General features: G+C 41.1%; 6 protein-coding genes across 18 annotated transcripts; 3 read left to right on the plus strand and 3 right to left on the minus strand.

The window, feature by feature from the left end:
* Positions 1-658: 658 nt before the first annotated feature.
* Positions 659-7,728, minus strand: galnt3 (UDP-N-acetyl-alpha-D-galactosamine:polypeptide N-acetylgalactosaminyltransferase 3 (GalNAc-T3)). Its single transcript, XM_061088904.1, has 10 exons — positions 7,232-7,728; positions 6,271-6,443; positions 4,924-5,073; positions 4,499-4,733; positions 4,298-4,415; positions 3,498-3,698; positions 1,529-1,660; positions 1,115-1,216; positions 873-1,025; positions 659-772 (listed from the first exon to the last, which is right to left on the minus strand). Exons 1-10 carry the CDS (start codon positions 7,726-7,728, stop codon positions 659-661), a joined length of 1,875 nt encoding a protein of 624 aa, XP_060944887.1.
* A 2,405-nt stretch (positions 7,729-10,133) lies between these two features.
* On the minus strand, positions 10,134-20,849 carry ttc21b (tetratricopeptide repeat domain 21B). The gene is made up of 29 exons (XM_061088208.1): positions 20,708-20,849; positions 20,253-20,382; positions 19,667-19,777; positions 19,389-19,555; positions 19,151-19,273; positions 18,038-18,195; positions 17,418-17,502; positions 17,190-17,288; positions 16,885-17,077; positions 16,686-16,783; positions 16,233-16,433; positions 15,950-16,079; positions 15,702-15,859; positions 15,020-15,244; positions 14,689-14,927; positions 14,311-14,383; positions 13,724-13,834; positions 13,499-13,637; positions 13,050-13,156; positions 12,655-12,843; positions 12,335-12,445; positions 12,161-12,242; positions 11,897-12,047; positions 11,651-11,812; positions 11,355-11,550; positions 10,844-11,068; positions 10,571-10,691; positions 10,402-10,469; positions 10,134-10,319 (listed from the first exon to the last, which is right to left on the minus strand). Exons 1-29 carry the CDS (start codon positions 20,729-20,731, stop codon positions 10,242-10,244), a joined length of 3,954 nt encoding a protein of 1,317 aa, XP_060944191.1. The 5' UTR covers positions 20,732-20,849; the 3' UTR covers positions 10,134-10,241.
* Positions 20,850-27,186: 6,337 nt separating this feature from the next.
* Positions 27,187-45,363, minus strand: scn1laa (sodium channel, voltage-gated, type I-like, alpha). 8 transcript variants are annotated; one of them, XM_061088206.1, is made up of 27 exons: positions 45,100-45,363; positions 44,196-44,314; positions 43,928-44,017; positions 43,702-43,830; positions 42,598-42,689; positions 41,642-41,854; positions 41,480-41,543; positions 41,187-41,328; positions 38,989-39,192; positions 38,449-38,668; positions 37,535-37,968; positions 36,897-36,926; positions 36,639-36,690; positions 36,307-36,545; positions 36,028-36,201; positions 35,587-35,943; positions 34,256-34,732; positions 32,242-32,362; positions 31,982-32,136; positions 31,489-31,662; positions 31,272-31,394; positions 30,064-30,336; positions 29,858-29,914; positions 29,091-29,228; positions 28,845-28,949; positions 28,487-28,757; positions 27,187-28,376 (listed from the first exon to the last, which is right to left on the minus strand). In XM_061088206.1, exons 1-27 carry the CDS (start codon positions 45,361-45,363, stop codon positions 27,187-27,189), a joined length of 5,907 nt encoding a protein of 1,968 aa, XP_060944189.1. The 8 variants fall into 8 exon arrangements, with proteins under 8 accessions (XP_060944189.1, XP_060944188.1, XP_060944186.1 ...); XM_061088205.1 differs by having other exon boundaries at positions 37,535-37,953; positions 38,428-38,668; XM_061088203.1 differs by lacking the exon at positions 36,897-36,926 and adding an exon at positions 32,759-32,767 and having other exon boundaries at positions 32,242-32,350; positions 36,639-36,771; positions 37,562-37,930; positions 38,399-38,668.
* A 7,615-nt stretch (positions 45,364-52,978) lies between these two features.
* Positions 52,979-56,941, plus strand: slc38a11 (solute carrier family 38 member 11). The gene is made up of 12 exons (XM_061089210.1): positions 52,979-52,990; positions 53,085-53,205; positions 54,104-54,178; positions 54,276-54,410; positions 54,584-54,649; positions 54,808-54,914; positions 54,998-55,077; positions 55,232-55,302; positions 55,821-55,982; positions 56,072-56,184; positions 56,483-56,614; positions 56,702-56,941. The coding sequence occupies exons 1-12, from the start codon at positions 52,979-52,981 to the stop codon at positions 56,939-56,941; spliced, it is 1,314 nt and encodes a 437-aa protein (XP_060945193.1).
* A 1,323-nt stretch (positions 56,942-58,264) lies between these two features.
* On the plus strand, positions 58,265-83,956 carry cobll1b (cordon-bleu WH2 repeat protein-like 1b). 3 transcript variants are annotated; one of them, XM_061087963.1, is made up of 14 exons: positions 58,265-58,542; positions 58,776-58,856; positions 74,771-74,959; positions 76,249-76,453; positions 76,537-76,762; positions 77,210-77,254; positions 77,344-77,438; positions 77,594-77,830; positions 77,933-78,098; positions 80,108-80,330; positions 80,426-80,514; positions 80,845-82,250; positions 83,178-83,321; positions 83,411-83,956. In XM_061087963.1, exons 1-13 carry the CDS (start codon positions 58,502-58,504, stop codon positions 83,283-83,285), a joined length of 3,111 nt encoding a protein of 1,036 aa, XP_060943946.1. In that variant the 5' UTR covers positions 58,265-58,501; the 3' UTR covers positions 83,286-83,321; positions 83,411-83,956. The 3 variants fall into 3 exon arrangements, with proteins under 3 accessions (XP_060943946.1, XP_060943947.1, XP_060943948.1); XM_061087964.1 differs by having other exon boundaries at positions 77,969-78,098; XM_061087965.1 differs by lacking the exons at positions 58,265-58,542; positions 58,776-58,856 and adding an exon at positions 65,813-65,945.
* Positions 83,957-84,530: 574 nt separating this feature from the next.
* Positions 84,531-109,404, plus strand: grb14 (growth factor receptor-bound protein 14). 4 transcript variants are annotated; one of them, XM_061088859.1, is made up of 15 exons: positions 84,531-84,600; positions 88,163-88,378; positions 89,725-89,854; positions 100,265-100,421; positions 102,071-102,192; positions 102,328-102,402; positions 102,577-102,714; positions 103,945-104,055; positions 104,167-104,262; positions 104,594-104,656; positions 106,209-106,325; positions 106,612-106,681; positions 106,779-106,866; positions 107,919-108,012; positions 108,125-109,404. In XM_061088859.1, the coding sequence occupies exons 2-15, from the start codon at positions 88,191-88,193 to the stop codon at positions 108,269-108,271; spliced, it is 1,596 nt and encodes a 531-aa protein (XP_060944842.1). In that variant the 5' UTR covers positions 84,531-84,600; positions 88,163-88,190; the 3' UTR covers positions 108,272-109,404. The 4 variants fall into 4 exon arrangements, with proteins under 4 accessions (XP_060944842.1, XP_060944841.1, XP_060944844.1 ...); XM_061088858.1 differs by lacking the exon at positions 84,531-84,600 and having other exon boundaries at positions 88,095-88,378; XM_061088860.1 differs by lacking the exons at positions 84,531-84,600; positions 88,163-88,378; positions 89,725-89,854 and adding an exon at positions 99,795-99,944.
* Positions 109,405-144,179: the final 34,775 nt, after the last annotated feature.

The following is a 144,179-nucleotide window of genomic DNA, read 5'->3' on the forward strand; positions in this document are numbered from 1 at the left end:
GAATAATTTGTTCCCCTACTTTCTTTAGTGCGATAGGATGTTTTAAAACATTTTTGTCAAACATCTGTCAGAGAATTAAAAAAAAAAATCTTGAAATCTTCAAGGGACTGATATTTATGAGTGTGTGCAATCTGGTACAGATCCAAATTTTAAAAAAGCCAATTCTAGTGGAATTTAATATTGGAGGCCTTGGTGGAGGTATGTGTTCTACCGAGCGCCATTCCATTTTACAATGTTCACGACCTGCTGTGCGTTTTGTGTCAGTTTCATGTTCATGTAGAAAATATGAACATGGAGAAAATATTCAGTGTTGTCTTACCTACCTAATACTGCACGGCTGAGAAGACTCGGAGTAGTGAAGCATCAATCTTACAATCTTCATTGCTCTATGAATCTCAGTTCACAGTCTGTCTGGGGCTCATATTGTTTCAATGCTTTTCCTTCCAGCAGAGAAACACTGGATTTCTCCCAAAGTCCAAACTCTCCAGCAGCAGCAGTTCAGTTCTTCTATGTATAAAAATAAATTAAAAACTCAATGTCATTGATCTAAAAAAAAAAAAAAAAAACTTGCATTATAACTGCATAGTTTAGTATTCGTATGGACTCAGTATGCCTTATGCATATGGAGTGGCTACTTGTAAAGTGGTGGTTGGCACACTTAGACAAAGGACCAGAGCTGGTATCTGTCTGAGGGGTTGCACGTGGTGAGAGAAGGATGCTCATGACGGGCGCTCAGACACATGTTCAGTCCCGGGATGAAGAATAACTGGTTCTACGTGAAGAGAGGAGAAAGCGCTGTTACTTTCTGAAATAATAAATCACAATCTCGGCTTCTGAAATAGTGCAGATGCAAAAAGGAAAGCTCAACTCACATCCTTCAGGACCCATTTTTGCTCCACTCCTACAAGTGTGTTCCTGCCTTTTAACTGGCAGTCCTCCAGCTTCAGTGCCCCGCTGGCCCCGTGCAAACACAGCTCCTTCTGAATGTTGTGTCTAATCTCCTGATGTGTGGAGTACTCAAAATACTACGGCACAGGGGGAAAAAAAAGTAATAAATCACTGTACTGGGATTAAAACCATTTATACGTTTTGCCAAACACGTTTTCTAACTGACCTGGTTCCCTCCTTGTCCATGACATGGGTACATGATCAGCTCTTTCCCACCCTCATTGTTCTCCCCAGCATCCAGACATGAGTCCTTGCCCACACTTTTCACCTACAGAGAAAGAGAAGGGGAAGGGGGGAAAGCAGTGAGAGGAAACAAAATGAAAAACCAACATCCAGTACAAGCTGTTCAAACAACTTTGGTCTCTGGAGTGCTTTTCGGTGGTGTCAAATTGGAACTGCTCAGTAAACCCTCTGGAGATCCTATGTGGAAACCCACAGTGGCTAGACAGAGCTCTGAGGTTTGGAAAGAGAGAGAGAGAGAGAGAGAGAGAGCTGGTGGGGTTTGGGGTTTGGTGTGTGTGTGTGTGTGTGTGTGTGTGTGTGTGTGTGTGTCTGTGTGTGTGTGTGTGGGTGTTCTTACAGAGCCAAAGCGAATTGGGTTGAGATCAGGCAAGAAGACCTCCGGATAAACGTTCTTCAAATACCAGGAGAAGCTGTTGCACTGCAGCCGCGCCCGGAGGTCCACGCGTTTGGAGGTGTCTCCAAATGTCTTCTGTTAAACCAATCACAGCCAGGATATTGTTCGTCAACTCACACTGCAGACACACTGGACACTTACATTTTTTGTTTTCACTATTCTGATATATGTGGATAAAATATTGCCATCCACTGAGAAAATGGACCCTGCAACCAATCATAAATATCAGTCCCCTAAATCAGATTTTATTTCATCTTGATCCATGAATTATTCTCTGAGAAATCTGTGAGTAACACCCTATCCCATAATGCTAAAGAAAGTTTATAAATAAATCCTGAATCTGCACCAAAACTTATTGGCTCTTTCTCTGACCCATACCACATCATTCTGCCCATTTCTGCGGTATTCCTTCTTGTGGTTTTCTTGGAATCGTGCTTAATAACTGAGACATTTCATGCAGATGAAAATATAACTTCCCTGGCAGAGGTAACAGAGTCCAGAGCAGCTCTGTGAGACCACCTGAGCACAGTGGTGGAGCTAAATGCTAATATCTGCATGCTAACATGTCCACAATGTTAATGTTTAATGTTTACCGTGCTCACGATCTTAGTTTAGCAAGTTAGCATTTAGCATCAAACGCAAAGTACAGCTTAGTCTGAGGGAAGTGGTCGATCATGTATCAATGCAAAAGAAAATAAAAATAAATGCACATCAGCCTAAATACTCTACTTCTGGAAAGTCAATGACTGTGTTCCCATGCTCTAATGACTCCTTTCTTCAACTAATTAACTGGGAACAAGGGTATTCCATCACTGCTCCTTTTAAGCTGGAGCGTAACAGCACATCTAAGAGGCTTCGCTGGCACCTCGGCGCTCTCGAATAACGAGAGCTCTTAATATAATGACGAGGCGGGCGCTCACACGAGTGCACGCTGTTATATCTGCTACAGCGGATTCCTTGAAGCTCTAGATGACAGTGCTGTCTGTTTGAAGCCAGCGGGAGAGGGGCTGGGCCACTTTGTGCGGTGCAGCCCTCGGGGGACGGTTTATAGCACCTATGGGACCACATGTTGGGAAACGCAAAAGGGCCGGGTGACATTTACCAGAGTCGACTTCCATCCGGCCCCTTTCTCCCCTCAGTCGTTTAACGGCTCTCAGCCACTAATGGCTCATCTTTCTCTCTCTGTTTCAAAGAATGTGTTTCATCTCCACGGAAATGTGCATTTAGAACTATTGTAATCCGAAGCTGCATGTTAGGCAAGTCATAATCAGTCTTAAAAGGGACATATTATGAAAATTCCACTTTTGTAGTGGTTCTACACGTTAATTTGGGCATCTAGCATGTTGACCGTCCCAAAAACTCTGGAAAAAAACCAACTCCCACGATTTGTTGTGGTTCCTCTATGTCAGAAACTATACTCTAGATGGCGTCGAATGGGATTACGACCAGAACACACGTCATAGTCTTGCTACACGGACCGTTGCAAGATTGTATCTTCGTCTCCAGTAGCCATATTTCTACAGAGGTAATGGATAGCTAAAAATCTGGGCGCTTGTATCTCGTGAAGGAGGGCGGAGGGGTGAGGGGGTCAATCTGAGGAGGGCTGCTTTAGACGGGGTAAAAAGGATGCTGTTTTAAATGATCCTTGTGAATATTTATTTCATCAAGACCCCAATGAACCATATCAACTGCGGTAAAATGGGCATACGATGGGACCTTTAAAGCTGGAGTTACTTAAAGTAGTCTCCAGGGGGAACAGTCCGAAAAAACCTGACATTATGATTAGAGATACAAAAGAAAGATAAAGCTGCAGAGCAACTTGCTGCTCAGTCACCGTCAGCAGGTTTCACCGAATATTTTAATGTAGGATACACACACAGGATTTGACAGGGACAATAGAACCAGTACATACATCTCTCGCTATCTGCGCAGCTTGCCGGTTGCGACGGTAGAAGATCTCTTTGTAGTCGTCCATCCACACCTCGGCCAGACGGACCTGGTTGCGAGCGATGACCTGCGTGCCCTTGGGGAAGGTGTGCGGGCTCTTGGTGCGGAACACGTGACCCACGATGGAGCAAGGCATGATCTCCAGCTGTCCTCCGCACTGCCACACCTGCAAGTTAATGGGAGCGAGAGCACAGAGGTATAATGACGTGCACTTAGAGACATCTGGAGCCGTGGACACTGGAGTGATTCAATGGGTCACAAAGGATCCAGAATGAAGGTTTAAGCAGTGGTCAGACATGAACCCCTGGAGAATATCCACACAATTGGGTCAGGACTTGTTGCCCTTTGCACACGTGAACAACACAGCAGGAGATTCTCCACTCAGAAGTGTTGAAAAAAGCACAGAAATCTCCGGACCCTTCAGGATGGGGTTGGTAACATTTAAATTCTGCTGCGTAGATCACATGCTCTTGTTTACGGCACAGCAACACTAGTGTTGGCTAAACGTCTTCTATGTGTATGGCATCGAATTTTTTTTTCTTCCAGTTTTGTGCTAGAAACGTCATCAACACGCCCACATCCTTGCGGTGAATCCTTCGGAGGATCTCCTGCTGTTTTCTCATATATGAGCTCAGTCGGACACTATCCAGAGTTTCTACAAAGAGACTGGCAAAAAGTCTGGAGCCTCTATTTGGACTCCGGAGAAAGTCCGGAGATTATACGGAGTTCGGTGCATGTCGGAAAGCAGCTTTAGTGTTGTCTTACCCTAAATGACATTTCAATATTCTCCCCGCCCCAGATTTCCATTTCTTCATCATAGCTTCCGATATCGTAGAAATACTGTTTGGAGATGGAGAAGAGTCCGCCAGCAAATGTGGGAGTCCTGTGGAGAAATTATCGTTGAAAGTTTTTTTATTATATACAACAAGTTACCATTCTATATTCGTGCGCCGTTTTGTTGATTACTTTATGGGGTATGTTTCATCCTTCCTCCTCTTCTTCTCATGATCTGGAAGACTCTCCCAACCAAACGCCAGGCCCCAGTCAAAGTTTCCCCGGTTGTGGTTCTGGCCGTATGGCGACGGTTTCATAAACTCAAAGGTGTTGAGATCGATCGTGGTTATATCGGGACTGACCACGGCGGTGTAGTTCTCTGCTATCCTTGCCAGCAGAGGCTCCAGCCACCCGTTAAAGCATTCACCTGTTACAACACACACAAAGAGGACAATAAGCAGCAATTAGTTATATATAGATAGATATGTAACCCAACCGCCTCGGCTTCCAAGAACAACACACATTGTGGTTGTTGGGCTGTGGTTGTGAAGGTAAGGGTGTGGCTACTATGCAACAGGTTTTGTAGTGTATGAGTAACGTCAGGGCTGTTGACTAACAGTGGGCGTCCAGGAAGGTGAGTGTGTCACCAGTTGCCACGGCGGCACCCAGCAGCCGAGCGGTGATGAGACCTTTCCTCTCTCTCTGTCGGACGACTTTCACAATGCTCAGCTGCTTCAAATACTCGTCCAGCTCGTCCTTCAACGCATCTGAAAGAACAGGATATCAGTCAGACAGGAAGTTGAGATATGAGGGATTATGATTTATATATTCAGAGGGGGTCTGAAGAGGGAAAAACTGTGTGGTTTCTCCTGTCTTAGTTTATTTTTGGCTATAATGATAAGCTCCTACAAGTGTCCCCCAAGTATTGCAGATATACCTAACCACGTGGGACATTTCTAGGCTTTTCGCCTCAAAGTGCAAATCTTGAAATAAAAGAGGCAGGTGAACAATTATGACATACAGCCCCGTCAGCAATGCACAATTCGGGCTTCATTTCCGCCTGAAATCTGTAAGATTTTCGTGAAAAAATGTCACTGGAGACTCCAACTGGAGACTGGCTGAGTTCTACCCGGAAATAGAGCCTCGTTTGCAGGTAAAATTTCAGGCGGAGTGCCTGGATCATGGAGGAAAAAAAAAAAAAATTTCATGAAAATGAATCAAATGCCTGTGTCCCTGTGTGTGTGTAATGCCATGTCCTGGGTCATCTGAGCGGGATACACTGTGTATAATTTCATTGAAATACATGAATTGGATCCAAAAAAGTATTGAAAAGGAATTAAATGCCTGTGTCCCTGAGTGTGTCATACGATGACATGGGTCATCTGGGGGGCCAAAATGTGTCTCATTTCATTAAAATACATGAATTGGATCCGAAAAAGTACTGAAAATGAATTAAATACCTGTGTCCTAGTGTCCCTGACTATGTGTAATGCCATGTCCTGGGTCATCTGAGCGGGATACACTGTGTCTTAATATGAGTAAATGTAAATGTTGCATATTTTAAAACAGCCCCATGAAAGTTATTGATTGCCAAAGTTTTGGACAGAAGGGAACCATCTGTGTCCCGACAATTAAGTTGACAGTGTCAGAGGGACTGTGTTTTCTGAAACCTTCCTCCTCTCCACCTCCATCCGACCTGTTAACAAGAGTTAACTCTGACTCATTTCTCGGTGCAGCCGCCGCTAATTCCTCTTAGGAAAGTATTCACCAGCAGCCCCTCACTTCCTGCCGTAACCCACTTCACGGGCCACAGAAGAAGGAGCGGGGAGCTCGTCTCTGCACATTTTGTGCCGCACACCGAAGAGCTGCCCACCCAGCACGCAGCGTGAAATCAAACCAGCCGAAAAGAGAGAGAGAGCGAGAGAGCGAGGGGCAGTTCTGAAAGGCGCCCATTGAGTTTTTACCGTCCACGCTGGCGTCGTCCACCAGGATGATCTCCTTGAGGAGAATGGCCGGGGAGGTGTGCAGGACACTGTACACTGTCCTCAGCAGAGTGCTCCAGGCCTCATTGTGAAACACGATTATCACACTGGTTGTTGGCAGGGGGGGGCAACGCTTGAAGGTCTGCTCAATGCATCTGCAGCGAGAGAGAGGGGGGGGGAGAGAAGAAAAAAAAAAAGAGCACAAAGATGTGACTGTCCGGTGCGGCTCCTGAGCGGCACAATGGTTCTAGTTATTACATGGGCAGACTCTCCCCTGTGGGGTGTCCGTTTCAAATGTGACACTGCATGTGTGGCAGCCTTTGGAAATACCTGCCATATCAGAGCCAGGGAGACTGTGTTACTCGTCCCTTCTAAGACAGCCAGGACATGGGCCGTCTTTATGTCTTTGTCATGTCCTGACTGCACACTGACATGTACTTGGGTTTGCCGTAATTAGCCAAACACAAACCTGCTCCTTCCTGAACTGACCACAGTGACTGGGCAGGCATGCTAAGACAAAGTCCCAGTCAGAATAATCTCCTCTGTGGTTTTTTCCATAGTTGCGAAAAAAAACAAATATGATGAACTTGTTTGGGTTAGACGCTGGGTTTTGCCTCATCCCTTCTGAATTACTCTGCCTTTTTCAGCGTGGGAAGTTATATCCTTGGCCAATACATGAATCTGTGGAGTAGTAATACCAAAGCTGGAGTACAACATGTACAGCAGCAGAGATGCATCTACACCCACTAGGTGGTGCAATTACATGAGGTACTTTTCTAAAAAATCAAAGTCATTGAGAGAATGAATTAAACATTATTCAGTTGACAAAGCTCACTCACACCTGGATCTTCCTGTTCTTTCTCGCACATTTCCACAGAGACTCATTTGAGTGATTTTGCACAGGTTTATCAAAAAAGCATGAAGATGGTACAGGCTGACATACTCTGGTGGTCGGGTGTCTGCTCCCAGGTCTCTGCTCAAGGAGATGCGGTCACTGGAGTACAGGTTAAAGCAGTGTTTCTCCTCACCCCTCTCCTTCTCCTTCTGCTCCTCGGGGCTCAGCGAGTCTGTGTGGAAAGGTTTCCCAGCCGCTCCGGGGGAGAGGGGGTTCTGAGGAGGCCGCTCCAGGGCCGGCCTGAGCTCGGCAGCGGTGTAGCGACCTGCCAGACAGGACGTGCCGTCTCCTCTGTCCTGCTGACGCACCGGGGCTCGGATCTGCATCTTGGGGATGGCATCCCTGAAGTTATTGACAGCGCCCATCACTATGCCCAGCACGGCGTCCCGCTTCACCGCGATCTCCTTCAGCCAGGGCTCCTCTTGCTGGTTCTGGCTCCCCACCTCCCATTGTATGAGGAACACGAAGGTGACGAAGACCAGGGCCACCACCACCAGTTTGAGTGGGTGCAACCTCCTGCGGAGCACCCTGCGGAGAGCTGTCATTCTTCTTCAGTGGAGACCAGGCTGCCTTGGGACTGCAGCTGAAATACACACATTCACATGATTAATGACACTTCAACGTGGAATCATATCATTTGAGATCCTGTCAGGCAGTGCCATGTCACTAAATAAACATAAACACCTTCAGCTGAAAGTTCAAACATTGGAGTGTAAAGCCTTTGCTGTTTGAACATAATAAAAGCAGCTCCTGGTGAGTCTAGAACTAACCTGCTGTTATCTACAAATCAAATGTTCACGAGTGTCTCATAAAATCAGCAAACCTTCCTCTGAAGTGAGTTCCAGCAGAGAAAGCGACCACGTACCATGAGGCGCAGGAGCAGAGAGTTAAGGTTGGGAAAGACCTCTCAGTTGTTCCCGTAGGATCCGGCTCATCGCATCCTGCTCGGGCCGGAGATCCTCTTCTCAGATCCTGGTTGAACTCCGAGCTGAACTTTCCCTGTGGAGCCAGTGACACGCAAGGAACCGGGATCTGCTAATGTTTTCTGCTCCTCGCCAAACTTCCGTCTCGTTGGATCAAGGTGCGCTGCCCTCAGGTAGAAGGAGGAGACGCGAGGGTGCGCCTGCGCAGAGGAGAGCTGCTGCTGTGCGTGTCCAAAAAAGCCATACCTGGAGACAGAGAAGAGAAGAGCTCAACCGGTGCTTCCGGTCACAACTTTTGAGTTTTATATACAGGATTCACAGCGGAATCGAACACTTGTCCTGCCCGGTGGAGCTCTGCACAGCCACTCTCTGCCTCCACGGGTTCCTGCGCCCAGTGCTCCACGGATTCAATAATGGTTTTCATTAATGGGATTTGTTCTACTGGTCATTCAGCGGGACAGTTGCTGGGTTACAAATCAGCGGAGGAACGCACGGTACCCCCCCCCCACACACCACACAGCCCACCGCGTCCAATCGGGGGGGGGGGAAGCACCAGAGACACTTTTCAAAAAGGCACATGTACGCGTGCGTAAAGTTTCGTGTTTAAGCGCCTCTGCACGCGTTGAGGGTTCGAAGTTAAGAAAAGAAAGGAGACACTCACCGGTGTAACTGTGTCCCTCCGCGTTGACGTGTCTCCGGGTTGTCTCATGCTTGGGTCTCGATGGGGGACACGCAGCGGACTCCAGCCGCAGGGAGCCCGCTCAGGCGCCCTGCTTCTCCGCCTCTGACACCGGGTCCATCCGCGGAGGCGTCCCCCCGGGCAGGAAGCCACCTCACTATGTCCAGTAAAGTGTCCACTGTGTCCTACTTTCCCCTCCGTCATGCTTGGAAATGAAAACACCCAAATATTTAAATAAGTGTCTATTGCATTGTGTGTGTATACATAAAAATAAAGAAGAATCAATGAGTGAGTGAGACAACTTTATTTGAAACATAATCTAAAAAGTAGAAATATCAATATATATGTAAATCTTTCATGATATGCTGTGGTCCACGATACCAATAATATCATGATACAATGATTTTCCGATAATCAATATATGGCAAGACGATTTGCATCATGATATCTGTGTAAGTGATGAAGAATAAAAAATGCCTCTGAAAAGGTAGAGTGCAGCAAAGTGGCACATTGTACAAAAAAGTGCAGTAAGACTTTTCTTAGTGCCCCTTTAAACTTGTACAAACACACTGTACCTTGTCAATGTCCAAGTGGGCCATCATTTGAATGTAAATCTACAAAAGTCCAATATATATAAATAAATATTGGTATCTAGTGCCAGCATATCGATAATTGCATCTCATGAGTCTTAATTAATCACAAGATATTATTTATTATGAATTCTTATATAAATGAGGATAATGTACAACCAAAATACATGTGCAATAGATTAGATTAAATACTAGAATGGCACTCAATAGAGTTCATACCTCTGCCAAGGCCCAAGAGTCCCCAATTGATACCACATTTAAATTCACTAGATTCGTATTTTTATTTGAATGTGCACCGAATTGCACACACTGATAAATATTAGTCATGCCCAGTCTTTTCAAGATCCACAAATTATTCTGGATCTTGAAAAGTGAAAAGAAACTCCTGGCTCTGCCAACTTTTGCACCAAAAGTTGTTGAGTTCATTCTTCTTTGTGTCATTCCCCAGCTTTTGCAAAGTCCTGGCAACAACAAAATTTAACGTGCTTGGTAGATGTATTAACAGATGTGGGAAACATTTCGGTTTCAGATTTAGATCTGTTATTGAGATTGTAACAGCCCTTTGTTTTGAGTTCCCAAAAAATCTGTTGCAATTTCGAGTTTGGTGTCTTTGTGAGGGAAGAAAACGCTGCGTGTGCCTGAAACCCCCCCCCCTGCACTCTGTGGTTTCCCTCCAGGAATGTCAGCAGCACATTCACATACTCTGAAAAAACTACATTTGACAGTGCAAACCAAACAATGAAGAGAACTCCATCAAATATGAATCATTTTTTATTACAGAAACCTTGGTTCCATCTCTCACGTAAGCAGACTTTCTCACACACACACATACACACACAAACACACAGACACACACAGGTCCAACACTACAATCTCAGGGATGTGCGAGCTTTGTCCAGGATGTCCTTTCTCATCCTCGGATAATTTGGATGAGCAGACAGAACCTGTGGACGAGAGCAAACATGATTCACGGGATCAAAAGAAGTTTGAAATTCTAAAACTGGAACCATCCTCAGGTGTTCTCACCTTGTGACACACGTCTATGGCATCCACATGCCTCTTTGCTTTTAGGTAGTTGAAAGCAAGCTTGTATCCTGAAGAAGAAACAGACATAACAAAGTGTGAAATATATATTTTTCTCTTAATCCCCCTTTGTCGTTACAGAAGCACCTGGATGTGATTTCGCTCGACTCACCAATGGTCGGGTTGGTCCGATTTCCATATTTCCAAGCCAGTTCATAGTTGAGCGCTGCATCACGGAAGGCTTGTTCCTTTTCCATTATGTAGCCCAGATATTCATAAGCTTTGCAGCATGACTGTGAAAAACATTGCAGTTGTTATCACAAAGTATTTGAATAAAAGCCTCAAAATAATAAATCAAAATATTGGAGAGACAGAATTCTGTGTTATATTGCCTCAACTTCCTGGAAATCAACTCCTAATAAATCACAGTAGCTTCAGTTCTGACCTTGTTGTGGTTGAGGCATCTCTTCAGCAGGTCCCCGGCCAGGTCATACTTCCCTGAATGGATGTAGATGTCCGCCAGCAGCAGCCAGCTCTTCTCGAACTCGTCGGCGTCCACGAGGCTCCAGTTCATCTTAGCGACCCGTTTCAGCTGGTTCCTGGCTCGCGGCGTTTGTTTGAGCATCATGTAAGCGGTTGCCAGGGCCAACAGGGCCGGGACGTTGTCTTTCTGGATTTAACCAAAGAATTTCGGTTGGACAGGACTAATCTGACAATAACCCTTCCCCCCTTCAGTACATACATTAAAAAATAAAATGTGATTTTTTCTTTCAACATATACAGTTCATAAACTGAACTCCTTGGATTCCACACAGCGCACAGTGGAGTTTATTATCAAATGGAATGACTGACATTAACAGGGAGCCTGAAATAATGTGCAGCTCCTGGTGGGAGTATATTGACCCAAGCGGGACGGGAGTGGAGTTAATCATATGCGCCATCTGGAGTTTACTTACCTCATTGTTTGCGATCTCTGTGAAAACACCCAGTGCTTTCTCCACATTGGCCTTCTGTTTGGTCGCCAAAGAGCAGTAGTTCTCCAGGATGCGGAGGTGGATGTGTCCGCCCGGCGTCTGAGGCTTTAACTCCTTCAGCAGCTTCTCAGCCGTTCTCACCGCGAGCTGCTCCGACTCCTGCTTCTCTGTGGAGTTCCTGAGGAGTGAAGACTAGAGGTTAAGTCTGCAGGTTTTAAAACACACCAGTATAGAGTTGATCATTTCACTTGTGAGCTCCCACTGCAGCGGCCGCCTACCCAATTTCACCATCGAGATTCTCAAACACTTCCCCTCCCATGGTGTCATTGTCAGGGTTTAGGTAGATTTCAATCATGTTATACACGGCGTTCTGACCCCAGTCGTTGTCTTTCCGTGCTTTGTTGAAGTGTCGCAGGGCATCGTTGGGTTCTCCTGTATACCTGAGCAGCAAGAGATTAATCACATAACACACTACACTTCTAACACATGTTGGCATAATCAAGAGGAAACACTTCCATGCTTACCACAGATAAAGTCCTTTGCAGTAGTTAAACCCAGGGTCAAACTTAGTCCTGGAAGAATCTTTTTCGGCCATATCAAGAAATCTGGGCACTTCCTCCAGCTTCCCGGCCCTCCTCAACAAGTCAATAAGACGTGACAGAGTTTGGTAGTTGTCTGAAACAAAACACACGCGTTTCCAAAGGTCAAATCCTCAACTCACATTTATTTTTAGCACCAATTTGTGTTTAAAAAAAGAAAAAACAAGGAAAGAGAAACATCTGTTGCACCTGGTTTGCGCTCCAGCAGCTGCTGAAAGTGGAAAACTGCCTGTTCATAGTCCTGCTTCCTAAACAAGATGTCAGCCATCATCTGAGGACGAACACGTGTGAGGAATTAGTTCTATGAATTGGTTCCAAAGAAAAGGTCACACACAATTGTGGTGGCAGTCAGACAGAACAAACCAGAGTTGCGTCCTCATTAAACCGGTCGTTCTTCAGAATGACGCCGCACTGCTCCTGGCATGCGTCCACCTCATCCAGAGTGAGGCACAGCCGAGCCAACTCCAGCATCACCTAGGAACAGGGAGCGCATTAATTTACTTAAAGTTGATGTGACAAGATTATTTGTGGAATAATGTAGGGGAAATAAAAGAAGCCTTGTTTCCTACATCAACAACTATGATCACAAAATTGTAGAACTACAAGGGCGCGGCACTAAAAGATGCTTGCGAACCACAGCTGCAGTGAGCACACAGAAGGTTTTTTGATTCGGCTGCACTGACCTTGCGATCGGTCTCACAATACACAAGAGCTTCTTTGTAGAATTTGACTGCTCTCTCATAGCCCCTGAGACTTGTGTAGTGTTTAGCGATCTCAGCGCAGATCTCCGCTGCGAGCTGTTTCTGCACGGGGACGGCGTCGGGCTGCTCCAACTGCACCCGCTTCAGCACTTTGGCCTGCACATCCCGGGCCTGCGGAAAGCAAAAATAATACCTTAATACAGAAATAACTACAGTACGTATCATCATAATTTCTATTTAAACAAGTAAAAGATGATTGGGATTCAAGAACACTTTACTATTTGATGTTTTGCCTATCTTTTTAGGCTGGGAGGTAATGCTTGACACCAAACTGAAACAAAAGGGAAAAGCATGAGCCAGAAATGGGAACAACTCACTCTTTGCAGGGAAAGCAAAGCTTCCTCATTTTTTTCAACCTTGTTTTGGATCTTTGCCAACAGGACCAGATAGCGACAATCATCTGAGAGAACCGCTAGTTCATTCCCTGGGAAGGTCCAAAGACAAAAATGAAATTAGAAAAACAGCCAGACAGTTAAAGTTAGACATGTTTTATGCAGTTGTAATATCCCTTAAACAAACACACTATATCTGAAAACATTACTTGTTAAGGTTTGGTATTTGTATGTCACATATCTGTTCAAATGCATTAGACCAGTGATTGTTTTTAGAGATGGTAACACTACAACCTTGGGGCTTGTAGCATCAGTGCTTTGTGCAAAAAGGAGAATGTACAGAACTATCCTCATGACTAGATTCTCTTTCTTATTGTTGTGTTTGACATGGGCTTTCCACTGTGTGTATGAAAACAGTGTGACACCTCCAGCACCTGGTTCATGGGCCAGCGCTTCATGCAGGACCCTCTCACAGCGCTCGTACTGCTTCATCTTCATCAGCAGCTCGGCCAGGTCGTAGCGCAGGAAGTTCTGTTGCTCCGTCTTCAAAGCAGCTTCGTAGTAGTTTATCGCCTGTGTCACAGCGGCGCTATTAGTGTCAGCGGTCGGTGCATCTGTGTGCGAATTCTGTTTATCGTTCAGTGAGTGTACAAACAAACCTTGACGTAGTTATGAGTCTTCACCAGGGCTTTCCCAATCTTGCTGGCTAAAGCACCGTCTTTGGGGTTTTTCTTCAGCGCCTGCTCGTAAACACTGATGGCTTTTTCTGGCTGAGGATTGACACACAGGAAGAAGCAGTGTCGACATTTGTTTGGTTTTAGGTTTTTGTAAATGTTATTCAGGCAGATAGGGTTGATCACTATCATGTTGCGAACATTAGATAAACACATTGAATGACGCTGCATGCTTCAAGCTGAGAGCTGAGGCTAAAGCTGCAGATACCGACAACCAGAGTCTACGTCAACATGCCCGGTCACCGCTTCCTACCTCCTGCTCGTAAAGCTCTGTTTATGTGAACCAATGTGTCTGTACCCTTTGATCATGGCTACATGGCTAACTGTCCCCCTGTCTTTCAGTCTGGCTCAGTACACTTCTGAGTTTTGCTGTTTTGGAAAAGGCATGAAGGACGAAGGCCAAAATAAAAAAGGAATTAGACTATTTAGACAGATTTTAGTTATTGGAAGCATGTAGCACCTTTAAAACTTATCTCAGATGTCATGAGGAAATGAAAAAATCTCCCACGTACCTCTTGAATGTTCATGTAGGCATCCCCGAGCAAGAGATATGTGTGAGGGCTGGGCATCTTCTCCACCATCTCTCTGGAGAAAAGAAAGATACAGCATCACATATGATAGTAGTTAATTATGCAGACACACTGTAGGTCTTTGCTGGTCTGAGGTTCAGCCATGCTTTACTAGCGGTCACTGCCAGTAGCACCAGATACAAGGGAAGATTGGTACAGGTTCAGCTGGATGAACTGTGCACTGGGAGTGAATATCCTAGTCATGCATTCACCTGTGTTCTGGTATTAGAACTCATAGGGTTTTTTAATTGAATACGAATTTATAGGTTCTGCTACTTTCTTACACCAAAATCCCTATTAGATTCCAACTGTGCTGCTCACCTGTAACAGCTTGCGTACAGACGCTTCTCTTTCCTGTGGTTCAGATATATGTCTGCCATCTTCTCCTTGGCTTGGATGTAGTAGGGCTGCTCAGGGGTTATGTTTCTAAGCATACTCAGCGCCAGCTCGGTGTCGCCGCGGAGCAGGGCCAGGTCCGCGTTGGCAATGGTGACACGTAGCTCCTCAGGAGTTCCAGAGAACTCATTGATGGCATCTTGCATCACCTTTGCTGCCTCATGCTGTAATATTAAATCAATTTATAAGCATATATTAAAAAAATAAATTCTTCATGGCCAGACACGAGTGTAATACCAAAAGGTCAGCATCATACCTGTTTCCCGTTGAGCCACAGGGCCTCGGCTAATTCCAAGAAGACAGAGACACAGTCGGCAGGGCTCAGCTCAATCTTTTTACTCCTGGACTTGGATGCGGATCCAGCTCTGCGGACCCCTGGAAGAGCCATGGCCATCTGCAATGTCTGAATAGCCTCTGCCAGTTCACCCATTTTCTTCTGACTCTGAGCCTTGATCAGGTGGTACAAAGGATGTTCTCGAATCTGGAACGGGACAGGAAGTCATGATACATTCGGACATGTGATCCCGAACAATATCAACATTGTCAAGACATTGCGCATAAATCTGTGGTGGGATTATTGATTTGAGCAAGAAATAACACTCACCACAGAAATGTCTTTGATCAGCCTGACATTGATTTTGTTTTAACCTGACTATTTACCTGACTGCAGCTTTTAATAAGGCCAAACCAGACTACATATCCAAACAAATGTTGGCAATTACAAAAACATGCTGTTATCTTGTCACTGTTGACAAAACCATCAAAGACCTCTTCTATATTTACTGGTTGCTGTTTTATTCTTTGCTGTATTAATCTGTCTAGCTGGGGACAAGCTGACATTGTTGTAACTGTTAAAGACAAAAGGTATAAGAGCTGTATTTAAGTCTCTTAAAGATTTAGCAGCCATCATGATACCGTCATCTTGAAGGTGATCTTACCTCAAAGTTATGGCTGAGGCAGAGTTCAAGAGACTGGGAACACAACGTGAAGTTGCCCTGCAGCAGATGGATCTGTGCCATTAGTAGATGAGCATCTGCATGAGATGGACACTGTTCCAAGCAGTGATGTAGACTGCTCTGGGCAGCGTCCGTGTCACCTGAATGAATGGAAGCAGCGCAGTTTAAATCAGAAGCGACTGGAAAACAAACAAACAAGCAATACGATTTATTTGAAATGCATCCCTCACCAGACTGAAATCTGACTTTGGCAAGCAGGAAGACCCCTTGGAGGAGACCTGGCACGATCTTGACGACCGTATCCAACAACGTGGCACAGTGCTGGAGTTGAGGAGCAGGAGTCTGGCCCTGGGCTAAAGGCTAAAACATGAACAGTAAGAGTGTTATTTACTAAAGAAGATAACAGCTTCATATCTTTACCCTACTATCCCAAAATTAGTTAAAAAATAGAACACAATCATTGGTGGAAAAATGAATTTCTGACTGAGTCTCTCACACTAAAACCATCCGTACCTTTGCAGGACAAAGTGCCAAATACTCTTTGACAATCTCCAAAAGGAAGTCCGGGTTGAGCTTCTCCAAGTACTCCGTTCCCAGAGGCAGACCCTGCAGAGTGGAGAAGTGTGTGTCCACCGCATCGTTCAGCAGGTTGGTAACCTCTTCCTGTGGTCGGTGCTTTTTCACCGCCAGTAAAGCACGCAGGTACAGTAGCTCCTAACAGAGTGGGGTGATGATAATGAGAAGGAGAAGAGCAAACACTATTAGATTAAAGCAATGTGGTCAGCAGGAGGACAAGGGCAAAACGAATTACTACTGCTGCCTCTTGCCAGATTCTCTTGTTTTGTCTTTTTTTTTAAGTAAATCTAATTCTTTTAAACCATGTGAGTCCTTAACAGAGAATTCTAGTAATAGACAAAAAAGACATTTCATGTTCTTGTCTGTCAGCATTTATAAAACGGACCATACCCCTGATTTTCCAATAGATTGTTGAATCTCTGTGAGAAATTCCAACTGTTGTTCTGCGTCCTCCAGGTGGCCTTCTATCAGCTGGCAACGAATTATTCCTGGGTAACAGAAAAGAAAAAACATTTCGTCTTCAAGTATAAAAGTATGTAATAAAACTAATTCTCGTGTAGACAAACGATTGATTATTGTAACATGTTACCAGTCAAAGCAGAAACACTGGTCTCATCCAAGGTCATGGCAGTCTTGTACCACTTCATGGCCTCCTTGATTCTGCCCTGAAGGACCATCTGGTAGCCCAACTCCGTGGCTAGATCCGAGTCCCTTGATGCCACAGAGAAGGCTCTCTCCACCATCCTGAACGTCTGCTCAATCACTTTCTCATTTCGTCCACACTTAAAGGAAATAAACAAAAAGAGTCCTAAATCAAAAGATTCCACGCAAGTCAAGAAATTCTTTAAAAAGGGAGCGTTAAGAATTTAGAGAGCATATTTAAAATCATCTTACAACACGAGTGAAGGCGAGAGACATCCTGTAGAGAAGCTCGGGGTTATGCGGTTCCAGGAAATCCAAGTTGCTGATGAGGTTTGAAAGCTGCTTCACTGACTGTCAAGGGAAAACAGTTGCAGTAAATCGATCATCAATCCCACTTATTTTTTGTTTTTATTTTGGTTCCTGCTGAAATGCATCACTGTGACTTTAAGGTATGAAATTGTGAAAATGGGTGAACCTTACCTCAGTCACATCTCCATCTCTACACAAAGAATGTAGAGCTAACATCCGAACTGCCTCCAGGTTATTTTTATCCTTCTGTAAAAGCCTGAAACATGACACACGGTGCAGTGAATGCAGTTCATCTTCTACATTTAATAAGCTTGGATTGATAGTAATAGAACATACGATACTGCTGCACTACTGCATTGAGCTTCCAGTCGAATAACACTGGGCTGCAAAAGATTGGACAGTCTCCTGTGTGCTGCTTGGACCCATTAGCAAACAGCTACAACTCCTTGAAACTGTGTTTGACTCCTGCATTTTGGCTGAAAAGGCCTTTTTGTGGTGTCTGACACTGGCTAAGGTCCAGAGGGGGTGAACAGAAACAATGGCTTAGTCAGTATGCACTGGTTTGAGGCATCACACTAGTGTTTCATTTGCACTTGAATACTGAGCCATTTGTAAAAGCAGCCTGTTTTTGTCAAATGCCTGGTGGTGATTACAAATGTTTTGTGGCACTTCCTGATCTCACTACAGACGCCGTAGCCGCTTCTCAAGACTCTGTGAGTGTGAGGAAGAAAGTTCAGAAAAGCTTGTGCTGACAGAGATGTGACCTCTGTGCAAGATTTGGTAACAATTACCTGTGTGCTGCCTCCATGGTTTGATCCCAGTCTTGAAGGCTGAGCAACAGTTTCATCTTCTTGATAAGAGCTGGAACAAACTCAGGGAAACTCACAATGACCTGGTTTACCATCTCCAGTGCTCCGGAGTAGTTCTGGCGATATTCATAGTATTGTGCCTAGAACAAATCAGAGCATTTCAGAGCATGCACCGGCCTTAGGGTCTATCATATGCAAAAGCTAGAGAGTGTTGAGGAATTATTCACCATCCTCAAACATTACTGTATATGCCACTATATAGTGTATATACACATAATATCTGTACACACCATTAAGCGAATAGGGCCTGTCTGAGATACTCTCTTCTCTCTCCAAGCAGTACTACGCAAGGTCAGGTTATAGACCTTGGGCCCCACCAACAGTTCATTGTAGTGTCTACGTTGAGGGAATTTCATATCTAACTCAGATGTGCCAGACAGAGAGGCACCGACGTATTTCTCCAGGGACAAGACGTTAGGACACAATGTGATTAAGGAATGCATGCTTGAGGCTTTACTTTAGGATGGGATGCGAAAACCTTCATGTAACAAAGAGAGTAGCAGCAATTCTAGCCATTCATGGATGTGCTGTTGGAATGGGTGATGCGAGTACAGGGAGATTTACTGGGATGCTGTGGGAGACATCTCCAGACTTGGGGCTGACAATTGCTCATGTAACTCTGTTAACGTTTGTATATTGTTCCACCTTCTGGTCTCATTGATGCATCAAGTCTACCTTAAATCTTCTGCATATAAGACATCAGCTGCTGCCTGAGTTCTCCTGTCATCAGCTTCCAGAAAAGATTCATAACAGATAGAACCAGGAATAAAAGTCTGTCCCTATTCAATACATAAAAAGACAAACCAAGAGAGCCAAATCTCCAAAGTTACATAGTGTATTGTCCAAGAGAACTGACATAAAGTTCACATAAGGAATGGAATAGCTGAATATAAAGTCAAATTACGCAAGAAATCAAGCACTTAGGCAATTATAGACACAATACAGTGAGGGAATATGGAGAATAGGAAACGATAGCATCATAACATTTTCAGCTGTGGTAAAGTAGGCCTTTAGAACTTGTCGTTCTCATCTCACCTTTCCCATCAGGGCAAAGACATCTGCTTTCTCCTTCAGTCCTTCATCAAAGTATTTTCCAGCCTTCCTGGCGTAGGCGTCTTTCCCAGATGTCACATCTATCCAGGCTTTTAGGATTGTCCCCTGAACAAGAAATATCAACGTGAATTTTACAAGCCATTTCATACACTTAAATGCTTTGCATAAAAATGGGAACAATTATATTGATTTATTTTTAAAAACACATGACATATCTCACCTCTCTAGAGCCGTTGGAGAGTTTGATCATCCTCTCTGTGTACTCCCTCGCCTTTTCATTTCGCCCCAACAGCCAGAGAAACAGCCCGGCATAGTAAAGGCTTTTGGGAGATGCACTCTTACGATCCTCTTTGACCTTAGCATCCAGTTCTTGAATGACTTCTCTGTCTGTGAATGCAGTGACACTTACAATAGCATCAACCCGTTTGTCCAGTTCTGAGTTTGTTCCAATTCAGACAGCCATGATGTGAATCAGGGGGACTAAACTGCATGGATTACCTGGGTGTGTCTTCTTTTTCTCAGCGTAGACAAGAGCCATCAAGGTGCAAAGAGAGACATCCCGACTGTCTCTCAACGCCTCCAACTCCACAGAGGCTTCTTGAATCTGATCTGTAGAGAGACAACGACACAAGTGCACGTACGGCAGGTGGCAAAGACACAATAGTCTGATCAGAACAGGCTAAATGCGCAATAGGATATTATGGACATACTTAGGAAAAACAAATCATTTAGACAATTCAAGAATAATGTCTTAATATTGTAAGAATAGGCTAATATTGTAATGAGAAATATAATAAAATCTTACAAAAATAAAGTCATAATATTGTGAGAAATATGAAATTATTGAAATTGTAATTTGAAAGGGAAGAGAGTAATCATATCACACCAATAGAGTAATAATTTAAGCAGAAAAATTACATGATATTACTGGAATAAAACCGTAATTTAACTCGAAAAATATGTCATAATATTCTGATATTAAAGAGAAACAAACATTTTTAACTTTATTCTCGTTATACTTCATTCTGGAATTCTCAGACTTCGTACCAAAGTTATGATTTGTTTTATGGGTTTTGAATCCTACCTTGCATCAGGGACCCATAAGCATGGAAAAAACTGCAGACAGGATCATGGCCAAACTTCCTCTGAGCAGCTGCTGCGGCGTCTACAGCGTGGTTGAAGTATTTCTCGTAGCAGTAGTACTTGATCAAAGCCTGTGTGGAAACAGAGAGGATGTCAGGAGCGAGAAGCAAGAAGCTGTGAAGTCCCAGACACTAGCTCCCTGAGAATCAGTGTTGTTTCCACAACAGGACAAAACAACGACGTGCAAACCAGCGGAGTTCTGCGTTTAGCTTCAGCTCACGTTAGCTAGCTCGTCTGTCCCGTTAGCCGATGTCTGTCCTCGTCGTTCGCTGCTGTGTCTCGTTTTAAAAGGACAGTTTGTCTCTCATACATCGCTAACCAGTTATTTATTATTATTTTCTCCACAGGCTAAACGCTAGTGTCACAGCACTGTACCATCAAAACAAAAGGGCTCACCAGCGTTGTCTCTTCATCCTCCATCTTGGCGGAGAAGCGGTGTGTCTTTAACAAGAACCGACCTGAAACCAACTATTACTTTAACCCGTGTGAGTTGTGTTTTAGTGTAGAAAACGACGTTAGTTCTTGGTCCTCACGCCATCTTGCCCCAACTCCTTTAGCGTTGCCTGGTAACGAGTACGTGCTGTGAGGGTTATTTTACCCCGAGATTTTATTGTCAGGCACAACCTGAGAGCCGCCTACTCTTGTTCCCGTGTCATTAAGTTTTGTTGGAAAGAGCTAAACCACAAAAATAGACGAAACTGTTTCTGAATATGTGATTATTTAATTGTTTTGATTAGTTATACAAAGAGTGGTAAAGCGTTCAGGGTCTGTCAGCTTTATTCGAAGCCTGACAGACCAAGTATAGGGAATATTTTCACTAATTCGTCGCCATCTTTGAAATCTACTCGAGCAAGTTTCACCTTCTGCCTCCTGGGTGGCGCTGTTACCCCTTTATACAGTAAAATGTTACTATTTAGAAATTAATGTACTATGATATTAGTAGCAATAATAATAATAATGAAAATTCCTCCAGAATACGTACATTTTCACCACTTTCCAACTTTCTGCACATTTTGGTAAGAAGTTGAGCATGTTAAAGCCCTCAAAAAGCCAATTCATTTGCCTGAATAATAATAATAATAATAATAATAATAATAATAATCCTTACAATTTCAATAGGGTCTCACCAGACACCTTTGATGTCTGTGCTCGGGCCCTAAAAAAAAATAGCAATAAAAAGAAGAAGAACATTTTTCTTATTATTATTATTTACTATTTAGCTGTAACACCAATACAGGTAAATATTTATTCATAGTAAATATGAAAAAATCGATTGAATTTTACAATGACACATGACCTTATAAGGCAGTATGTTTTTATTTAAAATTCATTTGACGTATATAAAGTAACAGACCACAGGCCTTTGAAATATTTATTCAAACATAATAAATATAAATAAACTACTGGCACATGATGATAAACTGTTTCCATGTGCCATGACTTCATGAGGCAGCATGATTTTATGTGAAGGGGATTTCACGCAACATGCAAAAAAATATGTTGCATGTGAAAGTAAGTTTAACCTACTTTGAATATATGAAAATAGTTTAAGAGGGCTTGGTGGCTTGGCTTACACTCATGTTGCATTAATGTGGTCAGTAGGCTTGGTGTGGGGGTGGCCTTCTGTTTGACAGACCTATACATAACATCTAACTTCTGTTACTTTGTAAGGAATATTGTTCATGTTAGCCAAACAAGAAAGTTGCTGCAAACTGTCACCTATTGACCCGGCTTCGCATCGTTAATCATGTGCAGTGGAAATATAATTTCCATCTGTCCGGTGTTAAATTGTGGCCCAATGTTATGCAACCCAGTTCCATTGAGCTCCTGATGTCTGCAGTGTTGAGCCCATGGCAGGAGCAGCCAGTGTCCAGCATGGCTGCAGCTGTTCCAGGGGAGACCTTTCCATCCCTTGTCAGATACTATTTAGCACTAACTGTGGCACATAATCATTACTCTCTGCAGCACACGTCAGTGGAAGAGCAAATCAGATTGGTATCGAGCTCTGAGCGTGTGCAGCAATGGTAAAAGTCTGTATGCAGTACTTCACTATTTATCTCACTATGTATTTTACCATATTAATACGCATGATTCGTAATATTGACTGATTTGTCTTTATTAACGTATTAATTCAAATTTCATACATTGTCATTCCATAATACTCATACATAGTAGCTGCACAGAGGAAACTCAAGGTGTTGTACTTAGCAAAGAGCAATAAATACTGCTTGTGTTGTTGCACTTTCAAAGAATGCTTCTGAAAACCTATTAGGGGAACTACCATGGAACATCTACCCCCTGGGATATGCTGCTATAGCATTCTAATGGCCATATCCATTGTGGTTTGTGCAGACCATTATTGATCAGAGAGCCATGCCCAATAACACAATCAGTTCACTTTCCAGTGAACTCGTTTATTTCCTGTTTACAAGTATATTGTAATGAATAAGAAAATTCCATTCCCTAATTTGTACATAAAATGTACTGTATTAATGTTTTGCATTTTCATACATAGTTGCAGCTATGGCATTGTTTGTAAAAATCTTTCGATTGAGAGGGTGTTGTCTGTAAACTGAATTAGTTGTGATCGTGTGTGCTGCTGTGAGTTACCGGGGGAGTGGTCCATTTGAAACAGTGTGTGTGTTTGTTAAAAAGTGAGTCGTTGCCTTGTCTGTCTGTCAGTCTGTGTGTTTGTCTATTAGCACATAAGGAAGGTGGTGTTGGTGTGAGGGGGGGGGGGCGACTCACCACCCCCCAATCTAATGGGATTTTCTCCCCATCCACCTACAGCAAATAGAATTACTGAGCTGTAATGGGGGAGCATTCTCAGATTTCTTTCTGAATTGTTTTCATCGCATGCTCCTCCGTGCATGCCAGTGGCGAGATCCCAAGCTAAGTGGACGTTATATGACATTTCCCCACATTACTGCCCAACCTGCAAGACGTCTGGCCTGCAGACGGCAGACGAACTTCCGTCCCAATTACAGTTAAAGAGTCTTTATGTCCCGTAGCCGAGCAACCGGTGAGGAGAATCTGCAAAATCACTCTTGATTTAAAGGTCATTAAAACAAGCATGTAACGCCACCTGTTGCCATGAGGGGGCCTGTGATCTGCTTTCAGTCCATCACTGCTTCTGTTCCTCGAACATTTAAAATGATATTATAGGGAAAAAATACATCTTTTCTTTAACAGAATAAGAATCTTGTGACCTTTTCATATAAAAATGTTGACAATTTGTCTCCATCACAATGACTCGGGTTTTGAGAGCACACTGGTCGACGTTCATCAAAGTGGATGTGGCACAAATTCCTAATCTCATCATCTTTGTGAGACAGAATGGCAGGAATAATCAGCACTTTGCCATCAGCCTTCTGTTTACTGCCCTCAGGATTCAGCCAGTCACAAAAGGTAAGAGCAACTCTGGACTGTAATGAACATTTGGACTGTTGTTAATAATTAATAAAAATGTTCCACCCACTTAAGATGCTAATAGTTTCCGGCACAGAAGCCACAAGGCGCACTCAGAAGCCAGATACCAGCTTCTTGTGCAAATGTTTTATACTGCACACAAACAAATATAATAAATCTTCACACATTTCCGGCTCGAAATCTCCCGTCTTTGAGACTGAAGCATATTTATGCAATATTCAATTTATTTTAGATTAGTGTTTTGTCACGTCATTCAAGATTATTTGCTTAAAGTCATACATTCTTAAGTGCTTTCAATATCCCCAGAGATTCAACAGATCAATACAAGTTGAACCATTAACAGTTTGAGTGCTCGTTACATTTTCACATGAAATAGACACTGATAGCTTCAACATTTTACAGATTCTTCAATGACACTATAATGCAATGAGCAGTGTAGCGGTCATCACGCTAATAACTGTAAAAGCTGATGAGTAATGCCTCTCAATCAGCGATGTAGTTCGATCTTTAGATTCCTCATAATGAACTCCGACAGTTACTCATCAACTTCATTCATCTAGGATTATTCAATCTTTGCCTGATGTCAATGAAATTAGTTTATCAAACTAAGATCAGGTACAGAAGGTCATGGAGTCGTAATGCAGCTTTAGCGTTTGATAGCTGATTAACCTCAACAATAAATAATAATTAAAACTTCTAATGTAAGAAAATAAGCATTTGTTAATTTTGAATGAAAAACTGAAAACTGTGTGCCCTGAATTTCTAATAAGACAATTAAGAAAAACTACAATGGTACTCAGTAGAGGGCATACATCCTCCAAGGCCCAACAGTTAAAATTTACTTGATCCAGATTTGTATTTTGATCTGCACCTAATTGCAAACACCATATAAATATCAGTCCACTAAACGTGCCCGAGGTAATAACTTCCAAGAGAGAAAAAGTTGAACTGATCTGATTATATGAAAGAGTGTCTCTAGTTTTCATTTGTGTTTATCCTGCCCATGCAGGCCGTGTAGTTTCATGTGCTTCGACTGTCAACTGCTGTTAAACCATGTGAATCACTGTACGTTCAAAGTTTCAGACTATATGGTGAAGGCAAAGCTCCACAGGCAGACTCATGCTTACATAGAATACTTAAAATCAAATTACTGAATACGATAACATTAATTCATAATGGTATCAGGTCTAAACTTTTATTTTGGGTGCAGGTCTCGCTGGCCAGTTTAAGATTTTAATGCTGCTAGAATCAGCCTCAATGTGTCGGGTGACCTTTGACCTACAGACAGTCCTGACCGGGGGAAAAAGTAAAAGAAAGAAAAGAAAACATTATTTCACACGTTACCACATTAAGAGATTGTGCCAGTTTGCATTGGAAAACAAGGCGGAAGCTGTGCACATGTATAACAAAAACACAAATGAAGCACAAGACTGGCGATAAACACAGGCCATGAACAATTCACACAATTATAAATAAACTGAGGGTCATTGAAAAAACGGGAAAAGCACACACAAATAAAACTAGTGAGAAGAAGCTAACCTTTCATCCACCTCTCACCCCACTCTCATGGTTAAAGATACAGAACATCGATATAAACAGGACTTTATAACATAAATGCACATTTTACACATGCTTGAGGTACATGACATCTTTATTCTTTTCATTGAAATGGGTTATAGCAGTGTCTCACATGCAGTTTATTTATACACTACAAGCATTATGCATTTGAGTGATCGGAGGTGTTTAACTCTATGTAATCAAAACATTCTTTCATTATGCACAAAGTACACGTATTAAAGGTTTGATTTCATCATGCAAAATATATACTCACATGAATGGAATTACACTTTTATAACATACTAAACGACAGATGCAGCCGTGAGACAGTTTCGGGCGGATGGCGATGGGAAGAAGTGACAGAAGCAACACAGCTGAACGCCCTTATGAAATGTAAACAGAAGTAGGAAGCCGCCAAGGGCACGTGAGATGTGTGATGCCGTGTCCTTGAGACGATCATTCAGAACATTCTGAGTCGTCTTCATCCTATTTAGATATTTATCATGATAAAAATCGAGGTAACCTGTGTGATACAGTTCACAAAGCACACAAAAACAATAAAATAAATCGTCATTCCATTTTTCCAGTCAAACATTTTAAATAAAAATATGCAATTGAATTAAAAACAGTCTCGAAAGAAAAACAATGTAACATCACCAGTGATCATTTGTCTTATTAAGAAGTCCATATGACAGTTTTCACATCTTTCCTGTCAGCCTGAATAAAACAGAACCTGGGGGATGAATCTGTTCTTTATATCAGAGGTAATGCAATACAATAGTTTATGCTCCATTTTCTCATAATCAAAGTAGAATACACACTGAGGTTCATCATCAGAAAGGAAAAAAACATTAGGAGAAGGTCGACACATGGAGGAGATCTTAATTTTTGAAGGAATCATACATTTTGAGTGACATTGTTGTCCCCTCCAAAAAAAAAAGAAAATTGACAATAAAACAGAAGCTCTCCTGAAGCAAAGTGTCGTGGGTCTGGTGTTGAGCGAGGTAACTTAAAACAGGTTTAGAGAAAGTGAGCCCACGACATATAATTTCCAGTTTTTAAAGACAAACCCCCGATTAAGGATTGGTTTATTTCATGATAACGAGTGAGCAACATTACTTCATGAATGATTTTTATGATTCAACAAAATTGAATGTGCAAAGTCTTTCTGCCAAGTGTTACCGCTGTGGGACTGAGGCTCAGACACACTGTACTTGAGTATGAGTGGATTTATTTGGACCTCAGGCTCTTTCTGTCGGGTGTAGAAATGTATCCTGACTGTATCGTGGTTTCATGAAGCAATGATGGAAAGGGAGAGAAAACCTGATGAAAAGAGAACACAAGCATGCATAATCATGGAGAAACATTCATGCAGGTTTACTGTTAACTGCAGCAGTCCTGACACCAACTCTTGGATTCGTCAAGTATTCTCAGTGCTTCCTGTCAGCAGGACCAGCCTTAAAGCAGTTTATCTCATTGTAAAGACGACCCCTGAAGGAAGAACCCCTTTGAAGAGTAAAAAAAAAAAAAAAAGTGTATTCAAAAAAGACAATTAAAGAAATACAGCAGCGAGTGATATAAGAATAATTCAAGACACTGGATAGCAGACCTAGCTGCAGTAGAAGTCATAGCATTAACTAACGTGTCTGTCAGAACACTTTGAGGAATGTTGCCCGTCTTCAAAAAGTCATTATGGCTCCTGAAGCCAAAACAGTCCCACTGCATGAGCAACTTTCCATTTATAGGCACCAAAACCCTCAAGTAAGCGTGGTCAGTGTGGCATAGATATCCATACAGAGGAAAAGAGTCCAGCGAAAGTCTCAGCCACTATCAAATGTTGTAAACCTTTTTGTCGTTAATCAAAAATGTCTGTGTTGCATATCCAATATTCATTTATCTTGCCCTTGGACATCTTTGCCTTCGACCTCCTTTTCGCTTTTGTCTTTTTCATATTTGTTGTTCCCGTTTGTCGTCACGCCGTCGCATGCCAGTTGAGAGGCAGACGACGGGGCTAGGTCGCTTTTATCAGTGCTAGATTTTCTTTTCAGTTCATCTGTGATGACCTCCTCATTGTCAATGAGCGTGTCACTCTTTTGAATGTCATCACTGGGTGCGTCAGAGGGCTTACTGGCAGGATTGTTCTTTACATACAGTCTGTACGCTCTCTGGATGACGACGGCCGACACTTCCTCGTGCTTGCGGCGGAGAGTGGTGGTTATGGGTTCGTAGGATAATTTGGAGGGATTGGAGGCCATGAAGCGCTCCTCCATCTGCCCCCTCAGGATATCCATCTCCCCACCCTCACCGAGAACCCGTTTTGTGAATGCAAACAGGATGTCCAGGCAGTGAATGCGTTCGCCGCTCACCATGGGAAGATCCATGGACATCAGCTCGAGCTTGTTAGGCTTGGCTATGCGCAACGGCGGGTCCAGGTCGTCTGCGAAGTCGGACAGCATCCTGTACTCCATGAACTGTGACACATGAGGATCATACCTTTCCCACACCTCATAGAACATTTCAAAATCATCCTCGCTTAGTGGGTCCGTACTCTCCTCGGTGGCCACTCCAAAGTTTTCCAGGATGACTGCAATGTACATGTTCACCACAATCAAGAAACAGATTATAATGTAGCTCACGAAGAAAGCAATCCCCAAAGCAGGTTTTCCACAGTTTCCTTTAACATTGCTGCCAGGATGCTCCATGGTTGCATTACAATCATCTCCTTTATTGAGCATGGGAGCGAGTAGGCCGTCCCACCCCGCTGAGGTGGTGATCTGGAACAGGCAGATCATGCTGTTGCCAAATGTCTCAAAATTGAAAAGGTCGTCAATGCCTGACTCTCTCTTGACGTAAGCAAAGTTTGACATGCCGAAGATGGCGTAGATAAACATCACCAGGAAGAGCAGGAGACCGATGTTGAACAAGGCAGGAAGTGACATCATCAAGGCAAACAAGAGTGTGCGGATCCCTTTGGCGCTTTTAATAAGGCGGAGGACGCGCCCAATGCGAGCCAACCGGATGACTCTGAACAAGGTTGGCGAAACAAAATACGCCTCTATAATATCGGCGAGGAAGCAACCTGAGGAAAGAAAGCAGAGCCCATGTCATAAACAACATATACTGAGGATTTATTTATGAATTTTTATTATTTGAATTGATATCTGGCCAGCTAACAAATAGGGTTCATACCAATGATTGAAAGGATGACCACGATGAAATCAAATATATTCCAACCATTTGTGAAAAAGTAATGACGGAGAGAGATCATCTTCAACAAACATTCTCCACTGAAGATGCAAATAAACACAACATTAATTTTTGCGAGAGTGTCTTTCTTTTCTTCGGACTGGTCCTCAGTTTCTACCATCATGGTGACCATATTGAGCCATATTAGAACCATTATTACAATATCGAAAGCTTGTTTTGTGGTGAAGTCAAAGACGTATCCTTGAATCTTGCTCTGAAATGGACATGAGGCAGACAAACAGACATTAGATGCAATAATTATGAGTTCATGATGCAGTCAGTCATAAATAAGGTCACATACCGATGGTCTAGGAATGGGCTTTTGTGGTTTCTTTGAGCCCAGCTTTTTCATGGCATTGTAGTATTTCTTCTGTTCTTCAGTCATGAAGATGTCCTGACCTCCAAAGTAAAGAGGGGATGAGAGACATGTTTAATCCCAGCAAAGGTGATTTGGAGCAAAACGTTAAACAGAATGCAATGCTTTTATATTCTGTGAAATTTACATAAAAATATCAAATACTGTTTCAAAGGGGGATTGGATACTTATCTTTTTCTTTTGCTGATTGAAATTGTCTATGATGACACCAATGAAGAGATTGAGTGCGAAGAAGGCTCCAAATATGATGAAGACAACAAAGTACAGGTACATAATCATGCTGATCTCATACTCAGGTTGTTCCCCTGCCTGTAAAAAGGACAGAAATACGAGATAGTTAGGATTTAAGGATTTCAGGCCTTGTAGATTTGGCGACTGGTACAATTTTGCAAATCCTCGAATGCTGGAGAAAAACAAAAACTCCTTAAACAGGACATTGGTGTATTTGTGCATAGCTTCATAGTACATCTACTTCTTGTTCTATGGACAAAAATTGTCAAAGATAACGTTTGTATTGTTTTGTGAACACATTAATTAGTTTTGGTATACAATAGCAGTAGCTTTGCACAGCTATTTACATAATTTAAATTACGATGAATAACTATTACTGAACAAAATACAAACAAAAATGCAAACAAATTTTGATTAATGGAAAATTACGATTTATTACTGAAATAATTTGTGATATTAAATGTTCACTGTGTAGAATTTATCTCTTAAACTCAAATATAAAGGTCTCATTCTAAGGTAAATAAAACAACAATTCATACAATTTAGATTTAACACACTGGTGAAAACATCACTAGGATTCTTTTAAATTCAATTTCGGGCCAATAGATCACTTTCACCTAAATCTTATACACTGAACCTTGAAGAAACGCATTTTATTATAAAATATAACATTTAACAGGATAACATGCAAATGAAAACTGGATTACCTTGGCTCGAGAGTCCACAGCAGCAAACATGATATCCATCCAGCCCTTAAATGTAGCCTGTAGAGAATTGGACAACATGAACAACAATATTGTACAACAACTTCAATCTTTCTATCATTTCCAACTTTCTACCAATACAGCAAATAACATATTTACAGGCTAAAAATTGCACTTCCAACACTTCAAAAAATAATTCCGTCACTTACTACTTGCAGCAGTGCGAGGTAACCCATACCAACATTGTCAAAGTTGATTTTGACATTCTTCCAGCGAGACACATTGCCGAGTTCCAAACATTCGGTATAGTTATTCACAATTGATGAAGGGAAACGCTTTCCCGATGTTCTGTTGACACAATGGTAGTACTTCCCCGCAAACAGGTTGACTCCCATGATGCTGAAGATGAGCCAAAATATGAGACATACCAGCAGCACGTTGAAGATGGAAGGTATGGCTCCCAGCAGGGCATTGACCACCACCTGCGAACCCACCCACAGACAAAACCAGTGTGTTCAGCAGGCTGAAACCTCAGAGTGGAGCCATGTACGACTGACACACTACACAGGATATTCTTGCCATGGTTAGAATAGGAAAACACAAGAGCGAATGTTCATCGCTTCACTAAAGCTCTGATAACACAATCATAACTGCATGGTAAAGCTGGACAAAAAAATAATTTGGGCAGGAGGCAGAGAATTGAACGATGAATGTACTTTTTAGAAACAGGAGGACTCCACAAAGTGGGTTCACTGTAAACAGGGACATGAAGAGATGTAAACCCGGCACACAACATCCAAATCAGCGACATTATACTGCAGCGCTACTGATGCACATTACAAATTAGTCAAGCAAATGAGGGAATTCACTGGCTGCCATCATACCAGTTCTGTGCATCTAGACCACCACAGTGGGAAAGCAGCTGATCAATGTGCTGCATTGATTTCGCCAGCCGACATCCCTCCCCTTGAAGTTACATAAGTGATCAACTGCCGTTTAGACCAGGCTTACAATGCACAGCAGAATATTGTAATGCTATGAGACGGGACAAAAATATAAACTTTTTGTTACAACAGAACTTTCTTTTTGCGCTAAGGGAAAGAGACGTTGAGCGATTCATATCTGTCTGTTCAATATGAAGCCCGAGCCAGAAACCCTCGATTCAAAGACAGCTAACGTTTGTTATTTTATGGATTCCAAATGAATAGCATGCATAAGGTCACATCCCTCCACCCAAGCCTCAACAATCCCCTAATATTCAATTAAGCCAAACCAAATTATACACACTCATAGATATCAGTCCCTATATCCCCAGGATATCTGCTGCTGTTCTGCAGAGTGAGACTTCCCAGGTTCTGCGCTCTGTATCAGACAGTACACCATGACTTAGAGTGGGGGGAAATCCTGTGACGCTTACCCGCATGCCCTCGAATCGTGACAAGGCTCTCAGGGGCCTCAATGCTCGCAGGGTTCTCAGAGACTTGATCCAACCGAAATCAGAATATCCCATGAGGTTGGCCACCATGCTGACCACTGACACCTGGAAGACACATGTCAAAAGCAGAAAAGACCAAAACATACCCAATGAAAAAGAGAATCACACAAAAAAAAACTGCGTTTCTGTTTCAACATACGTCAACAATGAAGAAGTCCAGCCAGCACCAGGCATTGGTGAAGTATTTGGCAAAGCCATATGCCACCCACTTCAACAGCATCTCAAGAATGAAGATGTAGGTAAAGATTTTGTCTGCAAACTCCAACACGATTTTAATGGTCTTCTTCTTCTCAATGTAGACATCTTCAAACGCCTGGATGTGAGAAATACCACAAGGAGTAATTAGATGTGAATCTAAATGCAAGCAGACACTGTCACTGTTATCACAGGAAGATTTGAGGTGTAACTGGCAAATGCTTAACATTAAGAATATATTCTTTATGATTACACTTGTCAATCTCATTCAATGTCTTAACTTTATTGGACACGGAAAGATAAAATGTCTACATTTGTACCATAGCAGTGACAAAAGGCTAACATGTGAGACTGCCCTTATTGCTAATTCTGACGATCTGGCAGGCAGGTGTCCAAAAACAACTTTATTGACGTTTTACTCCCCTACAGACACTAACCAGAGCTCCACTGCTGAGCAGGATCATGAAGATGATGAAGCTCTCGAACCAGTTGTGCTCCACTATCCGGTAACAGGTCTTTCTTAGTGTCCACCACACCTTCCACCAGCCCACGTCCACTTTTACCTGACAACACTTGAACCTCTTCACACAGGCTAAGCACAGACAAAGGGGGATATGTTAGTTATGGATGAGTTGGCGTAACATAGAGGCTGTTCTAGTGGCAGTAATAGGTAGCTCAGGGGTGTGTCAGTATTCACCTTCAGGAAAGCAAGCATCTGGATCCATACATTCCTCAAGTAGGGAGTCAGGACACTCTCCCTCCCCAGCCCCAAAACCGTCCACAGTGCTGCCCTCGGAGGTGCTGAGCTGCCCGTCGTCCTCTACAATCTGTGGAAGAAGCCGAGGGAAACAAGTCGAAGATGAATGCAACAGACAGCCACGGCAAATATAACGGGTTGACATGCTGAGACAGGGGCGGATCCAAGGGCTAGACCAAGGAAATCTGAGCGGCCCCTGTCAGTTCTCTTTTCTTTTAAATAAACTAGACACTTACCAACAATAAATATGATAATTTGTGAATATTATTATTTTATTTTAATTTACCAAGCACAATTTTTCTAAATATATTCAATTATGTATGGCTTTGTTCAAAGCTTTAGAGCTAACAGTACAAGGAATGATTTCACCTGAATGAATCAGGAACTGAATTGGCTCTCTGTGTGAATTGTGGCCCCTTTATGGCCCCTGATTTAGAAAAATGCTCCCTCTATTAACTCTATTTCTCTCTTTCCGGTATTCAAACAACAAAAGAAAACTTGGGCAAGACGTGTAACTGGTATATTTTATCTGCGTCTGATAAAGATCTCGGCTGCATGTCTTGTTTTATTAAGAAGATATCCGTTGAATCAAAATTAAGTCATTTGAAATATATGTCAAAATAAACCTGTTGGATTTGAACGCTAACAGTGTTGTGCAGTAGCCACATGTTGTCTCCTCAGATCTGTTTGTTGCATCGCTCCCTACAGGGTGTGTCTCCTAATGGCTGGTAGATGGGAGTAGCCTGAATGCCTTACTGGAGAGTGCAGAAGCACTGAGCTGTCCTGGGACCAGCTAATGCAATGCAGGATGTATGATGTAAGCATGTTACTGAGACTGCACTGAAGTCTACGTGTTTGTTCTGCAGTTCCGTCCATCCATCCCGTGTCGTTAGAGCTTTGAGTTCAATTTGGAGTTACATCAAGAGCAAACTGGGGAAATTGATCATTATTATAATTATAAGTGTAGTTCTGAATTAGGTTAAAATCTACAATTCATGGTGATTCATGGTGCAGTTGTCAACCAATTCTGAATGTTATTTTCAAATCATTTACGTCTTTGTCTGGGAGCACATCGTTTTAGCTACAAAGATTTGATATCAAAAATCAATAAAATGAAAAGTATATACCAGTGTCAAAATTAATTTAAATTAAATTAAACTTGAGTCTGCATTCTGACAAAGAAAGCTTTTTCATTAGGGTAAAGTGTAAGTGTAAATTAACATAAATATTCAAGGCGTAAAATAAAAACACAGTTGGGACTGGAGGTTAAAAGTAATGAGGTCAGATGAGTGATCTGCTAAACAGGTTATTGGACCAATAATTGAATTGACCTTGGGTTTAACATACTGTTATATAAACTATAGCTCTTCACATACAATATTCTTAGTAGGAAAACTAAAATCACAGCTGGAATCTAAAAAATAATATAATATGTCTAAAGTTTATCTTCTATTTTATGGATAAAGTCAGTGTGTTAGTCAATAAAATGAATATACTAACTGTTTATGTAAAAAAAAAATTCTAATTCAAATTAAAAGACTGAAATAACATTGCAAGAATTTTACAGAGACAGTCACTGTATTCCTTTTTTTCCTTTCACACTGAAATCGACTCTCCAGTTCAAGGCAGACAGGCCCTGAAGAAGAGGATTCAGTTCACCGGCACTCCGATTTAAATGGCACATAATGTAATCTGCACACTGGTATTTTCCGGCCTATATGGCTTCTCCTCATTAGAGGGTCATGGTATATGGGGTCTTTAAGCGAGACATCACATGCCATGGTTGAGTGCTTCTGTGATGGCCATGAAACTACCGAAACACTAAAATCCTCTATCATGTAAACTTTAGTCTGCTCGCAATACGGCTGTTGAGACTTGGTTTCAGAGGAGCATTATATCTGACAGTAAAGGCAACTTGATCTAACAGAACAATCCACAAAAGCATCCTCACCACAGGGCATCCTGCCAGTTCAGACGAGGCACTGCTGATGTCCTCCGTGTTGAGGTATTCAAAGTCAGACTCGCCCACAGCGATGGGGACAGTGACGGTCAGACTAGGATTGTGGATGAAAGACATTATAGAATCATCGCTCCTGCTACTGACGATGTACTTGTCTCCATTTTTGTCCACCCCGGTCACGTCCCCGTTGCCATTCTTAGCGAAGTCATTGATGGTGTGGTTGGGGACGCCGTTCGGCCCCATAGGTTTGTGGAGCTCATCCAGAGGTTTGTCATCACTCTTCGCTTTCTTCTTATCCCTGAGACAGATGCTGTTGCAGCTGCTCCGGAGCATGGACTTGGTGAAGGCTATGCCCCTGTGAATCCGTTCAACTGCAATCTGCAAATTGTTGACCTCGCCCTCAACTTCCTGTGCTGCCAGGTTGTCGGCACTGAATGAGCTCAGCAGCAGAGCCAGGAACAGATTCAACACCTAGTAGATAATGACATTACTTAGCATGAGACTGTGTTATCTTTTAGTGGTTGTACTTAATGATAAGTACAGAACATGTTGGTTTTTCTTTCCTATCTACATTCAACAGTGTGTTATTTCAGTTTGAGAGTAGGACTTATTGACCTCACGTTCAGATTTGGTCATACTTTTACTCAATGATCCTGCGCTCACACTCAAATACAACCTGCTTGTACTAAGATTTCCTGCGCTCCAGCTCTTCTCCTTACACTCACACTGCTACTGTTCACACGTGAAATGTCTGCTTTCTGATTTCACCTCTGTTCTTGCATTGTTTTTCTCCTGCACGTATGGATTTTTTTGTGCAACAATTCTGTCAAAACTCCCCAACCAGTACACAACCAGGTGTAGTAGTGGCTTACTTCGGTTACTTTTGCTGTTGGTACTGGAAACAAAGGGGGACAAGAAACTGGGTGGCATCTATGTTTTTATAGTTGCAGCTTCATGTTGACCAGCAATCTGCTGGACTCCTACTGACGGGAATGCCGGTATAAGTAGAAGAGGGTGGGAGAGCATGGACCTATTTATAGTACTACATACCAACAATAAGGTGGGACAGTTTCAATCGTCAACACCACACAGATGAGCTATATAGCTGGAACTCAGGTAATATGAGCACAAGTAGGGTATATTTGAGTACAAGCTAAGGGTTTTGAGATAGAGCATTGCAAAATCTGAATGAGAATTCAATAAATCCTACTCTCAATGAACTGAAAGGCCATGCATTTCATGAATTGCTATTATTTACATCAACCAGCATCATCATCTATAAGAATGTGGCAAGTAAAAATTGACAATAAGAGATGGGAATGTACCACAAGGTTTCCAATGACCATGACCATCATGTAGACAACCAAGCACTTGGCCTTCCCAGCCACCTGCATACAGTCCCACATGGTCTCTATCCACTCTCCACAAAGCACTCGGAACACAATGAGGAATGAATGGAAGAAGTCGTTCATGTGCCAACGGGGCAGAGTGCAGTCGGCAGAGATTTTACACACACAGTCCTTGTAGCTTTTTCCAAACAGCTGCATGCCCACCACGGCAAAGATGAAGACGATAATGGCCAGTACCAGGGTCAGGTTGCCCAGAGCCCCGACTGAGTTACCAATTATTTTGATCAGTTTGTTGAGAGTCGGCCATGATTTAGCCAACTTGAACACTCTCAGCTGTGAAAAGAAAAGAAATATCATCTCATGTCTCTACGTTAAAAAGGCTCCTGAACAAATTAGAAATAACACACGCAGACTTACCAGTCTGAAAGACCTCAGAACCGACATGCCAACCACACTTGCCAAACACACCTCCATCAAGCTTGCAGTGACAATAATGCTGTCAAAGATATTCCACCCTTTCTGGAAGTAATTGTATGGGTCCATCGCAATGATCTTGACGACCATTTCTGCAGTGAAGATACTGGTGAATACCTTATTACAAAAACAAAACAACAACACAACAACTGATCATTAACTATTAACTATGATAACTATTTTGGAAAAAAAAGTTTACACTACACTCTACATTTCACTCACCACGTTGCCCACAACCAGCATATCCGAAAACTCGTTGGACATTGGATAATGCTCCATGGCCATAAACAATGTGTTGAGTACAATGCAGATGGTGATGCCTAGGTCTACAAATGGGTCCATGACAATTAAGTTAACCAACTTCTTGATCTTTAGCCAGAATGGACAACACTCCCAGATGAGGAAGATGTTGGCAAATTTGTACCAGCAAGGAGGACAATTCTGCCTGGACTCTTCAAGCTCTGATTGATGACAACAAAAAAGGAGGATAGGATAGGTCATGTATATGTAATAATTTATCTTTTCAATATCATGCCATGGTGCAGAATACCTACCCTCCATGGTGCTGGTTATGACACTGACGTTACTAAGGGCTCTCTGTCTGGCCTCTGGGCCGTCTGGATAGTCCATAAAGTCCTGGTTTGTTCCCCTAGTGGCCTGGATGTACACTGTGTCAGTGGTGTCAGCCTGCAGAGAGAGATGATTAGTCCACGTGCAAACAATTCAATGGGTTCACAGTGGCTACAAACAAGACTTATTGTGTCACCATTTATTTAGGCGTCTTAACGCAAAGATGTAAAAATAAAAGGAACTCGAAAGCTAGATATTTCTTTACCAGTCGACTCCCATTAAGAATATCTTACTGTTAATCTCTATGTGATAACTTGGTACAACAATGGCGCCCTGGTTATATGGTCAGCAGGCACAGTAATGCTTTGTCTATCATAGTGGATCAGGAATCTAAAGGGATAGTTCAACCAAAAATGAAATTCACTCACTATCTCTACACCACTATGCCGATGGAGGTGAAGAATTTGAGTCCACAAAACACTTAAATAGTTTAATGGCTAAAAACAGTGTTGCAGCCAAATCATAATTTAATTAAACTAACTGGGGGCCTTCAAATGTAAAAAAACAACAGACAAAAACATAAAATGCCTCTGTTATGCTCCTGTGGTGTCATGCAAGTGTCTGTAAACCTTGAAAATATCGCTGATGTCGTCACGTGCCCCTTAGGCATTAGCGTGTGTGTGCAAAACGTGAACGCGGCTCAATTGGAGAATCACAGATATTTAGGCAAAAAAATGGTGTAAATGACGTTGTTTCGAGTTGAATTTGAATGTCAGGGCTTATGGACACTTAGACGACACCACATCTGGTTTGGAAAATGATCAGCACTCATGTCAAGTCTGTGACACAGACAGAAAATAAACAATAAAGCAATTAGGACCACAAGGACTCGATGAACCTTTCTTACGTTTGTTTCGGGGGCTGTATCTACTGTCACTTTAGGAAGACGAAGCGCAACAGGTGATGACGGTAGAGAATTCCCGCCCACCAGAGTCACCACCCCGTTGCAGTCTACTGAGCTGCGCTTGATCCCGCTGGATGGAAACAGGCGATGCGACAAGAAGCTGCATTGACTCATACTGCTGCTGCGCCGATCAAACCTCCGCGGAAGGAATAGAGAGCCTCTGAGACTAAGGTCGTCCTCAAAAATACTGCTCTCGTCATCGGCAAACTCGTTCTCGGAGCTCACGTCCTGCGCTTGGCTTCGGAAACTGAAAACGCTGGTCCTGCTGTTCCGTCTGGGTGAGAAGAGGGGTCCACGGAAACTCAGAAAGGACTGGGAAAGAAGTATATTCTTCAGTGGGCACATGATACATGTAAAGAAGAAAGAATGGAGACGATGATGTTTTAAAAAAAAAAAAAAGTGATTTCTGAAGTGAAGAAAAAAAAGGAAAATGATGACGATGACGAGGATGATGACAAGGAAACGAGTGGTAAAGATGATGATCATGATGAAGAATAAGATGATGATAAGCATTGCGATGGGGAACATTTCAAAACTAATAAAATATCCTGATGATAAAGAGAACGTGAGAAGTTGTTGAACACAACCAAGAAGAAGAAGATAATTGCGACGATGATGAAGCCAGCGGTGATACAGATGGTGATAATGATGGCGATGATGACAGTGAAATAAAAGATTGCATTAAACCTAACGGCATGACAACTTGCGAGCAACTCATGAAGCATAACGGAAATTAGCAAAAATACATATAGTGAATAATGCAACTGCATTGCAAGAAACCTGATGTGCGGACGAGCACTTCATATCATAGTTGAGCAGGTTTGCATCCACGGAGAAACGGCAGCGACCCTTCTTTATACTGTCCTGCGACTCCGACTTAGGAAGCTTCTCTTCGGCGTCTTTGCCCTTCTCATCCTTTCTTTTCTTCCGCATGTTGCGTCTCTCTTTGGCACTTTTGGAGCTGAGCTTGGATAAATCGGAGGAGCTTGCAGTGCCGTCAGCTTTGTCGCTGATCTCCCCGATCTCAGCAGAAGCTATGATTGCTGCTGCCTATAAAATGGAGGAAAAAAGAGCACAATGTGGGTGATCAATTTGAGTGATTATCTCAGTGTTCCATTATTTCTGATACTGGATCACAGAAAAGTTCAACTGCACAGCTTGCAAGCACTTGAGCACTTTGAAATCATCCATGCAACACGGAAAACAATGTGTAGGATTGTGTTTTTATACTAATACCTCACTTGATCTTTTGAAAATTCCCAATAATAGAAAATGGGGTTTCACCATGAGCCATCGAGTTTCTGGTGCTAAAGCATGAGACTGGTAAAATGTGTGAAAACGATGATGTGTGTGGATGAGCCTCTGTGTACCTGAACGTCCTGCTGCTGTTTCAGCTGCTCCATCATGGTCTTGTACTCCTCCTCCTTCTCCTTGGCCTCCTTGATGGTGGCCTGGCTCTGCTCCTCATAGGCCATGGCCACTACAGCCAAGATCAGGTTGATCAGGTAGAAGGAGCCGAGGAATATCACCAGCACAAAAAACATCATGTAGGGCTTCCCTGATGCACGCAGCGTCTGGAATGAAACACAAACAATGCTCTGGTCACAGAACTGATGCCGAATATTTGTCATCACCAGCACAAGATATTTTACAATTACACTTCCAATACTTTATGTATCATCATCATGTCATCTAATTGTTAATTGGTTACATCTATAAATACAATGATTTGTGCTTCTAGATGTAACAAAAATGATATGAGTTATATTGTGACATTGTGGCTGTGGCTGAGGTAACATGATTGTCTCTGTCCCTCCATTTCTTTCTCTCTGGCCAAACTATTACAAAAAATAAAGACCTGATTCACATTAACAAACCCACATGAAATTGAATCATTATGAATCAATCAAGTCATATAACCTGTGATTTTCTGTTGTGCCAACACGGGGCCAGAGTTTACATGTGCAGATTCATACACCAGGTTGTCTATGAAGGACGAATAAATTACATAAGATTAAAGAAATTATTTATTTATTTATTAATTTCTACGTTTACTTACTTGCTACATTTATTTATTTCTGTATTAATGTGTCCATGTGTTAAATAGGTGGGCGGGGTTACTTCTGGAACAAATAAATGAGTCCATGCAGAAATACAGACATATCTCTTTACATTGCAAGCTCTATTTACTTTTTTCATTTGTTTATTTATCTATTAATTTATCCATCTGATATTATTTGTCATTAGTAGGCATCACCCTCAGGTCACACTTTTCTATCATTTCCACTACAACTCTGACTGTGAATGGAACCCATTTGCTTGGTTAACGAATCAGGAAGTAGGCCTTTGTCGGTATGAGTTCATACAGTGAACTCTTTTCCTGCTGTTGTTATTATACAGCAATTACATACTGGGTTTGCTTTTATGTATTCAAGGAAAGACAAATCTAGATTTTTAATATGATTGTCCATTCTAATAACTAAAGTAAATAGGACTAAAAAGGGCTAAAAATACAGACACCCCTCCACATCATGGAGAGAGTTTGCTGATAATCTCAGGTAATGCTACCCGACAAAGAGCTGAAAAGACTAGCTCAGGGGAGCCTTGTTTGCTTTCCTTGTTGTGTGTTTGTGTTACAAAGTTAAGCAGCGGCCTATTCACGGAACAGCAATTTACGCTGTGTTTGCCTGAGTCATAGTGGGACTCATTCTTTGTTCCTTTTGGCCACGATGCACCTGCACCTCATTTAGAGGTTTGTTTGACGGATGTTCAAATGCTCCCTTCAATACCAATATTGTAATGTGAGAATGCTTTGTCTTTGACAGAGCCCCTCCCACACACGGTGCAAATACAGCGCCCAGAACCACGCGTGAGTTCAAACAATCCATGAGGCCGCCACCATACACGTTTTGAAAGGGCCACTGAGCAAGTCAAGTAATTTGCTTAATCCATAACACTGCAGCACAGATCAGTGTGGACTCAATGAATTGTAGCTGTCAAGTGCTTTTAAGCTTTTCTGTGCCTTATAGTCACTTCTTTAAAATGGCTTTAATTGACTGACAAAATGCAAAACTCTAGAAAGGTCCCCACCTCTCCTTAATTTGTAGTTTTGTACACTGTATCTTTAATCATTGGATATAATCTCTTGACTGCATTTAAATTGGTTGTATTTTATTGAGGTTAAGCACAAATACCTTCTTTGAGCTTAACCTCTGTTATTGGCACGTTTGAAAAACTTTTTTGTAGTTAAATTTCCTCTTTTACTTCGCTTTTTCCCTCTTGTGCATCTTTCTCACTTAACTCTGTGTGGTTCCCCTCCTTTTTTAATTACCTCCCCCATTCTTATTTCTAAGCTGTCCTGTTTACTCATGTATTTAATCCCTGTGTTTCCCCTATCTCTCGGCTAGTTCGTCTCGTCAGTTCCTCCAGCCGTGTCAGTCTGTACAATCTGCTTTCTCTAGGGTTGGCCTTTCAGACATGAACATCCCAGTAGGAGATTCTCAGAAGCCACCACAACAGCACTGACGTGTATGGAGGTAGCCTCAGTCTTCATAATTACACTGCCTACCTGTTGATAAAGGTTTTCCCAGTAATCTTGTGTCATCAGTCTGAACAGTGAGAGGAAGGCCCAACCAAAAGAGTCAAAACTGGTGTAGCCATAGTCTGGGTTGTCTCCCACTCTCACGCATTCGTAACCCTCCGGACACTGCCTGCAACAAACAGAAAGTCTGTGAATCTCTGAGGGGGGTCACACTTCTGCCTGTTCCAAAGCACAGTTGTGTTTAATGCCAAAACAGAGGCATCGTTCAAACTGTATATTAATTGTGTGTGGTTTATAATGCAGTCAGGGAATAAACTTACCCAGCTTCACTGCCAGTTCCACAAAGCAGTGGATCTCTCTTGCCAGGAAGGAAATAATAATTACCTGGTGGGAAGAGAGGGAAACTATGTTGCTATCTGATTTGAAGATTATGTGATTGTGACAACATAGCATAGTGGAACAGAGGAAAACCAGCTACTCACTGGCATTATTCCTGTGATCGGTCAAGTTGTAATGGTATATCGTGTTGTCTGATGTCTCGTTTAAGAAAATCCGGACACACTTTTGCTTTAAAAGACCCATGAACAACTGCAACCCTATGAGGGCGAAGACGCTCAAGCAGAAGACAGTAAGGATCATCACGTCGGAAAGCTTCTTCACGGACTGGAACAACGCACCAACAATGGTCTTCAGGCCTGCCGGATATGGAATCGCTTATTACCCTGATACATTGCCAACATTCAAAATGCATGAGTAAATAATGCAAAGCAATCAGCTCTTTCTTCAAAGGAACAGTCATTCTTTCATTTTTTTTGCAACTATTATGTACAGGAAATGCCATGAGATGAAGGTCTTTGACAGTTATGGGTTGTTTTAATAGCAAACTATATAAATATTAGGAAATAAAATAGTTATGGCAAACTGTTTCCCAATGTTAACCAATATAATCTCAATTACACAAAGGAAAGTAACACAGGAAATGAGGATCATGCATGTCTGTGATGATGCATGTGCAACAAAAAATGGGACACACCCTCAGCACTGGTAGCATGACATAAGGGATTCAGCAGCCACAAGCAAGAAGATTCGAGGGGTAGTTTAGTATAGTCCACTCAGAAAAAATAGCGCAAAAAGTAATAAATAACAAATGGCAGAGATCTCAGGGAGCCAATATGAAAATGTCCCTATAGATCCTTTAGAGGAAAATAATATTACATTTGACTTTGAGATGCAAACAGCTGCATCCAGGAAAAGATCCATTAAAAACCCAAATTTCAGCCAGACTTAGATTTTCTACAATGACTTGTAGCTCAAACAACTCTGCGACATATCTGTGATGAAGAGGTGGACAGATAGGGTTTAGTGAGTGGCCTGTGCACATGTCAGGACAGTTGCAAGGGGGGAGGTAAACTAGCATGCACTCGCTCCCATGGCTTACCTGGGATAACTGAAATAGCTTTGAGAGCTCTGAGCACTCTGAACGTGCGAAGAACTGATAAATTGCCCAGGTCCACAAACTCTGTTACATACCTGCAGGGAAACGTACGATTACTGAGGCATATTGACTCAGACAACAACACATGTAGACACAGATTGAAGACATCAGTGCGACTGTACATGATTACATTTGAACACATACAGCGACAAAGTGAGACAAATTGGTGAAATGATTATGAGGCCTCTGTATAAGCTGTATAATAATATAAACAAGGACCCATGTGATATAAACTTAAAAGGCAAATTTGGGCAGACCCAGGATATATTCTTCACTTTCTTTAACATGGCGAGATTGGTTTATTGATACATTTTCTAGTCATTATGACCACTCAATGTGGTATACTGTAAATTTGCCATTTCCCCATTCACACACACATTCATTCAGTGCATCTATGTGCAGCACCTTCTCTTTGAGAACGGTTACTTTTGGGGTTCCCTATCTTGCCCGAGGACACTTCAGCATGCGAAGTGGGGAAGACTAGGATCAAACCGCTAACCCTCTGGCTAGAGGTAGACCAGTCTACCAACAGTCGTGGCTGAGGGGGGGTCTTGGCATGCGCTGTCCGAGTGCCCTTCTAATTCCTTTCTGCTGTAGACCTCCATTGTTTAGCGACCTGTTCTTTTATAACAAAGAACGTGAGCAGTGAGCACTGTAGTTTACTTTGAAGCAATCCCACATTTAGTGCAACTTCCTGCTGCCAAAGTTGCGCAATATCACTCCCAATGTGCCGTCCTGGAAATAAAGCCCCTCTCCTCTTCAGTTTAAAAAAGAACCAATTGGATTGTGACTGCATGCCACAGACAGGGTTCTAATGCTTCAATAGTTTGGGATTTGTTAAATGTTAGAAAAACATATAATAAAACAAGCCTTGTCCTTTGAGCTCTAAAAAGCATTTTTTTCAAAAATGAAAAAAATAGAAGAGAAAAATGCTAATACAGATGATCAAAGTTTTTGCTACTATTTGGCTGGTTGCCACTTTGTGGGCCTTGATAACAAGCTCTTGACCATCAAATGTATTATAATGATTAACTTCAAACTACTTACGCCATTACAATGACAGCGAAATCCAGCCAGTTCCAGGGATCTCTTAGAAACGTGAACTTTCCTAAACAGAACCCTAGAGCTAAAACTTTAACGAGGAACTCAAAGGTATAGATGCCAGTGAACGAGTACCTGTTGAGGAAAAATGTTGATCAGTTAATCAACGTGGTATCTACACTGTGTATGATATATAGGATATGATTTAATGTGCAATTCACGAAGAACTTACTCCACATTCTTTGTCCACTCAGTCTGTCCGGTCTGCGTCATAAATACACAGTTGGTGATGATGGTGCACATGATCATCACGTTGAACAATTTGCAGGCTGCTGTCAAGGAAGTTAGTTATCTTTCTTTGGAATAAGGTTTTTTTTAGGATTAGTATATGGGGGGAAATAATGTAAACAAGTGTATTGACAAAGAGTAATCATAAAGTTTATAAACACCAGACTTAGTGTGACGTCAACATAAACATCACGGCCAACATGAAAGGATATGAATGTACCAAAATCTTGATTGATATTCTTCTAAGAAGGTTGAAAGGGCTCAGGACGTACAAGGCAGGAGCGGCGTTTAAGCGGTAGATTTTCTTTCCTCTGTTTAACACTATGAAGGTCTGAGAGAAAAAAAAAGTTAATAAAACTCCAGGAGACTGACGTGCAATATCACATTCTGGTTTATAAAAATCATGAACGCTGCCATCATTCGGCTGGTTACACCTGTTAATCAAAGATTGCTTTGCTCCTGTGGTTTACAGCGCACATCACCAGTGTACATTTCACGAATCACATGCTGTATACTGCAGATGAACCTCATATACCTCTTCTTTTTTTCCTGGCCTTGTCTTCCTGTCGTCTAAGAGTCTAAGCCTCTGGCAAGAAGTCAGTAATGCACTGATAACAGCTGCTTTCAGTACGAGATGAGAGCACATTCATCTCAGTACAACTAATGCATTGAGTTACACCATGCACAAAGATCCAGGCAATCCAAAAAGATTGATGACACTTTTCTTTCATTCTATTTTGTGAAAATATCCCAATATGCCCCAATGTTTGTTTACTGGGCAGTAAGTGGGAATTTATTCTCCAATTGTACAATGGCTGATTGGATTATGTCTCTCTGGGAAAAGGCCAATCCTTAAAGGTCCAGTGTGTAAGATTTAGGTGAAAGGGAACTATTGGCACAAATTGAATATAAAATAAACTAAAGTGATGTTTTTACTAGTTTTCAACAAATTGTTGTTTTATTTACCCTAGAATGGGCCCTTCATATTTAAATCAAAACATACACATAAAATCATTCTTGTCCATTCTCTGGAACAATAGTGAACATTGAATTGTGATTCCTCTGTGTTCAGGGTTTCCATCAGATCTGCTCAAGTTCGATATCAAGCCAACCTACTCTCTGATTAGCGTAGTATGGATCCAGGTCCTCCAGTGGAGTCGACACCATGCCTTTAGGAATGTCCCGATACAGAATAGGGAGTGATTTCCCGGCCTCCAGGTCGCGGCTGGCCTTGAGTGCGTTCTCATCTTTGCGTTTTCTCTTTTCGCCCTTGGGCTTCTTGGCTTTCTCCTCCGCAATCCGTCCCTCAATGGCTTTGAGGGACTCGCGGGTGAAGGGGCGGAAGCTGTCTGGACCTGGCGGTACAAGCAGCTGTGCCATTTTTTCATCCTGCACCTTCAGAGTGAACAGCTAGCCTCCAACATGAGAAAGGCCTGAAGGGGGTCAGAACAGATATGGAGCTCTGATTAGAGGTTTTAAAATCTGACATGAAATATCATTCCATTGAAAAATGTAACTGAGCGATTAATGTGTAATGATTAACCTCTGGCTAATCATCTGTATTTCTGGTGACAAAGTCCTGTCGACAAACTTTGAGAGGAAGGTGGGTGCAGTTCAGTTCTTCGGTCACAGATCGTCATCTCAGGAAGTGACATGCTATAATGAGCCTGGATATGACTGTCATGCACATAAATTCCTGCCGGCTGTGGTAAAATTAGATCTCATTATCTTCTCCTCTGGAGGTAAAATTAAGCTTTGACATGACAATGATCAATTTCAGGTAAGATCCTTGCTTCTCTGCTCCATCCCTCAAAATGAAGAGAGTCCACTTTTCCCTCAGAGCCTGATACAGAGCACAGGGGAAAAGATTCCATTCTACTAATAGGCCTGACTGGTATGATGTGTTGGCCAGACCTAAGCAGTATAAAATATGAATGCACTACAGACTGCACGGCATCTCTCTGGGTGCCCTGCCGCTGGGATCTTTTGCCTGGTCTGAATGTAATAGTGTAATAGAATACTTCCATGCGCTGAGCTCTGATGAAGGAAATCAATCCCAAGCTCACTGATCAATCAGCTGCCCCCAGCACCCAGTTGCAGATGCACACTGTGATGTAATTGTGACAACAACAGAGTGGTGTCCGACGCCTCTGAGGTTTCATACATGTCCGTGCCCGTGGTTTTCAAATCAAAGTGGTTGGTTCACACCGGCACAAAGCGGAACATTACAAAACCAACAGAGACAAAGTTGAGCTGAACAGAGACACAAAAATTAAAATGGTGTGAAAACTCTGCACCACGATTATAATTACCAAAATGATCACGGGTTACCAGTGTAATTGTGATATAAAAAGGTATAAAATGTGCTTAAAATCTTCAAAAGGGTTGACACATAGACCTTAGTATATTTTTTGTCATTAAATATAATGAAATAGTACCATATGACCCCATGTGCAGCATTAACTTTAAAGAAGGAAGGCTTTGGCTTTTGTTTTAAGATGAAAACTTCCTGCAATGCAGGTTTAATGTAAACCTTAAATAAGTTAATCGAATGTGCATATCAAAAACAACACAACCATTATGAACAAAGTACATGTAAGAACAATACGACCTCAGAATATTATTTGGTACAAATTACTATGAACTTTATCCTGACACTGTCATATTTTGCTCTGAACCAAGAATGAACACTAATCTTGACTTTGGGCGTAGGTTCTACATCTGAGAGTCACTGGCCTATACTTATTATGATTGTGATGTTATTTTCCTGTGGAAGATCCTGTTAATGGTTCCGGCTTCAGAAAACAAATGAAGACTTTCAGATGATGTGGACACTTCAGGGAGCTCGTTGTTGTGCCAGGCTGAATACTGTCTTCATGTCCTACATACATTTATGCAGATAAATAATTATTTTGTGCCTCATGAGCTATGTCTCATGTGTTATGGGTCTCAACTACAGAATCGACTGTAACCTTAAACTACCCACATTTCTTCATCTGTGTCAATTTCATTTCGAATGATGTAGAGATTGTCTCATAGAGAGTGTCTCATCTGATAAGAATCGTTTTCTAGTCTTTTGACTTCCTGATAGCAATAAACCATCTCCAGTAAAATATCAGACGCTCAACACTTTAACACAAATCAGTTGCATTAACATGGCCTCTGTTTTTTTCATGGGACAGCAAAATATGAATCTGCACGTGTGCATTAGTGGACAAACATGACAAGTGATCGAACTGCTGATTGAGTCAAATACAGTGCATGAGCCTTTGCAAAAAATTCACACGTTGTTTTAACCATCTAACCTTGAAACTTCTCATCTACACTGTCCAACAGTAGATGTAAGGACGAATCAAGTTTAATGTATTCAGCACCTGTATAGACCTGGTATGAGGCCTCTGTTTTGGATCCCACGGATTGAAAATATGTGTAATGTCACATTTTTATTTATTTAAAGTTGAATGAGTGATTTTTGATACTGATGCAAGATGTGGTGTCAAAATCTATTATAAAACTTAAAGCTTTTTACAAATGTGAGGTCCATGAATTATGAGTTATACCGCCTCACTATTCTTACACAATGCATGCGCATTATATCGATTTAAATTGAAACTTTGCTTTATTGCTACTGATTGAAAATGATACTGTGATACGTATTGATATTGTTTTATTACCCAGCCCGAATAAACAATTAAAAATTATATGTAGCTGCAAGAGTAGACGCTCACACCAGCACCAACAAACACCCTGCAGGAATCGGAAATGTTCAATGTAACATTATTTCACACAACTAAAGTGAACCATTTCCAGTAACATTTCACAAATCATTACACCGAAACTTTCATGTTTTTCATAAAATTACTGCTGAGATTAAAACTATTCATCCATTAACTATACCGCTTATCATTAAGGGGTTGGAGCCAATCCATGCTAACATAGTGCAAGAGGGCACACCCAGACTCATCACGTGACCGACATGCAGAGACAGACAACCATTAATGCTCATATCATCATATATCATACAATCTGCATGTTTTTGGACTCTAGAAGAAAGCTGGAGTGAACCGAGGCAGACATACGGAGAACTCCCCACAGAGAAACCCTGGCAGAACCAAAAACCTTCTCCCTGTCAGTGCTAACCACTGCAGCACTGTGCCTTGAGATTCAATTATAGGATGCATTTCACTGGAGAGGAGTGTGTTACAAATATGCTCACTTCTTCTGATGTGATATTGTTTATGGCCCACCTACTTCTCTCTGCTGTGCTCTGGTGTGGCCTTCATGAGTGAAACACACAATAGGAGAGTAAACGGGATATATACGTGTGTGCACCGTCATAGTTCAGAGTACACAAGTGCAGCCCTTTGTTACAATGCACCACATAGTGTTTACATAATGCAGTAGACAGTGAAGTCCATATCTTTCTCCTCCATCAAGTGCAGTGATGAAGTGCCTCTGAAATGTGATGATCTTAAATGAGGTTATAAAGACCACGGTCGCTCCATATGACTGTAACTGCTGTATAGAACTGTTTTAAGGATAAAGGGTTCGTTGGAATTAACAATTAAACAACTGAAGACAGACACAGGAACGACACTTAGACAAACTGAATGACAACCTCCTGAAAACATCAACATAACACAAACATTGATTTGATGTGCACCCGACAAGGTCAACCTGTGGCGACTAACCTCCACAAAGGTCTGCATCGTTCTGTCACTCTGTTCCCAACTCCCACGCAACTTGAGATATGCAGCGACACTTTGAAGCTTCAAATAGGCCCACTTCAATTTATCTGCAACCTGTCGGCATCATGACCTTGTCCCGACTAACCTAAAATGGACGCATCTGTTTCCACGAACTCTCGCTAGAGCAGAGCGCCGACGCAGTAGTTTGGTATTTGCTGTTTTTAACTGCGTCCTGCCGATAAACATTAAGTGATGACTGACCCGCCTACATGACACTTACAGCCTTTAATATTTAATGTACACTGCTCATTTCAAAACATAATTTCATTGACCTGAAAAATGCTTTTTTGATCTTTTTCTTTTATAAATTTCTTTCTATTGTGCACTATGTTGCTTCGAACTCCCAAATAAAACACAAGGTGAAGCTACTGCACGTGTTGACAAATCAGCCGGATTTCAACAGGCATTTAAAGACTAATTCAATTATAAATTAAAACTTAAGTGACTATCATCTATTTTGATACTTGATGTGGAATGATGTATTATTTAAGAGAAAATCTGTCTCTATGCTTCTTAAATGTGAATATAATAAAGATATATTTATAATATAATACTATCTGGTTCAGTGAATCTGCTTTGATGGTATTCTGGATATTTTTAGGCTTTAGTCAGACAAACCAAAGAGCTAATAGAAAATAATCAACACACCATTTAAGAGTAAAATACTTAAATGCAGCCTAAATTAAATGAACTTTTTGGACATTACTTTTACTTATATACAGTACAGATTAATGAAACTGCACACTTACATGGGATCTTTGAAAGTCAACATCGGGTAACTGTAACATTTTTTTTAGGGGGTTCTTGGCTGAGAAAGGAATAAAGAACCTCTGAACTACAGACACTATCGCTTGTTGACAAGCCCAGCAAGCCAACAACTGAGCTGTAAAGCAGTAAAAAGTAAAAAAAAAGAGTATTTCAAAACACAATAACTGGTTATGAGGATGACACCGATTAATCAGCATAATCTAAAATCACAAATAGTGTAAGACATACCTGTGTGCGGGGGGGATCACACCTCAGTATCTGTGGGCTCCTGAGGGACCGACACACTCAAAGCTCTTAAGTGCTCACAGCTAATGCTTGCTGCCTCTTACAGAATAGACTACAGGATCAGATCTGGCTCGTTCAGGGCGTTGGCAAAATAGTTGATGATACAGTCTCCTTTCTATCTAATGTAGGCTACGAGCTGCGTAGCGACAGTGTGTGGTTACAGTCCTGGTTGGAAAGCAAAAAAAAAAGAAGGACAGGATGATCTCTAATTGAGAGCAATCTAATAAGAATGTTGATAATCATGCGAGCAGGAAGTCGTCTGAGATGGAGTGTGGGCTTGTAATTGCTGCCACATCCCATTAAGTTCTGTAATATATTGTGGCCCATTACACGCACGACAGTCTTTGCCAATATCAACAAGAAAACATCAGCTATTATTCAAATATGATATTACAACTCTGTTTATCATATGACATGACATTTAACAATATGATCAAATGTGAGTTAGAAAGAATCATATTTGTGTAACACCAGTCTCAAGCATTAATAGATAGATAGATAGATAGATAGATAGATAGATAGATAGATAGATAGATAGATAGATAGATAGATAGATAGATAGATAGATAGATAGATAGATAGATAGATAGATAGATAGATAGATAGATAGATAGATAGATAGATAGATAGATAGAAAGATAGATAGATGGATAGATAGATAGATAGTTAGATATAAGATGGATAGATGGATAGAAAGATAGATAGATAGATAGATAGATAGATAGATAGATAGATAGATAGATAGATAGATAGATAGATAGATAGATAGATAGATAGATAGATAGATAGATAGATAGATAGAAAGATAGATAGATAGATAGATAGATAGATAGATAGATAGATAGATAGATAGATAGATAGATAGATAGATAGATAGATATAAGATGGATAGATGGATAGATGGATAGATGGATAGAAAGATAGAAAGATAGAAAGATAGAAGATGTATAGATAGATAGATGGATGGTTGGATAGATAGATAGATAGATAGATATAGATAGATGGATGGATGGATAGATAGATAGATAGATAGATAGATAGATAGATAGATAGATAGATAGATAGATAGATAGATAGATAGATAGATAGATAGATAGATAGATAGATAGATAGATAGATAGATAGATAGATAGATAGATAGATAGATAGATAGATAGATAGATAGATAGATAGATAGATAGATAGATAGATAGATAGATAGATAGATGGAAAAATTGATAGATAGAAAATAAGTTAGTTCTCATCTACACATTTGCATTAGACGAGGAAGAACTTTTTCTGGTCAATACTGTTGAGAAAAACAGATTCTCTTCAACTCACCATCAGTTTCCCATCCTCGCCAGGTGGACAATACTCAAGAAAATGTCCTGGATGAAGTTCAAAATGTTGTTTTTGGAATAAACCTGTCCGTGCGCTTAGGATGTTTGACGCGCGTCCTGGCGCAAGCTGGTCATTTCCACGATTTGAACATGGGAGGGGGGAGGGAAACTGAGTAGGAGTGAGAGAAAGAGAGAGAGAGAGAAAGAGACAGAGAGAGTTTCATCCGCCCCTCTGTGATGAACAGAGTCAGAGAACTACATTATGCCGCTCAGTGCTTCCGGATGTTCATGGGTACCAAGTGAGGGCCGAGAGCGGCTCCTCGGAAGCTGTTGCGGTTTCACATGATCGTGCGTAATTAGTCCGACATTACTCAGGAACTAAGAGCTAAAGCCGCAACTTTGGACCGACCTGTGTGTGTGTGCGCGCGCGTGTTTGTGGGTGCGTGTGTGGGGTCAGTGGCCACATTGAAGAGGCCAGTTAGAGTCTTTATAGCCTTATAGAGAGATGCGATAAACTGCATGAGCATATCCTGTGGGTAGAGACGCGATTATGGAATATGACTAATAATACATTGTGTAAAGTTGGGTGGGTCACTTGTGTGTGAGCCATCACAATCACTGTCCCTGCAACGCCACCTAGTGGATACAGACGGACTGTATAATAATATTCATAATTACAGACATCTTTAAACTGTGTCGTTATATCATATCATATCAAAGAGAACAAATTGTAAAAAAATATATACAAATTCAATATAAAAAAATGTAATATAAAAAAAATAAATAAAACAAAATAAAAATATTAAATTAAATTAAATTAATCCTGCCCAGTCCACTTCTGCGCAGGAGTTGCGAGGTCTACTTCTGTGCAGGAAGTGCAAATTTGAGCATGTTAAAGCCCTCAAAAAGCCGATTCATTCGCCTGAGTACCAATAATAATAATCCTAACAATTTCAATAGGGCCTCACTGTCTGTCAGTGCCTGTCAGTGCTCTGGCCCTAATTATAATAATAAATATCATTATTACTATTATTTTAATCAATTAACAGTTTTATGAATAGATGTTAACGCCTAAAATGTATTTTCATCACATAATATTCAAATACTGTACAGTAATAAACATCTTACTTTAATCTACATAATGTGTGATATCAGAGGCTTATATAGCTATATGGAGTTTGAGAAAAGTTTATATATCTCCCACACGATAAAAAAAACTAAAATAGTTTTTCAAGAAATTGACAATTCACTTCAATGCTTTTACTTTTTTTATGGTGTGTTTGTGTTACTTATTTCCTTAATTTTCGGCTATGTATGGAAAAATATAAACAAGTATTAAAATATCCATTTGCTATCATTTGATTCAAGTGGTTCATTATTTGAAGGCAAACAGCATTTCTCATTGTGAGAAACTTGTTTTTTTCTGACTGTAGCTTACACAATATCTGCAGCTCCTTCCTTATTCTTTAATCGTTTGCGTGCCTGCACAGAAGGTCTTTCTATTTTTTAACAGCTTTATAGAATAATCCTTTAATAAATCCTTCAATACCTTTAATTCTACTTGCATTTATCCATATTTTGGCACCAAGTAAGTACAACCTAATTCCCAGAGGTCAGCTGAATTAGCACTAGTTTGATACAGTGTTGAAATAATAGGATTTAGGCCTGCAGTGTTTAGGTCATCCCCAGCTGACGTTACAGGGTCGTGTAGTTTCACCGACTGGGGGCGCTGCTGAGTTGGTTTCCCACGGTTTCTGTGTGGTGAAACGAACAGACTTTTTTTCTTTCTTCTTTGTTTTTGTCCCAGTCACACAGAGGATATATGAGAAGAGTAGACCGCAGAGGAATCAAACCAGCGACCCTCAGGTGCTCAGGATGGCTCAGCAGGTAACACAGTGATGTTCCTCTTGTAGGATTTTTAAATAACAGCGACCATCTCATTTTCTTTGTCACAACTCTTCATTATTGACATTTATTCCAGCTACCACATGAAGAAGGGACCATGTTAATTCATCCACTAAAAGATGCATCAGGAGCAAGAAGGTCAACAACGTCTGCAACCTTCAATTTCATCAATTCCATTATAGGATCAGGAATCATAGGTAAATATCCACGACACTGAAGTGCTTAACAAGAAAACATGAATCAGTTAAATGATATCAAACCCAATGATCAATTGTATCATCACAAAGAGCAGGCTATGGCAGATTTCAAGCTTTAAGTTATCATGGGTTTAGTGAACTGATTCGATTAAATAATTAACTGCAGTTTTGCTGTTTTGTGTAACAAGGAGAAGCTTTCACAGCATTGAAGCCCTGCGGCGGTAAAGCCTCTGTATCATATGACTTGCGCCTGTTGCCCCCAATTCTCCCCTTTAACTCTTTCAGCCTCAGAACTATGCCTCGACCTTTCCCCTGCAGCAGTGAGACACACTGGAGCATGACTTACTACTTAGTAATGCAATGAGAGACTTCCTTAGTGTTCTTTTATAATAACACACAAACAACTTGTGATAAAGACTGACTTTTGTTACACAACATGTCAGAATGTATGAATGATAAGAAACATGGAAAATATGTGTTGGTTTGAAGATCTTTGATTATGGCCTGGAACATAGAGAGAAATATAACTTGGGGCCAGACTGTACTGAACTTTAAAAAGTTATTGAGATAATATTAAAAATCAGTCCTAAATTGAACTTGTAGCCACGGTAGGGAGGCATTCATTGGATGGTTGGGAATGTGATTGTTCACTGTTGAGATAATATCATGTTCTCTACTTCTATTTCCCACAGCAAGAGGATCACATGCAGGAAATGTTAGAGATGTCATGGAATTTAACTGCAAACACCAAATGTGTGTTTTATCATGTGTTTGTTTGTGTGGATGATTTATCCGCTTTCTCCTGTGTAAATGTTGCTTTTTTATTTACTTCTTTGGATTGCGCCTCTACATTCCTCAGTTGCAGCGTATATGCTTTATTTACCTTTTTTTAAACCAGGTTTACCGTATGCACTGAGCCAGGCAGGGCTCCCCTTGGGCCTCCTGCTGCTGGTCATCGTTGCATTGATCACAGGTGAGTTCATTGAAGGTGGTACAATCAGAATCAGGAGACATGAATTTTCCCAGATCAAGAAAAAATCAATAAGAACATGTTGGTCATTTCATCGCAGATTATTCCATCATCTTGTTGATCAGAGGAGGGAACCTGTCGGGGACAAACAGTTATCAGTCACTGGTGCAGAGCACATTCGGTTTCCCCGGGTTTCTAATTGTATCTGCGCTGCAGTTCCTTTATCCTTTCATCGGTAAGTTGTTTATGGCAAGTTTGAATATTTTGTAATGTTATATTTGCAGCATGTTATGTCTGTGTGGCCTGAAAAGTAGTTTGCTTTATTTTCTTTATTCAATGCTGTTCTTTGACAGTTGCTGCAGATTGATATGAATAACAGCACGATGCTCCCCCTCTGTTTTCCTGCAGCTATGGTTAGTTACAACATCACAACTGGTGACACAATGACCAAAGTAATTCAGAGAATACCAGGAGGTAGGCCACGCTGTGTAAAGTTGATTCCAACGCATAGATAAAGCAAAATAAGACCATGTGTGCCATTAACAAAGTTATTCAAGCCAAACATGCAGTCTAGATCTGAACGCTTCCTATGTTTAGATTCTAATGTATGTCGGGACGTGTTGTGTTTGCAGTTGGTCCAGGTCACATACTCGCCGAGCGTCACTTTGTGATCTTGCTGTCAACGCTGGGGTTCACGCTGCCTCTCTCACTTTATCGAAACATAGAGAAACTGGGGAAGGCAAGAATGATGATAAAATGTCAATGATGTAATTTGGGGATTTCAAAAACTGCCTGTCAAACTTTTCGTGTGTGTGTTACCAGGTTTCCTTCCTGTCAATGGTGCTGACACTGACCATCCTCATCGTTGTCATCATCCGATCAGCCACCCTGGGACCACAAATGTAGGAATCTGCAGAATCTGAATTTCTTAACTCACACAGATTTTCCTTTGAATGTCCCTGTGTGTGAACCATTTAATTTTTCTTAATAAATACCCATTAAAATGCTTTTATAGAAACATAATCGTAGTTTTCTATGTTTTCTTTCTTTCTCAAGCCCCCCTACAGAGAACGCATGGGCATTTGCAAAGTGGAATGCAATTCAGGCAGTTGGTGTTATGTCTTTTGGTGAGTCTGTGCGTTCTGATTATTGACTATGCAAAATACATGGGACCAATACATCACAGAACAAAACAAGACAGAACAACAGTAAGACCTGAGAGAAAATATGAATCTTTTGTGGATTGTATGCCCCCAAGTGGCCAAAAAATAAATCTGTGAAGCTTTTAATAGAGGCAGACGCTATTTGAATCCAGGTGTCCATGGCAAACAATTATATAATAAGTCACTAAGTCAAACAAAAAGGTAAATATTGAATTAAAATCTCACGCAGGAGTCTCACACAACCCATGGGTTGTTGCACGCTCTCAGGAAAATACACTGCTGTTTTACCTGAAGTAAGACAGAGGCCGTCGGCAGTCTTTCATTCCCAAGTGGTTTGGAAGTGTTAAAATTTGAAGTCTGAAGTTGTGAACTGCTTCAAACTGTGTTGCTCTTATCTGATTGGGATGATATTGAACGGTTTTTAAAGGTGTTTGAAGGTTTTTAATAAAGCTCTGATGATCTGGTCCTGTGTGTGTCCTCAGCCTTTATATGCCACCACAACACCTTCCTTATCTATGGGTCCCTGCAGCAGCCCACTCTAGCTAGCTGGTCTCAAGTCACCCACGTCTCAGTCGGTTCTGCGCTGGTAATCAGTGTTACGTTTGCTGTCGCGGGCTACACCACCTTCACTGGCTTCGCCCAAGGTATCAACACAAAGTGTAGAATTCTTAATGTCATTAAATTTTTTTGAATATCACAAATTTGTTTCGATATCACGTTTGCCACTTTTCAGGAGACATATTTGAGAACTACTGCAGAGATGATAACCTGGCAACATTTGGTCGCTTCTGCTTTGGCTTCAGTATAATAACCACTTTTCCACTGGAGTGTTTTGTGACACGAGAGGTAAGTGATTCTAATAATTGTTACTGCTCAGACGTTAACATATGAAATGGAAATTGGTATGTTGAGGTCTTGACCTATGAAGATGGCATTGTTGATAAAATGAACAAAACGAAAGTGTTGCACAGCTGCTCAGTAGGTAACAGCACAACAGTGTCAGCTTAGAGACGAGTTACTAGGTCCTCACCAACACAATGCTAATTAGATTAGCTGTTCTGTAGTTGTAGAAAATGCAATATACATTTAAATACATGCACAGTCTGGGTCTAATTAATTTCCATATTATTGTGTGTCCTCTCAGGTGTTCACCAATGTCTTTTTCAGTCGGGAACTTTCAAAAGTTGAACATGTGGTCATAACCATGCTCATTGTGGCCGTTTGCACATCAATATCTTTGGCCTACGACTGTCTCGGAGTTGTTTTGGAGCTGAATGTAAGTCAGATCTACTCGACCATGTGCATCTATTCACCTGTTTGTATTCATCAATGCTTAATGTACGTGTATTTTTGTTTAACACAGGGTGCTCTGAGCGCCACACCCCTGATCTTCATAATTCCATCAGCGTGCATCCTCAAACTCTGCCCTGGCCGCTGGTACCAGGGAGAAAACCTGATCGCCACCATCTTGATAATAGCCGGCTTATTCGTCATGATCACCGGGTTGACCATGACCGGCCTCAACCCACAAGAGTGTTCCCACGGCGCGGAGATGTTCTACTGTGCAGACATCAACACCTCTGTCACTGCACCACCTGTATAACATGTCCTCCGTTGAATTTGGGCTTTCTTACCATGAAGGGAAATCTTAATGCTACAGATTGCAGCTACAATTTCGGCAACATTGTGCTTCCAATGTTGTGGCAGCAGTCTGTATTATGAAGTGATTACTTTGCTACACAGATCCCTGAGCTCAAGCACAATCAAACACCTTTGAGTTGGGTCATCCATGTTGTGGACGACTTTACTGATAAACATCAGTGAACAAACTCACAAATCTAGTGACTGAAGCAACAGAACCTTCCAAGGAGACGTATGTTAATGCTTTCGGAAAGGGACCTCTGAGTTTAGTATTCATAATAATAATATCAACGTTTGTATATACGTTTTTTAATCTACATTGTTCAATTGTAATTTTTTGCAATCAATAATCTGTGTTATCTGTGTATAACATTTGTTATTCTTGTTTATCTGCTCCACACAACATCACATTTGACTCTACCTGAGGTTTCTGCATTTAGTTAAATAAAGTGTTTTTTTGTAAGTTTTCCTAAATCTTGTTGAGTGTTAAGGGCAGAGTGATTTGTGAATATGGGCCATTCAAATAAAAAATGTATTTTATTTGATGTAGCATTTCTGATCTAAGCTTGTAAGTCATTCCAGAGTTTTGGGGCCTGTACTGCAAACGCTCAGTGGCCTTCAGTCACCAATCAAGCTCTAGAATTACATATAGCTGTCGGTGGCAAAAATATTTAGAAAGAAAACCACAAGTAATAAAACAAAATATAATAAAATATACACCTAAAATATAAATTATAAACTGAAATACAATATATTACTGAAATGAGAGAATGATAGAAGATGAAGAGAAGGTAGGTAATACAGAATAGTGGTAGTGCAAATATTGCAAGGGAGCTATCGAAGGACTATATCCAAATATATCAAACATATTACATCACTGATCTAAGATTTTGATTATTAAATGTAAAGTTGAAATGTTTAAATTGTATTTTTTGTGTTGATATTCATGGGGAGGGGAGGATTTGTAGTTTCCATGATTCACCACACGATGTCACTGCAGACAAATGAAACACTTGTTAGAAGGAAGTTGAAAACAACAACAAGAAACGCTGGTGTGGTTTTTGTGTAGCTTATTACACACAACAAACCAACGAGCTTTTTGTGTTGTTAATGGAGATATGATTGTGTTACGTGAACATGGGCTCCGTGCAGTTTCCTCAGGATCCTCCGCAGGGAAGGTAAAGTGAGAGCATCACACAGAGAGAGAAGGAGAGAGAGAGAGAGAAAGAGAGAGAGAGAGAGAGAGACGCCCCCCACTTCTCCAGATCTCAGTCTCGGATGCACCGAGGGAAAAAAGTTGTGTAGCCTACGATCATGTGAGGAGGGAAATGATTTAGATGTGTTGGAGTGTGGGGTTCAGAGTCAGGAGGAGCACACACACAAAGAGACACACACCGCACCACACTGCGATGCGCTGCGTAAAGAGACAGAGGACCTAAACGGGAACATGGATCATTTATCCAAACACAATGTGTGCGCAAAGGGCTCCACAACACAACTCGCCCTGCCTGTGTGAACACTGATGGAAGTGGACAACTGCATCGACCACCGACTGCATTCATGGTAAGAGACGGATCACTCGATACCTAGTGAGAAGGAGAGAAGGAGTGAGAAGGAGAAGAACAATCTGTTGATGTGGAGACTAGAGAAGATGATCTCTTGAGGGATTCGCCCACATTTCAGTGTTGATGTTCGCATCAGCTCAGACTGACCTGCACAACATTCAGTGTGTGAGCTGCTGCTGCTGCTGCTGCTGGGAATGACCTGTGCCTTTTGTGTTTGTGTGTGTTTTTTAGTCCGAGGGATTGTGTTAAACCTATGAGTTTCGTCATGGATGATCACGGATCCCTGCCCCATCCACGGAGCTCAGCTCTGAGGTATGTTCAGTGTATCTGTCATATGGATCAGCAGCTGCTGCCTTCTCTGTTTGTTTTATCACAGGGAAAATCAAGAAGAACTAATGGGAGCATGTGAGTCCAAGAGCCTTTTATACTGTTAGAGGCCTAAATAGGTTATTTTATTTTGTATCCATCCTTTATTTTAAGAGGAAGGTTGTGTCACTCGTCAATGTGGCAGCAATGAAGTAAAGTAGAGCCTTATCTTGGCCAAACAGTTCCCTAAGAAACCACATTTATATTCATGACGTCCAGTGTTTTTTATTTAGATCTGCACTAAATTGCACACACTAATAAATATCAGTCCCGTAAACATGCTGGGTTCTTCTCATCACGATCCATGAGTCCTTCTCTGACAAATCAAAATGTGGAAAAATGCTCACGTAGTGTTAAAGGACAAAAAAAGGATCCAACCTTTAATGGGTTCCTCCTTGGGTCTTGCTCCACCCCTCCACAAAATGTCATCGGTCTGGTAGTTTATACATTATCGTGCTAACAAACAAACAAACAAGCAAATTCAGACGAAAACACAACCTCAATGATAAAGCTTCAAGTAAAAATAAAAGTAGGGACAAAATAAACACACAGAAACATACTAAAAACACAGCAAACAGATTAAAAACCAGAGATCATACGAAGAAACATGTATAGCAATCAGTGGCTAAAATGATTTATGGAGAATATAATGCACATTTTCTATAAAAACTTATAGAAAACTTGACTTTAAAAGATTTTCAAATGGGCCAAGAGAGGGTAATGATTCAATAAGTTTAGGATATCTTGCAGCTCATTCCAAACATGTGGAGACTGAAAGCAAAAGGCACATTTACCCCACTATTAAAAACTCAAATAAAAAAATTGTATTAAGGAAGGCCCAGAAGTTGTCAGTTTTTTTTTCAATGTACACATCGCACAAAATCCAGTACATCTCTCCGCGAGCGTCAATCGGAAGGAAAGACCCGGTGGTTTCCTCCCCAAGTTGTTTAAGGCACGAGCATAATGCCACCTTTGTAAATATGAATCCATCTGCACACACACACACACACAATTTCAACACATTCTTTTGACCCAGTCCGAATGCAGCAAAGTCACAGTTGTTGCAGACGTTTCAACCTTTGAACTCTGCTCATTTCCTGCTCTGAGTTTTTTTTTTTTTTTTTAACTGAGAAATTGCCTTGACCATATGCAGAGGTCATGGGAAGTATTCTGCAGGCAAAACATTCGACCTCCTCTGTCTCTGTGATGAGCAGGACCATCTTTTCTGTTTCTCTGAGGAAGTCTTGCATCTGCTGGACTTGAAACCGATATTCTATGAAGCACTCGTTTGTCATGCCCAATAGTCAGAGAGTTCACGGTGAAAATACCAAAAATAAGTGCTGTGAATATATGACACAATGGAATTTCCCATCAGTTTTGGTTCACGAGTTTAGAGATGATGTCAGCTGCTTTTATTCCAGTGGTTGGAATCATTTAAAAAAAAAAAAAAAAAAAAAGGGGAGTGAGTTTCCAGACTTTTTTTTTTTCTTTAATCTGCAGTCACTACTTTGGCATTCAGGAGAGATCTACCAAGTTTTTGAGATTTTAATTAGAGGTGAGAATTCAAACATATGATAGTTTCCAATCCAGGATTCCATGAGAGGGAAGTTTCCACCCCTGCCCTGCATAATTAAATTTTCCTTTCTTGGAAAAATAAAACTTCTTGGTGTTGCTCGCAGTCATATTTCATAAGTGTTTTGTAATCTGGGAGCGTGGCCACACTCCCTGGCAGCGGCAAGCAGCAGACTACCTAAATCACTCTGTGGTCTGACTGTTTTAAGTAAACCACACTCTTCCATAAGCTGCTGGGGTGTGGGCGAAGGGACACATGTTCCCAGTCTTATTTGTGGCTTCTTATATTTGGAGCCAATATATGTTATATGTGGAGCTTTGCCAAATGCAGTCACATAGGAATCTTTCCTCGTGACCTCATATTTATAGTTTTTTCTTCTATTTTTCGGGCTCAGTTACAAATAAATTTCAAGATTTTATTTTGACTTCAATCAGAACCTTAATTGGAACAGGATTTACCTGAGGCAAGGAGGTTCTGTTTGAGTTTAGCCGCATTACGCCAACACGACAAGACAGATACCCCGAAAATTGGTGGAAGGATGCATTACGGGTCAGGAAATACTTATTTTTTTTCAGATTTGAATAAATAAATGAATAAATAATCAAATAAATGTCTTTGTTTGCCACAGAAATCATTATATTTAAAGGGATAGCTGCATCGCAAGACACTTGTGTGTACGTGCCCAACTGTATCTGAAACTATGAGGTCTGACTATCTTAGAGGATGCTAACAACTTTAGGGACGATAGCGCTGCCGAAGCTAGTTGAGCAAAATCCCAAGTGAGAGATCTGTCACGTCATGATGACTGGCAGGATTCAATGGATTTTCATGATATTTTGTGGAGGGGTTGGTCATGAACTAAGGAAGATCCCAATAAGTTTATGGAGATTGATTTGAAAAGAACCGACATGTTTAGGGGACTAATATTTATGTTTTGTGTGCAATGCTGTGCAGATCCAAATAACGATCCAGATCTTTTGAATTTAAATGTGGTTTCACAAGAGGAATGTTGGGCCTTGGTGGAGGTACGAACTCTGCTGAGTGGCATTCTAGTTTCTATTTCCGTCTCTCTAAATGTATCAAGACGCACAAGTCTTCCTTCGTTTGTATTCTTAACAGTGCACAGCTTGGAGCTCGCAGCCCTGCTAAATTGGACACACCTTAAACCATGATCTCACATGGCTGGCTTTCTTCAGGGCACAATGTGGAATTAGTTAAGGTATCGTGAATCCCCACAGCTGTTTCCCCGACATGCAGGCAGTCCAAGGGCACAGCTGCTCACATGAGGCCACAGATGAAAATCAGACTGACTGGAGATAGCTGAAGAAGATGGGCACGTCGGAGTGGAAACAGAAACGATGAAGATTGAAAAGAAAAACCCAGGGCTTTGAGTGGACTGAAGCATATTTCAGTATTCCTCCTTGAGATTATGCTCGGAGACAACAAAGCTGTCTTCATTCAGGAGGAGACTTAATGTGGCCCACAGCATGCTGCCCTCTCAGAGCCTACTCACATCAGCTGGGGCCAAAAAGCAAGATGAAAGATGTCATTCAAACACACCCGCCCACTATAGAGGCAATAAAGCAGAAAGGAAAATCAGCGTTAAGCTCGGGCCTGTTGATGAGCTGGTGGATCATTTCTGCTTCACGGGGCTAAAACAGACAAAATGGCCAACAACAAGGGGAAGGGGGGGGGGTGTGAAGAATGTCTGGTCTTTGTTGCCACACTGAAACCAACGCACTGACCGTAAATACCAGTGAATACTCCTCACTGGACAGTTATGGGCATTATGAAACGCAGCGTGTTGGCATTTACAGTCATTTCCTTTAAACCTCTGAAGTAGACACAACTAATAAGTGTTTGTGTATGAGAGGGTTGTGCACGGCGGCATATTTAAACAGATCGGCTGCACAGATTCCGTCTGTACACTGACTGAACAGACTAGAGGACTTGGCCCCTCATTGTTTCTGTTATGCGCTCTTCCAGGGCACGACAGTTGGACGCCTCCCACTCTCGGCCTGTCGAAAACGAGCCAACATGAATGCGACCTTTGTGCGCGCTCAATGGGAACTTTTATTTATCTCCAATAACATTCAGACATTTTACGTGACAAAGAAACAAATTGCCTTGTTTGGTTTGACCTTTATTATCAGTGTTTGTCTTGTTCAGATGAGATACTGAATGTGTGGAGAAGGCACCGGGCCCCTCACGTCTGGCACTGGTTGAGTAAACTGCGGTTTTGTTTAACGAGACGTTGACAAGCTGTATAGCAAATTATCCAACTGATGACAAATCATGGAGCCAAGCTTAAACCAACCAGGCACAAGATGGGGAAGTGTTATTCACCCAGAAGCTTGTGCACGTGGGTTCTGTGGCGAATGTAGCGTGCGGACAATACTGTCTCATCATCAACCGTCCTTATTATGCAAGCAAATTGGTGGGTGAAGCAACTTTGCATTAAAGATCCAGTCTCTTTGTTTCTATTGCAGCTGTATTTCATAATGTACTATGACTGAGGTGCTACTTTTGCATTAAACTGCAGAATCTGGTTGAGTAGAAATACACAAACTTGTAAATTTAGGTCATAAATAGCTCAGTCGGGCCTTTTTCGTCCTCTGACCACGACTTCAAAAGATCAGGACGGACGGATGTTGTTCTTGCTTTTGTGAGAAATGGGTGTAACCCCAGTGACAATGAGACAAAATGTGGAGTTTTCTTTTTGTTTTCCACAGCTCAAGGGGTTGTGCAACTCTGAATATTTGGTTTACACCGAACAATGAAGGAAGACACTGGATGTGGCCGTTTTGGTGCAGAATCCGGAACCTCAGTTCACACGATCTGATGGAGAGAACGCTTTTGAAAGATTTCCTGCTGCAGACAATACTGCATTGTTTCAGATGAAAGTCAGTGTGATAGTTATAATTATGACTCAAAGGGGAAAGCTTTTTCTCTCTGCAAACTTTTTTTACCTTCTTGACACGTTTGTTGAATTGAAAAATATGAATTTCTGCATAAACAGGCGCCAAAACGTACATTGTGCGCATATCAGGGAACTAACACTGGAACCCGTGCACCTGTGATATCAGCAGATTTTATCGGCCAACCGATGTATCGCTCGGCTCTAATCTTAGATCTCATTGCCCAACCGGCTGGAGGTCATAGTGGCCTGCGATCTTACTCTGCCTCTGCTGTAGTGTCAGACACCTGAGTGCAAGCGTGAGCTCCACAGGGAATAAGTAACACAGTTAAAATGAGCTGGATCATGAAAACACTGACTGGCACAGAGATTTCTCCGAATGCTACATGTTGGTGTTGAGGACACTCGGGGGGGATTGAGTTGATCCAGGCCTGCGCTGGAAAAAACACTGTGGGAAAAAGTTTTTTTGTTTTGCCCTGCAATAATAAACAGTACACAACGGAAGTGGGAAGTTCTCATCGGGTCCCAGTGGCCCCCCCCCCCCCCACCTCCCTAATCTCTCCTCACCCTGCACAGTTTACACCATGATGCTAATGGCCTTTCCAGACCCTCTTTAAAAAAAAAACAGAGTTTGCTCTGAGTGACTTCTCATCAAATTACCAGCTGTGGGTCTGTGGCCCCATGTTTTGTCTTCTCTCAGGGACACCCCCCCACACACACACACTACCACCACCACCAGTCTAACTTAACTCCTCCTTCCCGCTCCCACACACCGACATCTCCGCTCGCCACTTAGCCTCCTTATCAGTGAAGGTATTCTGTGCTGGTTGTTTGCAGAGCGGGGCGAACATTCTTAAGTGAAAGTGTACGGCCGCCGACTTGTTTCACAATGGAAAGTCAAAGTTATTGCTTCCGTATCAGGCACTGAACAGTCTGCTGGACAAAGCCCTCGAGCTTTATCAAGCGCTTCAATCACATTTGCAGGAAAACAATATTCAAAGTGGAAGTCATAGGGTTCCAGACAATATGTTTGAAACTTTATTTTTAACTTTTTAATCGGATGCTTTGTGATCACAGGAAAGTCACAACAGGCTCCTAATGAGGCTCAAAGGCAAGGTCACAGCTCAAGATTGTAATAATCTTTTCAAAGCAAAGGAAGCAGAGATAAAAATGTTTATTCACTGAATATTTAAAGTACTCAAAGTATGTATATGCAGCTAAAACAGGCCTGTATGCTCATGTATGGGGAGAGTAATGAAGACCGGGTCTGCTGAGGTAGCCCCGTTATTACCTCTGCCAGTGAGGTGATGTTCTCACCCCTGTCCTTTAAGTTTTCATGGTTGGTTTGTTTGAAAGCAAGATTCCTAGAAAACAACTGAATTGATAAGCATTAGACCTGGTGGAAGCACTTGGTATGGATCTGGGAGGAATACATTAAAGTTTAGTCATATCCAGGGGCGGAGCCAGGTGTTTTAACATTGTGAGATAGAGCTTTTTCCTTTATCTCTCAGAGAACAATTCATTAGATGAAAAATAATCAGGCATGTTTAGGGAACTGATATCTATAATTGTGGGTGAAATTAGGTGCAGCTTAATTGAATTTTAGACGACTGCTTATTTCATCAGCAACTCATACGTTTCCCCATTGAAGACTGAGTTTCTAGTTGTTTTGTTATATTTCAATCTGTTGATTAAATTAACAATGAAAACATCTGCTTTCTCGGCCAGGATCCGTTAAGTGCCAGGTGCTGACGGCCTCTTTTGACAGCTCTTATTGAAAAAAGCATCCGGATTGCCCTCATGAATATCTGTGTTGACATCAGGATATTGTTGTAGTCACAGCTTTTGTTTCATTCTGCGTATTCCTAGTGGAACAGTGTTATCTGGAATCGTAGCTGATTATCGATCAGATAGTTTTAGGCCTTGAAGTGAGGAACAATGATCAAATTGTCACCGAACAAACGTGAGGCCCGTCAGTGTTCAATAGGAGGAAGGGCCTGCTGTCAGGAAGTTGAGTTTCATGTCTGTGTTAGTTTGAAACACTATTGTGTTGTTATGCTCAACTAACAAGTCCTCTAACATGGTTTGGAAGTGAGTCAGTTGTGTAGAACTAAGGTGTGGTTCAGAAAAGTTGGCCGAGTTTCTCATCGCATTTCATTGTGAAAAGTAAATAGAGGAGAATTATCTGATTAAATTAGGGAGTGGGAGGATTGCAAAACTGTGAGAGGAAGCTAATGGAGATAAGAGAAACCTTTTTAATTCTCCTCCACTCATGATAGAAAACACATCATGATCACTCAGCCTATCTACACCAGTCTTTAGCCATCGAGAGCTCTTGGGCTGCAGCTTTCACTGTTGCTCCTCTGGCCCCACCCACAGGTTCATGTCTGCACAGGGAGGCAAAGCTGCTTACCTTTCTGCTCATGACCTCAGGGGGAGGCAGCTCCCGACAGCGCCGGAGCTCAGAGACGCACGGAGGAGGCCGATGGGATTTGGTTCAGGGGAGACATATTTCTGATGTCACAGCTTGGGTGTGGCATTAAAGGTGGGCCACTTTTTTGATTTTTTTTTGAAAACCTACACTGATACTGTTTAGTCTGTCTGAGTTCCGATGGGAGACAATCGCAGCAGCATGGAAATGATTTGAGCGGACACGGCGTCAGACAGACAGAGAGGTAAGAGAGCGTGGAATGGAGGGTTGGCAAAGTGAGAGGAAAAGCAGGTCTGTCACACCTGCACTCTACGTATCTGCTTCTCATTGTTATGTCTATAGTATTATCTTAACACAGCAGTGCCGTCACCGAACTCCTCTGAAAGTGTCACACAGCAACGTCAAATAGATTTTTTGCGCTTTTATTCTTATCATACAGACAGTTTAATAAGACCGTGGCATGTGTTTTGACTTGAAGAGGAAGGTGTGTTGGACCTGCTGCACTCTGGCATGTTTGAACCTGTACATTTGACTGTACAGCCAGTGCACCGCTGCCTGTGGGGTTGTGTGCTTTGGTCCCCGGAGCATTGAATTGTTGCTCTCGTTTCTTAGAATAATCTTTGTGTTGTCAGAATGTGTGCCCGGGCAGAAGGACCCTTGTTGGAATCTTGTTTGTTGTTCTGGTACATGAAGCCATCGTGAACAAGAAATCCCTCAGGGGCCGTCCTGCTGCTCAGCAGCTGCTAACATACCGCAGTAGGCATTCTGCATAATCCCCAGACCCTCAGAGGGAAGTCTCTACCAGTGCTTTGGTCCGGTTTCTCCTCTGGGCTGCTCCCACTTGATCATTGTTATGTTTGATCAAGGACTTTGCCTGAAGGGAATTTATTGGATTGGGTGGAGAAAAGCAAACAGAAGTGACTGAGATGTTTCTGGTAAAAGTCATGCCAGCTGGAATACTGTCTAAACTAATGCAGGGAAATTTCATTTTTGAGAAAGGACAGTATTGTATTTCCACCATTCTTTAAACCCTCCCCCCTCTGCTGCTGTCATTCTGTCTGTTTCACACATAAGCACTGAAGTATTTCAAGTATTTTTACACGAGATGTAGCATCTGGATCTTCTGCAGGCCTTTATCATTTTGAGGCTCATCAGTAAAGATTTAGCTGGACTCTTACCAGGCCTTTTTTAACTTTTGGAGACTTGCAGGCTTTTCTCAACTGCTTCAAGCTGTGAAGCACGTTTTTGTCAGGTGTGTGGCACAACACCAGACATCTGTTTGAACTGGCGCACATATTCAACTCACAAATCGATTTATGGCTGTTGTTAAATCCATCACAGGAAGCCATCATAGTTTGCAGTGTTAATTTGGATATTTGAGTCCATTTGTTTGCACCAGTGAAGTTCACATAAACATCGTAGGGTGAAACAGTAAATGGCAGATCGACAGCAGGCCTGTTATTTCCTTGTAGCCTGTGATCAGGCCTGCCAGGAACGGGTCCTGTGCGATTGAATGGGCTTGTCTGTGAGCGTCGGACCTTCCAGGGAAACCCGGTGAATGAGGCATCAGCACAGTCAAGCTTCAACACGTCTCCTCACATTCAGCAGCACATCCTGGGCTTCTGAAAAAAACAAAACATACAGGCCTGGAAGCCAAAAACAAACCAGCCTGTGTGTCTGTGTCTGTCGCAGCCTCGAGGTGTCTTGATGAAATCACTGATGACACAGCTGTATAAACTTTGCTGACCCTGAACCTGAGGAGTGGGGGTTGTGCATCTTTTCCCCCGTGTTAATATATTAATTGTTCACAGTTGAATGTCACGTGACCGTTTTTATTTCCATTTATAGCAAATAATATAAGAACCGGATCAATTCTAAATATATCTTCTTACAAGGTCCAGTTTTAGACCATTTGTCACAATGTGTGGAAAAAGACAAGGTTACAATCCCATTGCCAAATAAAGAGCCAGATTCATGAAACTGGGACTTTGTACCCAGTGGAGACCACAGAGTAAATGTCTGTTTTAACTGGTCTCTCTGTTTACTTGCTCTGCAGGGAATTCATGGTCATCGTGCTGGTTTCACATCAACAATTTCTTATCTGTGTGGTATTATTTATCTCGCCCTCGTAGAGGTCGACTTTTGATTATTCACAAGCCTTAAATGTGTTAAACACCACTGCTGGTCTCTGGAGGTGGACGAGTCACAGTTTCTGTGGCATCCCATAATAGTAAACGATAGTGTTGGATACAATTAACAACATGCTGACAGTTTATCTGTTTTTTTTCAATCCTCCAGGGGGCTAAATGTTGGGACCCGGGGGGGAAGTACCACCCTGTTCTGCATCTGAGTACTCCACAGATGTTATGTAAATCAGCCTGTTTCATCATGTAGCTCCATGTGAAGGGGAAATTTGAGTTATGTGTGAACATCGTTAAATGTGATGGGGACAATGAATATAGACAGCAGATATCATGGGAATACTGACATGATTTATTTAGTTTTGGGGATGCTCAGATAAACCATACAGGATTAAACCAGATTTTCTCCAGGTGAAGCAATTTGAGGCACAGCTTGCATGTGCTATATTGAGTGATATTTAGTAAGTTTTATGGTCATTTTTATATTGGAAATATGAAATGTAATATGTCAATGTAAAGACTATCAACAGACTTCAGACTGCATTTAATCACCATAATCCTTAAATCCTTTAATCCTAATCATTGAAACATATTTAAACGTAAATATCTCATCACAGCTCTAAAATGTCATCAAAACTGTAAGAGTCATTTTAGTTGATTGTTAATCCTTAGTAAATACCTTTGTTTTACAACCTAGCTGCTAACAGGAGAACTACAGTCTTTCGATAAACAACATCATATAAAATACATGGCCTAATACATATCTTAAAAGGTTTAAAACAGATTTATCAATAAAGCATCAGTGTGCAGCCTTCTTATTCTTCCCTCTGAAGTCTCCCTTTTACAACCCAGCAGCTCACTGCAACAGGTTTCACTGGGTTATTTGGTGGAAATGATGACGGACAGATCAAACACGTGTAGTACAAAGCTGATTAAAAAAAGAAACAAAAACAAAAATCTAGCTAATCCGATTGATTCATTTTATTTAATCCAATTAAAGACACGTCTCAGGCATCATGCAGCCTCTCTTACTTTCATGGCGTTATACTGATGTGTGGTGAAGTTTTGTCCTTGTTTAGAATGACTGTAACCATAGTTTGGCTGTAAATTAAATAATGTATGTCTATTAGTATGTCTGTGTGATTTGCATTTCAAAAAGGATTGTACAAAATGCATATTTGTAAAAATCCTCCAACACAAATATTAGCATGTTAAGAATCCTAACTAGTTCAGCCATAGACAATCTTGACTTTTAGCATGAAATAACTTATTATAAACCCAACTTACTGGAAGAATGAACACTTGAACATACATTAGTGTGATAAGAACTAGCTAAAATGGCGGTAACAATCTGTGGGTAAATTAAAAATTGGTCCATGTCCCATGAATTAACATAAAGGAGGCCGTTTTCTTAAGCCATACTGCAGCCAGCCACCAGATAAATAACTCTTTGGCTTAATTTTGGGGGAGCAGTCACGTGATCCATCTTTACACTCATCAGTCTATGGTTATAACTGAGAGTCATATTGTTGAGAGAAGATCGTGCAGACCTCTTTCCTCGAGACTCCACGTTACAGTGGAAAGAATAAAGGGTATTTCTAAAAAACATTCAGAAATATCTTTACTCAGGATCTAGAAGCGTTCACAAGTAAGGTTGTTTGCCAGTAAAGAAACAAAGGGAAGCAAAGTCTTTGTAGCGTTGCTTAGGTATTTCTGGTACAATCTGATTTAGGGGATAGCTTCTTTGGAAGTAGTTTGTAATTCTTAAGAACCTATGAATATTTGCACGTAAACACATAGATGACGTAATGAATTAAGGCAGAGGTCTTCAACGTTTTTCAGGCCAAGGACCCCCAAACAGGTGGAGAGATGGAGCAGGGACCCCCTACTATATATATTGCATAAAATTGTGTTTTATATTAAACTGGACCTAGTGCCATGTTCAACATAACTACCCTGATATTGTGCATTCAATACTAAGCTATTCAAATATTACACGGGTTCATATATTCATGTTTTTAATTTAAACATGTGCAAGGTACAGGGTGGCCATGCCACTGCCATTTATAAACATACAGTGGGAACGGAAAGTATTCAGACCCCTTTAAACTTTTCACTCTGTTTCATTGCAGCCATTTGCTAAAATCTAAAAAAGTTCATTTTATTTCTCATCAATGTACACTTAGCACCCCATCTTGACAGAAAAACTTCAGAAAAACTGAAATATCACATGGTCATAAGTATTCAGACCCTTTGCTCAGTATTGAGTAGAAGCACCCTTTTGAGCTAGTACAGCCATGAGTCTTCTTGGGAATGATGTAACAAGTTTTTCACACCTGGATTTGGGGATCCTCTGCCATTCTTCCTTGCAGATCCTCTCCAGTTCCGTCAGGTTGGATGGTGAACGTTGGTGGACAGCCATTTTCAGGTCTCTCCAGAGATGCTCAATTGGGTTTAGGTCAGGGCTCTGGCTGGGCCAGTCAAGAATGGTCACAGAGTTGTTTTCCGAAGCCACTCTTTTGTTATTTTAGCTGTCTGCTTAGGGTCATTGCCTTGTTAGAAGGTGAACCTTCGGCCCAGTCTGAGGTCCAGAGCACTCTGAAAGAGGTTTTCTTCCAGGATATCTCTGTACTTGGCCGCATTCATCTTTCCTTCAATTGCAACCAGTCGTCCTGTCCCTGCAGCTGAAAAACACCCCCATAGCATGATGCTGCCACCACCATGTTTCACTGTTGGGATTGTATTGGGCAGGTGATGAGCACTACCTGGTTTTCTCCACACATACCGCTTAGAATTAACGCCAACAAGTTCAATCATGGTCTCATCAGACCAGAGAATCTTATTTCTCATATTCTGGGAGTGTTCTCCATGTGTTTTTTGGCAAACTCTCTGCGGGCTTTCATATGTCTTGCACTGAGGAGAGGCTTCCGTCGGGCCTCTCTGCCATAAAGCCCCGACTGGTGGAGGGCTGCAGTGATAGTTGACTTTGTGGAACTTTCTCCAATCTCCCTACTGCATCTCTGGAGCTCAGCCACAGTGATCTTTGGGTTCTTCTTTACCTCACTCACCAAGGCTCTTCTCCCACGATTGCTCAGTTTGGCTGGACGGCCAGGTCTAGGAAGAGTTCTGGTCGTCCCAAACTTCTTCCATTTAAAGATTATGGAGGCCACTGTGCTCTTAGGAACCTTGAGTGCTGCAGAAATTATTTTGTAACCTTGGCCAGATCTGTGCCTTGCCACAATTCTGTCTCTGAGCTCTTTGGGCAGTTCCTTCGACCTCATGATTCTCATTTGCTCTGACATGCACTGTGAGCTGTATGGTCTTATATAGACAGGTGTGTGCCTTTCCTAATCGAGTCCAATCAGTTTAATTAAACACAGCTGGACTCCAATGAAGGAGTAGAACCATCTCAAGGAGGATCAGAAGAAATGGACAGAATGTGAGTTAAATGAGTGTCGCAGCAAAAGGTCTGAATACTTATGACCATGTGATATTTCAGTTTTTCTTTTTTAATAAATTTGCAAAAATTTCTACATTTCTGTTTTTTTCTGTCAAGATGGGGTGCTGAGTGTACATTAATGAGAAATAAAATGAACATTTTTGATTTTTGCAAATTGCTGCAATGAAACAAAGAGTGAAATATTTATAGGGGTCTGAATACTTCCCGTACCCACTGTACATCTTGCATACAACACTGAGCTATTAAAGTAATTCACAGATTCATGTTTTTATTTTAAACATACATGTAGAAGAGACAGTGAATCCTCATCTGTGGATGGCACACATACTCCCACATTAGTGAGATGTCGGACTCTGATGGGTAGCACACAACTTATCTAATCTTGGATGGATGGAGGTTGTCCGGCAGAGGGTCAAATCAGCCTCACAATATGTTGGATGCATGTTAATGTGTATTGAAAGACAATTAAATTTGTGAAAAAAAAAAAAAAAAAAAATTATAAAAAATTTAAAAAATTGTCTTATCAACCAAAGATTTTGCGGACCCCCTGTTGAAGACCTCTGAATTAAGGAATAACTGGTGCAACCCAATCCTGTCCTTTCCTGAGTAAGCAGGTTGTGGATAAACTGTTCCTTTGATTATATTTTCTGAGACACATTCCAGCTCGTTACAGTTCACACAGCAGAATGATGCTGGTTACTGGATGGTGGCTTTATTTTTCCTGGCTCAAAGATGATCAGCAAACCAGTGTGTTTCTGCTGTGTCCATCCTCTCACTGCTTGTTTGTTTTTTCTGCTACTGCCTCAGCTCTTCTTGCGATGTCTCAAATTACTGAGTATCTTCCTTTTGTATCGAGGATGATACTGGCCGACCTCGGACTTGACTTTGTGGATTTCAAGAGCAGTTGTTAAAAGAATACAAGACGATAACGCATTAAAGCAATATTTCTTACATGAGACCGATGCTTTGTGTGAAACTGTGAGGCAGTGAACACTGGGATAGTTGGTCTATTTGTGACTGTGGCATATTTCAGTTTATAAGAGAAGTATAACTCTTGGCAACAATTTCACGATTGCAAGTACAATATATTGTAAATAATGAATGATTTAAGACACATGCTAAGTCTTTAAGGTCATGGCTAACAGTGTACCACTAACATGTTATTGCTAGTGGTTATAGCAATAGCTACCATAGCAATAACATGCTATAGCCACCTGAGTCTGATGACTGCATGGCTCACTGAACACTAACTCCACAAAGTTAAAAGAGGTTTTTGTCAACATATCCTTCCACACCTCAGTCCTTGTTGTCATTCTTTTTAACTGCTGCAGAATCACAGGAAATGTGAGAATGTAACTGCACCTTTCAATGGGGAATAGAATAGAATAGGATAGAGCTCTTTTGTCTGCCCAGGTGGAAAATTTAGTTCAGCTCAATAAACAAGCAACAACATGAGGACATAGAATCGTAAAACCGAACCACAGGGTCAGACACAAACGACTTAAAAACAACAGTGGTCTGTTATTAAAACAGGCACGTGCACGGGGTCGCAACAGACCATGAAAGAAACCTCACAGACAGCAGACTGTGCCGTTACCGGCCCTGGATCAGGTGGAAGGATCCCAACTGGGCCCCAAGTTGTCAGGGACACGCTCCCAGGTCGGATCAGCCTGTGGCAGGACTGACTCAGAGGAGGGCGTCTTGTGATTAAAAAGCCGAAACACATCCTCTGATGATCCCTGACATCTGCTGGTGGTGGTACTGAAGACCTACAAGGGATATTCACCATGTTTTCCTATGTTCTAGAATTGTACACAGAAATGTTCTTTTCATGGCTTCTCTGTGGAATGGATGTCACTTTCTGGAGTTAAGAATACTTAAGGCACTCGGAATGAAGGACTTGTATTTATATTATTATGCCTTCCCTCTCATGGCGGTATTGAGTCCCATATGGTCATATTATTAGTGCAGTTTATTCACAGCTCCAATTAATTAGCTATTCGCATAACGTGGTTCCAGTTAACACATTTGAATAGCCTCACTTTGTAAATAGCAAACTCAGGAGTCATGACTGAGACTTTTGTGTGTGATGTACGCTGTTGCCTCAGAGACTGTGCTGATGTTATTCTGCTTTTAATAACATGAAAACAGTGAAACAAACGCTCCATACTGACTCCATGAGAAGCACATCTGCAGAATGTGGGACCTCTGACTGAAACACAATAATGTGTGTTTTCGTGTGTGTTTCCAGAAACGCTGTAGTCCCAGTGATTAAGGACAGCCGCCCCCGTAGCAAGACTAATAATCCTTTGCTAGACGTGCCTCATCAGAGCCTGTGACCTTGCATTGCTCGGATTCCTTTGTTTGAATGAGCAGTGGCCCCCACGTGAGACTTCACAGGCTGAACTTCAGGCCACTGTGGGTCCGCAAACACTGACTTCATGTTTCTGAAGCCGGGGGATTCCTCGACTCGATGGCGTTACAGTACGATAGCGTGGCATCTGCTGAGTTGATGTAATCTTGTGTTTACTTTGTTTTTTTTTTTTTTTTTATCTCATCATCTGCAGCTTCTCATGCCAAGTGAGTGGCGACACAAAACAAAATGGCTCACAGCTAATCCTCCAACACTGTAATGACGGCCTCCGCTCAAATGAAAACATTGTGTTGCTTGCCGTCAGCAGGTTTTATTGTTCACCGCTTCTCAGGAGCATTATGTGAAAGGTGTTATTATTTCACACGATTACTATGTCCTACTGTCTCACAGCTGATAGAAAATCTTGGCAGCAAATGGAGTCAGTGGTACAGTCAATACAAATGATTAGCCTATGTTGTTTTTTTTTGCATCATATGAGAATCTGTAACTCTCACATGACTGCTTCTGCTCCCTCTCTCCCACACTTTATTGACACAGTTTCCATTAATGTCAGGCCCAGACCAACCGTATTAAATGAGAAATTTCTATCTTGCGCCGCATTACTCGTCGCTCTCTCACATGTCCGTCCGTTCGCAGCCATTTCTTCAGGCTCAATGAGTAAATCTGTCCACTGGGTCGTCTTGTGACCTGTTTGTAAAGCGGACTCGAGTCCTTTCATGTAGTAGCTTCACTGCCATCTAAGACCTGAGGGAGGAAAAAAGGATTCCTTTCATGCTGTCTGGTGCACTTTGGATTTTCAATCAGGTTATTGTCTGAAGGAGCAGAAAGCATTTTTGAAAAACGAACACACACATGCACACAAGTGGAAAACCATACCCAGTCATCTTGAAACTGTTGAGTGTGCCTGGGCCGTGAAATTCTGAAGCCAATGAGAATAATTTACTCCTTCTTTTCCTGAATGCAGGGTGTCGACCAAAAGCAAGGCACCGTCCCCACCAGGACTAAAGGATCTGGATTCCCCAGGTTTCTCTCAGTGGTACCCAGGAAACCCTCATTTAACCATGGACCAGAAAGAGGACCTCATTGATAAGGACCTCTCTCTGGTTGTGGTTTTGCCTGGGGGAATAGAAAAGATGACCACAGTCCATGGCAGGTACAGTAAAATCACTCACACATATTAAATGCAGATTGTGGCATATATGCAACTATTTTTGCTGAATTGCACATAAAGGATGATTATTGTTTTGTGAAAATTTGGCAGAAACACCGTTGTGTATTTGTATAGACTGAACAGGCCGTTCATCTTCTTGGCTTCACGCTTGCCACATGTGTTGTTAAGGGCTCAAGGATGTGCAGTGTGGAGTTTGGTGTGATTGCAAAATAAAATACATTCAATATTAATTCATTTTGAATAAACTGGCCACCAGTGCTTTGTTGAAGCTGTGGCTGGAACTCAACAACTGATTCTATGAGAGTTTTGCCTACTGGTGGTGGTGGTGGCGTTCAGTGGTTCCATATGGACTGAGTCATGCAGGTCACTTTTACAGAACTGTAACCAGCAGCACCACAGGCCAAGCAAACAGGCCATTCCAAACAGGCAGGATTAGGGGGAAACAGGAATTGCAGCAGTTCACAGTTTAGACATTACGCAATGACGCTGATGTCATCACATAAAGTCACATTGAGTCAGATAGGTGGAGTCCTTGAATGTGTGGTTTAGGTTGATATGCATTCACGGAGCAGAATGGATCTCATTACTTTGTTTGTATTCTCTCATCACTCAGAGTTGGAACCAATTATCTGTTTAGATTTTCTCATTAGAGAATGTTACATAGCGTATATAAGTCATTCATTTCAGAACAAGGTCTGCGTGTCCTTCTGCATTGACTTTCCATCAACAGAGTTTACTCAAGATATGATTATCTGCCTCACAATGCACACTGTTTACAAACACTCTTCCACATGTATCTTTTGCTTCTCAGCCCTCTTGAGAAACCACTGAGCCCAATCCGATATGAAAGGATTAAGCACTGAATTCTTCGCCCTCTTTTCTTCCTCTCAACCGGCCCGCACACCTCATTTCACGCTTTGTTTTGAGGATTAAGTTTAAGGCATGGCGTTTTAACTGTATTATCCATTTCAGCAAAGACTCTACTGTTGCCACTGTAGCTTACTGTAAATTTGCTTTATGTTGTTTACACATTCTGCATGGTTCCTTTAAATTTAAATATCAATGAATATACCAACCTATGAAACCAGTGGTCTTTTCTTCAAATTAAACAACAACTACCCTCAAATAACAGGAAGTGATTATTTGATATCGTTCAACATTTAATGAGGCAACTAAAATGTCAAATTATTTGTAATTTTTCTTATATTGTTATGAATATCACTTTCACCACACTATGTCACACATTATTTTTCCCCCTCTGTGTCTTTCAGCAAACCCCTGATGGATCTACTGGTGACGCTTTGTGCAACGTATCACCTGAACCCGTCGAGCCACACCTTAGAGCTGGTCACCGCCAACAGGAACAACATCAAGCTCAAGCCCAACGCTCTCATAGGAACTTTAGATGCAGAAAAGATTATACTTAAACCTAAAGGCGAAGATAAAAATAAGAAGGCAAGTCCTCAAATGCCAGAGGTACGTTAAACACCACGCTGAGCACTTATTCCAACCGCCGCTTTTTGCTGTGTATGATGAGTGGAACATTATCTATTCTCCAGGCAACAGTTCGGATGGTGATAAACTACAGGAAGACCCAGAAAACAATACTGCGAGTTAATCCCAGAGTCCCCTTGGTCGAGCTGTTACCAGCGATATGTGAGAAATGTGAATTCGCCCAAGAGACCACAGTTCTGTTGAGAGATCTCCTGTCACTTGTGCCGCTGGACTTGACCAATTCTCTTAATGACTATGCATTAAGGGAGGTTTATGCAAGAGACACAAAAGGTGAGTGCTAATGTACAGTTACAATACATACCAATACCTCGTCAGCTCACTTAAGCCGTTATCAGACATGAACTGTCAGAATTGCCGCCAGACTTTTTTCGGAGTTTGCCCTTTCCCACATGAACAATGCAGCAGGAGATTCTCTACTCAGATGCATTCTGAACTACACTGAAACTCGTGGAACATTCAGGCAGAAGCAGGAAGTCACGTATTGATTCCGTTACATGTTAAAATCGTTATCAACTCCCCCACTCGCTCAGGGTGAATCCTCAGGATGATCTCCTGCTGCCTCCTCCCATCAGCTCCTCTGGAATCCATTTTTCCTCACAAAGTCCAGAGGCTCTCACTCGGACATTTACATATCTGAAAGCTGCTGTCATGGGTGTTATTGCTGTACTACACACACCACTGGTTCTGTACAAAGTCTCACACCTGTTGTTTCTGCAGGCATACCTGGTTCTCCTGTGTGTCCAGCCTTACCAGCTCATACAGGTAGTTCTGTTTGCAAACTCTATGATTGATATCAAGAGACCTGTCGTATTTCGAACTGATGATATCTTATGGTTGTTTTTTCCCCTTAGGAATGGTCATGCCCGGCAAAGCTAAAAATCAGAAGGAGAAAGAAAACAAAGGCCTCTTCAGCAAGTTTAGAAAAAGCAAGAAGAACTCTGACCAGGTACTTTTTGGGTGCATTGATTATGCAAAGATACTGATGTTTTAGAAAGTACCCTTCAGAGGGAGGTTTCTCTGCTTTGGTTTGCCATTGGTTTGCGTGCACTTTGGTGTTTGTCCTCTTATCATTGCTCTGATTGGATGTTTGCTCTTTCAAAGGCCACGACGGCCAGTGCCCCGGCTTCTCCGGTGCTTGTGAGTAAGCCCCGACCTCTCAGCATGGCCTTACCCAGCACCAACACGTCTCCGCTCAGCTCTCCACTGAGCCCCAGCGACGGGCCCAAGAAGAGACGTGCACCCCTGCCTCCGGTCTTTTCGTTTCAGAGCGGCGCCTCGGACCTCAGCGCCCGCCGGAGAATCAACTCTGAACCCAACACCCAAGTGGACGGTGACCAGGTGAGTGGACCGAAAATTAAGCTCTGAAAACTCACCAGCCATAACTTGCAACGTAAATGGTAGAACCACAGTCAGAGGATTTCTACACGTATGTTTTGCTAGATCGATTATGTATCTGAAGTGAATGCTGTCATGCAGGCGGCTGGTTTAAGTCGGGGGTCTTCGTCGGAGTCTTCCCTGAAGAGGACCAAACGCAAGGCCCCCCCGCCCCCCAAATCCCCGGGTGCTGTCGTCCCAGAGATGGCCCCTCTCGATGAAAATGTGCAAGGTTTGTCTTTGTTAACGTTCTCGTTTGTTTATCAGCGTTTCCTGTGAGTTTCTATGATCACTCACTCCGGTGGTTCATTTTTTCACGTCACTGCTGAGTGGAATATGAAATAGATTGTCTGATATTTTTGTCATGTGCACTGTAACCTCCATGACTGTCCTGGTCAGAGTTTGCAGCCCACAGCTTTTTCATTTGATTTGACTCTTGTGCCTCCTAGTGGTCGTTGTAGTGTAGTGCTTCATTGAGCCCCCGTGACATAGGAGACATGGTCATGGGAACTTTACTGTGATGGTGAGAGCATGGAAAAGTATTCATCTAAATAGGCTTTTTGTTTAGCGCTGTAGGATCTGCTTCCACAAATAAGACCTAGTGCTGCAGCAACTCTGTCAGCATTTTCTCTATACTGCCCTTATTCATTCATTTAGTGTTTAGCGCTTGAACTTTGCCTTTTAAAATATATGTACTAACTTTATCTAATCAAAAGTATAGTCTAGCTTATTCAGACATCAGTGAAATGTCCAAAAATCCCAAACCACTATAATAAAACAAAGAGTACGGTTCCTGAGAAGTTTGTTTTTATTACTTTGACTCTCGGGTCTGAATTCTTTGGAACTTTTCCTCTGATGTTTATAATTAACTTGCTTTGACATACTTTCCTGTGATTGTATGGACACATCTAACCCTGGCTGTATTGTTCTGAGAGGGAAACACCACCCATCCTGCAAACAGAGAATTTTAAAGAAAAAACAATGAATATTAAGAAATAGTTAAACCAATTTGACAAAAACGATCTTTTATTTTTTAATGATAAAAAATGTAGTTCCTCTTTTCTTTTCCGTGAAATAGGGTAGCGAGACAACAGATAAAGCGCACCTTTTTAGATTTTCAGTCGCTTAAAGCACCATTAACTTAAAAGAAGTCCCTCCATCTAGTGTATATTGATTAGACATTGTAAGCACTAGTGTCCTGTAAATATATCCAGGATCGATATCCCAGTTTTCTTTATTTCTCTTTTGCATGTTTTCTTCATGATTTCATTCTTGTTGTGTGATCAGAAACTCTCTCAGCTCCAAATCAACCATAGTCACTATGGCAGCATATTATTAGCAAATGTAATCGTAAGGATTTCACAACTCTGTTCTGCCTGTGTACACCACTATCTCTGTTCTCCCTCTGCGTCCACAGTTCCACAGTGAGAGTTCACTTCCTGTGCTGTTTCCCTAGCAGCCCACTATGGCTCAGTACATGTAGAGTTCAGAGGCTGAGAACACAGAGTTTTGTTTAAGTAGCCTTGAAATTCCTTCTGCTGCTCCCTGCTCCTCTCTGATGCACTTCCCCGAAGTGGTTAGAACCTGACCAGAGGGAAAAAGAGAAAAAAGATTCTAAAGGAGAATTTGTTTGTTTCTTATTAGAACGGGGTGAATGTGTATGATACTGTATAGCTGCTTTCAGGCTCTGGATATTCTCTCTATGTGAGAATGCAAATGTCTGAGTCAGTTGCTCCAGACATTCTCCAGAGTTTCTCCTGTCAGCTCCCTAGTGAAAATCCGATAGACACATAAATATGTTAACCTCGAAAAAATTGAGAATTGAGAGCTTTTGGTGAGAAAGGCCAATATGCTGCTGTTGATGTGTTAGATCATATCCTGCCTCCTGCATGCGTTCTACTCAGCCCCCCCCCACCACCACCACCTGAGCACTCCAGACACGTTGTAATGAACGCATCTGACCTGGACCATCTCCTGCTGTGTTCTTCATATGTGAGGGCAAAGTCTGAGCCAACTTGTGTTAGACGCTTAGTTTAACATGCTTAAGACATTATCAAACAAAACAAATATAATAACTTAAAACAGTTTTAAAACTTTAAAACTTTTGCTTTCTGAGCTAAGAATTTCAAAACCTTTTCAGATTCATGTGATCTGAGACACTCGACTGATCCGCTGTTTTAATGCTATTTTGGTTAATGTGACCTGTTTTCAACTGGTATCCTTCATGATGATGTTTTACAGGAGGTGCAGCTGCCAACACACTGGAGGAGATTATGGAGCAGGAGGAGACGACTCCCCCGGTAATGACTGCAACTGCTGGTGATGCCCAGGGAGAGGACGGCAGCCTCAGTGCCTCTGCCGATGTTTCGCTGCAGTCTCCAGCCGCGGATCCTGAGATACCGGACCCAGTGCCGATGGAGAGCAGTGAGGAAGATCAGACCCGTGATCTGTCCTCAGATGGCAAGTACGAACTGTAGTACGACTTCTCCAGGCTGCGCCACGTTGTTTTCCATTCATTGGCATTGGCAATTCTTTTATTTTTTAATATTGTTTTTACAGTCAACTGCAGGGCACAGTGGATATTCCTGCAACAGTCAGTGATGTTACGACAACGGCTGACACAGTCTCATCTGAGCTGGCAGATACAAGTGAGTTTTCTCTTGGGTTAAAGTGGTATTTACAAGTATATAGTATAAACTGACCCTATATATTATATGATCTTACATATTTTATTGTTCTATATTTCTCTACCCATGTTCTATTGTGTTTATGTCATTTTATCTGCCTGGTGTTCTTCTTATTAAAGCACTTTGAAGCATTGTTAAGATTAGAATGGCCCTCAGACGAGGCCCCATAGTCCACGTAAATCATTAAGCCGCTAGAAAATTACACACACTCATACTTATCAATCATTTTCATCAATATGCATGAATTATCTCCTGAGAAAACAGTTTAACATGATTTTATTTTCCTCATAGACGATGGTCCAGGTAGAGTTGAAACTGTAATCCAGCAGCCAATCTGTGAAGAGTCTACGGCTCAAAGTGTTGAGGGGGATGGCCGCACTGAAGCCGTCAACGTCTCTCCGCCTGTGATGCAGGAGGCAGAAGCACAGGCCTCCGTTCAGGCAAACACTGAAACCCTCGGGGAGCAGGCTGACAGTTTGGAGAGCCCGGTGGCCATCAGCACATCACGCCCCGCTGGAGAGGATACTGAAGTGCAAACAGATTTCACACCGTTCCCTCCACCTCCACCGCCACACACAGAGGAAGTTCCCTCTGTGGCTGACCCGCCGTGCGTCGAATCATCGGGGAAGCAAGAAATGGCCTCTTTGACGGAGGAGGTGGACCTGCCTGACCTCGAGAGACGCGCCTTATCCGACATCCCGGAGACCTCATCGCCTCAGGAGTCAGAACCGAGTGCCCCTGCCGCAACGAAGGCAGCAAATATTTATGCCACAGACTCTGAGCCAAAGCCCAAGCCTTCCAATGAGCTGACAAGGGACTACATCCCCAAGGTGGGGATGACAACGTACACCATCGTGCCTCAGAAATCTCTGGAGAAGCTGAGATATTTTGAAGTTGCTCTGACACTGGAGTTGCCCCCCCCAGCTCCAGAAGAGGGACTTGATATTGGTTCTCTTCAGCTGGAGGAGAGCACAGCACCAGGGGACCAGACGGCGGACTCAAAGGAAAAAGGCGAGCTGCACCCGACTGCACCCAGGGAAGACTTACTGACTAGCACTGCTACTGCCCACGACACTGTTATTGGGGGTGCACCTGAATCTGCTCCTTCCCCTGAAAAGATCCCATCCCTTGCTAATGGGGCGTCTCAAACGGGTTCACCAACAGAGGTCAAGGAGATGAAAATTCCACCCGCAACTAAACCTAAACCCGGTTCTTTCCGCTTGCCACAGCATAAAAAAACACCTGGGTATTATGTAACTTCAGCAGCAGAGAAAATAATTAGTACCAGTCCTGGCTATGGCCAGAGGGAGGCTCCAGGAGGTGTAGACAGAGCCGTGTCCCTGCCCCCTCCTCCCTCACCTCCTGTGCAGTGTCAAGAGGAGACGACGGGGACCAGCAACGTCCAGCTGAGCCCGAATGGGGAAGACAAGAATGCAGCCATCATGCGTATGACAAGGCAAAGCAGTTTGCCTAGTAAAGAGCCAAGTTTGGGGATGAGCTTGGAAAAGTTGAGAAGCTTCGCAGCCGCCAGGCCCTATGCTCCTGTAAGCCCGTCCCGCTTTGCCCAGGCAGTGACCTCTGCAGTGAAAAGGAGCCGGTCCTTATCCCACGGACCAAAGTCACCTCAGTCGCCCCCGATCTCTCCGATTACAAATCGCCCGGCAGCCGTAGAGACAAAAGCATCGTCTCAGCTCAAGGTTAGTCCTGACAGCACATCATACATTTAATTTGAGTAGAAGATCGCACTGCATTTGCTGATCCGAGCACTTCTTTGTGGTGTTACACAGATGTGGGACACAGTCAGCGGACAATAAATCACTAAACAACAATTCAGCCACTTCACTTATTTTCCGTTATCCGTGCAGAGTATTCCACACAGACTAGACCTAATGAGGAAGGATGGGTATCCTCTTGCTGTCTGAGCTTCGGGGAAGAACCTGCAGTTGTGAGGGCAGACTGCACTGTAATCCACAATTCTTTGTTAGAAAAAAGAAGAGAAAACGAATTGGATATTTTTTTGTATGACTAAATTATGATAATCATGATCTTTCGTATTAAACATTTTACATTTGTACAAAAAGTATTTCTTTAAGCTTTAAAGATCATTCTAAGATTTTTCTACTTATATTTATTGCCATAATTTTTTTAAATTTTTTGTTAATTTTAATACTCAGAGTTGATTTTGTATCCTGAGTACCCGCATTCCTTCAATATTTATCTGCATTAGAGATTGACAGGAATAACTCTAGTGCATGCCAAAGTTCATCCTGAATATAAACAGTGTTGTGATCTCCCAGTACTTTTTGCACAGACATCTTGGATCTAAAAAACTATTTCAACTGCAAAGCTTGTTGATATGGTTTGTCCAAAATTGTACATCATCTGTGCAAATCAGGAAATAGTTCACATTGTCCAAGAAATCATGATATGACGAAAAGTCTCTGTAGCCGTGACAGCTTACGTTGTGACCCGTAGAAATAATGCACTTACTTTTGTTGGGCCTATATAGTTGTTTTATTAGCTCTAAAAATACATGCAGCCTTGGTCTCCTTTTCTGTTTCCTCTTTTTATTCTCTGGCACAGTTCGTCCTCAGTGACATATTTTCTCTTTTGAAATGTTGCAGGACGAGGAAAACAAAGACAGTGACAAAGACTCCCTTCTACAGGGAGCAGAGGGTGAAGCACCAACTGTTAGTGGGATTGTTGAAATGGAAGAAGAGAGCGGTCCATAGCAGTGCCTTGAATCCTCTGACCATCTATCATCTACTGTGAGCAAAATCGTGCACATTTCAGAAGGATATAATATGTAAATGTATGTAGAGCACATGGATGAAATATTGTGTTTTCTTTCTTTCAGGAGTAGCTTATCCTGTTGAGTTCTCCCGAACCCTTCACCCCACGACACAGAAGCGGGAACTGTCTTTTCTTTTACCTCTGCAATGGTGTACATAAAACTATGTATTTTGAAAAAAATGAATAATTGGTGTATATCGGTTTATTGCTCACTCATCATTAAGTAATACACCAGGGCTGACTTGCATATTGTCCTGCCTCGCTTTTATTTTGTGTGATGAAGAATATCTTGCATTTGATGCATTTCGGTTTGTGTGGGAACAAGAACGTTAAATGAGAACGATTCTATAAATTATTTGACTGATTTTCATGAGTTGTTATATTATCGGATTTATTCAGATAACGTGCTATCTAAAAAAAATACTGGATGTATAGGACAGAACAGGTCTGAGCCTAAGGTACTTAAATGCTCCTTAGATTATACAGTAAAATCTATATTTAAGTATTACAGAGTTGTGATTAAACTATGCAGACGGACACTGTTGTGCACAGCCAACCTGTTGTTCTCGTCAAGCACAATTGTTATGAATAAAGTTTTTTCTTTTTTTAATCATTTCTGTTGTCTTTATTATTGTCATGTCTTTCAGTGGGTCTATGTGTAAACAGATGAAATTGTGCCTGTTCAATACAAGGCACCATTTGTAAAAGGTGGAGAATTCTTAAGCTTTGCCAGAAGTAAAAAAAAAATCGCTTCTCAAGTCCTTTGTTTAACATTAACATTTTACAGTTAACTTCTAGAATTGGATTTGTTTTTTGCTATATATTTAACATTTATATTTCAAGATGAATATTTAACATATACACTCAAGATTTATATATATTACACATTTACATTTAATTACACTTAACAATTAATAGTTTGAGATGTATTTAACATGTGGGCTCAAGATTTATCTAACATTTACAGTTAACAACTTTTATAATTTTTTTAATCATTGTTTAACATTTACGATAAACATGTTATGTTTTCATCAACATTTATCTTTAATACTTCCATTCAAACTTAGCTGCAGAATGTTACTGTCGGAAAAACACATTGAATTATTTGACGTACCTTTTTTAAACGCGTGTTGACGTCACACGTGTTGAAAGTGACTGAGGTCCCAGCTGCTGACACGTGATGACGTAGGGCAGGTGAGAGGAGTGCACACACAGCTGCGACATGAGGAGTCCGAGGAGGAGACGGAGCTTCAGGTTAGAAACTGCTGCTTTTAAACATCATGGCGTGTTTTATTCATTTAAACAGTGTTAACGAGTCGGTCCAGCTGGGTCAGCAGAGACAGGAAGTGGCTGTGTGACGCACTCACTTTGTTAGTTCCTGTATCTGTGTTGTATTTGTGTCTTTAGGCGACTTTACCATCGTGTTAGTTGTGTGAACTTGTGGTTCGTCTGGTGAACGAGTCTCCTGTCACGATCTGTACCTTGAGGAGCAGGCCGGTGATAACTTCCGGTCGTCTCATCAACAGGTGGACAGTAAAGAAACAGTTTGTGGAGATAAAAAGATAAAAAAAACAAACATTAAAGTTTGGGTCCTCGACGTTCCACCTTCACAACATGTGGAGGATATTTCTGGTTTTCTGTCAGTTCCATGTTTCAGCAAAATATGAAATCAAGCCTGATGAAACACAATTAAAATGTTCATATTATAGAATAAGAAAAGAAGATAATGTTACAGCGTCGTTTGTCTCATGCAGTTATGATACAAAGCGGGATAAACATGGACGAGATGGCATTAAAGTGTCGAGTGTCATATTGCATCATGTTCCTCAGGGCTGGGCAATAACTCCTATTAATAATTATGTATAATCTTAATCAAGAGCAATATAACTAAAGCTCCATATATTTCCATATTGCAGATGACACATTATTGGTCAACCTCAGTCTTGGTTACTCTGTTCATTCAGAAGTTTAAAAACCACAACCTTCTCTCAGGAGCAGGGAACAAACTTTAAACTAGACATAATACCCTGACAATTATCGTGATAATTATTGATAATGACTGACATTATCTTGATATTACTGATAAAATGTTTGGCCATAGCCCCAAGCTCTGATATAGCCTACCTACTGTCTGACATTATGAATGGGTTAGTTTAGATTTTGTAAAGAGGCTGCTGCTGTGTGAGACTTTACCAACATCTTTGCCTCATCCTGCACAATCGCATCTTTTATCGCGATTTATGGTACTCCGTTTTTATGGATACGGACCGATAGGACCGCCCTCTCTGCCGTGGAACGCCCTCTCCAAGCGCCTCGGAGAGCTTTTCGTGCACCTCTGATTTTTCTTACTATACGTGGATATTTCGGATAGCCTATGGACAGCCCTTGGCTTAGATTGGTCCGCTAACAACATCATTTCCTTACGACGTCATTTCCGTACAACGTCATTTCCGGATTTCACATTTCCGGACCTCAAACTTCCTGTTCCCTTCCGTATATCATAAGATGGCCACGTTAAAATCCAAACACAACTATGATACGAATATGGATAGCAACATTGAAGAGCGTCCAGTGGAGGAGGTCCGGAGGTACGAGCACAAACAGAGGTATATAAACACACGTGGACTTCTTCTTCCCAGAAATGGGGTAGTCTTCTCTGAGCTCGTCTTCCGTTGCGCCACCTACTGTTTGGCGGTGAATTGTTTTCAGACGGTTGGTCATCGAAAAAGCATAAATCAAAAAGAGTCCGTGGTATCCGTGCGTCCCTCTCCGCGGCACGGATACTTAGAAGCATAATGGAGTCTTTATCCCAGTAAACAAATATTGTAACCTTGAGGTGCATCACATTGAACTGGCAGATGAGTTTTACTTTGACCTAAACTCGTCATTTTCTTAAGCATGAAATACAGATTTTCCCATTTCTCAAAGTAATAATGTGTTTTGTAAGCTTTGATTTGATGCCAAAGTAAGCAACCCACTCTAAATATAACTTATCAATCAGTTGGTCAACCTCAAAGTAATATCTGCAGTTTTATTGATAATCTGTAACTTATCAAGTAATTTCTTTATCAAACTAGAACAGCACTTGGTAGATGGCAGACCTCCACCAAGGCCCAACAGTCTCTCATTAATATTGGTCCCTTAAATAAATATGCCTGATTCTTTTCGAGATCTTTTATTTAACAGGACGGTGAAATCAGATTTCGGCTTACTTCTGCAGGGAGCAGGCGGTGAAGCCATCTTTTGGTTAAGTTGTTAAAATGCGAAGAAAGAGCCGCTCATACAAGTTCATTACAGTCCATCACAGTAAGAAAATAAATAAAACTAGAACCGTAACTTACAGTAATGTGAGACTCTGCTAATAACTCCCTGAAATAGAGTTGGCCTTCATCTTACATCAATGTAATTAGCATTTGCATTGACTGATACCAAAAGAATGTGTTCCAGGCTGGGAGTTATTTCTGGCCCACTCAGGCTGCCCGGCGTTTCTTGTCCTTGTGTCAATCCACTGTCGGATCTCAGCTGAATCATTTGTCTACACCGATCTCCTCCTGCTAGCTCCTCTACAAAGTCAAGAAACTCAAGTTAAAACTTAAACATAATGTATCAGTGGCACAGCAGAACTTTGGATGACCTGTTATTTCTCCTGTAAGTGTGTTATGGATTTAAAGTGTGTATAACTGAGGTGAACGGACACAGCAAGCGACGTAAGCTATCTTATGACATATGCTTTGGTGGGTACATGTGAAGGAGTGTGGATTCATGGAGACAGAAAGACACAGGTTGTACAGATCAACCTCCGTCTCTAAGCAAGAGATTTGCCTGTTCCATGCACCTTTCATCTAAAAATGTTCCAGCCCCGTCTAAAAACGCTCCAGCCTCTCGCATATTGCCAAAGTAATCTGATTATCTTCTGTTAATGTAGTGGGTTATTGCTCCAAGCCTATGCTGCCTGTTAGTCTGTATCTCCAGTAGCCTGTCAGACTCTGTTACACATTACCTCTCGGAGAGATGTTATCATCCCCGACCATCCCCCCACATGGAGCCTGTCACTGAATAACACAGCCAATTTGCTGGCCTGGCTACTCTGTCTGCACAGCTCCATGCCCTCTACAGTTTACTAAGTTTAAAGTGGAATTTGGATCCCAGTGCGAAGTCCATGACAAAAGAACAGTTGGTTTTATGGTACTGGCAGAGACTGTGCTCGAGAGACTCCCCCCTTTTGTGTTGGGTGCGATTTGCTCGTGCAATCCCTTCCCTCCAGGTTGCAAAGGCAAAGAATGAATAAAAAAAGATTGAAGCAACAACAATATTAAAGACTAAACAAGCCTGAGCAAATTAGATGATTTATTTATACACTACTAGGTCAGAGCAAGGATGACTGTTGTCGGAGTCAGTGGGTTAAAAATATCTTTATTGTGGTGGATCATGTTTGGGAAGGAGGGATCGGTTTGCCCTACTGGGCCACCCTCATGGGCAGCAGATGAGCCAGAGAAAATGTGTGTGTGTGTGTGTGTGTGTGTGTGTGTGTGTGTGTGTGTGTGTGTGTGTGTGTGTGTGTGTGTGTGTGTGTGTGTGTGTGTGTGTGTGTGTGTGTGTGTGTGTGTGTGTGTGTGTGTGTGTGTGTGTGTGTGTGTGTGTGTGTGTGTGTGTGTGTGTGTGTGTGTGTGTGTGTGTGTGTGTGTGTGTGTGTTCCTGCGCGTGTGTGTGTACACTCTGCTGAGCTGTGAGCAGAGGAGCCCCGCCAGCCCGCTTGCTCTAACTAAGCTCTCTGCACACACACAGTCCAACAGCCTGCCTCTCCTCTCTGCCTCAGATGATGCCTTGGATTTAGCTGAACCCACATGAGTGATATGAATAACACGCTGGACGAAATACACACTTCCAGAGGTCTCGGAGAGAAAGCAGAGATTTTTCAGAGTGGCAGGGGTAATGTGAGTGGTTTCCCCAGCCCAGCCCTCATCCCTCTGCGAGCTCCTTTACCGACACCAAATGCCCAGAAGACCGGGATCACGCCGTGCAAGGGGAACAGGTATGGCTCCTTTTTTTCCTTTTTCTTCCAAACTTGCCATGAATGAATTGCCAGTCTGTTTTATAAGATTAAAAAAAAATTATGTAATTCATTTCCTCCTCTACACTGCTCTGCAGAAGAATAGTGCACTCTTTGTGTTAGCAGCGGTGAGACACAGAGGGTCTATTTAAAAGCTGTGGTGTAGACTTTGTACCTGTAAACATAATTGGCTGCACCAGAACGCAGCTGTCAATGAAAGTGTAATGTATTATTTCAACAGTGCAGTTAGAGAGCTGGAATCGAATCAAGCACCTGTTAGTTTGCGGGAGATAATCAGTAACTCAGTAACTGCTGTTTGTACAGAGCAGTAAAGAGAACGGCACCTTTCAGAGACCGAGGCCCGACTCGTATGCACATATTTCGTGTTAATTATGTGTTTTTTCTGACTGATTTAAATGGTAAATGGTCTGTATGTACAGTATATAGCTCCCTTCTAGTCCCTGATGACCACTCAAAGCGCTTTACAGTTGAACATTCCCCCATTCATACAGTGCATCCATGTGCAGCACTTTATCTATGAGAAGGGCGATATTTGGGGTTCAGTGTCTTTCTCAAGGACACTTTGGCATGCAGAAAGGGGGAGACTGGGATCGAATCCCAGTTATCCTGTTAGAGGACCACCGCTCTAACCCCCCTGAGTGGCAGACGCCCATAGAAATGGTTAGATTGACAATGACATGCTAAAGAAGTAAAGAACTAACAGTGAATCATTTTTACTCCTTACCTCAACTCATGGGGTGGGATGATGCATCCCTGAGTGGTTGTAAAAGGTTATTGTTAAGTTTCAAAACAATTCCTTTACCTATTGATTATTAGATGTGACGATTGTAGTACATTTCTCTTCCCACCAGCCAGCAGCTCAAGTAATGTCTGGGTCTGTTTGCAGCTGCTGTATTTAATCGTGGTGATATCGGGGGCTTCTTATCAAGAGTCTGTTAGGGACTGCGTGGGGTGTGTCGTCTGTTGGTTGCACAGAAGGGTCTGAACGGACAGTCTGTGTTTCTTGTGAGATACGTCAGTTTGTTTATGACCTGCTCCATTTACACTCCTCATTCCAGTGCATGGGACACAAGCAGCGGAGCGTCCAGCAATATGTTGGAACCACTCGAGTATTAAGTCTAATCAGTGATTGTGATTTCACAGTGTAGAGACTGATTCAGGCAAAGGCAAAGACATACTTGGTGCTTTTGAAAAGTTCGGGCTCTCATATAGAGTTTGAAATCAATTCCGAAACAATACTTGTCCCGTTTTATGCAACATCTGATTCTTTCCCTCACTGTGTCTTGTGTTTTTTTTTTGTCCTTCAGGAGCAATAAAGAGGGAGAGGAGTCGTTCTCGTCTCCTGTTCCAAACCCTTTTCCTGAGCTTATCCCCTCCACCCTCCCCCACTTTGTCTCTGAATGTTTGTTGCCGTGGACCAAAAGCAGTGCAACTCAGGTGAGTGTTCCACTTACAGTAGTTGAGGGTGCATGCGACACAAAGAGGGATATTGTCTGAAAAAGGCCTCTGTTGTAACGTTTGCCATATGTTACCACAGGCAGCAAAGTTATGCAAACTTAAATTGCAACAAGTGCCAGAAAAACAACTGCAGGCGATGCAGCATTTAACTGTAATTTAGATGCATAGTTGCATGATGTTTTGCTTGTGATTTGTCTGAAATTGCATGGCATGAGGATGGTGGAACCAGTTATGTGAGTATGGAAATGAGTGACAGTGGGGATGTAAAAATGCTGTGTCAGCAAACTCTACACACACAAGGTTATTGCTTTTGAGATCCCAGATTCTTACTTGGGTACTGTACAGTGGCCTCTAAACAACATAAAAACTTAGGTAACACATAAGTGTGATATGATGCTGCATTTGAAATGTGATTATAACTTTTATGGTTTACCCCCATGAAATACCTGGCCTGGCGCCCGACAGCCACTCTTGTGCGTTTGTTTTAGAACAGGGTGTGCGATTTTGTCCTGCACTGGCGGTGGGGAAGTACCTGCTGGTGCGGGAAAAAGTTTCAACCCAATCTCGTCGTTGAGCCACTTCTGGCAGGCTCGCTTACTTGTAGTTAAATGAATAATAAAAACTTCAGTCACCAATTGACCGTTCACAAAGCACCGCCCCTCTCAGGGACTGCTGCTATGCCTGACGAGCTTTCTAATCTCGCACAGCACATAAGCAGTTGACAGTAACATGGGCAGGTTTATCACTGACTATTGACTTTATGGTAACTGTGGAAACAATGGCTCTTTGATTTCTTTTTGAGCTGTTAAAAGACTTCTCATTGCTCGCCAGTGACTGTTGATTTTGTCAGATGAAAAAACTCCCCACTACAGCCTCACCCACACTTCTTCTCTAAGATGCTAATTCATAAAAATAAAAAAGTACTGTTGCTTTACCCTTTTTGATAGACATAAGGAGAAAATAGGTTATGCACAACAAAATATGATTGAACTTAAAGGATCTGTATTTGATTTGTACATTTATACAGACTTCATTGTCAAAATCTAAAAAAGAGAGCACATTCATTGTGTTGGAAAACCAGCAATTGTGGTTTCAACTGGATTTTTTCTATACATTTTCCTGGGCTGTTAAGTTAGTCTGGTTTGTCAACCACCAGATATTTCCTGGATTCGAGTCCCTTTAATGTGTTTCTGCAGCTGATCTCAGGGTTTTCAGTTTCTTTGCGGTATGCATCTTTATGTGTGCATGTGTAGCACCAGGGGGCAACTCAAAGCAATGACTCATGGGAAAGCTGGAAGTTACAGAGCTCGGCATTTATACGACCATCAGCCATATTCGACCACTTTTCATGTGTTGCTTTCAGGATGACATTGCAATTACAGTGCTTGTGAATGCTCAAGAATGTGATCAAATTGGTTTTTGTCTTCCTATCACCTCCTTACTCAACATTTCACATCGGAAAATTGTTACTAATTCCTCGAGCCCGGTCGAGGATTTAAACAAATTTGGCATTTCTTCTACAGCATGTAGAGCAGGGGTGTCCAAACTTTTTATCCCGAGGGCCACATACAGAAAAAAATACGAAGGTCTGGGCCACTGACGCCGCCATGCCCCCCTGCCCTGGAGCGGACTGTTGACCATTGCGTCGCTAAGGGCGGGGGGGGCGTAACGGTGTTAACTGAGAAGTACAATACAGTGGGCCATAGTCCATTACAATACATTTAGCTGACGCTTTTATCCAAAGCTACTTATAATAAGTGCATTCAAGGGTACCCGAGGGTACAAACCCAGAACAACAAGAATCAAGAACGTACATTTTCTTCAAAAATAGAGCAAAACTACAATAAGTGTGCTATAAGGAAGTACCTTTTTATTTATTTTTTTAATTTTTTGAGGCGGGCCAATTTAAAATGGATGGCGGGCCGCAGATGGACCGCGGGCCGTAGTTTGGACACCCCTGATGTAGAGGAAAGAAAAAGCCTCCAGAAAAACATATAGAAATGCACATGTAGTCAGTGTGTAGTCAGGTGAACTCTACATGAAAGTGTACAGTAGGTTAAGACAACTGGATTTTAGAGATCGATCAGTTTCCATGGTGAATAAATCAGTGTGTGTGTGTGTGTGTTTGTGTGTGTGTACCTCCTCAGCTGTTTCAGACATACAACTGTGACATGAGAAGTTACTTTGAAATTAAATCCTCCTGCACTCTCTCAAGTTTGACCTCAGGAAAAGTGTCCACTGGCAATGTTGAGGTTTCAGTCCATCCGCTCAGCAATGCGTCACCGCAGACACACACACGCACATACTCACACACACACACACATACACACACATATACAAAAAAACGTTAGCATGAAATTATGGGGCTTTTGTGCAACCAGATTTTCCTTGTGCAGACAGTTCCAGGTTAATGTTGTTAGGTCCAAGTAGCTGGCTCTGCTTCCACTTTCCAGGAATATATTGGGCAGTCATGGTTGGACTCTTACCAGAAACCAGAAGCGCACAGACAGACGGCGTTGAGTGCTCAGTTCAGCTGTATGACTCAGAGGAAATGCCTGCCCCCTCAGAGATGTTATTTCAGATGCAACATGCATCATGTCCATGTTCGTAGCCTCCTGTCTACAGCAGATGTTACACAGTCCTCAGGGTCACACTTAACACATATAAATCATTTGTTAGAAAGCTGCTCACTGACAAAACAGAACCAAGCTCATGAATAGTTTGTGCTTTACAAACTCAAATCAATCATTAGTGAGGGCTGTTACAACCACCTTATCCAGAAAACCTCGGTAGCTTTCTTTGTATAAATTCTCAAATTTAAAATAATTAGATTTTATAGATTTTTCCTCCCACGCTGAACACACTGATTTGAGTGGTTGTGTATATGCAGTAGTGAGAATCAGAGGAGTCACATAGCTTTCATTCCTCGGGCCTAACACTGAGGGTTATATATAGTAAGTCATCTGCTCTTAGATGCACATGATGCCCCTTTTATTTCTTAAAGGTGCAATGTGTACGATTTTTGTGAAATTGATCTATTGGCAGAAATTGTTCAAATTGTTGTTTTCTTTACCCCCGAATCAGGCTTTTATGTTTACATAGAGAGCAGGTCCGCCCTTACGGCACCATATATATATTTTTATATAAAAATATATTTTTTTTTATATATATATATTTTTTTTTTTACAGTAGCCCAGACTGGACAAACTACACACCTTTTTTGAGTTTGTATAACAACTGAAGGCTACCACAGGTTCCTTTTCATGTTTGGAAAGGGAGGGTATTCAGCTGTTACATGCAACTTCACCACTAGATGTCACTAAATCTTACACACTGAGCCTTTAAGGTGTTTTTCTCCTTGACCCCTTTTAGACTGACCGTCTTGCCAGATGTGCATTGTGGGCTGTTGGGTGTCCTTTACTTGTAAGACCATTTAAAAGTTTTTAATTCTCTGTCAACCGTCCTCTGCTTTATCGTGATGACCATCAATGTTAACGTTTGCATTTTTACTAAACTACCAAAGTTCAACTCTGTTTAGCAAATATACAAAGTGTGGGATTATTGCAAGGATTAACTGTCCCCTGTTGAACGACAGCTGCAGATGCTGGTCTTGTGTAAATAGGAACAACCAGGGATTAAGTTATGAGAGTTGAGTGATGTGAATTGGTCAGTGACAGCATGTGTGTGTTTATTTTACCGTGTCAAACACAAGTAGTATCTCTCTCTCCATGTGTGAAACTCAAACACACAGCACAGATAAATATGGTGTGTTCGAAATCTTTTATGATCTTATCAAGACCACACATTTTTGTGAATGCACTTGAATTTGGTCAATTTCTCTCTGAATGTTGTCCTAACTATGTATATAGCACTGAGCACCTCATGTACAGAACTAACAAATTGGACAAATAGGTTTTTAAGTCCATATTTAGTGAGGTAGTGCATTAATCTGGATACTGTCAACTCATTTCTAGCTCCACTCTTTGACTAGTTTAGGATTTTTGTGGCACTAGTCATGGCCATGATCGCAGCGATTATAACAACGGTGGAAAGCAACAAGTGCATTTACTCCAATACTGTGCATGAGTACAGTTGTGAGCATCTTTACTTGATTATTAACTCCACAAAGGACCTTAGATTTTATTGGCATTTTGTTTTTTGTTTGTTAGTTTGCAGCATTACACAAAAACAACTTGAGGGATTTCCACAAAACCTGGTGTAGTATGTGTCAGAGCAGAACCCATTAGAACTTATTCATTAATTTAAATATTTATTTTCCTGTAACACTACGAAATTCGGATTTTTTTGTCAATTATTAATGGATCTATAGGAAATAGTCAGTTAAGGCCATTAGGTAACTGATATGTAGGAGCAATGTGGTGCAGATTTACTGAATGTTGGGCCTTGGTGGACTTTTAAGCTCTTCTTAGTTCTCACGATTTAAATATCTCTGCTACATTTTCAGTGCTTCAAGGCTGAAATGCTGCACCTGTTGAGGTAACAATGGTGTAAGTGTAAGTGCTGATGCCACCATTGTAATGCAATCAACTAAGATTACATGTCTCTCTGTCTAGATTTGTAGATGATTCTCCCTCTACAGCAACTCTGTTTTTCTTTTATTAAAGTTCTGCTAAGTGCTTTGTTGTATTTGCTTTCTGTCGGTTGCACGTACACAATATATTTTATTTTTGTACTGTTTTATGTATAGTCATTCACTTAATACCCCTTCATGAAGCTCATGGTTTATGGAATGACGAAGCAAAGGGATGTTCTTCAGTTCCTGCAGTGTATTCTTCTTTCAGCATATCAGGCACCTATGGATTTGCATTATTGGCCAAATTCAAGAGAAAAAAAACTATCCTCTGCAGATAGGATTATAACACGACTGGCTTACTGATGTCTTGCTGTTTTTTAACTAAATATACAGTAAATCCCTCTGCCCAGACTTAGGCGTATTCTGTATACCTGCATATATGCCCCGCTGCACCTTAGTTTTACTGTCTTGTTACTTTGACAGAGCCTGCAAAAGGGATTTTGATTGAATCAACTGTGCTCAAGGACAGTGTGTCTGGAGCTGGCTTTATTATGGGAGCTGTGGAGACTCCGTTATCATCCTAGCTCCATTAATTCCAATTCATTTTAGCGGTGTGATAACTAGCAGCGTCTGTTTGTCTGTGCTCTCACAAGTCACTGTGCTGCGTTTCAAAGATAAACACCAATGCTGTTGTGGGAGGTTCATCTTTCCCTGTCTGTTCTCACAATGTGAAAGAGAGGACAATGACTGGTATCAGGCTTCCACAGTCAGGGCAGCGAAGTTAAATACAACATGTGTTTCTCCATCGGCGGAAGCAAAAGAAATGTATCTTTTTAAACCCCGTGTTTGGGCTTTTTTCCGGAGTTCTATCCCCTGCTCCTCAGTTTCGCATGCCAAAATTCCGTTAGGCAAGACACTGAACCCCGCATTGCCCCTGACGCCTGTGCCGGCATCGTGTGAGTAATGTGTGATAGTGAGCACTGCACATAGATGCACTATATGAATGTGCGTTTGGTCATTCTACTCTTTGAATATTGTAAGTTGTGAATTGAATCCTAAATATAGTTCCATATAGTTCCATATAGTACCAGCGGAAACTTAAAATAATTGCAGAATATTAAAGTTTTAAAGGTTTTAAATCAATCTCTGCCACTACTGAGGCCTGTATTGTAAAGATAGCAGACTCACGGTTGCCTTGTATAGTCTTACAGTAAAACAGATGTGGGCTGTGAATTGTGGCTGTGGGAGTAAGGGCTCGCCTGAAGGTCCATCTCTCTCTCTCGCTCTCCCGCTCTCTGTCTCTCTCTCTCGTCTCTCTCTCTCTTTTAGGGCGTCTTTGTTTATGAAAGCGAAGCATCAACGACAAGTCAGCACAACTAGCAATGGTGGTAATAATACAAATGTTAATGCATATTGAGATAGTTATAGGAAATAAGATAAGTAAATAAAAGTAGGTCTGATGTTGCTCCAAACGAAATGTAGAATCTGTCAGAGACTAAAAATAGCCATGTGGGCTACAAAGTCAGCAAAGCCTATCTGACACATGCACTTTCTGGGAAATCAGCTCATGTGCTGTGATTCTGATAGTATCACTCCGCAGAATTTGTTACTTTGATTCCAGGTACTTGCTCCGGCCTTGTACTGTATAATTCAACTCTGTTAACCATGAGAGAACTTTTTTTTCCCATTTTCAGTTTTGTGTTTTGGAACTGCCTTTCTAAAAGGAGAGAAAAGGAAAGAAGTTTTCTAGTTTCCAAGGACGAAGGAGGAGTTTGTGCTGTGGGGAGGCAACATGACTTTTTCTCTCACACTTTCATTGTGATAGATCTTACTGCAAGTGGTATCCCATAGAGTTACGCTACAGAAAAAACACTCTATTCTCATTAGAGTTATAATTCATACATTATCATTACTCCCAGTAATGTGTGGATATATTTTAAACATAGTTCTTTGTGCATCTAAGACCGAGGCATGAACTTCCATGCAAGAAGAGTTACCTTGCCGGCCATCACACCACTTTGTCTGCAGAAGCGGGTAGGAAACCTGACATGAATTTCCTCAGTACTTCCCATCTTTCTCTTTCACTGTCGTGTTTTCTCTGATATCGCTATATTACTGTTCGCGTCCTGTTGTTCCTTGTTACTGTTTAAAATGTAAGCCCATTAATTCATAACCTTGTTTGAATTAATCCTTGGTAAAGATTCCAGATGACATTTAAAAGGCTAATAACTACGTGTTTGCATATGGTTTGTATATTTTTACAAGCCCTATGCAAACCCCACACCTTCATGGTAGTAGAATCTATTTACAATGTGGTATATAAAGTTATATGCTATATAAGGTAAAATGGGTCTGTTTACAATCGCCTAAGGCAACATTCAGTGATGTTACTGTGATGTCAACCCGTCATTATAGCAAGTGCACTTTGAAGTAAATTGATGAGGTTAAATTAAGGATTAGGTCAGTCTAGGATTTTTCTAAATTAGGGGCCTTAAAGGGGGGCAAATTATATGTCCAACCTCTGATCCAGTAAGGTGCATATTTAAGTCTCTCCTTTGTTTACTGTTGGCTTTATAGCTTTGAGCAAAGGCTTACATCCTTTAATATATATTTTTAGATTCCTTACTTGTTCAAGCACATTGTGTAGCTCAAAAAAGCAGATTGTCATAGTTATTGTTAGTAAGTGGCACATTTATTGAAGTAAAAAAACTGACCGCACAGAGGCACTTCAGGGGCCAATCAGATTTCAGTTGGGTCCAGTGGATCAGGTTTTTGATTGCGGGCTTTGGGGAAAATGTTTCTATGAATGAACCCACAAAGTATTATTTTGACTAAAAACATTTCCTCTGATTAAACTGATGGTAAAAGATTTGAGTAGCAAATGGTATTCTGGCTAAGATAATGTTTAGAAGCCAAGTGTTACGAACAAGTGAGGCTATAGATGGTGCAGCTGTGTGGGTCCGTAGCATCAGGTCACTAATGGCAAAGATCTCTACGAGGGTAAGACTGTGAGTTTTTCCAGAGTTTCAACCATGAGGAGCAGGGAGGACATTAGTCACTGGTTTTCTGTTGATTGGGCGAGTCTGGAGGCAACCCCCTCACCACCACCACCACCCAGTGATAGAGCTGCAGCTGTGAGAGTGCAGTTCAAGGTTAAACCATAGTAGTCTAATTGGCAACATGGCTCACTCTGTCCTGTCCTTGAGATAACGAGGTCTAATAGAGGAGGTTTTTTTATTCAACAAAGCTATATATAGTCCTGCATAATCTGTGTCTGGATTTACTGACTTTTCAATTTTTTTTCATTGAAAAGCAACTTGAAAGCCATTTGTACTTTATCACATTATGTTCTGTTGCACTGCCCGCTGCTTTAAGCCTCACCTCTCTGATGGAAGGGTTGGTATCAAATTGTGTTGAATGGGTTGTGTTGTGCATTGAGTCTGACTGATGAAGTGGTGGGTAGATTTTATATAGACTAAGTGTTGGGACCACCCATAGATGAGATTGAGTTCAGTGTTGGTTTCACCAGCACAAAAAGTTTCTGGCCACGGCAGCGGACTTTACCGCACCGATCACTTTCAGAGTCTTTGAGCCGGAGGAAGCAAAGATTTTTGTTCTGCCATTTTACGCTAACTTTTTTAAGCTAATGGTGTCATGTAGGATCTGGTCAATGAATTAATGTTGACCAGTGACCACTGCTGAAAGTTGCTTAGCTCTGCGCTTTTATTTGGGTGGTGACTGGTGAAGTTATGGCTACATCCTCACTAACAGGCTTTAGGTTTAAAATGCAAAAATTTGAAAATTTGAAATTGAGACTTTTGCAAATGCTGTTGAGTCGTGTTCAACTTTTTTCAGTTTGAAGGCTGTGTGTTTCTTTCTGGATGGACAGAAACAGAGACTAGTGAAAACGGTGATGCTTATCATCTTATCATCTTAACTCATCAGCACTGGTGAATGCAAGTATTACCTAAAGAAGTTACAGCTAATGCAAATTTTCTATTTTGTGGTGAGGAATAATAAACTCTGCAGATCTTTTTTTTCTGTCTGCATGTTGCAACATAACTTGATTGACAGGATGTAGGGGGACATGAATGCTTTTCAGGTGAAAGCGTGTGTACATTTGGATCAGGGCTACTTGCTGATGAATGCACCTCTGTGTTCACTGATAAAAACCTCAGCGTTTCATGCAGCCTGCTGCCTTGTCTGGCCATTCATTATAAACTCTTAAACAATGATTAACAGTACTGTCCACTCTGTGTTTTCAAGTATCCTGTGTAAAACAATGACAATAATTGACCTGTAGAACTAAAGTAATTACAGTGTGTGTGTGTGCGTGTGTATGTATGTATGTATGTATGTATGTATGTATGTATGTATGTATATATGCTCAAATGTGCATTTAAGGTGGACATTTTTATTGGTATGGTAAAAGTGCATAAGTTGCATTTGTGAATCAATGAGTGCACCTAAAATGTAATAGAATCTGTTGGTGCAAGCTAATTTTGAGATGGACAGTAGGGAAACTCCAGACACTCAAACAATATAGTGTAACTTCATCACTCAGTCATTTGGCTAACCAATGATGTAACTATCACTTTGTCAGTCAGTCACTGACATCACTCAGTGATTACAGACATCTGTGTCCAAGTAATGGCCTCACTCTTGAGTTTTCTTCAGCCTGTGACCTGACTGACCCAGAATCTTGATGCCTGAATGATATGATTTGACCAGTTCTCTGGAAGCCACTTCCTTAAAGCAACTCAGCTGAGGTCTAGTCTAAATACAGTCATGACCAGTTGGACATCGACAAACACAGATATTTTCCGTGTTATGCTCCATGCAGTCTGATGGAAACTGAACTAAATGGTTTCAAGTGAGAGGTGCTTCCTTAAATGATTTGTGGACGGCTCAGTCTTCAGCCTTGTAGAATCTCTGATCTCCTATTATCTCTACCACCACCCCCGCCACTGGCCAGTTTTGGGCTAACTTGACCAAACTAGCATTACATTTAACCAGCACCATTATTACTGCTCTTGGCTTTATGCTGAGAACCCTGCTTCTTATGGGTGTGTGAATGTGAGTAGAGAGGAGGGGTGGGAGCCTTGTGACTTTCTCTGCCCCCATCTCTCTCTCTCGCTCTCTCTTTCTCTCTCTCTCTCTCCCTCTTTCTCTGTCTCTCTCTCCTTCCGTCTCCACCCACTAGTGAAGGATCAGAGTGATCTCTGGCTTCTTGACTCCTTGTGGTGGTGAGGAGCACCAGCAGCACAGATACGTGGAGTCAGGAGAGCGTTGTGCTTAGAAGCCGTTTTTTCCAATTACCTCCATTCAGCTCCACTGCAGCACTGAGTGAAAGAGAGAGAGAGACGGAGAGCGGAAGACACTCTTTGCCTCCCAGCTGACACTCGCGGTGCCGTCTGATGCGTGTTTTTATGTTTCTAACAAAAGCTCTCCTTTGCGATGCTGTGTACTCAGCCATGTATAGGCTACAGAGCTTGCAAAACCTCGGAACTCTGCTCGATTTCAAACAGAGGGGCGGTGAGTTATAATTGGATTAATTTGTGTTACACTAAGTGTTTCATGTGTCAATGGTGTTGCAAGATTATTCAAGTCTTTATATCCTGAAACAGCCTCTGCACATTGTTCTCTACTTGCGATCTTCTGAATATTGTGTTGCTGTAAAAGAACGAAAACTGCTGTATGTAGGTCAAACTGATTATTGTGTCTGATACTTTGCCTCATGTTTTATACTGGTCACTGCATTATTTCAAGCCAAAACCAACAGTTTCAGCTTGTTCAAGGTAGAAAGTTTTCTGCTCCCAGTGAATGCTTGTGTTGATTCAATGCTGCTGTTGCAGGTAATCAAAGTTTATAATGAAGATAACACCAGCAGAGCAGTAGAAGTTCCCAGTGACATCACTGCCAGGGACGTATGCCAGCTGTTCGTCCTGAAGAACCACTGCATCGATGACCACAGCTGGACCCTGTTTGAAAACCTCTCGCATCTGGGAATAGGTAAGACTTTGTTTTCTGAAAAATGTTCTCCATGTGAGAATGTAAAAATCTCAATGACAGTATGGTTAATAATAAAATCTCAAAATGCTTGAGATGTGTTTAAGTCAAAGTTCAGGCTGCAAACGGCATTTCTGAGAGAACAATCCATGGATCATGATGACAAAATATTTAAAAACTGGATCTAGTGAATTTCAAATGTGGTTTCATAATGGGACTGTTTGGCCTTTCTAGATGTCATTTAGTTTTTTCAGCCAGTGACGGTGTTAATCCTTTTATTTAGTTTTTCGCAATGAACCATAAGCAAAATATGTAATCCTATAAATCAGGTGAAGTGCTTTAGGTGAGATGCTTGATTTGATGATAGGATTAAGTAGTGGTGTTGGTGTAGATGTATGAGCGCTGAATAAATCGCTGTCGTCTGTTTGTTCTGTTGAATCCTAAACCACATGGTGTAAAATGTGAGAGGAGCTGATGTGGGATTGTGTCTCATTCAGCGTGAGACATCAATTATAGATCTTCCTGGTGCAGAATGTTATTACTCTATTGGAATTGCAATAGTAGAGACGTATTGCAGTGCATGTATAAAGACATCACTGTCTACACTGAGACCAATGGATTTTCTCTCATTGTATCTGTCGACTGGGCTTTGCTGTTATTTTCCAAGCTGCACAACCTGCTGCTGCTGATTAACAGTTGAATTGATGCACAATTTCAAAAAGATTTGCTGTAACCTGATTTACGTAACATGCACTGTGATGTCAGTATATGTTACATCATCCCCTCGATTTGCATTTAATAGTGCTGCATGAAAAGCAACAAATATATAGTTCTTAGTGAGCCAACGGTGGAAAACACACAATTTTGTCAATGATAAAACTGATCTGCAAGGTGACTGTGTGACTGTATGAATGATTTCTCAGCTGCATTTTCACACCATTGCACACATTACGTAATTCATCCATCTGCCCTGTTTCACTCGTCAGTGTTTTAGTCGAGACTACATTTCCCTGCTTTCCACAGAAAAGCTTGACTCCAGATATTTGTTATTCAACTTTTCAGATAAACTAATGGATAAAATCTCCAGTACGTGTTGACATAATTCACATGATATATTATAATACTTTAATAACATTTAATTGTGTCAAAATACAAGATTTAGTAATTTTAGGGATTGTAGATAGATAGTTTCTATATAGGATCTAGAATATAGATTGCTTTTTGCACAACATACAAAGAGTATCTATAAATCCGAATTAAATTTAATTAAATGTTTATTATCACGATAGTGGATAATAACACTCTGCCTGATGACGTCTTTGCCCTGATGTTGCTCATAGTTCAACTTAACTTTACGCGGCTGCCTGAACACCAAACCTTTTTTTTTCTCCCAATAATTCCACGATCAGTTTTAGCGTTAGAAAATGATTAGTTTATGTTTTACTGCTTTAGATTACACGCTCATAAAAGGTTAATAATCAAACTTTGTTCCTCGAAGTTGAGCAGTAAAGTTCCAGGAGAATCTTATGCACATGCGCTTTTCTCTGAGATCTTTAACTTTGGTTTGATTCTTTCGCGTCTCCATGTTATCTCCACAGAGCAGTGAAACACACAAGCTGCATTTTTACTTTCTTTTCTTCGTGTGTTACTAGAGAGAACCATTGAAGACCATGAGTCTGTTATGGAGGTGCTGTCAGGCTGGGGGATGGACACAGACAGCCGGCTGTGTTTTAGGAAGAATTATGCTAAATATGAATTCTTCAGGAAACCTCTGGTGAGTAACTTGTGTGCATGGCGATTCATTCACGCACTTTTGCATTTGATGCATCATCCTGCAGGTATTCCCACCATGGTGTGATATGAGGAGTTTCAGCGCTGTTGTAATACTCGGGTGCTTTCATATTGGTAGGAGTTTTTCCCGGATCACATGGTCTCCATATCCAGTGAAACCAATGGGATGGTGGATCCCTCTCAGCTTATACAGGTATCATGTTCTCTCTAATAACAGTCAACTCTTATTGACCTTGAGTGAGCTAATTGTGAGTTTCTCAACCTCAGGCTAAATGTGTGTGTGTGTGGTTATTTCTAGAATCAACTACACACACACACACACACACACCTACACATGTAATAACAAATATTTCTCTACCCAACGCAGACTTTCCTCAACTCTAGCACTTGTCCAGAGATACATGGGCACCTTCATGCCAAAGAGATAAGCAGGAAGTCTTGGAAGAAGTTTTATTTTGTCCTGCGGAGGTCGGGCCTTTATTTTTCCAGTAAGGGAATGTCCAAGGTCAGTAAAACAAAATCATCCACAGGATGTTGTAGTCTCTGCATTGTCGGAAAATCAAAAGCTATTATAATCCAGTGGGAATTTTTTTTTTTCTAACCCTAACCCTAAAACCATTCTTTTGCAGCCAATACTTTTATTTCTGTTGCTTTTTATGAAAAATAAAATTGCACAGCACCATTTGCAAAATAGAAACGCCTGATTAAATCTATGAATGAATCCTATGAATGTACCTTAGCACAGTGGGTTCATATATTTCTCACTTGTGTTGTGAAAGGGCAGGGAAACAGGTTGAGCTTGATTTTCCTTAGGTCAGCTGGCACAGCAGCCAGGCAGAAACAGTGGTCTCAATGCTGCTGACAAGTGAACCTCATACCGAGGCAGCGGCCGTGCCAACGCAAACTTCTCAACTGCTTTCATTTCCTACAACAGTGGACCTTTTGTTTGTCGAGCACAGGAAGGCTTTGGTACGGTGCCCGCTTTTTGATTGAGCAGGTTTACATTCATCTGTGGTCTCGGTCGAACACATTGCAAGTCAGTCCGCACAGTCGCTCACAGCTGTGGCTTTACTTTAAATAAGGAAGTGGGAACAGTGTGTCACATGAAAAGCAGAACAGTGGTAGTCCTTGTGCTTTTTTCTTTTTTCGCCTCGAAAATGATCTCTGGCACAATGTGACTGTTCATACTGTCTCAGTACAGCTCAAATCAATATTTCTAAATTTATCCTTATCTCTCTAATTACATTTTGTAGTTCAACCGCACCCAGAATCGCAGATAATAGACTCAATGAATAATATGCATTGTTATATATGCAACTTAACCTGCTACTCTATCCTAAATCAGCTACATAGATCAGACTGTAACAGTGGATTAATTCAATTCCTAATAGTGTTTATCAACGCTTTGCTGTTAAAGTTTTATGAGAATAATTTTCTATTAAATTATAAAATCAAACGACATTGCCACTCAGTACATTGTATACCTCCACCAAGGTCCAACAGTCCCCTCATGAAATGAATGAAATAAATTAATTAGTTCCGTGAGTTATTATCAGAGCAAGCAATGAAAATGTTGAAACACTCCCCATCTCTCAATGTTAAAGAAAATGAAAAAAGATTCCTGGATCCGCTCCAAATTGGTTCTGTGACTGTCCTGATCCTTTCTTCAAAAAATATAAAAAATAAATAAAAGATATGATTTAATATTGTATGTTGTTGTGTCTGTGTTGTACAGGAACCAAGGCATCTCCAGTTCATTGCCGACTTCAGCGACTGCGACGTCTACAGCGTCCCGTCTGCCAAAAAACTGCACGGAGCGCCCACAGATTACGGCTTCTGCGTCAAGGTACCATCACTTTTCTGGACATGGTAAACGTGCACTGGAGGAGCAGAGGTATTGATTTCCAGCATGTTGAGCTCCATTAGTTTTTAATGTTACGTCTCTCCCTCTCTGCAGTCCACAAAGTGTTGCTCAGCGCGGGACCTGAAGCTGTTCTGTGCCGATGATGAGCCGACCAGGACCTGCTGGATCACGGCCTTGCGCTTGTTAAAGGTCGGCTTGCTCATCTCAAACTCCAGGCCCATGTCTGAGAGGAGGAATGTCGAGTCAATGCTGGAGTCAGATTTAGCTTTGGGAGGAGGTCAAGGAAAGATATTGAGTGATGCAGGATTAGCAGCCCCTCTCTTGATAGCAGCAGCATGTTGTCTGGATGTCTGCTCGAAACCGGTTAAAGCATTAGACGCTCTCCTTCAAATCTATAAATAACCGACAGTAAAGCACAGCAGACTGATATACTTGTATCTGTCCATTTTATCACTCTTCTACAGGTTGAGTGAAAGTGTTTGTAAAGTTATAATTTAAGTATGACCTGTTTCTATTTCAGTATGGGATGCAGCTGTACCAAAACTTCATTCAGCCACACCAGAAACAAAAAGCCTCCCCGATGGTAAGTGAAGCTCAGATTATTATCACACTGTCCTGGGATTCTGTTGGAAATAATAATAGATGTATATTTAAAGCTGCTTTTATCAGTATTCGTACACATTCACAATGAATTAAATGACAATGTGAAACCAGTTGATTGTAGTGACGAATCTGCATTAACCTGAAATGTTGCAGTTCCTGTTAGCTGTATGAGACCTTTTGATTTTCCAAGTGAAGCCAAAATGTCCTTTGTAGGAACGCCGCCATGTCCAGTAGATGGAGTTTAGAGTTAAAGTCCCACTGATATAAGCGCTCGAGTCAGTCATTTTTGCTATAAAATCAAATAGCTAATTCAAACCAAACTTAGAGGAGCATCTGAACATACAGTATGATGTGAACAAAAATAATTCTGCCGTTACTTTATATTTTGTTACATGTCACATCTGCCAACATGGAGGAGGCAGGACCTGAGTCTCACCTTCTGAGAGCAGCCATGTCCTGTGTCTTTATGTGCAGTCTGTAATAATACATGCTCAGCACTTATTCTAAAGTGTGAATCTCACGCTGAGGGTCATCGAAGGAACATGAATGGAACATGTGTTAAAAAAAAAATCAGCTGGGCCTAACACTTGCCAACACATACAGTAGCAGTGTAGCACTGTGGTGATATAATGCGTAGGACAAATATGGCACCTTCAGTGTGCTAATGCAGGTTTCTCTTCCCAGAAAATAGCCTTAGACTCATCTGGGAGTCATTTTGTGGCAGCGAACACAATCTATTAATGGCTTTTGGACATGCTCATGAACCCTCTCCTTTCTAAAAATACACGGCGATCAGCTGCTCTCAGATTTAACAACTCATCACCTCTCCTCCGCTGTTAGAGGTTCATGTGTGTCCAGCAGCCTTCGCCAAGAAGATTATAGAAAAAGATCGAGGAGTGCACGAGTGTGCCAAACGCCGGGTCAGGCTGGTGAATCTGCTGTAGGTTACATGACCGTTTTAGCCGTTGGTGCCAAAATGAGAATACAGCTTCATGTGTTCACACTGGAAAGTAAATAACAGCCATAGTTGTACACAACGTTACTGTAAGTCAAACTTTGATAAGGGGTGATAAGTATCTTTGAGTAGATAAGAGTAACTGGAACGCTGCTGTCCTCGAGGTAAACACTGCTCACTTTGTTTTTGCCCCTTGTGAGCGTTGTAGCTGGTAGAGGAATGAACGTGGCAACTGTGAAGCTCCTCGTTAATCCTGATAAGAGGAGTTTCCTTCTGTGTGTGCAGCTGTTTAGAGCCATTCGCTTGATGGCCGCTTAAATGGGTAAAATGTGTCCATGTGTCCTTCTCCTCACGGCCTCTCTTATCCTCCTTACACTGGGTTTTCTGTCTGGAATCATCTAGAAATGATGACGCCACTAGATGGCAACCCAATACCACAAGAAGTCAATCCTCTGGGTTAATAAAATAACACAGTATCTGTATTTCCAGCTTTTCCATGAAAAATAAAGCAAAAAGTGAGATCTCTTTTACGACTTTTATTCCAAAATAACAGCATATGAACTGTGTCTTTTTTTAGAGAAGCATCTCTGAGAGCTCTCTGGTGGCCATGGATTTTTCCGGCCAGAAGAGCCGCGTCATCGAGAACCCGTCTGAGGCGATGTCTGTGGCTGTAGCGGAAGGTCTGTCATGGAGGGTAAGTCAGAGTTCGTCAGATTCATTAGTGATGATGTGTTGTTCTGCAATAATGACATTACTGTTTCATCATCCAGTAGAAACATGTACCAATAACTGGCAATGTCTAAATTAAATGTTGCTTAAAAAGAACAAGGATCGAGGATCAAATTCCTCTAATGAAGTTATGTGCTCTTAAAATGTACAAGCTAATTAAATATAGTAATGTCCAGTGTAACAAGAGTTATATAAATCTTGCATAATGTTTTCTTAACTGAATTTGACTGTGTAACTTCTTTGTGCCTCAGAGGAAAAGCTGTCACCGTCTGAGCGGTCATGGGAGCCCTTCCACATCACTGAGTTCAATGTACACCATAGGTTGGTGCGATACATTTTTACTATTCAGATTTTCTGTATGCTGAGCGCATGACACAGATCATTTGTAACATACATGTTGTCTGTCTGTGTGCTTCAGCGCTGCACATGGCTCAGACGTGGTTCCACAGCAAACTGTCGAGAGAGGAGGCTCAGCGGCTGATCACTCAACAGGGCCTGGTGGATGGGTAAGCAGCTACAGTATGAACACTACACTTCACTCATTGACTTGCAAACTTCTGCACGCTTTGGTTGTGCTATTATTAAAGGCTCCTTCCATATTAAATACTATTTAATCACATTTGAATTATGTGCACAAATCATGCGTTTCTGATATCTTTTAAGAGACCATAATAGACATTAGAGTGTATTACGTAGTTATGGTATTGGATTTTCTCAGTTTCTGCCAATGTCATGGTTAAGGTTTAATTTCTTTTATTTTACTCTACTTTCAGCATTGATTTGATTTTCTCGATTCCCACTCATGAGCAGTCGCTGGTGGCAGTGGCCCACCCACTGTTGATGCACTTTTAAAAATACATATAATGTAATGAAAAAGAGAAGTCCAAAATGGTTGACTCTACACTAGGTGGCGTTATGAGCCTTGTCCAATCCATATATACACTAATAATATTGTATAGATTAGATAATAGATGTGATAATAAAACCAACATTAAGTCATATAATTCAGTTTACGTTCAATAAGCCCATCCAATAAGCAACAACAAGGGGGATAAAGCAAAACACTTTAGTGCTCTGTAATAAATTACTTTAGGAGATCTTTTATGTTCTGTGTTGTACATTATGTCACATTACAAAAATGTCACTTCCTTCATGTTTATATTTATTGTTCTTTGTATTTTAGAAAATCTTACAATGGGGCCTGTACAGAAGTGTATCACATTCACTTGAGACAAATAAATTAAGAGAAACTTTCATTAGGCCTGTACTTTAAGAGCGTTGAAGCAAACATGTCTTGTCTGTGTAGGTTGATAGTTTTATTTTGGTTCGACAGTTGGGAGATACTTGTCTTTAAGTGAAATAGATGCCATTGTTATTAGTTTGTCAGCTAAGTGCAGGCACATCCAGACTTTTGGATTGTTCAGAGAGAAAGTCCAAGGATTTTGGGGCATCTAGTTTAAAAACTGAGCAAGTTCTTTCCACCAAGTGGATGGGATACGTCTTTGTACGAAGCTATAAAAGAATTGGAACAACAGTCAAGACTTCTGTTTGTTTTCAGAGTGTTTCTTCTGAGGGACAGCCAAAGCAACCCCAAGACGTTTGTACTGTCACTGTGCCACATGCAGAAAGTCAAACACTTTCAGATCTTACCTGTGAGTACAATCCACTGTTTGGAAATACTGCATCACCTAAAGATTTCAGCCTCAACTTGCACATCACGTTTCTCCTGCGTGTGCTTCCTTTGTGTGTGTGATGTGCATGTAGGTGGACGATGAAGGCGATTTATTCTACAGCCTGGACGATGGTCACACACAATTCACAGACTTGATCCAGTTGGTGGAGTTTTATCAGCTGAACCGCGGCGTGCTGCCCTGCAAGCTCAAGCACCACTGTGCCCGGATCGCCCTGTGAACGAGGGAAACAGGAGACCTCCCCTCGAGGGCCCACGTGCACCTTTTTAAACTCCAGGGCTTTTCTGCACAGACACTCCCAGCGCCCTTGTGCCTTGAAACCGAAAGATACAGTCCAATCAATAACCTAACAGCCATGGTAACTGAAACCACTGTTTTTCATCAGTCACACTCTGGTACATGGTCTGTCTTGTTTTTCCTTTTGCAGAAAAAGCTGAATTTGATAATCGACTGTGTAATAATGACTCTTCGGCCCTGTAGTGTCTCCATCATGTGTGGGGACTTATCATCCTGCACAATGTAAAGCAGCAACATCATGCCAGCAGTGAAAGATAGTGTAGCTGGAAAATATAATGTCGACTGCAGTGTGTATAGTGTAATTATATACCGGTCAGTTACAGTCTGTCAAAGCTAATGAAGGTTGAATCCCAACAGAGGACTACAAGAATTGTTTATATGTGACCATTTTGTGCTGGGAATTGTAGTCCACAACACCTTCGCCTTGTTAAATCTGAGTAAAACTAAGCTATCGTTGCATGTCACTGCATCGCTCTGATTATTCAGGTATTTGTTTTTTTGTAAGAAAATGATTGTTTTCTAGTTGAGAGATAAAATGACGACGTCTCAGGAAGAGTCACTCTGTGTGCAGGACTGAGGGAGAGAGAGACGGAGGTGAAGTACAGGCGGAGAGGCGGCACACAACCTCACCTCTTTGATTTTAAACGTATGTGATTCAATGAAATGTTTATCGCGTGAAGTTAGTCGTGAGCTCCCTGTGGAGTGACATCTTTCACCAATTTTAGACATAAAGCCATCAAGATGAAAATCAGAAATTTTACTGTATGACTGATTTTTGACCGTATCTGGATTCAGTGTATATTGAAATTAAGCTTTTATATTTTCCAAAGATGAAGGTACTAAGATTGCAGAACCTGGGTAGGTCGTACTGTGATGTTAACTCCACTGATGTGGGTATCCAGCGTCAGACTGTGTTTTGTTTTTGAAAAGCCATGGACATGATCGACATCACCATGTTGTGCTTGTTGTTCCTTTTCTGTTTTTGGCAACGGTGCATTGAACAATGAATGTCATGGACTGCATAGTTCAAATATAAAAAACACAGTCTGTTTGTAATGTATCATTGTTGTTTGATTTATTCTCACTTCTACCGTTGTAGCTATAGAATAGTTGTTAGGAAACAAATCTGTATTACACAACAGGAGATTATATTAATGTTTAAAAAGTGCCAGTGATGTTCTTTCAGTGAGCAGCAGCATTAACCCTTAATCTCTATAACTTAAATAAGATCTGGTTCAGACTAAGACAATAGATCACTAGGAAACCCTGCCTTTATTTAAAGTATAGAACAGTGTACATTATAGGTATTGTACAGTATATTTCTCAGTAAGTGGGGCACGCTCAATTATCGTATAAATGAAATCTAGCAGAAAAATGAAACGTCCACCCATCAGCACACAGTGGGGTGCTTCTCTCCTAAGAGGGATTTTTATAGCGACTTCATATGTCGAGATTTCCTAATGGGAGCGAGCGCGTTGTTAAATGCAGTCGCACTATAGCGTTTGTACGGGACACGTTAGGCCCCGGGGTGTATGATTAACTGAAGGCTGTGTTTGCATTTATAGACTTTGTTCTCCATGGCACCATCACGTCGGTATTGTTCCTACAACCACTAGATGGTACTAGAAGCATTTTGCTTTTGCTCGTTCCAGGTTCCTGTTTGAAACCTTATCAGTTGTGTCTGGTGCAATTTAAAATTACATAATACATGTGAAGTGTGTCAAAGGTGCAAGTTGGGTTAATGTTAAATTAAGAAAAGTTCAAATTACTAAATGGATTGTGCAGCTAATACTCCATCGGTATTGATCATCTGATATTTTTGGAGGAAAGGATTATCTTAGAAGTTGATGTGTAGGAATAGTAAAAGTGTATTTTTCCCTGTGTGTGCAAACTCAGATGAGTAAATGAATATTACAGGAGTAAGTAATGAATTTGAGGTAATCACATTTTCAAGACCCTATTTTTTATTTATTTGCTATTTAAACATTTATTTTCTTCAATATGACTAACATACACAATTATGGCTCCTTGCACAACAGTAAACAACACAATGTCTCATCTCAAAGAGTCCGCGTTAAACAATCTTCTCTGTTGTGATACAAGCGCATTGCCCCCACACCTCCCCCCCCTGCTCGACTTCAATAGCACATTTCAAAAAACCGCTCTCACATCCAGGGGAGATGTGCGCACACAGAGAAGTCTTAAATGCACCCCTGCTTCCGAGGTCTTGTGCTAAATGTTGTTTTGGATGTATTCCTGCCATTGATCGGAGTCTGGCTGCAGGGGGAGAGATGGCAGCTGGGAGAGACTGCGATGCCTTTAATGAATTCATCCAGCTCCATCCAGCCCAAACGGCCTGTGGATACAGCATCTCCTCCCAGTAAAAGAAAGCCTCGCTCTGCCGCTCTCTCTCTGCTCGGCCTCGGCCCTCGTGGACAACCAGCAACTGTTTGCAACATTTCACACCACTCCACTGGATTCACTCCTGCCTGCACTCTTACTCTTATGACTTCAGGTTTTTGCGCTTGAGCGTTGTCAGCTTCACTTTGTTCTTGGATGCCCCTTATTGTTTAACTCTCCCTATAGTCGGTTCTCAGTTATCTGGATTCCACGTCTTTGGCCAATTACTGATTATCTTCAATGAAGTGAAGACCTTGCTGTTTGCTCTGCTCTTGATGCACAAAGGGGCTTTATATGGGGAGTCTCTGGGCCAATGAGGATGTGTTTCTTTAGGGTATGCACTTTAGTGAAGGTTTGAGGCTTAAACTATTTCTTTGCAAACGGCTCTACCATCACAAGTGTCTAAAGCCAAAAGCAGGTCCAGCATCTCGTACTGCTACGGACTGTGCCATGGAGCAGAGAGGCTCACAGGTCCATTAGAAATAAATTATCAAATACGTTCAAATAACGGCACTAAACATTTCTAATCTTTTTTTAAATTTTATAGTAAAAACGGAGTAATAGTTACCTTTAATGATTACTGGTCAAACTATTATCATGTCCTAATTGATTATAGATCAGAAGGAACAGGCACAGGAGATTAATCAATCATCCCATCCCTTTCTCTATGTGCCCTGCATAACGGGAGGATAAAGAGGTCTAGTAGCATATTCCATATATATATATATATATATATATATATATATATATATATATATATTTTATTTAAACTACACCAGCGTACAGTGCGGCTTCCTTAACATCAAACTGGAAAATCTATAAATGGTAAATCAATATTTGCCCAGAATATTTTTTAAGTACCTTGTTATTTAGTAAGAAAAAAAGTAGATTATTTGCAGCCCAGATGTATGATGTAATTTCTTTTCTATTTCTCTACATTTGACCTGTGTAAACATGAGGGCCTATTCATCCCAAATTCCCCCAAAACATAAGATGCCTTTCAACACATTATCTAAACATTTTTTTAATGATAAACAGATATAGGTATATTATAAATATAAAATAATGTGATGCTTTAAAAAAGATTATATGAATTTGCACACCGTTTTAAATTCAAAATATTTTTCCGTCCTTCTGTTCAGCAACATTTCCAGGGTTGGAAATCTCTAGGTCGAGTTAATTCTATGATTTAATACAGAATGTTAAAGGAAAGGCGTTGAGGTTTTAAAATGTATAAAGTTATATACAACACCGGCAGATATAATGATACAGTTATTCTACAGCTACCGTACAATTAACGGCTTTTAAATGTTTTCACACTGCTTGAGATTTCCTGAGAATGCTGTCATGTCTGCTCGGGTGTGAAGGAGGTTTTCTTAGTGCATCTTTCGGTGCATCTTTGTTAATGTATTATGTCTTAGATAATTGCCCAGACACGTCTTGCTCTATAAGTCGCCTTTCTCTAACCTCTGATATATATATTTTTTCCTGGAGGTCTGGGAACCGGCGAACAGTAAGTGCCAAGCTTTGTTAATTACAAGGATCACGCATGCACTCGTCAAATAATGGCTGTGGTTTTGCAATTTCAAGTTTTAATAATCAATTACTGGCTCTAATTCTCTGCGGAGTCACAGGATAGTCATTAAATCTCAAAAGGCAAGCAATGGTGCTGTTTAGTTGTTTTTTTCTAAAGCCCTATTTTTTTCTAAATACATAAGGGACCAGGATCTGCTTTAATCCGGTGCATTTTGTTGCCTTATTACAATGCAAAGCAGCTCAATTAGACCTGGACAGTGACGCCTGTGAAGCCACCGTTGGAGGCAGTGAGTGATGGATCCGTCATATCAGTGCTTATTCCTACAGGAGTTACAGTAACACTGCAGATCAGCTTGTTCCCTCACATGAGTTACTGCTTTTATTATGTCGAAGCGAGGCGTTCGGTGCAAACTCGCATTAAGCCGACACATCTGTCTTTTGATGTTCAACCTGGAGCACCTCACTAACCGGCCTCTTTGATCGTAGCAAACAGGTAGATGTAGCTCGATCGAATCCAGCGTGTTCCCCTTTTTCTCTCTCTTTCCTATTCAGCAGGGTTCCTGTTATTGTATTTTCCTTCCACCTTCAGAGCTGAAACGTTGCAGAGGTTCTTCTTGACCTTGAGAAATTAACATGGGAGGACTGGCTCCGCTCTGAGGGAGCCCACCAGAGGCCACGTCCCTCTCTAATCCCCCTGCTGAAAGGCATACCTCCACTGCTCGGATGAAACGTCCCAGCAGGCCAAGTGTTTACACGATCGCAGACAATATGCTGACACAACACAAGACATAAAGAAGACCCATTTTATTCCGGGCATTTAATGTGGAAACACTATTTTCTTGAAACATATAGGTTGAGAGGGAACGACGAGTTTGGCCCTGTACCCTTGAACAAGCGTTGAATCTGGAGTGCAGGCCTCTGTGTGGCTGTATGCCCACGACCTGGACAACATGAAGGCACGCCTGCATGTTAAACCTGCTGCACTTATCCCGCAAACACGCCGAGTTTGGCAAACGGGCAGCGGCTCAGCGGGAAGACGCTCTCTCACTGGAAGGCAGACAGTGAGCTGCGGACAGCTCCTGGCGGGGATGGGCTGATGTTTCGGGTGATCAAAAAGATGGAGAAGAAAAGGAAAAAACGACAGGGGTAAAACCAGGAGGGGGTCTCGGGGAGGAAAACATTTTGGACTTTAAAGGTAGAAAGAGCATGAATAGGAAAGTAAAGCTGAGATGTTTGACAGCGCAGCACTTGGAGGGAATGTTATTGTGCAATGTAAAAGTAGTAGACCCATACTCTCAGGCTCTCTCTCCTGTGTTCGCTATCATTCACACCTTAACATGTAGTTGTGCAAAGAAACTTTAAAACAACATGATATATTTCTTTGGGGCAATTTACTTCAAGGTTGCGGAGCAGATCTTCCGATGATACATTGTTTTCTAATTTTTGTTGCAAAATAGGTCAAAACGTTCACAGTGGCAACACACACAGATGCACGTGTGCGCATGTGCACAAGCACACGTATTGGATCAATTTAAATTCCGTCTTACCCCCCCCCCCCCCCCCCTCTCATTAACATGGTGTGTGAGTGACTCCTGAGCAGAGCAGGAAGAATTTCGGAAACGCTCCATTTCTGAGAACACAGTGGAATAGAGGCAGAGCAGCATATGTTGGGATTTGAATGGTCAATCGATGAATAACCCAGAGCGGTGTTTCTCTGTGCAGATTGGCAGGCATTGTATAGTGCTGTATCTGTTTGTGTGTGTGTGTGTGTGTGTGTGTGTGTGTGTGTGTATATCTGTTTGTGTGTTTGTGTGTGTGTGTGTGTGTAAGAGAGAGGTAGAGCGAGAGATGGGGGCACGGAGTAGTGGGGATTCATCCTTCCCCAAAGTATTACGCGGTGGTCAAAAATATTTGCAATGCCAGGAGGTATTTTAAAAAATATTTGAAAAAATTCAATAATGTGCTGACCTTTTGCTGGGCATTTGTGAACACATTCACTCTCTGTCTAATCTGGCTCAGAGTCAGGGAGGATCTGTGTTACTGTATCACGTTCTCCATTCTAAATTATGCTAATCTATTCTGCGCCTACGTCGTCTTTATTGAAATCTTTTGTTTTAATTTTACAAGTCAAGGTGGCGTACCACAAATTTAGCAAAACAAGAACCTAAAAATTCTACTGACATACACAGGGCAAGAATTTGCATACCGTGAAGCTGCCTGTATAATTTATAAGGGAAATAGATTATATGTGATCCAAAAGTATTTCATTTTCTTTCATGTGCATTGTTTTTTTTAACTGCATAGCGTCTACTTACATCTACATGCTATATATCTTTATATTTATGACTTTAAATATTGCATTAATTTTCAGTTGGATAAACTGATGTGGAATAATCCTCATTCTTCCACCACAAGAGGGCAGAAAGCATCCAAACACAATCTAATTATTTTATACTTCATTATAGTTCAAGCCAACAGCATTTACATTAAGTAAAGTATTCAAAGTACTTTAAGGAAACTGCCCATCATACCTTTTTCAGAATTGATAGTAAGCAGAGGAAATCAATATTTTCTCTGTTCAGTGTGGTAGTGAAGAGGGGATGTAAAAAAATAACATTTTAAATGCTGCAAATTGTTTAAGCAAAAAAAAATCATCTAACAAAGAAAAATAAGTGTATTATATTTTGACTGAATTATTTCAGTATTTTTGCAAATAAACAAAAAAGGTAAAAGTGGTGCTACGACCTCTGAGAAAACAAACAGCAAACAAGAAAGTGTAAAATTAAATTTGAACTTTAATTTAATAAAAAGATGGTACCAGAGATACATCCAGAAACAATTACCTGATGTTTTTACATTCAGTAATTTATGTGTGTGTAAATTATTTCTCTTTCATGTGAAGGGCTTACGAACAAAATCCTAAAATAAAAATGTTTTTACCAAAGTTAAACAGAAACAGTAGAAGGAGGTAATTAAACGAGTAAAAGAATTAGACATAAAATGAAAAAAAGTGAAACAGTTACACAACTTAAGCATCACACTGTCAGTTGTGGCACAGAGTAATTGTGTTTCCGACCTGCAGCGCTGAGACTCTGCAGACCAATCAGCCCTGTGATGCTGATCGATGCTTATAATTGAGGTGGATACTGTCCCACACGAGTTCCACAGCGACATGGAGCGATAACTATTACTCTACGCACAATGACACAGCAGCCACAGTGACCGACTGACCGTTGAATCAAAGGGCATCTACAGTATAAATACATTTTACATGCCTGGTTGGAAAAAGAGTTTTCATCTTTTAGCGGCATTACGCAGTCTTACAATTACAGACATAATATTATGACAGAAGTCATTTGAAATTGAATCAGATTACAGGTGCCTCATCATGCTGTGTGTAAGCGATGTGCCTCTTGACATCACTGTTTACCTCTGTAATTACCTGTGTGTGTTTAGTTTACATTAAATATACGTCTCCAGAACGTGATCAAATATGCTGCGTGTGATGTCAGGAAGGAGAAAGACTGAAATGCGCAGCCATGTGAGACATAAAAAGGTTTTGAGTCGGGATCTGACACTGTCATTCAGCCAGCACATGTGAAAACCCACTTGTCACCTGAAAGTATCATCCGCACAATAAGAACACAACAGTGCGACGACGCCACAGGCAAACCCCTCAAGATAAATCGGAATCTTGCACTACAAAAAATTAAACGAAAACAAACAAAAACCGAAAGCGAGGACGATGGTTTTAATTTAGTGAAGACGGATAAAATAATATACTCCACCATCCTCTCTGGCTCTCTATCACTGCCCAGAGGCTTTCTCTCCCACAGATAGAGGCCAGTGGAAGATACAGCTCGTCCTTCAACTCACAGATTTACAGCTCGGGCTCACAGATGTATTCAATTCGTCCATGAGCCACATTGCATACACATACCGCCACTGATGCTGCTGACAGAAATGCTACTTTTTCATCGCGGGCAAACATCGTTTAATGACACCAAGAAATATTTGTGGTTTATTTGGACAATTTTGTACATGGAGAATGTTTTGAAGACATGCTATTTGTTTACCTAGCGCTTCCTTTCATGCTGAGGTTGAATGGAGGCTAACGTCAATCATACCTCTGGACCTGAGTTGTGTACCGCTAAATCCCAGTCTTTGCCCCTTATTATAACACAAGTTAATTGAATCTCTTTCCACAACTGCCTTCCAGATGCTTCTTTGTGTGTCGCGGTACACAAGTAATGGAGCAGGTGTAGCGATATTTGCACTTAGGGTGTTTCCAATGAATATCCGTTTGCTCTGGTCGGACATTAAAGAGAATGGCCCGAGCTTTGTAAACCCCTTTCATTTAGCGCCGGGCAGTATTCCTCTCTGTGTGTTTTCAAAAGATTCCTCTTTGACCCACATATGCCAACAACAGAGAAAGACTTCAGTGTAAGCTACAGCACACAGTTTGCCTGATTCGCTAAAGATACACCAAGAAATGGGATATGGACAAAATGGCCATGACCTCAGACATGACTGCACACTAAAAGGAAAGGAATGCATCTTTGTCCGTAGCAGCCTGTTGAACACAGGGATCACACCATATTTATGTGTAATGGTTTGCAGAGGTGGTCAGCTCACATGGAGGTGGAGTAATTGCTGTCATATTTCTCCGATGACTGAGACGTGGCTGTAAGGATTTACTAGTCGCTCCCCGTAGGCCTACATGCGTGTGTGTGTGTGTTGATGGACGTGGATGGCAGTTTGTTTTTGAAGCATCAAAACATCACCGGCACATGAGCATTAAAAACGCAAAAAAAAACACGCACTCACACTGTTTTCTTGACAGGAAGAAAAGGATCTGAAGGACTTTTGTTCCAAATCAACACTTGTCAGCACACAAAATTAGATTTTGAAGTTAGCTAGCAGGTGAAGATATGTAGTGGATTGTTTAGCAGATAAAAGGTCCAGAAATTTCCCTGAGGCTTCGGTAGACTAAATCAAAGCTAAAAGAAGAGTGAAAAGGGGACCTGTCTATTGAGTGGTAGAAAACACAACTCTGTTCCAATTCCTCTCCCGTGGCCCTACCCCCCCCGATATGAAGTGCCCTTTGTTGGGAGTGTCCCCCTCCTAACGAAGCCCCAAGGGAGAGGGCAAAGAAATCTTCTCCTAGGAATTAGGACACACTACGTCATCATCAGCCAACCTACGTTATTACAGTGACAAACAATATCAACTAGCGTTATTACATTAGGAACCATTTCATTGTAACGTTAATCTTACTGGATAGAAACTTCTGCCCGGCACTGAAAACGTTAGAATATGAGTGGGGGAGTTTCTTTAATCTTCACATACTGGACACTGGAGTAAGGAATATTATTCGTTACCCTTGCTGAGACTGTTTACATGCTTGTTTTGACAGCGTTAATATCGATTTCCCTGAAACACTATGATTGAAGGGTTGGTTGAAGGCCTGGGTGGCCACTAACCCTACATCACACAGAGAAATGGGACAACAATGGAGGGGTAGGGACAAGTGATAGGGCTAAGGGTTAAAATGAGACAGGGCACAAATGAACAACAATTTTTAGGTTCTGTTCGTAAATTGGCGATCGTTTGCTAATAAACTGGCCATATCGCATATTTGTTGTGTTGCATCATTAGACGACTCAAACCAGCATGGCACAACTATGCAAACAATGCTAGTCATGCTAACTAGCTGCTAGCCACAATGAAGGCCCGCTGAGGGTGGGCCGCGAAAACAAAACTGCAGACCAACTTTTTAAGCAGGTTTACTTGGATTTAAAAAGCCTGTATATATATATATATATATATATATATATATATATATATATGTGCTAATTTTGGAGTTAAAATGGTTTAAATAACCTTTGTATAAATAGTCTAAAAGTTTAACCAGTGAGCGCATTCTGAGGAGGACTTCTAGCTTTTCCTCTGCCAAATCTGCCAAAGACACACATGCCAAGATACTGGCTGTGGTGGCCGTGCAGCAGCCAAAGACTTTTGCTGACCATGCATAGGGTCAGCTTATTTAATTATGTAATCTAATACATAACCTGCTGTGTCTGAATGTAGCCTTGACTCTGCTGTCTTCTGAGTCACCCCTTCCCCCTGTAAATTACATGACATTTTGACCAGTGTATACAATATAGCTCTAAAATATGTAGCTCGTAAAAATTGTTGTCCTTTTTGTATTGTATCTTCAAGTGCAATTTATTGACTCAAACAATACGTCGGATCCATATTTGCAGTTTCCTGTATTCCCTTTTTCATAAATATTTCTGCTTCTCAAATGAAGTTAGTATTTTTTTACTGGTTGCATTAGGAATGAGACACTCAGGAGTCACTTAATTAATTTGTGGTTGTCGATACATACTTTTGGCAGGAGTACAGCGTACTCTTTACGTCTTTAGTGTGTACTCCATGTAAAAACATGGAAGTAGCAGAATACATAGACAGCAACATGTTGCTGTACTGCTAACACACTTCTAGGAAAGAAAAATAACCTGTGTTCTCTCTGCTGCTGTGCTGCGAGCTATGTGTGGCTGCACAAGGAGGAGTTTCTTTTTGCTGCAGTATTCTTTTCCTGCTCTCCTCTCTTCACCCAGTCTACACTTATACAGGTTTTCATAGATGTCATGGTACAGAACCTTTGTTTTTCAGGTAATTTTGCATTGACCAGCTTATGACTGATTTTATAAGACAATCTGATACCGGAGATTCTATCATTCATGGTTGTTGCATTTATGTTGGGAGATTCTATGGCTTCAATTTACTTTGAGGGTAAAATAAACTTTCAGGAACTTGTATCGTCCTCTTTAATCTGGCATTTCAACAACAGTTCCCAGTTTCTTCATGGACAGCCATGTCACAGGAAATGGAAATGTGAAAAAAAAAGAAGAATCTGTACTCAGATAAGGATAGCCCAATTTGAGCACAATTGGCAGACGGCAGTATATCTCCCAAAGTAAAAGCATGTATTTTACTGAGCACAGATTTCTGGCAGTTGTGAATATTTTGACAGTTGGCAGGAATATGTTCTTCTTCAGACGGCCTTACTCAACTCATTCAGGATGTAAACAGTTATGTTCTGCTCACGGACATCTGAGAACTGAATGAAAACGTAAAGAGGCTCATTAACACATTGATAACACACTGACGTCATCTTGAATATGTATCGCTACATTGGAGTCACAACTATGAGCTGTTTTCATTAAATCCAAAATTAAACTACATTTATCTGTTGATCATATATTTGTAAACATGGGTTTTGTGGATATTGTGATTCACTATATGATGAATTTAATTTTATAATATTTCATTCCATCAACTAATTCTGCTGCGCACTAATCTTATCAGACTTTTCTGCAGAGCTGTTTTTTTGTGGAGGCTTTTGTCTATATTTTGATTTATGTTTGGCACCTGATTATTTTACACTAGAGTTACTGTAAAGGCTGTTTGCCATTTAAGAAACAGCTGATCAGCTCAGGCAACTACAACAGAGAAACATTTAATATTCTTTCTCTTCTGTGAAGCTCCAACTTTTGACGGCAGAAGGTATAGCACAAAGGATAAGATGCTGACGTCCAAAGGGTTTTTTGAGCAGAGTGAGGTGTGTGATACATTGACACGTCAGCGCTTATCATCTGAGAAAACAACTGTCAATTAAATTCCTGACCAAATTCCAAATGTCAAGTAATACAACAACTTGTCAGCTATCATGAGCATGTGTTGAAAAGGTTTTTCTGTTTTTTATTGTATAACAAAATAATCTTTGATTTAACATTAGAGAAAATGCATGAAAAATCTAATCTATTTGAGAAAAAAACTTACCAAAATAAATAAATACTAAATACTAAATAAGAAACCTCTGCTGTCTGTACCTTTGGCCTGCATGATTCTTCCATATTGTCTATTATAATCCATTAAAGAATATATTCTGCTTTAACATAAATAATGAATAATGTGACATTAAAATAAGAAAATGAGTGTTACTTTGTCTGCAGATTACCACACAAAGAAAAGCGACACTACTCATTTACTTTAATGTCGCCTGTGCCTTTCTCATCCTGAGGATTCCACGTGTGGACCGGCTCCTCAGCTCTCTGGGTGCCCTGATGTTGGAGAAATGGAAATAAATGCAATCAGGATTCAACCCATGAAGTCTCCATGATATAAATTCCGGGGCTGCAGAGGTGACTGAACAGTAACATTAATGATATTTTTACATTGACTAAAAGTCAGAGCTCCCCTTCATTAAACTTGCTCTGAGTCTTTAGAGCCTGCAAACACGTGGCAACATTTCTGCTCCTCATCTTGTAGTTTCAGCAAAGCTGGTTCTGTCCATGTGGCTTATATCACAAACAAATCCATAAATCTCTGTCTCTCTGTCCGTCTGTCTTTTGGTTTGTTCGACAGCCGCTCATCCGATTGACTTCAAACTTGGCAGGTTTGTTGCCGGGGACCTGAGTCGAGTGTGCGGTGGTTGAAACAACTGACAGGCTCACTTTGAATGGGCAAAAACATTGTTATACTTAATAATAAATTACATTAACTGCTCTCTAAATTACAAGCCGGAATAATGTGAGCATTGTGTGGATGAATGCACATCATCAGGTAGATAAGAGCCCCTGAGTGCAATCAATGCCTTTGAAAATAAAAATGTCAAAGCCACAGAAAAAAATGCAGAACACTGATTATCTCCTAACACTGCCACTGGCTGTCCAGCCAACTGTCGTTTCACTAATCTGTTTTACATCTGAGGGCTTTGTATTTTGTTTTTCCGTCCAGTAAAACATATTGCCAAATAAATAGTATCCTTATCTCCTGCTCCCTCTTTGTGCTTTAATGGAAGTCGAGTTTTTTTCACGGCGGCTCTATATACGTCGATGAAGGTTTTGGATAAAGATACATGATCTGTCTTTAAGAGAAAAAAGGGGAAAAGACTTCCCTGGATTTCATAATGGCTGTGAGAGTACATGCATGAACACACACATAGATCTACATCGTCTCACTATTTTTTTTACAGTAGATTACACCAATCTAGATCTGCAAGCATGCAAAGCTGCAAAAGCATTTAGCGAATAATTCCTTTTTTTTTTCCCCTTAAGAAACAAACTTCTTCATTCTATTAGTGATGCCACGTTTCCATCCAAACCTGAGACATTCTTTTTTGACCATGAATAGTGCTTTTCTCTGGAGCCTGAGATTGTTATTGTACAGGATGGCCTTATTCCTGCTAAAGGCCCGGGCACAAGCTGGGACATCTCTCCTCTAAATCAGCTTTGGGATCTCATAGACTGCACTGATTTCCTTGTAGGCCTTTGTGCTCTTAAGAAGTGATCACCCTCCTTCAATGCCCCGTGGATTAAACAGGGCAGGCCCGGTTCACTCCTCTCTCGCTCGGCCTCGCGACGACTCTACCTTTGTAGCCAATAAAAGACTAACTAGAAAGGAATGAAGCGATGGGAGAATCAATCTACTGGAAGCCTCCCCACAGTTTTCTCATCATTTCTCGTGTCGCGTGTCATCTCGGATTGTGACACACAAAAAGCAAAACTCAGTGTGAGGGATGGTTTCTCTCGGCTATTCAATGAGCCAAGGGGTTTCAGGAGAAGTGTGATATAAGTTGTGTTTAGGAGTTAAGTTGAGTGTGTGGTTGTTTGTGAATCAGGAATGAGTGTCAGTAAAGGGGATCTCTATTCAAGCTGTCACAAAGCCCTTGTTTTACCGTTTAGCGAAATGTTTTATCTTTAATCAAAGGATGTCTTCTATACGCACTCACCTTTAAATTCATATTAAAGCAGAGTTAACTATTACTGTATATCTTAGTATTATAGTATATTGATTTGCATATTTGAAGCAACATTTTTCAGTAATCCTCTTCTTCGGATGAGTTTCTAATAATTTCTATTACTCTAATTACCTGTAATGTGCATTTCACTATGATTACTTATTTCACATTAGCTCCCCAACAGGTTAAAGTGCTCATTGAAATATTGTAATATATGTTTGAGAAAAAAATAATGTTGATTAAGATGTTACTATGATTACTTGATATATCCATATAGATATATATATTAACAAATAAAAAGGTAGTTTGTACATATCTAAGTCATCAACATATCCATTATTATCAAATTAATTATTATTCAGGCTCATGCTTTTATTTGCTTGTCATTGCTTTGAATTTTTATTGAGAAAAAAATACAAGGGGCTTTAATTAATCAAATTTAAATCAAAGATCTCCCTAAAAGCAGATTTTACCTTCTAAAATCACCTGGTTTGGATTTGTCATTATAATATTCATTTATTATTATTATTATTATCATATTTTTTGAAGTAATAATAATGATCCATCTGGCATTAAAGCACTTTCTTTGGGTCTGCTTGGCTCCACTCTGTGACTACTCCATATCAGGGGATGAAGCTGTCTGTTCAGGTGATTGACACAAGCCCACATTAAGAGGTGGTTTTGGAAATTAGTCCGTGGAGACCCTTTGGAGCCGAGCTGAGAAGGAGGGCTGTCTCTGAGAGGAGCCGTGCCTTTTTAACCCCACTCATTGGTATGCCGATGCGCGAGTGGCAAGCTGCTCTCTAAATGGCTGAGGCATCCTGGCTGGTACCCCCCCGACACGTTCCTGCACAGACAGACCCCGTGGAGAGCTGCCAACAATATGCAGCACAGAATCCTCAAATTACAATGGGCCCAATTAATAATCACATAGTTATTTCATATCTTATATCTTAGAGAGAGCTCAGCAGAACAAAGCATCCATCAGAAATTTATATCCCCCCCTTTTTCTCCCCCAACTATGCCCACGCTTTACCTTAGCACTGTGAACTTTATGTTTTCTTTGCCACTGAATGCTAGAATTTGGGATGTTTTTTAATGATGTGCTAGCTTGACCATTCTTTCACCCTCCTTTTAATTCACTATTATGGGCAGATGTGTAAAAAATACATAATAATAGGACCACTACGGGATGGTCATGAAATTTAAATGAGTCTGTCTTGGTGGAATAAACCATGAAATGAGACGTACTGTATACCTAAATCATTGAAGCACCGCTTTCGAGCCAGTTTTTGACCAGTTAAGTCCTTTTCTAAACATGGAGGAGCTTTCTGGAGTGACCGGTTTAAAGTTGTAGCCAGAGGAAGCAAAATATTATTCCTCCCTTCATATTCTTTTCTGCTCATTTACTCACCACCTTTTCCCAAGTGCACGTTACCCACAAAAAATATATAATTAACATAACACTTAAATTCAATTCATGCACATGTGTTCGCCAATATCATATTATTCTAATCACACTTTGTGTTTAGCGTTGTGTTGCGTTACTTCTTACGGCCCCGGAATCAGCTTGTGCTTCTCTCTGTGTCACTCACGGACAATTTCCAGATTTTGACGTGTTCATTTAAAGTTGTTAATCAGATGTAAATATGCAAAGTGGCTTCCCAGGAGCTCCCTTTGAAATGCAAATACAGGGAGCAACAAAGGTGGGATGGATATAGGTTCTGATGCAGCAAAATCATGGCACTGTAATACTGTTCATGTCTCATTAAAATATGAAAGACATCATTCTGCCTGCCTTTTATTAGCGGACTGACTGTGATATGTCTTTTTCTATCTATCTATCTATCTATCTATCTATCTATCTATCTATCTATCTATCTATCTATCTATCTATCTATCTATCTATCTATCTATCTATCTATCTATCTATCTATCTATCTATCTATCTATCTATCTATCTATCTATCTGTCTATCTGTCTATCTGTCTATCTATATTTCTATCTGTCTATCTGTCTATCTGTCTATCTGTCTATCTGTCTATCTGTCTATCTATCTGTAACACAGAATGTTGAATAAACCACGGCCTTGTATTTTAAATGCTGGATCTTAGAATTATGCCACTGAGAAGCGTTTTTTGAAATTGGGTGGGAGGTTTGTGGGAGGTTTTAAGTGATTGTGTGAAGGCAATTTATGAAAAGTGTCCCATTATGCGTAATGCATTATAATAACCTATTATTACTTGTATAATCTCTACGCATGTGTACATAAGTAATGTTACCCTCATAGAAATGTTTTTTTGCTGATGAGGAGTCTTTAAAGAGTGAATACTTCACTTGAGCTGGGATTTCCTTATAAACGTTTGCTCTGCAGTATAGTTTCGATGGTGTCCCTGTCATTCTTTCATAGTTGTATTTTCAGAATTTCACACAACATGCATTTCTCAATACGGAGTGGATTTTTTCAAAACTCTTCCTGCAGTCAGCTTCAGCAGCAGTCGACTGATCTCCATTCATCCTCGTCCCCTTATGTCCAGGGTACAGGATTCCTCGGGCAATGTGCAGGAGAATTAAATTGTCTTTTGTAATTTTTGCAGTTAACGTGCTTGATTTACACGAGAGGTTGTAGCACTTTGTCATTCCTTAAAAGAATTGGGTTGTTGTGCCTAAAAAAAAAGCTCTTTTATCCATTATATTTATTATTTTATTAATTTACTTGTATAGTTATGTGTTATTGTTTTAATGTGTGTTTGCGAATATTGTCATTGTTTTATTTGTCCTCGGCTGCAACACAAATTTCTCTCCTGAATACTGAGCTGATCCTAAACTTAGTATCTGTAATAGCATCTTGGCTACTTCAAGGACTACAGTATTTCTTACTGTAAGTGTTTTTATATCAGTGTATTCTGAGTGAGAAAAAAGCATTTTAGATGTGAGAATAACTGTTGTACTGATTTATTTGTGAGTAAGAAGTGAACTCTGTGACGAAAAACGTGTGTAACCATTTGTAAAAAACGGTAAACGTGCATTCACTGTCAAAAGATGCAGGATCGACACTCAACACGGACACTGAATCTAAGAGTAAACTGTCAAAGAAACATAATGTGTCAAAAACTAAAAAACGATATCTGTGGTTAATGCTGCATCAATTTTATAATGTCCTCCTTGACTCGCACTGTGTTACAGGACTGCGATGCTAAATCAGTGGAGTAATCTCTTAAACAACCCCAGCCACTCTTGTCATTTTCATTTTATACAACATATAGAAAATTACCGTGTGTAGCATAGTAATAACCTGAGAGAAATGATGTGGACAGGTGAATGTAGCGCTGCTCCCTGCCACTGGTCAGCCTAAACTTTGCTGATGATTTGCACCTCACACTCATGTCTACACATTTCCAATTTCAGGAGGAAAATTGAGATTCCTGAGTGTCTGAAGTACCATTTTCTGACTCTATGGAGTGGAAAATAGGATTCAATTCCTGTTCAACACCTCTTCATTAACCAGCCACCAAATGCCATCCACAAAAAGTGCTCATATCACAGAACTTTGATAACTGCATTTCCATGCTTCCTAAAAAATGTTGGGGTGTATTTCACCGATTTCTTTTTTTCATTTAGTAAAAAAACAACCAGTGAAACACTAGAAGAGTCAAGTTCTGCGTAATTATTCATTGTGCTTTTTCAGAAACTGGTGAATGCAATTTTGTTTTAACAGAGTAACCCTGACCAGTTGCTCTGGAGAGGTGTTTCATCCGCCAGTGTGTGCAGCCACTTAACCAGACTCACAGACATTAGCCACCCATGACTTTACTGCCAATCCACATTCAACACCCACTGTACTCAACCATTAAACTTTTACAGGTCAAAAATTTAAAAGGCAGTTAAAGAAATGTTCTTTTTCATTACATGTGTCAAAAAGTGACGAGGTCGGCCTGTGGCGTAATGGCGCTGTAATTAGAGACTTACTCTTATGATAAAGTGTGAATGTGAATCAATCTAAGACTAATTAATGAAAATTGCAATTATTAGACCTTTTAATGAAGATTTTGTTAAATTCCCCCAGATCTTGCTGCCATATTGGCCCCTTCTATCAAAAAGAGCAGGTTTTACGGAGATGAATTTGTCATTATTTCACAATTTTATAGTGACATAGGAACATTTTATTTTTTCGTTTAATATAAGCAAAATGACAGTTTGTTACTTAATGTATCAACAATACTGCTTAGTTCTTTCTTCACCAGATTCATATATGAAGTACGATTGCACTGAGATATGGCTCCGTACACAACTGTAACTTTTTAATTCTGAAGGTATAGTTAAAAAGTATCTACAGTATATTGATTGTTTCTAAATAAAGTTATTAGATTACATGTTAACCTATCTTTGACCTCCAGCCTTTGATCTAAACAAGCGTTTAGTCCACAACAGTATTAGCAAAGCTGCTGCTCAACTAATTACAGCTCATCCTGCTCTTTTTCCTTTTCTAAATTATCATAATACTGAGTCGTAACTAAGGAGAGACAGTATCATGGCTTATTCAAACCACAGGGTGCAATCGGGACAGACACCTCTCTCCTAATGTTTGCAACTACTGTTGATGTGTCTACCCCGGGTACACTGAGTGAGCCGCAAAACATAAAGTCACACGGACATGTTTGAGTGAGATATCCTTGATCAAGAGCTGTAACTGATTCTCCATCAAATGTTCATGTTCAATCAAATGTGCACTATGTAAGAATGGTTGTTATTAACAGAATTTAAAGAAATGTCAGTTTCCATATTATTTCAAATATGCCTATTTTGACCTTAGCGTAAGTCAAACCACTTTCTACCTCAGGTGGAGCTGGCGTGTTGCTGTGGCGTCCTGTCCGCCCTCTGTCGACATTAGATGCTGATGAAAGGTTGAATTTTAGCCTCTTGTCTATTAGGTTGAATATTTGAGCAGTTAACGCAACAGTGGCTGAAGCTCACAGTGAGCAGCCATCTTCATTACAACCCGATGATAGAGATAGAAATGGAAGCCAGACAAAATGAAACATTGTTTTAGCTTTTGCTTGAGACAGCTCTAGAAAGGAACGCTGTATTGGAGTTTGGTGCTGAACTCATATTGTTTTTTAGACTGGTAACCGAAGAGTTAATAATGGTAACACTGACTTTGTCCTGATAGCCAGGGGTGGAGCTAGGTGGTGATTATCCAGGTGAGTTAGTTGCTCAATTTAGCCGATTAGCATGAATTCTGCATTTTAGTTCATTTCAGGAATTCATAGAGAAAAAAACTAGTCGATATGTTGTGATGTGAATATACTGTCAGTTGTTTTGGCTAATGAGCTGTTTAGCTGCTCAACACTATCAGTATGATCGCAGCCTATAGAAGCTAAGCTAAGCTAAGTGCTACATTGATGCTACTACTATGGCTCATGAAAGCTCACAGGGGGATTTGTGTAAACTTCAAGATGGAAGGAATTCAAACTGATACCAAGTTAATGAACTGACAACTAAATGTTCTTCAAGCAGTAACAAGAACAGGTCCCTTTCACATTTCAGAGGATTACATTTCTTTCATTGTATGGACATTTCAGTCATCCCTGTTAATGCTTATGGTTTGGTTTGTAATTTGTTTTGTGGCATGTTTGACTTGTGAATTGGTTTAGCTTTAAAATGAAATTTGCATTAAGTAAATGTGCAAATAGAAACATTTTGCCAATCAATTTTTTCCCCTACTATTCTCATAAATGCGTGTCTGGTGTGTTTTGTGTGGGCTGAAGGTTACTGCTCTTGTAGAGCACTGCCGCCATTCTCCTTTCCAACAAGTGAATCCAAGACAACATGCAACTAATGAAGGTCCTGTGGCCAAAATATTTGAGGGGAAACTCCAGATATTGAGATATTGATGTTTAAGATACTCACCCAGGATCAGACGCAGAGATTCTGAGCAGGAACAACTACATTAATAATTATTGGCTTTATTTAACACCATATTAAAGCTAAAGTCATACACATTACACATAGGGTACATTCCATTTGTGTGCTTTTTAAAACAACTTTGTTTTTTCTCTGACTGGACCAGCGTCCTGTGTGTACAGAACAGTGCATTTTAGTGAGTTTATAATCACTTTAATTTGTTTAAATGTATGTTATTTGGTATTAATTTGCGAATCATAATCAAATTCGTTAATAGATATGTACTAGTGGAAGAAAATACACGTTTTTGTCTGCAGATTTCTTTTATGAACCTGCTTATTTTTCCCTTGAGCTCTGCATCCTTATTAAACGATTCAAAAACATAATTGAATCTAATTTGGGTCCAAGTAAAAGCCAGGAAAATGTTTTTCGTTTGCCTGCTTTGTAAATAAATCAAACTCTGGGATAAGATTGGCTGTAAATAATATAAAAGAAAGGGTGATGCTATGTCAAGAATTGGTTATATTTTAGCAGTGGCTGCAGGAGTTTTCTTTAAATTAGTGTCTGTACTATGAGTTGTATCAAATTCACATACATTGGCTATTTTGCAGCTCATTGTATATCAAACCTGTACAAAGCGTTTTTTTCAATGTACACTGAGCAAATGCAAATCCTGCTAACTCCTGTATCTAAACCTTCGCTCATGTCAACAGTCAAGAGTTGCTTGAAATCTAGAATTGAATGTTCCTGATCTCTCTTCAACATCATTCATGTGCCCCCACGAAACCAAAGACCCATGGATGGAGAATACAAGACAAGATGATAGATTTAAATAGGCACTGGGTTAAAGGTTCATATCTGATTACACAAGCAAGATAGTTAAAATGTAGGAAAGAGGAAAAGGGTTAATTGTAATAAGCACCCAAGTCTTTCTAGCTTCTGCTGTTGCTATGGTAACCCGCATATAACCAGTGTTTTTTTTGCCCCTTCTCTGATATCACTTTGCAATCAATCGGTGTGGCCCTACAGTGAAATGCTTTACTTTCTGCAGGTGGCGCTCTTTTCTTTTCTGTCCATCCATGTTGGTTCTCACATCACCAGAGGGTCTGAGCATATGATACTGGGAGTTTGAAGAATGTGCACCGTGATAATAACTTTAAATGTACTCACTTAACTCATTTCATGAACAGATTCTGAAGGTCAATATGTAGAATCTGTAGGCGAGGGACAATATTTGCCTTCTGGTTTCCATTTCTACTTTGACCAATTAAGGTCTGAGCAGGACTTGGTCGCCTGCAGGTAAACAGTCCATGTCGAGAGCGAAATAGGAGAAACGTATTGCTTTTTAATTTATCAGCATTCATATGCAGATGGCTGTTAAAAGTGATTGGACAAAAAGTGGATTCAGGGTTTTATGCAGAGAATCGACTTGTTTGGATTGAGGAACTAGTCTCAATGTTAACAGTGTACAGAGAATGGACCAGGAATAGTCTTATAGCTCGGCAGCCCCAAAATAATGTGCGTTGCCCCCAGAGGCCAATCCATCATCAGACAGATTTACTTAACACTGAACAATTTCCAGGTTACTTCACATTAAATAGAGTTTTAAGAATACTGAATATGAGATTTCACCGGGGAGTTTCTTTATTCACAATCCTCTCACTCTTTCCAAGATAAAGAAATGTGTTACTCTCATGTGATAAATTGCACAGGTTTGCTCCACAATTTGTCTGAATTCATTACACTTAAATTAACAAAAACTGCTCAAAGAAGTCAAAGCAAAGAGAATATGAAATGCAGCTGTGAGACACTGAAGTGCATGGATATGACCCCGGGAAATTCCACTGACAGCAATCGCCCGTCTTCAGTATGACATGAAACTGAAGGTTTTTGAAGTGTGCAAAGACATAAAGGGTGGAGATCTTCACCAGTCTCATCTTTCTTCTTAGTAAAAGTGAGGAACTAGAATGACTCCTGGAGCACATTCCTCCTTTAAGGCCAAACAACCCTACACATCTGTGTAGTTGTTATAATAAGATAAATTAAGTAGTCATCAACCTAAACTGAATAAACACATAGTTTCCTATTGATACATTATTGCATATAAATAACAGATGGTGCAAATCAATGATTTTGTGTATTCCTTCTGGCAAATACACAAGCCAACAAACAAACCTGGATGAAAACATCACCTCCTTGGTGAAGGTGACAAACACAAATCTCATGTTGATCACACTGACTGAGGTCATGGACTGAAGGCAGATCTATAGACGGATGTCAAGGTTGAGTTTGTCACACATAGAGAGTTGGTCCAAGGTGACTGTTGCTTTAAACACAATGAGGATGAAATCCTGCCGATGCAAATGGAAGGACTGAGAGTGAGCAGCTAATGTATCGCCTGCTAACTATTAGTTTGTTCCCCTTTTTTCAACTATATAGTATTGCAGCTATGATCACACCACAATTTTACATGCCTGAAGTTTTGGTGTTCATATGTCTTTTGGATCAAAAATGCATCAGAGAATCACATCAGGAAAAGAGCAATTCAAAAAAATCAATTCACCAATAGATGCTCACCAGATAAAAAGCATGCAAAATGCTGCTGCCTATTTATTTTAATAATATGTATATCCATGCTGAATCCAACAACATTTCTGTATTTATCAATTGGACAATGTTGCCCTGTTCAGTCAAAGTTTACATTATTTTCTCTTTTCTAGAAGTCAATCCCTGCAGATAGATATGGCTAGAACTGCCCCCTTCACTCTGGTTATTCAAAGGGTTTCAGAGTTGGGGTGGGGGGTGGTGTGTGCAGGGGTTGGTGGCTGGGTGGGAGGGGGGGGGGTCATAATAGCAGGGCTATGAAGTGGAAGAACAAGCAAGGTTAATGAGCAAGAGTAGACAGAGCAATGCTGACACTGGTGAAAGAAGAAGGCAAAGAGAGGTTAAAAGGGAATGCCTTTGTTTTGGACGGTCGGAACAAAGATGGCACACGGTAGAAAGTGGAAATCCCCAGTTCACCCGCTGCGTTAAACATGTAACACATTAGATGTTGAAGATGTTGACAAACAGCTCATATCATTTTTGTGTAAATTGTGATTTGCCCGCGGGACGTGCCGTCCGAGTGAGATTATACAACTCGCCTGAGTGTGGCCAGTGGATGTCAAGCTACATCTTAACCACAACCGGCAAAACTGTGTGGAGCTCATCTCCGCTGAGGCGGAACTAAAATCTGGAAATAATCAGCTAGTGGGGAACACAAGAAATTCTCAAGAAAACACTTAAACGCCACTGGAGCCCACTGCTCCTCAAGATTGGATTCAGGTACCTAATCCCAGGCGGCAGCTAACCCACCCTCCCTCCCCGCACCCCCACCCCTCACCCCCTTGCCTTTCTTTCATACGGTGGAGCTGAGCAGCCATGGGGTGTCAAAGGGGGCAGAGAGACTGCTGCGGCTGACACCTGCTGGGCGCTATAAATATAAAAAAAACTGGAGCTGCCACTGTTAGTTTGTACTGTAGTTCTCTCTCCCGGGCCACGCGCTCTCGAGGGCTGATGTCTGCTTTAATGCAGACTGAAGGCTTCTGCCATCACCAAACTATTAGATAAGCAAGGCATCCAAATGACTCAACGGATTCTACCCACCAGCAAAGATCTTGTCCTAGATCACAGAGGAAATCTGTCACTGGAGCTGGTGCTCCCAGAGAGGAATACATCCATAGACGAGTCTGACCATGAACACAGTCGTTCATTTAGGTGCTGCTGCGTTTGAATCATTTTATAATTGAAAATGTTCATTACACCGGCACCTTCATAATGAGACTGTGCCAAAGAGGTTGTGTTTTCACCCCTGTTAGTTTTTTGTTTTGTTAGTTTGTTTATTTGTAAGCAAGAATACTCTAAAACTACTGAATGGATTTCCACTTAACTTGGTGGTGGTGCGAGGTATGGGTCAGGGAAGAACATAGGTTCAGATCCAGACCAGGGGGCGGATCCAGGATTCAACATTGCGAGACAGTACATTTTGGATTATTTGATTATGAATTATGAGCCAATGTTGACGATTTATGCCTTTAGCTGATGAAGTCATGATTTTGAGAGCATTTTTTTGTTGGTTTGTTGGTTTGTTAGCAAGATTATTTAAAAACTACTGAACCTATTACCATAAAACTTGGTGGAAGAATTTGATTTAGTTGCAGATGAAAATAAAGACAGGATTTATTTTTTCTCATTTTCTTTAACATCTTTAGCAAGAATTAAGGGCACTTTTAATTTTGTATGATATTTTTGACTGTGTACAGTTTGGTTTGGATCATAATATTGAAAATAAATTGTTTTTTTGTGTTGCTATATTTTATTTCTCTTAGACAGATATATGTTAAAATTTAAACATATGTTATATTGGTTTTGTGTTCACTGTATAGGACTCTACGGTTAAATACTGTTTTGTTTGATATATATTTAAACTAAACGAACTGGACAATTATGTGTGGGATTATTTGGTAGATACACACTCTATTTATTGCCATGTATGTGTAAAATATCATGTTTACCACAAGAAGTGATTGGATTTGTCAGCTCTTAAGTTGCTTGTAGTTGCTGCACTTTTAAAATATCTTTGCTTGCAATCATTAAAGGAGCAGATCTAAGTGAGTGTTAAACACAGCTGAGATATGAAGAAGCGTAAATTTTATCCTTTCCTCAACCCAACAAGCTCTTAAGTATTAAGAGAGAAGAGTAATTTCTCGGATAAACCCAAGATATTGGATAGTGATTGAATGAACTCATAACAAGGTGTTTCTGCAACGCCAACATGTTCCTTAAGAAAATAATTACTTTAATACACGTAGTTCATCTTTGTTTATGACCTGGTCAAATTCCTTTAGCTAACGCAATTTACCCCACATGTTCCAATAACTACCCGGGGATCCTGGTACAACTCAACATCCCGGCAGACGTCAGGGAGACAGAGGGTTTTTGTTTGAAGATCAGCGAGATGTGAAGCACACACTCCTGACAAACAGCTGAACGGCCACACATGACGCAATATATAATCTATTCTGTATGTGTTACGCAGGAAATTCCATAGAAAATCTGGAGCAGAATTCCTTGCTGTTTGACATTTTTCAGCCTGGAAATGTCTGGGCTGTGTTCTGCTAGAATGTCTGTGATGCTTTTATTCGTTTTTATGCCGGGCTGTTTGCTTTCTGGCTCTTTCTCATCTCCCCTCTGTGGCTCGGTTGTATCCTACACCACCGGTGGACGTGTTCTTTACAGATGATCTCCTCTGGATTTCCAATCTGCAGTGCTCTGACTGTTACAGGCAGCAGCAGCGCTTTAGCAGGGCTGTCAAAGCCGAAAACTGCCCCCTCCACTGTCTGCGAGTGTGACACCTCCATTCCATGCTCTTGTCAGTCTATAGAAGAAAAAGTGGATTAATGTCAGTTTCTCGGAGGCTCACAAAGCAAAGTGTAGCTTTGAACATGAGAATGATTCTTGTTGAGATGGTCATCTGCAGCGTCTGTCAGAGGGGAGGGGAAAATAGAGCGGTGGGAGGTAGAGGGGGAGAGAGGAGAGAGGAAGAGGAGAGACGGCCAACACTACAACACATTGGGTACACACACCAGCAGGGTCATCACAAGTAGCCTGTTTAGAGGCAAAGGCTTAATCACATGTAAGCAGCATCAGACAGCCCACACCTTGATGCTTTGTGGAGATGGGATTCCTGTGTGTGTGTGTGTGTGTGTGTGTGTGTGTGTGTGTGTGTGTGTGTGTGTGTGTGTGTGTGTGTGTGTGTGTGTGTGTGTGTGTGTGTGTGTGTGTGTGTGCACGTGTGTTTTCTGACAGACCCTCCCCCCATGGCCTTCCCCGCCCCTTGATTTTCCCAAGAGACACCCTGCTGAGAAAACGACAGGGCAGCAAAAATGTACAAAACCAGCTCTCTGCTGGCTTACACCACCTTTCTCTGCTGGAGGAGAAAATGTCTGAGCCAAGCCAACGGCAAAAAAAAAAAAAGGGAAGAAAAAAAAAGATAAGCTTTCCTCTTCACTGTCATGCAAATAAACTGAGCTTGAATACCCTCAAACATGATAATGCATTAATTTAACCTTAAGGTTTTTTTTTTCTTTCCATTTTTTTTATCATACTGCCAAAAAGCTTTCTAGTGTTTCAGACAAAACATTTCGACCAAGGTTGCTGCAATTTCAAGAGGGCAAAATAGAGCATATCTATCATTAGCAGAAACATCCACTAATCAACACATTAATGTATAAGTGTATCATACATATGTAGCACACATTTAAATGCAATTTAAAACAGAAAGAAAAGACATAAATGCACAACTGCTACTCCAAAGCTGACAGTTTTCACATACTAGTAGTAGAAAACAGGTACATTTTTATTGGTAATATTTAATGTTACTGTAAATGGTTTGTTTATGCAAGTAAAATAGTTATTGAATGGGAAAAATAATGAAAGTTTAATTATCAATCAGGATTAATTGATGAGCCTAAAATTTTTATTTTATGTCATTTTGATTCCATAAAGTCTGTGTCCCTACAGTTTTGACTGTATACATGTCATTGCGTTGAATAAAGAGTATTGATTTGGGACTTTAAATACCAGCAGACTTGAAAGCATCAGAGGTGGTGGAGACTTGTGTTCAGCGAGAGTGGAGGTGAAATGTGCCAATAAATATGTATTAGATTTTGCTGCTGTCTCACAGGTCATATGTGCACTTGTGTTCAGGCCCCACTCCTTCATAGTGAGCCACATGGGCGGACTATTTATATCCTGACACGACAGTCTGGAGGATGTCAGTGACAGCTGTATAAAGATGACTATTCATTTTATTTATTAATAAAAAGGAATGCATTTCATTTTGCTATGTATTTTCTCTTAAATTTGTTGAGTTTTTAAGAGTAAGAAGATTACAAAGGACTTGTATCGATTAGTTGTGTTAAATATGTGTTGTGCATTTTTTATTTATATACCAATTCCTCCTGGAGCTGACAGTCTGAAATTGTTGCATTATCAACTGACCTGTTTTCACCCACACTAAGGTCCAAGAACACACCCACCATGGCATACATGATCATTAGGACAGTTAACTTTTGTTGCTATTCTTCACTTATTTCAACTGAAAAAATAATCCGGAGATGTATATTATATTTAATGTCACTCTTTCAAAGCAGAACTAAGGGCCAGACTACCCTGCATACAGATCAGCACACAGTATATGAAACCATTAGAAGTGGTCGATTTAAAGTTGTGACAGTTCAAGGCAACCGGGAGCCATAACATATTCAGAATGGTCCTGAGCAAGGTCATTGTTTTAGTACCTCTCCATGTCTATGCAGCGAACCAGACAAGGATGCAGCACATTTCATTTGGGACCGCCGGGGAAGACAATGTAGAGCCATGACTTGTCTAGACGCCTGGTACTTGTCCTTAGCTCGATGGCTCAGTAACCACCCTGTGTTGAAATAAATCCGTGACCCAGTCTGCGTCTGTATCAAAGAATCAGCAGATTCTTTTGCTCCCCCGACTAAGCAATGCACTACATCTGCTTTGTAATGCATGCACTTTACATTGCGATATGTGATATTGGCTCGGTCTTGCCTGATTGACCTGCATTCCGGAGCCAGCCCGCTCTCTGCTCACCACACCTGGGGCCCCGAAGCTGGCGTGTGGCTGTCACCGGCCATCGCCACGCCATGCGATTGATGACTGCTATTCACTGATGAAGCTGTATTCATCATTCCTGTCCAGGGCTGCACTGACCAGATGGACCCTGACCATCCATCCTCTGTCAGGGACACATCTGTTCCCGTTGTTGCTTAGAGTACTAACAAGTCACCTGCTCCCTGAAAGGCTGGTGTCAGCCACAGAGAGATGGACGCAGCGACATGCTGCCTGTTAAAGACAGAGAAAGAGCCCCAGAACAAAACTAGCACATCTTCGTTCCACAGTCGGAGGGGTCTTTACTCAGCATGATGGCGCAAGGTGCCTATACTTCTCATTGTGATTTAGAGAAAATCTGCAATGGTGCCTTTTGTTAAAGGGTTTTCATTTATTTTGCCATTGTTAAATCATTACATCTACTTGTGTCCACTATAGGAACTTACAAGGGAATATTCAGGCCATGTTAAACACAAAATATCTAAGATTTAAAGATTTAAAGATCTTTACTTGTCATTTTACTCAGGCACAATGGAATTGTAACCATTTGAGAATCAAGCAATAAACTTAATGAACATAATGTTGTAACCCTATGAGAATTTGGTCGCAATTGAGAAAAAAAATAATTTCATTCCGAGTAACAAGCCGTGATTTTACAAGAATAATCAACCAATCTCATTGTTTCTTGAAAAACTATTAAACCCCTTTCTTGGGAAAAGACGGTTTCAAAGTCCTGACACTTATGATAATGTGGTGCTGATGTGCCAACATGTTAAGCATTACATTATTTGTGAAACATACAGTATACTAAAGTATAAAGTTACAAGATGCTCCAACACAAGGCCTAATATTACGACTTTATTCTTGTAAAGATATTTTTTCATTGTTATATTATGACTTAACTCTCAAAATGTCTTTTTTTTTCTCAACATGGCCCTAATGACTTAATGTCATAACAAACTGAGTTATTTTTTGATGACACTTTTGTGATTTAAATAGAGCTGATATTTTCAGCTGCATTCCTCCCTCCTATTGTCTGACAGGTGGACATAACGTATAAAAGAAAAATAATTCAACAGAAAGTAGTTTAATAGCTTTAATGTTTAACACCCATATCTTTCATTATCATTTAATGTCTTATAAGGAAAAATATTACCTTAATTTTCCTCAAAGATAATGTTCCAAAAAGATCTACCTCCTTCCGTCCATGTGTCAAAAGACAGTGAAACACAGCAGCTGTGAGTTTGAAATATTGTGTTGAGAAACACATCACTATCCTTGTCTACTTATCCATTCGTCAAAGAGAGAGAGAGAGAGAGAGAGAGGGGGAGAGAGAAAAAAATGAATGGTTGCTTTGACTGCTCTGAATATACTGTGAGAAGAGCTATCATTCTGTCAGGTTTTCCTGCTGCTTCTGAACATGTAACCTCCTGCCAGCACATGGCTTCCCATTCCAAACTCCACACACAGGAAAGAATGATTTGTGTAAGGGCACCATGCGAGGGTTCAGTGGTCATCAGTGCTGTTTCTCTTTCTCTTATTATGAAAGGTTGCAGTTTTGTTGCTCCTAGCCTGTCTGTGTGTGTGTGTGTGTGTTTGTGAGTGTGTGTTTGTGAGTGCTTGTGTCTACATGCTAGCACAGTGTGTGTGCTTGCAGGTGAGAGCCGGCGAGTTTGGCAGCAGTGCAGAAGGGGCCAGTCTCTCAGGATGTTCAGCTGAAGTGGTTCGGAGGCCTGTTTAGCAGGTCTGAGTTCATTAGACTCCCCGTGTGGAGGCTGATTGTGCCTGAGGAAGCCCCGTGAAGTTCTTCATTGTCTTAAGACTCAATTGTAATCACCTTACTCAGCGTGACTGACAGAGGAGCTCTCTGGCGTGATTGAAAGTATCGATCCCTCCGGCCGGTCTCTCTGGACAACTTTGAGATGCACAATCACAGCTCTCACTTTCAAGAAAAAAAAAAAAAAATCTCTTCATCTGCCTTAATCATCTGATCAATAATTAGTGTCAGGACAGTGGGGGCTTTTTGCCACGTGCTCGTTTTAGGTTGCGTTCAGCCGCCTGCTGCCTCTCCTCTGTTTCCCACCGGAAAGGAATCTGCTGAGTAAAGCTGATCTGCTGGACCGGGGCAGTGAGGCCAGGGTGGAAGCCCAAACAGCAATGACTTTCATATTCATAAGCTCCACCCAGCCAGCTCTGTACAACCCCCCCTCCCTCCGCTGTCGTGCAAGATCGGCAAGATTTCTGTCACCTTCAGCGATGGCAAACAGCCAAATGCTCTTGGTACCAAAATTCATTCTCGCAGCATCCTGTTGTAGCAGCGTGAACTTGTTAATCTTCTGATAATTGCAGCTTTAGAGGAATATCACAGCTCAGGTGGTGGGAGGACGGTGGGTGCACTCGAACGCAGGCGTGTTGATAAACATATTTCTACATCTAATTACCCGTAGCCTGTATATGAACACATACTAAAGTCAATATTTAACTGGCTGTTTCTGTATATTGTGGACAGGCAGCAATATTTCATGCTAGGGGAATACAAGCTGTATGGAGTAGTGCTGCAATGTGGCCCAGTTACAGAGGCTCACTCTGTAGTTTACAGAGTCGTACACCCTCATTAAAGCTGTTTGTGACACATCCTTTCCATGGCAACACAATAATGACTGCCCAACTCGCTTACCAAGACCACGACCACGTGTTCTGTGGTACTAACATTACCAATGGGGCTTCCCTCACACTACATGTATGGTCCAGAACCACAAAGATGAAAGTCTGGAATCCATAGATACTAGAATTATCCAACCAAACCTTCAGTAGCATATAGCTGACTGCATGTAAGACTTCAGACGACCAGCTTTCAAGTCTTTGGTGTCTGTTATCCCAATCTAACCTATGACATCACACCCTTTGTGTAAACATGCTCTATATCATCATAATGAATCCTTCAAAATGTATTTTAAAAACTCCAATAAATACATAAATCCAGTTGGTTTATTGCATTAACATGGTTTATGCGTTTTTTTCTATTTTTCATGCTTTGCACCTCATACAATTTAGTTTTCAGAGGGGGAAATAAAATCCTTATAATTCCTGATAAGGACCTGTCAACACATGGATGCTACTTGTTCTGTGCCCAACAAGTCCCTCACTTCAAGACTTTTGGGAAAGAGGTTGCTAAAGGTTATGAATATGTTTGTGATTACGCATCGCAGCATTCTCAAAATCACAGACTTACAGGCAGATAATTACAGGGATGAACATCTTCCACCTGATGAACTCTTGAACACTGCACTTCTCGGTGCATCAAGGTTAACATTTGTTGTGGGCCTCCCCTTCATCAAACACCATTTGATTATTGTTTTGTAATTAATAAAATGCTGTAAGGTAAGAGGGCTTGAATGTCAGGCCAGTTCCCTTTCCTGTGAAGCCTCTTTGTGTTTGTGTTGATTACGACCCGATGATGCTGACCTGCAGCACAGACACACTCATCAGCTAATTGCTGAGGGTATGTAGAAAGGTCACGGAACAATTAAGAGAAATTGAACCTTCTGAGACTGCACACCGCTCACACAGAAAACTTCACAATAAAAACACTGTCCTTTTAATACAGAGATATGAAAATGAGTCTATCTTGTAAAATGGATGAAATGGAGAAAATAAAGATATAATAACACCAATCACTGAAATTGAAATTTAAACAATCCCTTCTCCTCTTTTTTTGATACAACATGTTCCCTGTGAGATTCTAGCTTTATAGACTCTTTAGAATCTAAAGAAAGATTGTTACATTATGATAAAATAGAAAGCTTCTTAGCAGGAAGCGGCAGTCCCAGTGTAAAGTGTCTCTGATTTGGATTTAACTACTCAGAACAGTTTATTAATCATTATCTCCTCTGCAGTATAAATGCATGTAATTTTCTGTTGTGTATCCAGATCGTGAATCACCTTCCCACAGGGCATTCGGCTCCTTATTGTGAGTACAGTGATACAAGTACAGATGATAAGAATTCTTTTGAACCAAGCATGTGTGGTTTCCAACTTCAGGATTGCTCTCTGAATATCATTGCACTGACTCAACAGGAAGAAATTCATTCTGCTGTTTGTCAGCATGGATGAGTAAAGAAGGAAAGAAATGAAAATATTACCCACACACAAACACACATGCCTAAATGTACAGCATTTGGAAAATAAATCCTTAACATATATATTTTTGTACAGTCCGTTATATTTATTAAACAAACTATTCAGTTAATAAAATACATGATATATGATTAAAAAACTTATTCTTGATTTTTACACTAAAGGAATCAAGTGCTCAGACCGTGGACTGCATATTAAATTAAGCAGAAGTATATAATAACACTGCCACGAACACTCTTAAGCTGAATATGTTACTTGGAGCCAGAGTCCACTTAAACATACATCAGTGTGATAAGAACCATCATAAATGCATCCACCTTGTGGATTTCATGCATTCGCCCACGTCCCATCCACTAACATGGAGGAGGCAGGGTTCATGACATGACCTCAGCTTTTGGGGAGCTGCCAAGTTGTTCATCTTCATGCACATATACAGGACAGTTAGCATTTTCTTTTGTGTAAGACAAAAGTCATTCTTCCGCCTTTGTGGTGACAAACAATTAGCAGGAGAAGAACTCATGTTTTCCTTTATCTATGTTGGGTTTTTCTTCCGAGAAGCATTTAGCGAGGTGTCTCTTTGTGTGTAACTGTAAAGCTGCTGTAGCGTCGCCTTCCTTGGGGCCATTTCTTGTTGGAGATGTGCCAGTGGTGTTTCACTTGTTGAATCCACGGTTGTGCGAGCAGGAGAGCACACAGATGGACTAGCCCCAGCACACACAACACTGTCTCAGAGGCCCAGGGAGCTGCTCTATTATTACCTGCTGTTCACCAACAACAGATGACTACCATATAGTTCTCAGTGAGGCACCACTCAATATCTTTACTCTGTTGAAATCTGGTTCTTCCATCACACTTTTGGCTTCTTGTTTAAACTTACAACTGCAATTCTGGAAATAGGGGCATAAAACCAGTGACTATATTAGAACAAAAGGTTTTGGCAGCTGTTTGCCTTCTTTTGAATGGATTAACACATGTTCTGTACACGTCTTTTAGAAATTGAGAAAAACATGTGTAAGACCACAGGAGTTTCCAGTGCAGATTCAGATTCCTCCTCCTCATCATTTTGGTTCAGGTATAATTCCTGGGAAATTCACCTTTTCTGTTTCCTATATTTTACATTTGCACATGTATACTACTAATTTCCTTTTATCCATGGACAGCTTGTGGGAGACGATACAGATTTAATCCACTTTGATTCAGGTCAGGAAGAAATGGTGGTTTTCAGGTTAGATGTAAATGCATATCCTATATTGTGCTTTTTCCTCTTGCCTCAACCTATTGTTTTGAACAAAAAAATTATCCTAAAACCTTTACCATCCATGCATAAGTTACTATAAGAATAGTGAATATTGAAGCAAAGAACATTTTATAAGGTAAAGTTTGATTGAAGTAAAGTAAAGTGTGAATATTTAGCATTCAAGCTCAGCATGAACATTGTGTGCTTATGCAGATAAATTCATTAAAATGTTACAATTTTATTCTGGTGGCATTACATTTCCTTAAGGATGCATTTACTGTGGCAAGATTTGGAGACAAAAATATTAAAAACTTGAATTTAATGCTGATTGGCCACAGACTGTTTACATAAATAGCAGGCAAAATATCCATTCTCTGATATAGTAAAAAGGAATATTTGAACCAGGATAACATATCTGATCCAAACGAAATTTCACATTTTGATAGATTTTAGCAATCTAAAGATGTCTTTTCCTGGATAGGTCCAACAATTCCAATCCAAAAGCTAACATGTTCTTTCGTAGATCATACCCAACCCCTCCACCTAGTGTTGTGGTAATCCATCGAGTAGTTCTTGTGTAATTCTCCAAACAAACCAACACTAATGAAAACATAACCTCCTCTGCAGAGATACCAATGGATACAATAAAATCATAAATCTTTGAGTGAATATACAACGAGGTACTACGTGTTTACACTGTCATGCTTGTGTAATTGCCCTTGTGAATACAGTATACAGGTTTCACTGCCCATGTGTGAAGGTGCATGTGTGAGCCGGTGATCCTGTGCATGAGCCTGAATACATCTGTTTGCCTGTGTATGTGTGCATGTTGCGTGCAGATGTGTTCGTTGATGCCCGTTGTGTGCTCCTCTGCTCATGCACAGGCACTCCAGAGATGTCTCGGCTAATGGCAGCTGAAGCTGTCGTGGCCGTATCGATTGCTCAGACCTGCAGATTATTGCTCTGAAGAGTGACCAACAGCAACCCACCAAGGTAAAAAGAAAAAAGAAAAGGAAGAAAACTTCTCGAACCAACAGGAGTCCGGCTGCTCTACCCTGAGAAGCAACATGTTTAATTGTTTGTGCTGTTCTCCGGCCCCTCTTGTTTGGAGCCCTGGGGGAGAGAGGCGAGTCCAGGGCCTGACCTTTCCCTTCCATCGCCAGCCTCATTCACTCACACTGACTAGGAAATGTATCAGTGCTCCTCTCTTCAGCATTACTACAATTACCAGACACAAGCAGAAATAGAAGTCCTTATCCACTGGAATAGGAACACTGTATTCTTTGGGGTCTGTGATACATACGGTGGCTGAGATGTCGAACACAAGCACGTTAACAGAAAACAGGAACGCAAAAGCAGCAACACTATGCGAAAGCCGCACAAGGGAAATACAATTATAAAGGAACTGAGCAACAATGGATGTTGACAATATAACGGGCAGCTAATTTCTGTGGTCAATATATTTTCTTGCTGTGGTCAAATAAGCCGTCGTTAGTAAAAACCCGGTCAAGCCAATTGCAGCTTAAAATGTGATGTTTGTCTATTTGCGGTGTTGAAGGTGCATGTGTGTTTTATTGTATCTTTTTGGTTGCTTCAAGCACCTGTACCACAACATCCCAATTTGACCAGCATCACATGTGATCATGACTGCCTTGAGTAAGTAACTCTGCTCGTTTCACTGTCAAAACCCGTCATCGCTCACTTCCGTTGTGGTTGAGTTTCTGTTGTGTGGCTATGGTGGTTGTGTTGTGGCTTTTGCATACCAGTTTCCTTTTAATGCGCTATGATACGTCTCGGCCGCCATACACTCAGTGGTCTTTATAGTTTCACTGATGTTTCTGAGTTTATATCTTACCGTGACAGCTGGGATGTTTCCACGACAAGCGCATGTTATGACTATTGTATGTTAATTTTCTCCTTCCCCTCAAGGGTGTCATGAGCGTCCTGATTGAGTGGAAAAATGAGTAAAAGTCAGATTGGGTTACGGACGTCTTCCTAAACACCTCCATTTATTGTTGTGCAGATGCCACGAGAGATACATTAGAAAAAAGAGCTGTGCCTGTGTGAGCATCTGAGCACACTCCATCAGCATTCAGCTCAGTAGTTTGCAATTATAATGAATATTAATGACTGTTTTCTCATACATAATATTCTCATAATGACTCTACAAAGTAAATGCAGCCCTCCTAAAACAACCATTTATCATAACTACATACCAAAGCAGTAACACTGTCAACCCCTGGAAAGATAAAGCAATCAGCTCCACTCTTTAAACTCCAACATGCAAACATGCGTCGGAGAGAGACGCTATTATTTTTCAGGAGAAATTACATTTTATATTGCATTAGATACATCTGCAGTAATTTGAATAACCCTTATCATGTTCCATGTTTTTATCCAGAGGATTTAGACGAATGTTGACGTTGAATCCCAAAAACTAAATAAAGCAGTATAGGTAATTTCAGTGTAAATGCTACGTTAAATTTCTGGCACACTATTATTAACAGCATCCAAAGAGCAAATGCATGACAGCACCTAAAACTAAATGAAATCCAGCCCTGCGTATGTGTTTAAGAGTACTTCTTTACTTCCGTCAAATGCCTTTTCCCGTGGGCCATTAAAACAGCAGAGGACCCGAGCTCAATCCTCACAGACATTATCTGTGAGCGACTGAACCCTATTTGGGAATTGGTAAAGCGTACAGAGAAATAGACTTGGGATAGAACACCCTGGCAAATTCCATTTCACATCTGAAGTGGTCTACTTGTGAAAGATCATTTGGTTTGGAGTGAGTAAACAGAGGGGACTCCATCGCTCTCAATGACTTATGTGTGAAAGCTGGGGATTACAGCCGATCAGGAAGTCTTGGCTTGCGAAAGCATTGGCTTGCAAAATGAATCCAACTCCAGGCACTGTGTTTCACAAGCCTCTTCTTCCCTCACATTTGTCCGAGCTACATATACCAGGCTGCACATATGGTGATCCTTTCCACATTGACTATAAATATGTTCAATGTTCTAATGCTCACTAATGCTTAGTCTCTTGTAAATATTTGCATGGCACCCAGGATGAGTTGTTCCATGGCTCAGAAATAAGGATGTGGCTTTATACAAGAGTCCATAAGGACAA

Source organism: Limanda limanda, chromosome 16, assembly GCF_963576545.1.
Source record: "Limanda limanda chromosome 16, fLimLim1.1, whole genome shotgun sequence".
In the NCBI taxonomy this organism is placed as follows: domain Eukaryota; kingdom Metazoa; phylum Chordata; class Actinopteri; order Pleuronectiformes; family Pleuronectidae; genus Limanda; species Limanda limanda.

Bases quoted from the DNA above. Each gene is read 5' to 3' on its own strand.
- galnt3 (XM_061088904.1), bottom strand. From the start codon at position 7,728: ATGACAGCTCTCCGCAGGGTGCTCCGCAGGAGGTTGCACCCACTCAAA. The intron at 6,444-7,231 runs GTATGTCAGCCT...CTCTCGCTGCAG, and splicing joins GCAGACACCCGACCACCAGA to ATGCATTGAGCAGACCTTCA. The intron at 5,074-6,270 runs GTAAAAACTCAA...CTGTTCTTTCAG, and splicing joins GGACGACGCCAGCGTGGACG to ATGCGTTGAAGGACGAGCTG.
- cobll1b (XM_061087963.1), top strand. From the start codon at position 58,502: ATGGAAGTGGACAACTGCATCGACCACCGACTGCATTCATG. The intron at 58,857-74,770 runs GTATGTTCAGTG...TCCTGAATGCAG, and splicing joins CCACGGAGCTCAGCTCTGAG to GGTGTCGACCAAAAGCAAGG. The intron at 77,255-77,343 runs GTAGTTCTGTTT...TTTTCCCCTTAG, and splicing joins AGCCTTACCAGCTCATACAG to GAATGGTCATGCCCGGCAAA.
- slc38a11 (XM_061089210.1), top strand. The intron at 54,179-54,275 runs GTGAGTTCATTG...ATTTCATCGCAG, and splicing joins CATCGTTGCATTGATCACAG to ATTATTCCATCATCTTGTTG. The intron at 56,615-56,701 runs GTAAGTCAGATC...TGTTTAACACAG, and splicing joins GAGTTGTTTTGGAGCTGAAT to GGTGCTCTGAGCGCCACACC.
- scn1laa (XM_061088199.1), bottom strand. From the start codon at position 45,363: ATGGCACAGCTGCTTGTACCGCCAGGTCCAGACAGCTTCCGCCCCTTC. The intron at 36,772-37,561 runs GTAAGAAAGGTT...CTCTCTCTGCAG, and splicing joins ATACAGCCCCCGAAACAAAC to GCTGACACCACTGACACAGT. The intron at 28,377-28,486 runs GTATGAACCCTA...TTCTTTCCTCAG, and splicing joins GGTCATCCTTTCAATCATTG to GTTGCTTCCTCGCCGATATT.
- grb14 (XM_061088859.1), top strand. From the start codon at position 88,191: ATGAGTGATATGAATAACACGCTGGACGAAATACACACTTCCAGAGGT. The intron at 88,379-89,724 runs GTATGGCTCCTT...TTTGTCCTTCAG, and splicing joins ACGCCGTGCAAGGGGAACAG to GAGCAATAAAGAGGGAGAGG. The intron at 106,682-106,778 runs GTTGGTGCGATA...TGTGTGCTTCAG, and splicing joins GAGTTCAATGTACACCATAG to CGCTGCACATGGCTCAGACG.
- ttc21b (XM_061088208.1), bottom strand. From the start codon at position 20,731: ATGGAGGATGAAGAGACAACGCTG. The intron at 16,784-16,884 runs GTAACATGTTAC...TCTGTTACCCAG, and splicing joins CAGTGTTTCTGCTTTGACTG to GAATAATTCGTTGCCAGCTG. The intron at 12,844-13,049 runs GTGAGTTGTTCC...TGCTTTCCGCAG, and splicing joins CTTTGCTTTCCCTGCAAAGA to GCCCGGGATGTGCAGGCCAA.